Consider the following 144,179-nt stretch of genomic DNA (forward strand, 5'->3'; position numbering starts at 1 on the left):
TACAAACGCACTGATATATGAATTCATACTCGAATATGCAAAATATTAAGATACCTACGAATATACGAACTGATTTTCACCTAATTCCTTATTTTACATAATGAAGCGAACATACGTTCAAGTTGAGAAAATGCGGAGCTTCGTGTGAAGCAGCTGCTGCTAGTAATGTAAAGTAAGTGTTCTCCAGGCTTGCAGTTTCTGTTCCAGGGCGTTTCACCTAACATGAACAAAAAAAAGCACGAAGAATGGATATTCCTCAGCATTATGGGGTCAGCGCTGCGCATATCTGAGAAGGTTTTTTTTTTTTCATTACTTCTGAGGGTGTGCGACTCTTTAATGCCATGCAGTTTATTTAATATCTAACCTGTCTTTTTCCGTAAAGAAACCTGACCAAATAAGCTGTAAAGCGGTTCCGAAGATTACAACATCGATCTCATCGACATGCTTCCGGACGCGACCGTCCCTTTAGGCGTACGAGCTGGCATCGTATAAAGTTTCGAACCCATGACCTCGACAGCGGTCACTCCCAATATATTGACGGTGCTTAGTTGACGACGAAGGCCTCGTGTCCCTGATTGAAATGCGCGGTGATATGAAGTCTCTTTTTGGCTCACCTATCTCGATGAATATGTCATAGTAGGAGATAAGTTCTTCTCGTTGAAGGAGTGTGTGAAGCTCCAGCTCTGACTCATTTCTCGAAATGGACGTCATCGTCTCTGCAAAGTAGGTTAGTAGTTCAGCGTGCGGTTCACACAGGGGAAACATAGAGATTCGAAACGTAGTCTGTTTCAAGTAAGATTATTGTTGCAAATGATGAAGCCGTCAGCTGTAAATCTATCAGTAGCTAACGTGTCTTTAAAATGTCTGTCTTATTGATCTCTCTTTCAAACAAGTTGTACAGAAAATAATCAACAAAATGAAAATAAAAGTAGTTACATGAGCGAACTGATGTTCTGAGGCATCTTTCATCAAAAGTAATTACGCGTGGAAAGTTCCTCTGAGAATATCGAAACAAAACCAGCCGTGATATTACTGAAGACACATTCGACGACATGGTTGCATCTACATGGAGTAAGGTCACGTGTTTACAAAAAAAAAAAACAAAAAAACAATCAGCATGGCCGAGACTCTCACTTCCCGGATGACAGGGACAGAAACAGTTCTTTACTGAAGATGACGCGAATAAACGTATTCCAACATCTGTACACAATCAGAAGATTCAGTCGGCATCTTTTTGGTAGGCGTCATCATTCTGCATGGCGGCCTTTACCTACCGCTCGGGTGCTTAGGTGAGGCCCACTTTACAAGACTAGGTCTTGTAAAGTCGTAACAGACAGTCTGCATATACGTATGTTTCAGCCAGAAATGGCGGCACGCAACGCTTCTATGTCAGCTGAAGCCGACCATACGCAGGAGCTCGTGTTGTTTCGTGTCGATTCCTCCCCTTCGTATTCTTCGTAAAATCATTGCGCATTTTTGGCGCGGTTTTTCCGTCTCTACCATGGGCGTCCCAGTTTTGCAGCGTAGGGTAAAGAATTCCAGAAAGGGTGGACAAACACGTATAACCAATGGTGTTTCCCGCACTCCCATGGTGTGTACTAACCTCTCATGGTGACGTGGTGCGACATGCGCATATGGTGTCTTATGAAACAAGCTATTTATGTGCCTCGTGAATGCCACCTCGTCCCAGGGGGAGAGGTTCTTGTTCGGGAATGACTTCGGCTATTAGTCCCCTATGTTCACCAAAAGTAACCAGGCATAGTCCACCAGCTTGTTCACCAGCGACACCACACGCTGGGAAGGTCTTCGCGGGAAGAAGCATTCTTGGCAACCCGAATGTGAGCGGTCAGTTGGGCTTCACGAAAAGTGTGAATAGCGCAGTGGTCAGCAAAAAAAGAAAGAAAAAGGAAAGGTGACACCGCAGGGACGCCCACCTGTACCAACGGATTACGCGTGGAAGGTGTCCCGTTCGGTATGACCGTCTGTGTGCAGCGACGACGTAATGTGGGGAGAGGGAGGCAGGCACTCCCCCTGAACTTTTGCTACGAGGGTCCCGCTACCCCCCTATGTCTCATCCGGGACAGATTTCCTTTCGGGTCTCTTGCCGCGGAATGGAAATGAACACCGATTTAAAAAGTACTAGAAGGTGTAGAAATGAGAAGACGAACTTCACCCGTGTATGTATTATGCCAAATTATCCTACGTGATAGTGTACAGGGTGTCCCACCGAAAACGGCCCAGGGCTTTAAAAACGAACCCGTTACCCTACGCGGACGAAACCGACTGCAGTTTGTTAGCTTCCCTGTGAGCCCCAAAAAATATTTTTTTCCTCCACCTAATTAAATAATTAGCAATAATTACTTAGCTATTTTTAATTATTGGTCCTAGCGCCAAGGTGTGAATTCGGAAGTTGCAGATCATCTTCAGAAAAAAAGGTAACAGAAGTGAAAAAAAAATTTAAAAGAAAAAAAGTTGCAAAATGGAAACCCGTTTATTCCGCGTACATTGCATTTAACGCTAACAGCCAGCTGAGAACTTGGCAGTTCCTGGCTCCAGTTAAGAACTTTGAAGTATTTTCTTGGACCGAAAACAGTTAAATACCTGTTTCCGTTTCAGTCCAGAACAAAAAAAAAAAAAAAGAATAAACGTATACGGTTTCGATTATGTTCCATTTCGCACCAAAATAGCGTTTTCTTTTTTCCGGCCTCTGTTTTCTATTCGCTCCGACACCCTTGTTTCATCCCCCTGTTTGCTCGAGGGTATGTCGTCGTTAACAGTATCGAAGTCACCAAGGCATACTATTTTCAGGAAAGAAGCCTAGAAGTAGAAGTGGACACTCAATTGGATTCTCTGATGGCCAAACAAACAGCACTAGAAATCCCCTCCAACTTCTGCTATGAAGATGGTACGTTCTTGTACAACATACCCGTTCAGCAGAGATTGGTATCTTTCCTTCTCCCCACTGCCAGATGATGCGCGCAACCATGGAAGTCAGGAAATGTCAGTAGGGCTGTGCGAACAGTGATCTTTATGTTCAAATCAAACGTGAATCAAATAGTAAAATCTTCGAATAGTTGTGAATCGAATAATATCGAGTACCAAGCACAAGTGCGTCCTTATTTCTGAATAGTAAGCGAAAGTCTGCATTGAAACATGCTGCTCAGCTATAGTTCGTCGTACTGCGTCTGCAACCTGTATCCTAGCTAGCTCTGCTAGCAAGACGACACTGAAACTTGCCATTGCTTGTAAGGGCAAAAGTTTGCACACCCTCTAAATGTTACCCTTACTTTGTGCTAGATTTGTCCTGAAAATTTTAATTCTGGATGAAATCTAGTAAAATGTTATGCCTTTTATCTGTGGTGCCGTAGCTGGTTCAGATCAAGCTCAAAATAATTAAACAAACTTAAACTTCACTTCCTACTTCATGCCTACTTCATTGCCTTCACATTTGCTAAAATAAATCTCATAAGTGGCAGTGCTCAGTGATCCCTGAAATCGCACTTTTAAACCATGCCTGCAACCCGACAGGACTTGCAGAAGTGTAAACTGGGCTTCACCCGAAGCTAGGAGACATGCGGCGAAGCCAGCTTGCAAGATATATTCAAGTCCTCACGCGGAAAAAATGTAAAGTAAGCTTCACCTAACACTCAAACGGATGTGATGAAGCCACCTTGCGGGATATATTTGAGTCGCAAAAATGTAAAGTAGGATTAGCGCAACGCTCAGAGGCATTTGCTGAAGCCAGCTTGCGGAATTTCGAATGTATTCGAGTAATATCGATGAAATGTTATTCGGTTCAAATACGAATAGTGCGGTACAGTTATTCAGTACAAATATCGAAAATTTCGAATATTTGCGCAGCCCTAAATCTCACGCTTTCGCCAGTGCTGTTACATAGCAGTTCGAACTGCTGGGTTGATCTGCGACGTAAAACAAAGGAATGGCCTGTGTCCGAGAATATGAAAGGCGCATAGAGTATCGGCATAGTCTGAGGAAGGGATCGGAACCGGTATTTTATCCAGTCCGGTCCGGGTTCGGGTTCAGGCATATTGGTACGGTTCTGGTTTACCTTCGTTGAACCGAAATTATCAGCTTGAACCGGTTAAAGTAAATCCGTTCGGTTCGGGTTCGGCTCAGGGAGAACATCCCCCCCCCCCAATCACACACACAGGCAAAAAAAAATCGCTCGGCGGTCGAGACAATTACTGGGATTGGAACCGTTACTTTTTTCGGTCCCAGTTCAACCGGTTCATGGGCTGTTTTTTTGTTACAAAGCGAGCTTACGCTCACCGTACACGATTGCAAGGGGAAGGTTTGAGATTACCGTTTCAGGTGAGTAAAAAAAAGTCGGTTAGTAGTACAGTTATTGCACCTGTGTGCAGATTCCTGCACCGGTAACGGTATGCATTTTTTTTTTTGGTTCAGTTGCAGTTCGGTTCAGGACAAGCAAAAAAATTGTTCGGGTTCGTCATAAAATAACGTTTTATTTTTTCGGTTTTCGGTTCGGGTTCACTTCCGGTCCCGATCCCTGGTCCGAAGTTTCCGAAATTTTCCCGGTTTTTCCCCGAATCACAAGTTTAGTGGTTCGGGTAAAACTCGGTATCAACCCGAAGCGGGACGGCTTTTTGTCACGCGACCCGGAACCACGGCAGACGACTGCGGTAGTAGGAGAGAGGGAGGGAGTACCAGTCAACTTTGTTTCAATGGAAAATGGGCACTGGGGAATGCCACGCATATCTTGGAGAAATAAAAAAAAGAACAAATTCCCACTGAAAAATGTAATGCAGCCGCTTATCTGTTTTGTTTTTTTTCTTCTAGGAGACACACAATCAGTTTTCCGTGTGATGAAGAAAAAAATCAAAAAATTCAAATCCATTTTTAGTATAAAAATATCTTCTCGAAAAGCGATCGAAGTTGCAGACACACATTAGCACAGCTCGGGTGAGGATAACTGAGGAGGAAAGCGAGCGAATGGAAGAGAGTATCTAGGGCAGCTTCCAGTATTTAGGGCAGGCATAGGGAACCTCTACAGTTCCAAGGGCCATATTTCACCCCCATCCCCACTCGTCGACTTTTTCCAGTGCCGCAGACGAGATTCGAATCCATTTTAAAATAAGCCTAAATTAATTTCCGAAATTAATACTCGCTGTTGAATTTCAAGCTGACCATTCCACAAGTGCAACTGATACTGTGAGATTGCTTGTTGCGCTCACAAAGTTATGGTTTAGAGAATACGACAAACACTTTTTGTTCATTTTAAGCGCGGCAAAGGCAACACAGAGAGCGCACCTTTGCTTTAGGAATTCGCCCAGCTAAACAATGGGATTTTCTTCGTGCGCTCGCTTTGCGCCACGCCGTAGCATGCAGCAGCGCCGCAGCCGCGGCGTGGCGCAAAGCGAGCGCACGAAGAAAATCCCATTGTTTAGCTTGTTAGCCTTGGTGACTTGGATACTGTTAACGACGACATACCCTTGAGCAAACAGGGGGATGAAACAAGGGTGTCGGAGCGAATGGAAAACAAAAACCGGAAAAAGAAAACGCTATTTTGGTGCGAAATGGAACATAATCGAAACCGTATACGTTTCTTGTTTTTTTTTTTGTTTTTTTCTCGACTGAAACGGAAAAAAGGTATTTAACTGTTTTTGGTCCAAGAAAAGACTTCAAAGTTCTTAACTGGAGCCAGGAACTACCAAGTTCTCAGCTGGCTATTAGCGTTAAATGCAATGTATGCGGACTAAACGGGTTTCCATTTTGCAACATTTATTTTTTTCTGGAAATGTGTGTGCCCATTAGAGGTGGAGCCGGTTAAAACCAGTGTAAACCGTTAATTTTTTATTTTTCATTTTTTTGCTCTGGAGCAGAACCGGTACCGAACTGTTTATGATAGAAGCGGAACAGGTCGAACAGGTTCGACACCCTGAATGAAAGACACACGACAGGCCCATAAATCACCAAAGATAGGTCTTACCCCAAGCAGCACAATGTACTGAAAGTCGGGTGCAATAGGGGTGGACGTGTAAGCGGAAGTATTCTGACCTCATCAGAATGACATCGTAGAACGTGAAGAAAAAACGTGAAGAAAAAACAATGTACAAGTTTCCGGCGATGCAGAATCAAAAATAACAAAGACGGTTAAGAGCATCAACTGTTTACTATATACATAAGAAACCTGAAGAAGTGCAGCCTACTGCACGAAAGTCTTGTTTTTTTGTATATAGTAAACAGTTGATGCTCTTAAACGTCTTTGTTACTCATCAGAATAATTAAGAAAACCGACTCGTCAGACAGATCAACCTCGTGGAGAGGTGAAAAAACGTTCCTGTATTTCGCCTTGAGTTACATGTTCACACAGAAGAGAGCGAGAGCTCAACAGTTGGTCTACATAAGACACACGGCAGAGAAGAAAGGTGACGTGGTACAGAGATCCAAAGCGTTGTACACAAACGGAACGAAAAGAAAACGGAGCGAACCACAAACACACCGAAGCCACCCACCTCGTCCAGCCAGACCGCTGTAACCCAACCGAATTAAACCCGACACTTGTTGTGGTTATGACCTGTGGAGTCAGACAGGGGTTCTTCGAATTGTATCAACACCGGGGGTCCCGCTTCGAGATGGGTGGCATGTTATGGTTCCCTCCAATCTGCCCCTCCGTGTATACTTCGACTGATATCATTTTGTTTGAGTACAAGAAATTCACACGCTAAGAATACAAAGCAAAGAAACGAAACCCATGCCGTGTAAGCGGCAGCACAGGAAGGCCTTGAACAGGCTCGTGAAACTAAAGAACATTGATGAGAGACATACCGTCCACCCCTATTGCACTCGACCTTCAGTACATTGTACTGCTTGGGTCTTCACCACCTCGTTTGCTTCCTAGCCATTTTTTATTGCACTTTGCACCGTAGTTTCATTTATAATTGACCAAGGGGCGCCGGCGACATTTTTAATTCCTTCAGGAAAAAATAACTGTTGTTCCTTATCCGAAAAGAAGAAAAACAAGCGTAGTCGCAGGTCTCTGCGATATTTCGTTCTCTGTCGGCGAGGCTCCAAGTAAATGAGGGCGACTTTTGCAGTTCCGGCTTTTCCATATATGGCGCGCTGTATGCTCCGAACGGCTGCTTTCTTCTGAAAGCAGTTTTTTTTTTTTTTTTTCACTGGCAGACTGGGCAGGTCTGGGATTACGTAAGACAATGAAATTTGCTGGCAAAGCCAGAAAAAAACTCTAAAAAATCGCGAAAACGCCTCCGAGGAGGTTCGTAGCCCATGCAGCTTTGCTAATTTCTTATGTGGTCCCGTAATTTACGAACAAGGCGAAACTTATATAAGATGAAAGAGTTTTTTTTACTCTTTCGTCGTTTAGTATATAGCGCGTTATCATGCCTTCAAGCATCCGTCCACAGTGACGCCGTAATGGCGAATAGGTGACAGAAAATCACTGTTTTCAGATGCATAATGTAAAAACCCCGAGACTAGGGAACACGAAGGGACAGACACAACACACAAGACTTCGTGTTGTGTCTGTCCCTTCGTGTTCCCTAGTCTCTGGTTTTTTACATTATGCATCATACTCACCAGCTCGCTGGCTTCCTAGCCATTTTTTCACTGCTTTCAGGACCGGTTTTCTCAGAAACGCCATCTTGAATTTTGTTTATATTTTGTGGAGACATGTCTTGGACAACGTTCTTTGATATTATAGAATAAAATTTCTGGTTATTTCATTTCTTCAGGGCGCGCAAATTCTTTTCCCGCACCCCGATCGCTTTTAATTCGAAGTGCCGGAGAATGGTATTCACAATGGCGCTCTTTTTTTTTTTTTTTCCTCGCTGAAGGGTATGACATTACTGGCTGACAAGATTGGTTGACGTACACCCAAGTATCGATCAAGGATAGTTACTGCAAATATATATTTATTGTTGCCGTCTTACAGTGGAAGCCCCAGCACCAACCGCTTACGTTAAACACCAGTCCCGGGTGGCATTGAATGTTTCGTTTCTTGAGTCTGCCCTAAAAGACTGCCGCAGTTAGAGCTGTTCGCAACGTACGACACCCCAAACTCTTGTCCAGGTGTGCGATACAAGCGTGCAAAACACCGAGTGTGGAGAGCTCAAGTCACTGAAACCGTTTGACTCGCTGTTCTCAGGAAAAGACCGTAGTTCCCTCGGTAAAGGACATCTTTATGAAGTGGACAGTTAGGAATGAAAGCACCTCCCCCGCACCCACAACCCGTGTGGACCAAACGGAGCTTAGATACTTTTGTGTGTCGGCAATAGTCATTCTCTTAGTATTCCTACGTTTCAATACTTCCACACTTCGCCTATTTGGAACCAGTAACCAGAGTAGCCGATAAGGCTTCTCAGACTTGCTTACATTAGAGTCACTGAATAACCTACGCTTCGTGGTATCGACACTGAGTTCCAAGAGCGAGCATGCGCCATCTTGTTTACGCGTCGCTCTACCCACTTGGACGCGCACTGCGCACTTTAGGGCACGATGCCACCTATCGTGCACGGGTGAAATGTTCCTTTCGTTAGCAAGCAGCAGTTGACAACGTCGAGCTCACCTTGACATCCTCGGGATGCTCTGGTTGACATTACATGCATTATTGCGCAACAGTCATATACGCGCGTCTGTATCTCACAGGGAGCATTATGTTAGAAGTCTCTGATCCTCAAATGGGGATGGTACCGGTGTGGTCCGGAAACAAGATGGCGCTCCTGTTCTATCTTGGAGACATCAGTGTCGGTACTCCGAAGCGAAGCTTTATTAATGACTCTAGCTTACATAAGGCACCAAGCTCTAAAGCGAATGGACGCCGCAAAGCGCGCGTGAAGCGATTTCCAGGCGAGACTTCCTGTTCTCACGTACATCTTTACCATGAAGTGCCTTATCTCCAGGGTATTAACCCTACGGGGAGAGGTGAGTGGGCTACATAGTGAACTTTTTTCTTTAAGTTACAAGTTATACTAGTCGAGGTTCCTCCTGGTTTTGTCAACCTCTAATGAAGTGGCCTTCAGAAGAAGGTAAACGGGTAAAAAACGCGATTCTCTGACTCATAGGATCTAGAAGCGACCAAGGCTCGGGAAAAGAATCTGCGCGCCCTGAAGAAATAAAATAAGCAGAAATTTTTTTTTATAATGCCAAAGAGCGGTGTCCAAGGCATGTTTACACACACACAAAAAAAAAATTGAAGGTGGTCTTTGAGATGGTCCTGAAAACCGCCATTTTCCGGCACCAATTCGCTATTACGGCGTCACTGTAGACGAATGTTTGAAGGTGTGATAACGCACTATATACTAAACGAAAGAGTGAAAAAAGCTCTTTCATCTCACACGACTTTCGTCATATTCGGAAGTTGTGTGACTACGTAAGAAATCGTCAAACTTGCGCTACGAACGTCTTCGGAGGCGTTTTCGCGATTTTTGTTCATCTTTTTTTCTGGGTTTCCCACCGAATTTAATTGCCTTAAGCGAATCCTCACCACCCAATGTGCCAGTGAAAAAATTGCTTTCAGAAGAAAGCAGCCGTTCGGAGGATCCACCGCACCAAATATAGAAAAGCTGGAACTGGCCAAATCGTGTTCATTTACTTAGAGCCTCGTCCACCGGGAATGAAATATCGCAGAGATCTGCGACTCGGCTTGTTTTTCTTCTTTTCGTATAAAGAATAACATTTATTTTTTCCTAAAAAAAATAAAAAATGTCTCAGGCGCCCCACAGCCGATTATGAATGAAACTACCCATATGCTAGCATTCACCGCTTAACATTTCTTCATACTTTGTCGTACTGACATTTATGAATCGCAGATGGTATTGTAGAAGTGTATCATGTTCATTGAGACTTGTTTGACCATAATCACTTGCTTTCAAATATAGCCGATGACTATTGACATTGCAATTGCCACAACATTTTACTTAATCCCAGTTGGGTGATTTCATTTATAGGCTGGTTTCACGTCAGTTCAGACAGGGAGGTCCCATCGACCTCTTGTATTTTCATTATTTTTTTATATTTAGAAGACCATCGTACATGATGACCAACAGTGGTAAAACGAATAATTTCTACTACAGAATAGTTTTCGCGCAAAAAATCGAGAAAATCCGGCCCTGAATTCGAGTGTTTCAGTTTCGCCGTGTTTGCACGCGTATATCTCCCGAGTCTGAAAAGATACTGGAGTGAAATTTTTTTATGCTTTAGTATGCCTCCAGGCCAGCAGTCCGAGCGCAAATCTTGGCGCGCAGGAGCACCGATATGTGATATAAAAAAATGGCAGACATGCTCTCTCGCGCAGCTTTGTTCCGAATTTGACGCGTGATTTCTCTGGCTGTATATAATCCTCAATACCATATTTGGTATCACCCCACTCAGCTTTTAATGCTCTTTCATTTGATATAGTTATTGTGCGTCTATCTCCTACAGGTATCGGTTGAAACAGGTAATGTTAAGGTATATTTCGAAAAAAAAACAAGGATTTTGAGCGTCCGTTTCTCGACAAGGCCCCTTTTTATTTCTTTTATATTTTTCCAGGACAGGCCCGATGTTATACACTTCATCTTACGTAAAAAAATTCCGCTTCAAAAGATGCACACCGGCGGTTAGCGCGTTGAAACACGGTCCTAGTCTGCGTGCGTACTTGTCGGAGCCCGGCTGCCGGTACCACAGGATGGCGGGCCTCCTGTCGATGTCGTACAAGAAAGGGGACAACTTTGTGTTATCAAAAGTAGTAGTTTCTGGCGATATATTTACAAGACTGCGATAAAGCAGCATTTTGCAATGACAGCGACAAACGATTTCACTCACTTTGTATGAAAACGTCCCTGTTCTGCACTCACTGTCCACGGTACTAGCTATGAATGTTTCTCGGCCTAGACTGTCCGGTGTCTTGCTTTGCCACGCATGCGAACCCTGTATGCCACTTTGATGCGGTATAGGTTTACCCATTGCTTTTTCTTTTGCGTTCTAAAAGAAGCCACGTCCTCAGCCCGTACATAGAGTAAATGGACGTGCGTTAGGTGTCTTGACAAGTTATCATATCTTGTGACTCTAAGATGACGTCTTGCTTCTAGTGAACGGAACTTAGGTGTCGTGGTATGGTGCTTGATTGTTGTCACACCGGTCCCGTGCACCGATACTGTTGCACGCACTTTTGTCGTGGCCTGTTCTTGAACACCCATGTCGCGCTCGCAAAAGTACATTTGGAGAGCTCATAGAGCCTATGCCGATTTTTAGACTCGGCCCCGCCCCTATATCAGACACGTGAATCATTAGCTGCAAGAGGAACATTCTCGTCAAGAAATTCTTGAATAGCTGTGGAAGCTAACAGTGACTGTGCTGAATCGTGACAAAAGTCTTCGCTCACCACCCCAAAACTGTGTATTTCCGTGCCAGTTGTTACCCCACATGTCAATATCGAAATCTGTTTTCCACGGTGGCGCTCTTGTATTTCGCTAGGCATGGCTACTGTCCACTTTTTAGCGAAGTCGAAGTGCATTAGGTGCGCCTCCTGCATGGCCCTGCTCTGCACGTATCTAATGTAACTATGACAAATGCGAAAACCCGCCCACTTCCCTTGCTCTGAGAAGAAATGTACTGCTCCAAGTTCAGCGCAGCACACGCATTTTGTGCTAAAATCCCTCTGCATAACTTAAAAATGTCGTAAAATGGAGTAATCCAAGCTTCGTAGGAACTTGTGGGAACCCTGGAAAACGCAATTCCTCACTGGATATTTATTTGTACAGTATTCGTATGACCGTGTACGGAGCTTGCAAGAGTCAGGTTTTACCTTCGCTGACCATTAAGTTTGACCTAGCCGTTGAAATACGGCTTTACGGCACCGTAGGATTTCATTCAGATGCTTTGTTGGAAATAACTAATTCCCAGAGGTGAATTATTTCTCCAGCAGGACTTCAAAGGTTTGCTGACGAATAGGTTAGATAAGGCTAAGGTCAAACAAACCTTGCTCAGACAAAGGGAGCATCGACACGAGGCCCGCCATCCCGCGGTACTGGCAGTCTATCTCCGACACGTACGCACGCAGACTAGGGCCGTGTTTTAACGCGCTAACTGATAGTGTACGCCTTTGAAGCAGAATTTTTTACGTAACATGAAAGGTCTAACATCGGACCATGACCTGGCAAAATATAAAATAAATAAAAAGGGGCCTCTTCGAGAAACGGACGCTCAAAGTCCTCGTTTTTTTTTTTGAATTATACCTTAATATTTGCCTGTTTCAACACATACCTATAGGGGGCATACGCACGGTATATATATATCAAATGAAAGAGCATTAAAAGCAGAGTGAAGTGGATACCAAATGTGGTAGTGGTAGTAATATCTACAGGCAGAGAAATCACGCGTCTAATTTGGAATAAAACTGCGCGAGAGAGCATGTTCCCCATTTTTTATATCACAGGTCGGTGCTGCTGCGCGACAAAACTTGAGCTCGGACTACTGGTCTGTAGGCATACTAAAGCATAAAAAATTTCACTGCAGTATCTTTGAAGACTCGGCAGATATACGCGTGCAAACACGTCACAACTGAAACACTCGAATTCAGGGCCGAATTTTATCGATTTTTTTTTACACGAAAACTATTCCGTAGAAATTATTCGTTTTACCGATGTTGGTCATCAGGTACAATGGTCTTCTAAATATAAAAATAATGAAAATCCAAGAGGTCGTTGGGACCTCCCTGTCTGAACTGATGTGAAACCGGCAATCCAACAAGGTGCGGAAGTCACATTTTTTGATCCCATCGATAAAAATATATGTTGGAGGGAACCTCAAGTGATTCAAAATGCGACACATGCGAAGCCGGTGGGCGCGATACTTTCCTAGAGGGAGAGGGGGAAACTTTTAGGTCGCATGGCCGCGCTTTCCGCTGGGCCGACTTTGACGGGGCCTGGAGCCACCAATTTTTTGGTTGCAAATCTGATTTTTTTTGTTGCGAGAGACACGGCCGTTTTCTATCCCAGAGATCATAAAGAAGCAACTGTCACGCACAGTTCGTTCTTCAGAAATTCCCAAAATTGGCAGGAACGTTCAAAAATGCCAAATTGTGTTAGTCTATTACTTCAGAACGGTACGTCCCACTACATTGCGGTTAACTTGAATTATAAGCCCGTTAAAAGGCCTATCAACACACACTAGTGCACAGATCATTCCCGTCAACTGTACAGTTATCCTGCTGCAGTGATAAGAGTAAGGCATTGTAGTCGAATTTTCGCGCTGTATGACCCCATATATCCCAAAAATGCCATCTCCGTTTTCCAATTTTTTTTTACATCGAGGTTGGCCTATCCCTCCACTTTGCTCCAAACAAAAGACATTTGTACATATTTTGCGCTGAGACGCGTAGCGGTTTCTTTTTTTTTTTATTCTTATTTATTTTTATTTTTATTTTTTTTTATTTTTTGCGCAGCCTTCTCCGCTGCCTTCCGGCGGGGTTGCGCACCTACGTCCTGAATCTGTATAGTCATTTCCAATAGCGCATCCTGAAACCGTTTATCGTGCTCGAAAGCACTTCCACCCAGACCCACGCCGAAGTATTCCTCGTGTCACATCGCGGCGCATGCCACAAACAGATTTTCTCTCGCCAATTGAATATGGCTTTGAGAAAGCAAAGATAACGCTGCGTAACCTTCACCGGGCTGCGAATTCACACGCCGTTCAAGGTTCAGGGCCGTGTCTGCTGTCCAGGTCGAAGCGTATCTTTCCCCACGGCGGTTGTACCACAGAGGGATTTTGTCCAGTGCTAGTAAGCTTACTTGACTTGGAGAAAGTCGGAAGGAAGCTGCAGAATCTTGAACGTGGTACCAATCCACACACTGCTCAAGGTAGTACGCTTTGCCCCGACCTCCCAAATACCGACTCTCTATACGACCCATTATGTATTCTGGAAACTACTGTTTTTGGAAGGTATGAATTTGACAAGCAGCGGTGCGCTTGGTTTGAACATACTCAGTGCTACCCTCTAAAATATATACCTGCTAAGTACCCGACAAAATAAGGGTTCGCAAGAAACAGATGGTTCATAGACGGTGCGCCTTCGAGAACTGTCTCATTCATGAGGTTGTGGCTGCAGCGTGTATAGTTTTAAGCGGTACATAGCGGATTCGTGAAGTCACCGACGGCTTGATCCGCCTGACAGCGCCGTGAACCCCCTGTGAAATTCCTCCTGTAGGCCACGAAAAATATAGAAAAAACAAGGTGTGTGTTCCGCATGAACTTCTCGTCAACTGAAGGCAATCTTTTGCTGTAGGACGCTGTTGGCAGTGTTCCAGACAGCCGCTTGCTAGCGTCCGCGTTTTGTCTTATCGTCGTGCCGTTGCGGTCTGAATGGTGGTGTTACACGCGTTTCATATTTCCAGACTGCAACGTTCTTATGTGAAATGGCACCGGTGTGTACCTGGACATCTTGTTATATGGTACTTGCTGCACCCTTACCACTGATGTTTTTGTTTTTGTTTTTGTCGCAGGGATCAAAGGAAAAGATGTAGCCTCTGTTGATTTCCAGACCGCAGTGTGCTTGTGAAGAAAGGCGTTGGTATGTAGCTGCATCTTTTTTACTCATTGCTCGCTCCACGGTCACCATTCATATTCTTTATCGCAGGGATCAATGGGAAGGATCCGGTCTTCCTTGGGTACAAATACCACTGTTTAGGGTTAGTCTTAGGTTAGGTTAGTCTTAGGGGCAAAGTTGTATCGGCGAAAAAAAAAAGATACAACTTTGCAGGTTATAGTATCTGGCATCAGGAGTAGCTTGGGAAACGGAATGCAGATAACAGGTGAGCTGGAAGTCTATCTCCGATAGGCGAGTTTGCTGATCACACTTGTTTGTCTCTCACAGATACTTATTAACGGTTACTCCCTCGTTCGTTCTGCTAGGTTGAGGATTCATGAAGTAATTGATTAGCTCGTTACTCCAGCTTTGTGTCATATACGCATACGATGTGAACACTGCCTCATTGCTTGCTTTGAGAGACATAAACATTTCGAAATGATTCGTTTGCTTTGTTTTTTGTGTCTTTATGGCGCCGAGGCGCCGACGGTGGAAAATTCAACAAGAGGGGAGGGAAAGGGTAACTTCTAAAAAACCTCCAAAATGAGAGGGTGATCTGTACCTCTTGATGTTAGCGGGTTTGTGGTACCCTCTAAATCTGGGCCTACATTGTTGCAATTTTTTGCCCTCTGAATAATCGGTAGCCAGACTGTACCAGATTTAGAGTGTATTGTCCTTCACGGTCCTATGAATACGGGGACTACGCATGGCTACACCAACTATACAGTCAATGACGTGTTATGTGTGCTGATTATGTACGAAAGCACAAAATGAAAGCGTACTTAAACAAGACGTTTCGGTGCCTGCGTGACCTTGGTCTTCGAGACGTCAAAGATGTTTTTTTGCCATGTGAGACCATTGAGGTGCTGGAAACGGACTACCTGTGCGGGAACTGTTTTGCACATTTTCGGAGCTTAAGAGCAGCGCAGCCACATTGTGAAGCTGGATCTTCGTCGGGGAGCTCGGACGATCCAACATACAGATGAGACAAGGATTATGTTGAAATGCTGAACGAAAACGCTACTACTACCAGCCTCGAGATCTCCCCTTTCAAGCCTTCTGGCCAGGTGAAGCAGAAGGCATCGTACGCAAAACGAAAGTCCGACCAGCTGGAGAAGGAATTCTCGAAGAAAGCACGACGATTGGTGAGTCTCGCGTACGGCGAAGAGATTCCACAGTAGTTCCTGCAGGAGGACCAGCTTCAACAGTGGGAATTAAACGCCAGGGCGGACTTCTTAAAAGCAGAAATCATTCAAGAAAAGTGTCTCCTGTTCACCCTCCTGCCATCATCTTACTCAACTGGTGACATACAGGAACTGATTCTCGAAGCGACTAAATACGTAATACTCGAGGCAAAGAAGCTTCAAGCTGAGGCTGGAATTTGGTCACGACCTGATCCGTACGTGTCAAGAAACGAAATTAGCGCCCAAGATGTGGCTGACGCCTTGGAATATTAGATTAAAGATTACACTAGATTGCAGCGTGCAGAGCTCAAGACCTCGCGATGTGGTCACAGTGAACGACGGAGGGAAAAACAAAAAGTTTAACTGATAAGCGATAAATGACGCGCACAATACGGGAGGCCTACCGACAGTCCAATACAGCGCATCCGGCGAGCAAGGTAGGACTTACAAAAATGTCATTCCTTGCGGCCCAAATGGGTAGTTCTCAGCCAATACCGGGAAGAATGTGTGTGCTCGTACTGTGCGAACTTTTCGCCATAAACAGTATTTCGGAAGGCAGTTTCAGTGAAGAGCAACTGAAGGCTACGTGTATGTGTAGCCCTGCCACTGAACATTGCGAAAGGGGTGAGTGCAGCTTACGCCCAAGAAAAGACTGTTGTTGAATTCCAATGGCAGAGTCGGAGCAAGTGGCAGACTCGGCAATGGAGCGGCTTGATCTGGCCTAGAGCAAGTTATCCGAATCTGCGACTGGAACACTTGCGCCCAACTTGGAGTTCAGCCCTGGCCAATCTCTCTTGGTGGACGGCGGCCAGAGACGGAGGAAGAAGAAGAAGATGATCATGTTCCATTATAACGCCATGTTTTGCTACATCAAGGTCCTTGTAATCTCCTAACGTTGCCATTGTAATGTCTGACTTATCGCTTCCTTCATGAAACAAAATCGCCAGCGTACAACGCGAAAGACTAGTCACGGCGAAGACGCGTTGCGAGGCGACCATGTTGGCGAAGCAGAGACAGGAAATAAGAAGCACGAGCGACAAATGACACGTCACAAAGAGTTCCGGTTGAATCTGCCTATTTTGGCGGAGCAGTCTGGGTTGCTCCCTGGAGCGACCTTGGCTCGAATGCCGCTCAGAAGCTCCCATTCGGAGACTGCAGAAGTGTTCCCAATCTGCCTGTCGAACAGACTTACGCTAGGCGGAGCAACAAAACTTGCTCCGTAGGCCCTCCGAATCTGTCATTGGAATTCAACATGTTTCACCATCCGCAGACTTGAGCTACATGAGACCGGTGGTATGGAACTGGCATTGTGGGAAACGGGCAGGCTGGAGAAGAAAGGTCTGCCACTCGAAACATTCCTTGATACCTAGATGGGTAGAAATCCAGCGAACCAGTAGAGATGTATAGGAAGGGAGTTGCCTCAGGACAGAAGCCGCCGATATTTCGAACAGAGACTGTTCTTCTTCTGGCACCGTCCTTCTCTGGGCACCGTCCTCATCATTGGCATGGTACTTAAAGGGTGTTTAAAGGTTCATGCACGTCACACCTAACCCTTTAAATACCATGCCAATGATGAGGACGGTGCCCAGAAGAAGAACAGTCTCTGTTCGAAATATCGGCGGCTTCTGTCCTGACGCAACTCCCTTCCTATTCCTTGACACCTCTTTCCGCTGGACAAAAAAGCACATACGTCATAAATACGTGAAGAACCTGCAAAAGGAAGCAATTAGGAAAGAAAAGACATCAGTGCGACCGCAGATTGTGTTATTTAATTTTGACTTTGCCGAGAATTGGACAGTGGTCGTACCTGACGCAGTGCAAAGCTACCACTGGAAGAAAACACAGATTAGTATATTCACGTGCGTAATGACGACAACCAGCAGGACGCATAGCTTTGCAGTAGTAAGTGATGACATGCGCCACGACTCCGCATTTGCAACGTTGGCACTTGAGAAGATCGATGAGTGGATGGACGAAAAAATGTGCCCGTGTACGCGGAATGTGTATACATATCTGATGGCGCGAGCGCACATTTCAAGAACAGGTACCAGGCTTTTGAAATATCTAGGACACCAAGAATACGGAAGTGGCTCTTCTCTGCCCCTGGCAACGGCAAAAATGGTTGCGACGGGGTCGTCATCGTCGTTAAACATATTGCTACCGTGCACAACTTTAGGTGCTCCCCTGTAGATGTAATTCAGAGAGCAGATGATTTAGTGTCCAAGCTCAGATCGCGCTGGCCAAATGTTGTTCTCATACACGTTTCAAGGAGCGACTCAGAAAAGCACCGGACACTGAAGCTTGACCTGTGGAAGGGGGCAAAACCAATCCCTAATCTTCGCAACAGGTTGCTGTGGCTCAGGACAACGCAAGACAAAGTGGTTTATAAAATATCGACTGTGGCTGTGGAAAGTCAAGAGAACCACCGCTGTGCATACCCTTGTACAGTTTAGCTTTGTGCATACATGCGTATATGTAAATAAAGTGCAGCGCCGCACCAAATACATAAATGTGGTCACTCGTGAAGAAACTGTCCCTCGTGACACAGAGCAAACCACCGGCCACTCCATGTTTCCGACCAGTTGAAGTATTACGCCTCAGAGAATTACACAAAAGGTGGTGGCACGGAGATCAACCACGCCGGAAGGCAGCAAAAGAGGCTGCGCGAGAAAAAGAACAAAAAAAAAAAAAAAAAGGAACGCCACGCGTCTCAGAGCAAAATATGTACAAATGTCTTTTCTTTTGGGCAAAGTGGAGAGATAGGGCAACCTCTATGCAATAAATTGTGCCAAACGAATATGGTATTTTTTAGATATATGGGGTCATAGAACGCGAAAAATCGCCTACAATGCCTTACTCTATGCACTGCAGCAGCATAACTGTACAATTGACAGTAATGAGCTGTACACCAGTCGATAGGGCTTTTAACGGTCTTTCGATTGGAGTTAACCGCAATGAAGTGGAACGTACTGTTCTGAAGTAATAGCGTAACAAAATTTTGCATTTTTGAACGTTCCTGCCAAGTTTGGGATTTTCTAAAGAACGAACTGTGCGTGACAGCCGCTTCCTTATCATCACTGGGATAGACAACGGCCATGTCTCTCACGACAAAAAAAATCAGATCCGTAACCAAAAAATTGGTGGCTCCAGGCCCCGCCAAAGTCGGCCCAGCGCAAAGCGTGGCCATGCGACCTACAAGTTTCCCCCCCTCCCTCTAGGAAAGTATCGCGCCCAAGGGCTTCGCATGCGGCGCGTTTTGCATCACTTGAGGTCCCCTCTAACATTTCTTTTTTTTTTTTTTTTTGACGAGATTCAAAAATGTGACTTCCGCATCTTGGTGGATTATAAACGAGATCGCCCTATTGACTGTGAACACCACAAAAAGGAATGTACTAAAATTTTACAAATATCCACTCACTGGTTCTTCAGCTATAAGGTGCTTACAATACAGGGTGTTCAAAATTAAGCTTTCACGAGCGCTACGCAAACACAGCGATGACAGGAAACCGGATGATAACTTTACGCTACTTGTGTAAGAAACAGGTGCTGCTAATTATGTAGCACCTGTTTCTTACTCAAGGATCAGAAAAACAGCACCAGTTTTTCTTTTGTTCGCCTATTTATAAAGTGCTAGTGAAAGCTTAATTTTGAACACCCTGTATATCTTACAGCACTGTAGTGTGCTCAATTACTTATACTGCTGGATTGCTAACCGCTAATTAAACTTAAACTAGTATGCGAGATAGAATGACAAGTGAGACTAGAATGATATACTGAAGCGAATGAATACAGAAAACAAATAGGAGCAACTTTCCTCCGCTCTTGTCCAAATATATGCACCATCACCAAACTAATATTGAATAAGTCTGGAGCCTGCTAATATACGCGCTCGAGACGCAAAATCGTTATTAGGCAATTGAAAGGAAAGTATCCGAGTCTAATATATACACGACGGGGTGCACACGGCTGTTTGTGAACAGACTGATTCGCGAAAGTGCCTTTATAATGTAAAGTGTAACAACACGGGAAGCCATACTAATGTGGCGTAATTTATCGTGCACGTCATTTCGTCTATATTTATATATACTGTCGTACGCCTGCCGTAGACTCCAATCTTACACATAGCAATTGATCTATCAAACAAACCCCATCAGTTGAACAATAAACGGATTGAGATTAATATAAACTCATTCAAAGACCTGCACACGACGCTGGACCCAAAACCATTTGCCGCCGATGCCGGTTGTCGCGGTCACGAGGCCATAACAACGCCGTGGAGAGCGTCTGTCCTGTCGCCCGCAGCGCCACCACAGCCTTGCCCAAGAGCCCTCTATTTCGCATCGCCATCCATGCCTCCCGCTGTCTCTCACCATGCTCCCCGAAGTAGCAATGACGTCATCCGCGGAATGCGACATGAGTGGCCCCTAGTGGTGAAGGGTCGCTCGTAGCGCGCTTTTCCGTTTTCTGATAACCCCAGATAACATGGTTCGTGAATCACCCTGTGTTCTGCTACATAGAGCCCCTCCCGAAGCAGCACAATGTACTGAAAGTCGAGTGCAATAGGGGCGGACGGGTAGGTGGAAGACCTTGAACGAACTGGTGAAACTAAAGAACACCGATAAGACACATACCGTCCACCCCTATGGCACTCGACTTTCGGTACATTGTGCTGCTTGGGTCCTAATCTCCTATAACGTTGCCCTGGTAACATCTGGCTCACCACTTTCGTCATAAACAAAATCACCGACGTAAGAAGTGAAATACCAGACACGGCGAAGACATATTGCGTGTCGGTGATGTAATCGAAGGAGGAACATGAAACAGGAAGTGCAGAGTGAGCCCCGTGCATGTAACGGAGAAGTCTGTGTTGCCCTTGGAGCAACCTTGATTTGAAGGAAACGCTCCGTATCTTGCAACGGGAAACCATGGCACGTATGAGATGTGTATGGCGGAAAGTGTTTTTCTTCGTGTTGTTCTTCGAAAGTGTCGTGTCTTTCTCTTGTGTTGGCATAGGGGTGGAGGAAGCAACATAGGCCGGCCGTGCAGCTGGTTCCCCTTCAAGTGAGTACCCAACGCGATTTTATATCCCGTTCTGTTGTACGAGTCAGTAATGCGGTGTGTTCAGTACGTACTATGTGCTCAGTACTGCAAGAACAAACGCATGTTTCTTCTCGGAAAGAGAATGTGATACAAACGCAAGGTATGTATCATGTTCTACTTGCAAGTTCTGATAACGCTATAGCTCACGGACCCTTGATACATGCCTCGTTGGCCACGTGTGTGCCCTGTCTCCAACTGGGATTACGTTGTACACATTGTGTCTGCCGTCACACAGAAGCGTTTCAACTTTCGCCTCGATTACACTGGCAGAGCGGCGTCACGAATCTTCACAAGAAATAAGTGTGACAAATGTTGACAACACTTCCGCAGCTTATTTTATGCTAAATATAATGCGAAATACGCGAATGTTGTACACGAATTGTATACGGCTAGTTTTGTTTATTTTTGTCTCCGGGACAACCTACCAATCGTGACAACACGAAAATCAGGTAGACCAGAATAACTGCAGCAGGACCGTCATGAAGATTACACACAACGAAAGTGTCCGGCACCTGTGCCATCTGAACATTTTATCTGCGAGTAAACATATGACGCATCAAGTTGTATTTCTTAACCAGGATTTTATGCCACACATCAACATCGTTTAGAATACTATCACATGATCATCTCACTGGAATCTTCTCTCGGTCCCAAAGTGCCGAACAAACTGTTTATTTACTTCTCACCGAAACTGTGAAATTATCTACCCCACAATATAACAAACACAGCTGCATTTTCTTCCTTCCAAGTGGTATGCCATCGACCGATCGAGCAACAGTCGTAATGCCCGTTCAACTCAACTAGAGTTTGCGAGAGGTTAAAGTCTGCAACAATGCGGATATGCCCTGCGGCTTCCACTTGGGGGGGGGGGGTTGGTTTACTTACGGCATTCGCGACTCCATTTTTCAGCGCGTCTATTGCTCTCGCTTCCTTTTATTTTGGACACTTTTACTTCTCATAGTCTAGCAGCTGACGTCTTCATGGTTACCATTTGCGGTACGCTGCGTCGCTAACTCCAGTTTACCTGAAACGACCATTTCAATCACTAAGTTTTCCTATGTGTTAATCATGCACTCATACTGGCTAACTTTTCAATAACGGTCACGTCCATTCCGGCAGGAGAATCAGAACGAGAGCTTCACGAATTCCTTCGAGGAGCCGACATCCCCTCTTAGTGTGACAAATTCAAAGACATAGGTAAGCCAAAACAGAACTTCGTGCTTCAAATGTCGTAGAAGAGTTAACGACGATCGTTGTTGACGGTTTTGTTCCACTGAGCGGGGTCGTCCTTGGAAGAGAGGCGGCTGCAGAGGCTCATGGCGAAGTAGCGGTTTCGAAACCTGATCTATGTATGCTACGCTCACCGATGTTGCTGGGTCACGTGCTCCTCTGGGATGGAAGCCAAATACGTAGTGCCACAAGCTGAGATTCAGCTGAGATTGCGCGGAACTCTTAGGGGGGGGGGAGAAAATTATGGGGCTATCAATTTATTCCAGTGTTATTGGAATACATGAGAGATTTCCAATAACATCGATAAAGTTCCAACACAAAGTTGTGCGTGCAAAATAGCACGGTTGAGTGCGGTAGGAGTATGTTTCGTTGTTTATGTTCCCTGTTTTTACGAACCCCAGCGTAAAATAGGCATTGGTTTGTTAGGCGTCACAATTTTGCAAGGCGGCTTCACCTAGCGCACGGGTGCATGAGGTGAAGCCGCCTTTAGAAGGCTATCAGCATGACCATCTCGAGTTCTTGGTTACTAGAATGTAGATCAGTGGAACCAGTTAAGGTCCAAGTAGAGGCAATACAAACGATAACTAACGATGTACACCTCTTCTGTAATGGATACTAGCTTTCATGAAGCAGACTACATTCCTTAAGGCGTAAATCAGAAACTGTAAATCAGAAGGTGTAAAGGTAGTGTACATGACGGGAACCAAGAACCTTTATACAAAAGAAATCTAGTCTGGTACTAGAAAGCTAGTGTCTATTAAAGAAGAAGTGTCCATCTTGGTTCTGTTTTGTTCTCGATTACTTTGAGGCGAAAACGAAATTCTCATTAGAGCAGCAGAAACTGACTTACTACTCAATGCTTAAACAAAATACAGGCACCGACACTGAAGATTTTTGTTTAAGTTTAATTTATACACGCTTTCGCGTGGAGGTTCACGCTCCCTCAGGTACAAAGTGAAGTAGTGACACACATAAGTATATATAGTATGGACACATACACGACTAAGCACACTGCTGTACAAAGAAAGGGAAGGGGAAAGGAGATATGGTGCCACATGTCTGTGTACAATGAATTGCTGGGCAGACGGATAAGTAAAAGGTGTTATAGGGAAATGTGAAGGAATGCTGGATGCTGTTGTAGCTGCTTAATAAAACAGTACTCTGTCTAACACTCAACATTTAATACTACCATGTAGACTCAGATACATAATGCATGGGAAAAAACGAAAGAACTATAATTCGAGCGTCTGCTCGGTAGCGAGGTAGAATCGTCTCTGTCTCTATCGCCAATCACACACAGAACATCAAATTCCCCAAAAGAAACCCGATCCGGACCTTTCTCCAACACAGATGCGCGCAAACGGAGACGTGGCCCATCAACACCCCGCGCAGTAACGGTGTTGGGGGGAAGAAGTGACCCCTCCTGGCGGAACCACTGCCCTGCGTGTCTGGAGTTTGTCTCTCTCGGTTCGGATCTTCAACATCCTCCCCCCGGATGAGCTTAGCTCATTTCGAGAGGATAAATGTGTTGCACTGCCCTCTTTAGGTGTTGGCCGTGCGGCAGTTCTAACCTGCAGGACCTTATTTTGTTGTCTCTTCCACGGTAAAGTTCAAGAATTCTCCCCATCTTCCAGTTCAGTTTGGGAGTCCTATCTTCATGAATGATTAGAACATCTCCTACGTTCAAATTGGTAGATAGTTTTTGTCTGCCGTAGTGTGCGGACCTCAGTTGTAGCAAGTATTCACGGAGCCACCTTTTCCAATAGTGATTTACAATTTGCTGTCGGTGTGCTAGTCGGCGGGTCAAATCTTTTGCGTTCGCGGCTGGTGATGTGCGGTATGTTAAGGGTGGCAGCGCTGTCATCCTCCTTCCGATAAGGAAATGAGCCGGTGTGAGCGGCTCCATCTCGTCAATGTCAGACGTTAGGGTGGTCAGTGGTCGCGAGTTGACCGCGGCTTCCACTTCATGGAGGACGGTTTCTAGTTCTTCGTATCCAAGCCGGGCCTTTCCCAGTGTCTTTCGAAGGCAACCCTTTACCGTCCGTACCATCCTTTCCCAAAATCCGCCCCACCAGGCGGCGCGTTCAACGATGAACCTCCACCTGATGTTGTGGGTGGAGCAGAAGTCTCTGACTGCGGCGCTGTTTATATGCTCCCATAGACCTCTGATGTCCTTAGCCGCTCGTCGAAAAGTCAAAGCATTGTCCGAGTAGATCAGTTCTGGCAGGCCCCTTCGGGACGCAAAACGCCGGAACGCCAATAGAAAGTTCGTCGTCGATAAACTGGATACAATTTCAAGGTGAACAGCCCGAGTTACCGCACATGTAAATAAAGCGATATAGCTCTTTGCGTCTCCGACGGCTGTCTTCACATACAAAGGTCCCGCGAAATCAATGCCCACGACGGCAAAGGGATGTGTGCGTGTGATTCGCTCACCGGGTAAAGGAGCCGTGGGAGCCGTCGCTGGCTTCAGTTTGTATCTGCAGCAGACTGTACATCTCCTTACTATCTGTTTCACAACTTGTCGGCACCTAGGTATCCAATACATCTCTCTTAGCTCAGTCATAGTTTCCAACACTCCTCCGTGCAAAATGCGACAGTGTGCGCTCTGAATCACGAGCTCCGTGAAGCCATGTCGTGGAGGTAGAATGATGGGGTGCCGAACTGCTGGTTCCAACTGTCCTTGTTGGAGTCGTCCTGTCACTCGCAACATTCCCCGGTCGTCGAGGAAGGGGTTGATCTGGAACAGCTCTGATTCAGGACTAACTGAGCGCTGCTTACAGAGTGCGTGAATTTCCGGTTGGTAGTGTTCATCTTGCGTGCGACGTATCCAGTACGTCTCCGCTGCTCTTATTTCTTCGGTGGTGAGTGGTCCGGTCGGTGTGTCCTCAGTTCGGCGGCATTTCGCCACAAACCTCATGACCCATGCGGTCACTCTCAATACCCTTGATAGCCTGCTGAAGCGCTCAAGTTGCAGTAGACGGCCTTCAATATCTGCAACACCCAATATAAGATAGGGTGGTGGTGAGGACGCTTCCGCTCGTTCTTCATGGACAACGTTCGGTGCTGTGTCGTCAGGGGCCGTGTGAACGTAAGGCTCCGGCCAGCATACCTCTTCTCGCTGCAGCCATTCCGGTCCACTCCACCACAACGAGCTCGAAACACAGATTTCAGCTGTGATGCCTCTTGTTACCAAGTCGGCCGGATTGCAGTGGCCGGGACAATGTCTCCACCTCGCTGGATCGGTGATGCCTTGGATTTCACTAACCCTATTGCTCACAAATGGCTTCCATCTGTTCGCAGACGATCGGATCCAGCTAAGCGCTATTGTGGAGTCCGTCCATATGTGATATTCAGCCGCAGGCGCGTGGAGAATACCTGCCGCGTAGCTGAGTAGCCTAGCTCCAATCAGGGCCCCATTTAATTCAAGTCGTGGCAACGTGAGACGTTTGATGGGTGCTACCCGTGCCATAGCAAGCATGAGGTTCACGTGCACTTGTCCAGTCTCAGTCCGCACTCGCAGGTAAACAGCAGCTCCATACGCGTGCGGACTGGCATCGGTGAAAACGTGAAGCTGGACAGTGTACCGAGTCTGCTCGCTGATAGGAATGAGACACCGCTGCGTATGTAGCAGGCTCAGCTTCGGAATATCTTGGCACCACGTGTCCCACTCTGAGCTGAGATCATCTGGTAGTTCACAGTCCTAATCGATTCCGAGTTCCCAGAGCTTTTGAAACATTATCTTCACGCGGATCACGAATGGGGAGAGAAATCCCAAAGGGTCAAATATTCTAGCCGTTGCTTGGAGCAAAAATCGCTTCGTGTTCTTTCGACACGTGAGGAACTCAACGATGGCAGAAGTGTCGAACTTGAACACGTCGTCTTCCTTGTTCCATACGACTCCAAGCACGTTTGTTTCAGCCATTGTTCCCAGTGCGCAGGTCACGTTTTTTGCGGTATGTTCCTCAAACACATCGTTTAGTGCCTTAGAGCTAGACGCCCATTTGCCCAGCTCCATCCCTGCCCTTTTGAAAATATCAGTTGATTCAGAACAGATGCGCAGCGCTTCCTCCAATGTTGCAGCTTCGGTAGTCATGTCATCAACATACATGGAGCTCTCTAGCGCTGTCGCAGTCTCAGGGAATTCCTCCTTCATAAGTCTGAGATGATGGGAGAGGGTTGCCGCCAGCAGAAACGGACTCGCTGCCGTCCCAAAAGGTACAGCAGTCATTCTCCATTCTTCCACAGGAGGCATCTCGTGGCCAGGGGTTGGCGGTGTAGAAAACCATAGGAAACGAAGAAAGTCTCTGTCCTCTTGCTTTATGCCAATCTGCAGGAGTGCCTTCCGCACGTCCGCTGTTATGGCAATTCTGTGCAGTCGGAACCTCAAGAGAAGCCGGACAAGGTCAGGCACCATTTTTGGTCCCTTCTCGAGGCAGTCGTTCAGAGAAGGTGCACCGCCGGCGTGCGATGATGCATCGAAAACGACGCGCAGCTTAGTGGTGGCTGAAGACTCCTGAGAGACTGGAGACTGACGCCTCTTAAATAGGCGCAGTCCGTGTCGGTCACAGCCCAAGCACGGAATGTCTGGAGGAGCACATCACAGTCCGTGTGGCGGGTTTTTCCTTCATTCGACGCATAGAGATGGACGCTTTCGACGCTGTCGTCTTTCTGTGCCGTGGACTTCCGAGAAGGGTCACACATGGACGTCGCATGACGCCCGTTACAGGTTGCACAAGTAATCCGTCGACGACAGTCCCTTGCCCTGTGGCCTCTAAGCGTGCATATAAAACACCGCATGTCGCTCGACAGCCGTTTCCTCTTCTCCTGCATGGTGAAGGATGACCGACAGTTTTCCGCAGCATGCGTCGATGACTTGCAGAAGAAACACTGTGTTGCCATCTTAGTGCTGGTGTGAAGTACAGCTGCTGCCGGGATCCTAGCCTCCGTCTTTTGTGCAGGGCGTGCGCCAGTTCCCTTTCGGGTCGTATCTCTCGCACTATCGTCAGTGAAACCACACATCTCACGGCTCTCTATTTCAACGCAGAGATAATCCAGGATTTGTGTAAGCTCCACTTCCGAGTCGTCAGATCTTGCCTCAGAACCATCTGAGGATGCCGAAGAAGTCCGCGTTGCTGGCTTCGCACTTCTGTGATAGCCGACAACTATGTTCGCCGGCAAGGCCTTTAGGAGCACGTCGCACATCATAGAGGAATATGTCAGAGGGCTAACCCCGAGCGCCTTCACTCCTCGGATATTGCCTTGTACGTGGTCGTAGTGGCGTCTGAAACTCCTTACATCGTTCGATGACTTGACGGGAGTCAGCAGTCGGAGTTTAGATAGGTACAGCTGCTCTATTTGTTTCTTCTCACCGAACTGTTTCATCAGAATCTCAACTGCGTCGTTGTAACAGGCTTCTGTAGTTTGCAGGCCTGACACCGCCGCTGCAGCTTGTCCCGTCAACCGAGATCTGAGATAGTGGAATTTCTCTGACGGGGACAAGTTCGGGTTATCGTGAACGGCGCTGCAGTACTGCTCCCAGAACGGTTGCCAGGAAAGCAGGTCCCCATCGAACTTGTATAGGTCCAGTTTCTGGAGCTTTATACCCCCCGTGCCTGTGGAAGCATCGGCACGTATATTGCTGGTCACCATAGGAGTTGCACCGGATTCTTCACCTGCTTCAGTTACATTTTGCGCAGCAGTCGCTATATGTCCGGCATTTAGCTTGTTGATCGCACACTTCAGTCGACCAAGTGCGCTGAGAGCTTGATCTTCGTACTCCGCGATCACGGAATATTCTTCCTCTATCTCAGCGCTCGGTATTTGTGGATCTATCTCCTCATTTATCTTCTCTAACCTCTTGTTGCTGGCCGTTAATCGTTCCATCAGAACGGTCAGCTCTTCTACAGTTACGTCAGTTTTCTGAAGGGCGGAACTCACCTCGTTGATTATTTTTGTGTTCCGCCCTCGCTGTGCAGTTCGCTTCGGCTTCAGCCTTTCGATGTCCTCCATGCCTTCTGACGATGAGCTCATATCCACAGGCAGTCACCTTCACACAACACAGTTACTCAGTCCACTGAGTTCGCGTAAATCCCGGGTTTCGGCACCAATATCTTATAGGGAAATGTGAAGGAATGCTGGATGCTGTTGTAGCTGCTTAATAAAACAGTACTCTGTCTAACACTCAACATTTAATACTACCATGTAGACTCAGATACATAATGCGTGGGAAAAAACGAAAGAACTATAATTCGAGCGTCTGCTCGGTAGCGAGGTAGAATCGTCTCTGTCTCTATCGCCAGTCACACACAGAACACCAAATTCCCCAAAAGAAACCCGATCCGGACCTTTCTCCAACCCAGATGCGCGCAAACGGAGACGTGGCCCATCAACACCCCGCGCAGTAACGGTGTTGGGGGGAAGAAGTGACCCCTGCTGGCGGAACCACTGCCTTGCGTGTCTGGAGTTTGTCTCTCCCGGTTCGGATCTTCTACAGGTGTTATTGTGAACAAATAGGCTCGCCAACCCCGCGGAAGGGGGGGTCAGGCGTATGGGAAACGAGTTGCCCAGAATGGACAAAAGGGAAGGTTGCGGATTATCTAACTGAAGCAAGCATTCGAGACTTGTGCACAAATAAATATAGATACATAACTACTAGATTTACATAAGCGGATATAACGAGCCAGGACTAAGATTCAGACCATTTGGTGTGATACAATTGAATTGCGACATTACGTAGGACTCTCTGTTCTGACGTTTAATGTCGGTGCGGAACCCAGATTCTAGCAATATAATTTTCAAATCAGTTTCAAAATCGTGATTAGGTTAATTGAAATGAACGGCGACAGGAGTTTGGCTGCATTTAGGATATCAAATTTGTGACCGTAAAATCTTTTTCTCATTGAGTTGGAGGTTTCACCGATGTATTGTGAATTGCACTTGCAGCAGAATATCAAGTAACAAATATTTGGTGAATTAGAGTGGAGTGAATGACGAATTTTCAAACAGAAGTCACCCAAAGTGTCCGGGCACTAGTGGACGGCGCGATAAATTTACAGGTCTGGCACCGTGTACTACCACAGAGATAACAACCCGGCGAGCACCTCATCATGCATGATGACGTCAGGATGTGGCACAGATTTTTGGATCTACGAAATGCTACTAATGGGGAGTCGCAAAAAATTAATTGAATTGCTCATCAGCATGTAATATATTGAGGTGGCGTCTAAGAATGGAATTGGTATTGACAAGTGATTTATGATTTGTGGTGGATAAAACTACATTACGTAAGTATTTTTTGAGTTTCGGGGTGAATAAGAACTCCCTGGACAGTATAGATGATTTGGCAAACGAGTCATGGATGAGTTCAAATGGGTAATTTCTTTTTTTGGAAATCAGATACCTTTTGCTGGGCATGTGTTACAAAATCAGTCTGATCTGAGCGAATTCGTTTCAGGCGCAAGGGCTGACCATATGGAATACTCCTTTTCTGGTGATTAGGATGATAGCTTTCATAGTGGAGATATTGGCGCTTGGCCGTTGGTTTCTTATGCAGCTCAGTGGTCAGAATACCAGATTTACATGACACCGTCACATCAAGGAAGTTGATGGACGACCTTGAATAGTTACAGGCAAAAAAAAAAAAATTGCTATGCAGAGACTTGAAGTGATCAAAAATGACTGCAGAGATGCCTCATCTCTGCAGACGAGAGGACAGACGTCGCCTTCCCAGACTCTCGTCTCTACCAGACGAGAGGACAAAAATGACACCGATGAAGCTGATATATATAAGTGGCTTAAGGAGGAAAGAATTAAGGGCACAGTTTTCAAAGCGACCCATGAATAAATTGGCATAATTAGGTGAGATCCAGGAGCCCATAGCAGCGCCATGAACTTGGACGAAGTGTTGATCCTTGAATACGAAGATATTACAGCTGAGCTAGCTCTAAAAGGGGAATGATAGCGGGCATGTGAAGAATATCGGAAGGGTGAGAATTAAAGAAGTGTTCAACTGCAGAGAGACCTTTGTCATTAGGAATGTTAGTGTATAGCGAAACGACATCTATTGTTGCCAACAAAATGTCAGCATGGTTACTGAAATGGTCTTGGACAGCGTTAACCTTGAAAAGAAAAGCGTGTGTGTCTTTGACCAAGGATGGGAGAAGGGGTGGGATGTGTTTGATGCAGTGGTCAGCAGCGAAGGATAATTTCTCTCTATGTGTGTTTATTCCTGAAGTAATGGGTCTCCCGGGTTTATTAGGGTTATGAACTTTGATCAAAAGATAAAAAATACCTGGTGTGACGTTCTTAGGACGCAAGAATTTGGAAATATGGGACGGGATAAGTTTACTAGTGACGAGTTTATCAATTTTCATCTTAATAAGAATGCAAAAGGAAGGGGTTGGATCCTGCTCGATAGCTCTGTAGAACGAGCGGTCACTCAACTGCCTGTCCGCTTCTGCGATGTAGTCAGATGTATTGAGAACCACTATGCCGCCGCCCTCGTCCGCTGGTCTGATCATAATGTCATTACGGGCTTTAATACTTCTTAGCGCTACTTTCTCACAATTAGACAAGTTATCAGTGTGTACAATAGATTTAGAAAAAATAGTCTTGATATCCTTGTGAAAGGCCTTAATGTAATTATCAATCAGGTGGCTAGTTTTAGAGGAGCCCGTCATCCAGCTATAGGGGTTTCGGAAGGGCGCAGCACCTTCTACACAACCCGTGACCAGAGCCAGTTGCTACGGAATGTGAATCGCAACATCAGTCTCCTCAACAACCATTTCTGGTACTTATCCTTGCTGAACTCCGGAGTGGGAAGCATCCAGCACTTGCAGATGGACCAGTCACATTGGAATGTCCTGGCTCTGGACGGCCACCACATGAATCTTCGGGGCGCGAGATGCTTGGCTTCCCACTACCGTAACTGCATCCTCACGCACATCGTGCAAGACCTCCCACCCTCAGCTGTATCGTCTGATCGTGTGTTAACGCTGTCCATGACCATTTCAGTAACCATGCTGACATTTTGTTGGCAACAATGGATGTCGCTTCGCTATACACTAACATTCCTAATGACGAAGGTCTCCGTGCTGTTGAACGCTTCCTTAATTCTCACCCTTCCGATATTCTTCCCATGCCCGCTATCATTCCCCTTTTAGAGCTAGTTCTCAGCTGTAATAACTTCGTATTCAACGATCAACACTTCATCCAAATTCATGGCGCTGCCATGGGTTCCCTGGTCTCACCTAATTATGCCAATTTATTCATGGGTCGCTTTGAAAACTCAGCCCTTAATTCTTTCCCCCTTAGGCCACTGATATATATCAGGTTCATGGACGACATTTTTGTCCTCTCGTCTGGTGATGAGGCATCTCTGCAGTCATTTTCTGATCACTTCAATTCTCTGCATAGCAAAATTAAATTTACCTGTAACTATTCAAGGTCAACCATCAGCTTCCGTGATGTGACAGTGTCATGTAAATCTGGTAGGCTGACCACTGAACTATATAAAAAACCAATATCTCCACTATGAAAGCTATCATCCTAATCACCAGAAAAGGAGTATTGCATATGGTCAGTTCTTGCGCGTGAAAGGAATCTGCTCAGATCAGACTGATTTTGTAGAACATGCTCAGCAAATGCTATCTGATTTCCAAAAAAGAAATTACCCATTTGAACTCATCCATGACTGTTTGCCAAATCATGTAGCCTGTCCAGGGAGTCCTTATTCTCCCAGAAACGCAAAGAAGACTTCGGTAATGTCGTTTTATCCACCACATATCCTAAATCACATATCAATGCCAACTCCATTCTTAGACGCCACCTCAATATATTACATGGTGACGAGCAATTAAAGGAAATTTTTCCGACTCCTTCATTAGTATCATTCCGTAAATCCAAAAGTTTGCACGACATCCTCACGTCTTGTATGATGAAGCGCTCGCAGGGTTGTTATCGCTGTGGTAGTACACGGTGCCAGACCCGTAAATTTATCGCGCGGTCCACTAGTGCCCGTACACTTTGGGTGACTTGTGTTTGAAAATTCGTCATTCACTCCACTGTAATTCACCCAATATTTGTTACGTGGTATTCTGCTGCAAGTGCAATTCACAATACATCGGTGAAACCTCCAACACAATGAGAAAAATATTTTACGGCCACAAATTTGATATCCTAAATGCCCGCCAAACTCCTGTCGCCATTCATTTCAATCAACCTAATCACGATTTTGAAACTGACTTGAAAATAATATTTCTAGAATCTGGGTTCCGCACCGACATTAAACGTAAGAGTAGAGAGTCCTACTTAATTTGGCAATTCAAGTGTCTCGCACCAAATGGTCCGAATCTTAGTCCTGGCTCGTTATGTCCGCTTATGTAAATTTAATAGTTATATATCTATATTTATTTGTGCACAAGTCTCGAATCCTCGCTTCAGTCATCGTCTGGCTCTCTGTTAGATAATTCGAAACTTTCCCTTTTGTCCATTCTGGGCCACTCGTTTCCCGTACTCCTGACCCCCCTTCCGCGAAACTAGGTTGGTGAGCCTTTTTGTTCACAATAACACCTTTTACTGTTCTTAAACTGTTAGAGGACACTTATCCGTCTGCCCAGCACTTCACTGCACACAGACATGTGGCACCATATCTCCTTTCCCCTTCCCTTTCTTTGTACAGCAGTGAGTTTAGTCGTGTATATATCTATGCTATATGTATATATACATATATATGTGTGTGTGTGTGTCACCACTTCACTTTGTACCTGAGGAAACGTGGACCTCCCCGCGAAAGCTTGTACAAATTAAACGTAAACAAAAATCTTCAGTGTCGGTTTCTGTGTTTTGTTTATGTGATCTACAAGACTTGAATCCGAACTTCGTACACGCTTCTGTTACTTAATGCTTTCAATAAATGCGGTAAGGCAAATTTATCAAAATAATCGAGCGGTAGCGTGTTGCTTTATTTTTGTATTTTTGTTCTCGTCAAAAGTACAATGATTTCGTCATTAAAGTGTCATTACAGCTGCGCTATATAGGCTTTGTTGATTGTTCTAGCAACAACTCATGCGAAAACAGCCAGATGCTTCCCTGAGACGATCAAAGACAAGGCGATGTCCTTTGGTGGAGAGCAAGTCTGCGTTTTCCTCTACCGTCTAAACAAGACTAATGAATGAGGTATGACTGCTCTCCGCGTAAGAGGTACGCATATACAGGGTGTCCCACTAAAAGTGGACCAGGGGGTTTAAAAGAGAACCCATTACCCTACGCGGATGAAACCAACTGTAGTTTGTAGGCTGCCATGTGAACCCCCCAAAATATTTTTTCCTGCACATAAGTAAATAATTAGCAATAATCACTAACCTATTTTTTAATCATTGCTCCTAGCGCCAAGGTGTGAATCCGGAAGTTGCAGATCATCTTGAGAAACAGATAATAGTAGTGAAACACGGTCGCTACGCGAAGCGGTTCGTTTTTTTTTTTTTTTTTCCGGGTCCGAAAATTTCTTTCAGAAGCTACCCGCAGGCAAAAGCGCTTTCCGGAATTGCGCGCCCACGCGCGGCGATTGTGGCGCTACCTGAAAGACGCGTTATGAACGAGATAACGTATTTTTTTCGGCGCTGGGCCTGATTCTAGCGCTTTCAGCCTCCGGTCGTGGGCCTGTCTTGAGAGAGAGTGATAAATGCGATAAGCGGATCTTTTTGCTGTATTGATAAAACTCGCTGGCCATGGGCATTTATCTGACGAAAGTATTGCCGAGGCTGGTATTATTTCGAACGCTGCATACCAAACAGAAGTTTCCTTTCAGACATTCTTGGCTCTACCCCAGTTAGTTTTGACTTGGAATTTGGGATTGCAATGGTGCAAGGATGCGCTTCATGAAAGGGGAGAAGGCCCGTATGGTTCTTGCGTTGGGTGCGGCTTATGGGAACAAGAGGAATGCTGCCCATATGTACCGAGAGTGGCAGGGTTTACGACCCACTCAGTCAGACCTGAGGCTTCAAGAAGAAGAGGCGTAGAGACGGATGTCTTGGCGTTCATGGCTGCCAACCGACACGCCAGCGTACGTCATTTGAGTGCCAAGGGGATAGCATCCAAGTCATCTGTATGGCGAACGCTGAAAAAAGTTGGCATGCACCCCTACCATGTCCAACTGCATAAAAGTTTGGAACCCAAGAACCTCCAAAGCAGGCTGGACTTTGCGAACGCCTTGGATTTCTTGTTAACATTTCGGGCAACGTAGTGTCAAAGAAATTGCTTTTCGTTTCACGCAATGTGGACCTGTAGTCATTCAGCGCATTATAATAGGCTTCGAACCCCGAGACAACTTCCGAGATAACTTAGCGACGTACTTTTTCTTCCGTGTGACACCGCAGCGGCTGCCGGAAGCGGGTGAGTTCACTATTTCGGAGGGGTGGAGGGTTCGCTGTTAGCGACACACAGTGGTAGTTTCGGTAGTCGCTTATGTGTGCCTTGGAGGGAAGCTACCGCTGTGTGTCGCTAACAGCGTACGCCGCGATTGAGAAAATCTTTCACGGATTCGCTGTCTTCCTGTCGAGTGGAAAAGAGTTTCGCTCTTTCGAATTCCTTGAATCTTTGCGGGGCAAAGTGCTCATCTAGCGCCGAAATAAAATCTTCAAATGGAACCTCTGTAATGGACTTTGGTTGTACCAAGTGGCACAATTATCCGCACTTTAGTGAATGCAGTGTGTACACGGCATTAAAAACAAAACTGTGTTGCCAAAAAGTGGAAACCAATAAAAGAGCAGGAACAAAGCAGTCTTTGTGGGATGCACTTTTGAGGGGGACCTTTTTCCGGGGACCTTTTTGCCCTCTTACACTCGGTGCTTATAAAATGCGATAAAGAAAATGATTTCCTCAGTAATATTCTTTGGAATGATGAAGGAAATGTTTCGAGGAACCGGCAAGTCAACTTTGTATAACGCCCATTACTGTAGCGAAATGAACTCACATTTTGCTGCCCAGTCCAAATACCAGTACCGGTGGAGTTTCAGTGTCTGGTGCGGGGTCTCTGATAGTTTCATCATTGGTCCGGCTTCCTTTGATCAGACGGTAACTATGAAGAGGTACGTCACGGAAATTTTGGAAGGACCTGTGGACCAGCTTTGCCGCGATCTTCCGTTGGCTACTCTGCCCCGTATGTGGTACCAGCACGATGGTACCCCTGCTCACAGCGGTAGCCAGTCCAGAAGTTCAGCGAGCATTGGATAGTGCGCCACAGACCGGTGGAATGGCCTGCAAGATCCCCAGATCTCAATCCCGTTGATTCCTTTCTATGGGGCTACGTTAAGGACCGCCTGTACGAGACGGAGACTACCACGCCGGATGCACTGAAAGAGCAAATAATCAAGGTCTGCAGCGAGATTCCAGAAAATGTAAACAGACGGACGACCACGGACATTCTGAACCGCTGTAAGTGCTGCATTGCCTCAGGTGGTGACCTTTTTGAAAACATCCTGTAGCCTGCAACAGAGGAGGACAGGAAAAAGTTCAGAAACAGTTTCACATTTGAGTGTCATTTATTCGTCGCACCGCTTTGTTTTCTCCAAGTAAGAAACTTCCTTCTTCGGACAATATAGTCGTATCACTGTGACTGCTTGTCCAAAGAGATAGCACGGATTTGCTCTCGCCCGCTTTTCCACTACACGTCATGCGGCTGCAAGCGCTAGAATCAAGGCCAGCACCGAAGAAATACGTTATTTCGCTCATAACGTGTCTTTTAGATAGCGCGATAACGGGTAGCTTCTCAAAGCAATTTTCGGACCCGGGAAAAAAGAAAAAGGAACCGCCTGGAGTAGCGCCCGGGTTTCACTTCTATTATCTTTTTTTCTCACGATGATCTGCAACTTCCGAATTCACACCTTGGCGCTAAGACCAATAAATAAAAATAGCTAATTAATTATTGCTAATTATTTAATTAGGTGCAGGAAAAAATATTTTCTGGGGCCCGCATGGCAGCTAACAAACTGCAGTTGTTTTCATCCGCGTAGGGTAACTGGTTCTCTTTTAAAGCCCTTGGCCATTTTCGGTGGGACACTCTGTAGAGTATCACGTAGGATAATTTGGCATAATACCTATACGGGTAAATTTCGTCTTCTCATTTCTACTCGTCGTCTACTTTTTAAATCGGTGTGCATTTTCATTCCGCGGCAAGGGAACCGAAAGGAAATCTGTCCCGGATGGGACATATGGGGTAGCGGGGCCCTCGTAGCAAAAGTTCACGGGGAGCGCCTGCCTCACTCTCCCAGACGGACATACTGAACGGGACACCTGCCACGCGTAATTCGGTGACACAGGTGGGCGTCCCTGCGCTGTCACCTTTTTCTTTCCTTTTATTTTTATTTTTTTGCTGACCACTGTGGTATTTAGACTTTTCGTGAAGCCCAACTGACCGCTCACATTCGGGTTGCCAAGAGTGCTCCTTCCCTTGAAAACCTTCACAGTGTGTGGTGTCGCTGGTGAACAAGCTGGCGGACGTTGCCGGGTTATCTTTGGTCAACATAGGGGACTAATAGCCGAAGTCATTCCCGAACAAGAACATCTCCCCCTGAGACGAGGTCGCATTCACGAGCCACATAAATAGCTTGTTTCATAACAGACACCATATGCGCATGTCGCACCACGTCACCTACAGAGGTTAGTACACACCATGGAAGCGCGGGAAAGAAAAGGGACCGTGGCTTCCATCCAGAGTTCATTTGTGGAAATTCCGTGCTCTCCACTCTCAGATATAGAGAATTATACTGGGATGTCGTCGAATAATTTGAACCTTATCAGAGGACCGTCTGAATATCAGGGCATTCGATTGTCCTCGTTTTATGTTGTTGGGTCCATTGGTTATACGTTTTTGTCCACCCTTCCTGGAATTCTTTATCTACGCTGAAAAAATGGGACGCCCATGGAAAGACGGAGAAACCGTGCCCAAAATGCGCATAATTTTACAAAGAATACGAAGGGGAGAAATCGACACGAAGCAACACGAGCTCCTGCGTAAGGTGGGCTTCACCTGACATAGAAGCTTTACGTGCCGCCATTTCTGGCAGAAACATACGTATATGCAGACTGTCTGTTACGACTTTACAAGACCTAGTCTTGTAAAGTGGGCCTCACCTAAGCACCCGAGCAGTAGGCAAAGGCCGCCATGCAGAATGATGACGCCTACCAAAAAGATGCCGACTGAATCTTCTGATTGTGTACATATGTTGGAATACGTTTATTCGCGTCATCTTCAGCAAATAACTGTTTCTGTCTCAGTCATCGGGAAAGTGAGAGTCTCGGCCATCGTGATTTTTTTTCTTTTTTAAAAAAAAACGTGACCTTACTCAAAGCAGATGCAACCACTTTATCGAAGGTGACGTCAGTGATATCCGGGCTGGTTTTATTTCGGTATTCTCAGAGGAATTTTCCACGAGTAATTACTTTTGATGAAAGATGCGTCAGAACATCAGTTCTCTCATGTAATTACTTTTATTTTCATTTTGTTGATTAATTTTTGTACAACTTGTCGGAAAGGGAGATCAATAAGACAGGCATTTTAAATACATGTTTGCTACTGATAGATTTACAGCTCACGGCTTCATCATTCGCAACAATAATTTTACCTGTAACAGGCGACCTTTTAAATCTCTATGTGTGAACCGCAATGTGTAAACCGCACGCTCAACAACTGACCTACTTTGCAGAGACGATGACGTCCGTTACGGCAAATGAATCCAACCCGGAGCTTCGGAAGCTCCTTGAAGCAGCCGACCTTTCCTCCTATTACGACAACTTCATCGATATAGGTGAGTCAAAACGGAACTTCATGATGAGTGTGGTGATCGCGGTGGGACTTCATATTTCCGCGCATTTCAATCGGGGATAGTTCGCTTTTGTCGTCAGCCAAGCACCGTCAATATATTGGAAATGACCGCTGTCGGGGTCACGGGTTCGAAACCTTATACGATGCCAGCAGAAGTTCGTACGCTTAAAGGGACTGTCACGACCGAAAGCGGGGGGCCCCCAAATCCACCGTTGAGAATAAACGTTTAAGAATAAAACATTCAAGAATAATTTGCTTAAAAAATACACGGTTAGAAATATATCTCCTAAAATAAACCGCTTACTATCCTCGCTTGGATATCGCCGTTTAATAATCCACCATTAAGAATAAACTGTTTCAAAATCCCCTCACCATCTAGCACGGAGGCGGACTGATTGCAATTTACGCCGGGTTATATCATGTTGTTTTCGTACTTTTTTTGTTCATGTTAGGTGAAACGTCCTCGAGCAAAAACTGTAAGCTCGAGAAAAATTACTTTACATTACTAGCAGCAGCTGCTTCACATGAAGCTCAGTATCTTCCCAAGTTCAACGTATGTTGGCCTCATGATGTAAATTAAGGAATTTACAGGAAGATCCGTTTATATATTCGTAAAGTCTTCATACTTTGCATGTTCGAGTACGGATTCATATATCAGTGTGTTAATCAAAAACAAGGCCACTGTTCCGTGCGAAAAAATACCAATGGACACATACAGAAAAATCTTTGATCGAAGAAGGAGGCGGCGAATAATGGCACTGGTACTTCTATAACGCATGGAGTCTCGTGTCTTGACAAGATATCAGTGCTCTCTAACCTCACTTATGGATCTGCCATTAGGAGGGGACAATGTGCAGCAGCTTCGTGACTGCACGTCGGACGACTTCCAGCAGGTCATCAACCTGGTACATATGGCCGCCAAGCCACTTCACGTGAAGAGATTGAAGAAAGCACTGAAAGAGTGGAAACCAAAGCCAGGTAAATCGGAAACCAGGTAAAGAGGAAACCAAATATTGAAAAAGGGCAAGATCTTCATGTACCACGTGTTGGCATGCGCGCGTGGTACATAATGGCAGTACAGAAAGCCGGCATGAGTTCCTTCGTTGAGTCAGGCCTCAAAGCCCGGCCTCACAAACAGAGAAGTTTACAAGCTATTTTCTGTATTCTCCGTAGGCATTCCTAATCATTCTAGTTGCGTTCACGAGCCTCCTAAATGGTAGCAACGATCGCATAGGCTCTTGTGAAAACGCACAGTTCTCCCTATGCATAGCTGCAGAGAAGTGGAAGATAGTGAGGTAGAATTGCGAGTGCTTGTATTCCGTATTTTGAGCCTCGTCTTGCCTACTTTTTCGTGTGTTATCGTTCGGCTCGCTTGCCTGCTCACCCTTATTTCACTTGTATTCCTACCCAGATACTTGACTCAATCGACAGTTGTGCTACCGCCACATGAGCCTTTCTGTCGTTTCAGAAAATCAAAAAGTATGTGTCAACGTAGGTATGTAAACAACATTACTTTACAGTCTCAAGAACGTCCACTGCGGCAGATGGAGCAAAAGGGGAGCTTCACGAACTACTTGGACGAGCGGGTCTTCCCTCCTACCACGACAAGTTCATACAGATAGGTGAGTCAAATGTGAGTCAATGTCGCCTGATTGTTTCTTTAAGGCGGAACTAAAATTCAAAAACAAGTTGCTATCAAATGAAAGTTAGTGTTCGAAAAACATGTTTTTAACTGGGACTGTCATGCTCTGTGGGGTGGCAAGGCCTTGCACGTGCATCATAAACTAGAAGCACCGATTCACGAGTTGAAACAAGATACACTTCTTAGTGCCGAAGCAAGAGAACGTCCGGCATAATAGAGGTTGTAGCTGCGCAACGAAATCGAGTTCGGAATTATGATCGGAAGTACAAAGCTAATGTAACCGTGTAACGCAATTTGAAGCGAACTTGTTTTTGCGTCTTACTGCCCCTTTAAGGCAAACAGCGGACGTGACGCGCTGCCTTCACCAATCGCTGCCAGGTGGGTGGGGTCGCCCGCACAGCTGTGTGCTCGCACCGGCGCATACATGCAATGAAAGCAGTGGACGTGCAAATTGGAGTACCGACGAAGTAAGCAACGCAGTTGTGAAGTTCGATTGAAAAAGGAGGGCACGGTAGTTTGCAATTTGTGGAATGAACAAAAAGTGCGTCCTATTTAAAAAGAAACACCTTGATTGTCGCATCGGTTGCTTCGCTCCACTTTTGAAAGCAGTACGGTTCCACAAAATAGGAGACCTAGCTTCGCATCGTTCTTTAAAACTGACTATGCATGAAGCACTTGATATATTTCCAGTCTCCTTATCTTAACTTGACTCCATCGATGCCAAATAAAGTATTCATAGCGGAGTTTGAGTCCTGTTTGTTTGCCTCTTCTTGTGGATCCTCCGTTCTCATGAAGTTGAGATCGCAACAGAAGCGATGTCGACAATCGTATATGATACGTTTTTTTTTTCTTTTTTCGTTGACTGCCACGTTTCAATTGTTGATCCTCTATACACAGGCCCCGAACATGCTTACAGAACATGCGAGCGGTGTATTTTCTCCTCTGCGCCACACCCTACCGGCGAGCGGAAACGGGTTCGTTTACTCGTTCAGAACTGTGAGGGAGTGCCCTGGTAGCGACACACTGCGGTAGTTTTGATATCGCTTGAATGTGCTCGAAACGTGGTTTGAATCTGTGTCGCTGCCGGCGCACTTCTCCACCAGTCTGAACGAGTGAACAACGCCACTTTCACCTGCCGCTAGGGTGGCACACCGAGGGGGAAATATACCGCTCGCGTGTTCCGTAAACTTTTGTACTTCTGTGCTTCTACTCTCGCGACTAAGCATACTCTCGTAAGAAGCTCCGAAGGCCAAGCATCGCCGACGCTGGCCAAGGAACCGCGAGAAATGGCCGTGTGCGGATGGGACTCAGTGGCTTTCTGACGGGCTGACGTTACTACCCCGGAACTCGATGTCTTTCTGTCGCGAAAACGTTGTACACGGTTCTCATTTTGCAGCGCGGGCACCGCCATGTATCGCGATCGACGCTATTCTTCCTAATATTTCTCGGGTTCACTCACCTTTCAGTGTCTACTATAGCACCCGTAATCGCAGGCAATCCCGTTCAGATTGTTTTATTGGTACTTCTATAATGCATGGAATCACGTGTCTTGGAACCTTTACCTTCCTTTTGGAACTTCCCTTAGGCTGGGACAATGTTCAGCGGCTTTGTGACTGCACGGCGGACGAATTCCAGGAAGTGGTTAAACTTGTTTGCATGGCCGAAAAGCAACTTCACGTCAAGAGATTGAAAAATGCGCTGGGCCAGTGGACACGACAGTCAGGTAAATGAACCACCAAACTTGAAGACAGGACTACACCTTCATGTCCCCCGTATTAGCGTTCGGTAGCGGTGAGTACTAGCACACTGAAAGCCGGTTAAGGGTATCGTCGTTGGTTCACAAATCCGGCCTTGCACATAAATCGGCTGACCAGCTATTTTCTGCAATCCCCGCAATATACCCAATCAATCTAATTGCGTTGAAGAAAGTCTCACGTTGAGCAAATCAGCACCTAGCCCTTTAGGGGTACCGGACCTCCGCATGCGAAATTGCATAGGAATGTAGGATGGAGAGATAGAGATGCCAGTAGTTGGACACCTACTGACTCGATTCTGCGCCTCAGTACAGCACAGAATACCCAATTCCAAATGTACTTCAAGTAAACTGCTAACGCGAAGTATTTCAAGTATTCATCATGTACGTTGCGATTTTATTTTGTATCACTTTGCATGTCACCGTTTAGTATCTGTGTCTTGCGTTTTTAGCAAAATGTTAGCGAGCATTGTTGACAAATGCTTTAAAAGTCCTAGGTTAAGTGCTAACCCGTGAATATGAATTTAACCAGATGACTTAATTTGCAGTTACATGTGGAGAGGTAATCAGTCAGCAGTGCTGCGATTACCTATAGTACCCTGTTTGATCCAAGATCACCCGCCCCTAGTGTGGTGTTCCGGTACTAATCTTCTACTATAACTGGCTAGGAAATTTCAAGGGAAAAATGTATAGGCCAACGGAGGTTATATATTTCTGGGAGTTCCATGCTGCTTTTTGATATAGGACATGTTTAAAAAAAGAATATGAAGAAAGTAAAAAAGGATGAAGCACAATGTAAGTCATCGTTTTAATACGACTGTTATCTGCAGCAGTGTAATCCATGTGACCAATTAAAAAAACGTAAAATGTAAAAATGATAGCATGTGTGTCTTTCAGAGTATTCATTATGTAATGCAATAATTAAGCACATGACTTCAGTCCCGAGAGATGTGCATGGTGGACCGCAAACTCGTTGACCGTCATGCCTCCCGCATTTCCGAGCCATACGCGTTTCGGGATTCGCACTAACGATGTAATACGCAACTATTACCTTTTGTTATGAAGCTTGGGACGCAGGTCGTCATCGTATCGAATAATCTTCTCTTAAATATATTCCGGGTAACATGGGGCGAAGTGTTACATGCCCTTATACTCGTATTCTTCCTATTCCTGGTCGAATATAGCTCACGTATCTGTTATTGACAGTTCCCTTATGCTGGCAAGTTGAGTCTATCTTATCTTGACGAACCATTTTAAATCTCACTCCTCGCACGTTGGTCTTGTATCGCTTACTGCGAACTTACTTTGCAGCCGTAACGATGCCCATTGGGCGAAACCAGTCGGAGCGTGAACTCCACGAGCTACTTCAGCGAGCGGATCTCCTCGCCTACTACAACAAGTTCATTGAGAAAGGTGAGCTAAAACGCGACTTTGTGTTGCCGGAGATGTTTCCGTTCTTTTTTAATGGTTAAAAACGATGGTTTCTGAATGATTCGCTGAACGATTTCTCTGAAGCCAGCCTCAGTTGATCAGTGGTAGTATGGACACGTCCGACCATTTTGTCTCTGGCTTGAAACGGCACGAACCCTTATGTGACGTCCGTACGCGTTTGGCGGTTCGTCCCCCAATGCGATTTTATCCAAATAGCTTGAAGCCTGTGCTGATACCCAGCGTGACAAATGTAACTGATGGGTGGGCAAATTGTGGACGAGCTTAGGATCATTACGTCTCGCGAATTACATTCCCAAGTCAGTTTAATGATCTACGACATTCTGGAAACGTGCTACGGCAAGAGGTACCAAAAGAAAGTAAACTGTGCACATCATACTTTCATGGGCTCAACCAGGTCTACGTGTACGACTGGATTCTCACGAACGTTTTCCACGTCAGTGTTTTCAACGGAGGCAAATCCTGGCAATTCTGTACTGGCCTAGCAAATGCTTTGCCCTCGAAGGAAGCAAAACGCACATTGCGCGTGGGTTCAGTGAAGTCTAGAAATATACTGGCTCCCTAATATCGAACTGTTTATCACTTCCCCAATGTGAATCTGCGCAGCAGACGGCTGGGCAGAAGAAACTGGCCGGCTTCGCGGAAGAAACCAAGCCAAATATCATGCAAAGCCGGAGCACGGGCAGACCACGAATGTGTCGTCGACACAGGGTTTGCGGCCCACAAGACGGAATGGCAGTGAAACTAAAATTCACTTTTTCGAAAAACCGAGAGGAGTTTGGGATAAATATTTTGCACACATAATCAGTGTTCCCTTATGGACACATCGTGTGAGTACCATTTCATTCTGTAACACTCGCAAATCGCCGTAGCTGATCTTTAATGTACACCGGGACCTTCGTTAATGATTGCTTGGAATTTGTAAATCAGATTGCGTTGTTCCCTGGCTTTTCCTGAAGTTTTGATCTGTTCGCTTGAAGAATAAAAAGGGCGACGTGATTTATTGAATGACCAGGCTGTTTGAAATGACGAGAAACAGGAAGATTTGGCTTTTTGTTAACGTCCGACCGGTGGTTGTGGAATCTGATCCGAAAAGACAGTACCTCGTTTCACCTACGTATTGTACATGACACGCGTTGCACTGAATGGCACAAATGACGTTGGATCAGAGTCTATCAAATTCACCATGAATCTTGACGAAGAAACTAGAGTTTGAGCTATTAACCACGTGGGCGCTTTGCATTAGTTTGCATATTTGGCTGTCCTGGCCATGTCATCTCCTGGACTAAGCACCTTTCATATGTTTTCGGGAGCGCATACTTTATTCTCTGGCATCTGCGTCTTAATGCTTCGGATTGCCCACCATCAGTTAAAAATACTATGTATGCTGCACTTCCACGAAATTTGAATAGACTTCTGGGACATGGGAACCTCATTAGATTAATTATCGACAAGCCACGGAAGCTGCACAAAACAGGGCCGCTCGGTTCTTCTTCAGTTACTACAACAATCAGTGTAGTGTTTCCGATATGGAAACCGGTCAATCCCTTCCCTCGTTTGCTCTGCGAACAAAGAGGTCTCTTCCATCGCAATTTTTATAACAGTCTCTCGAGCACAGACTTGATGAGCAGTATGCCTTTCTCCGAAGCTGGGCGTTCAAGGTTCAGTTAAAACATTGCAACCACTCGTTTTTGTTTTTTGTTAGTTTTTTGCCCCATGGGGGGGGACCAAGTGCTGGAGGGAACTTCCACAAAACATCGTCACTATCCAAGATCCTCCGATATTTAATAGCTCCGCGAGAAGGCTTTTCTGTAGCGTGCCACCGACTGTTTCACTTGAGTGCTTCGTGTCGGTTTGGTGCGTCTGTACTTGACCACCATAAAGTGTTTTATATTTACTTGGTGCTGCTGGATTGCTAAGTTTCTACGTGACCACTATGTGTATAGTATTAGTATATTTAGTATTTTATATATAGCTTAACAACCTTTCTGACATTTCCGTCAGTATTTTTCGCAAATTAATCTGTAATACCCCGATTTGCATACTTGATTGTATTGAGTTTTCATATTACCTAGATTACCTTGTCGATTTGTCTCCTTTTGGTGTTATATGAGTGCATGCATAGCCAGTGCCACCTCCGTTACGTAAAGCCCCTTAGCGATCATCTAACTAATGACCAATACATAATTAAATCAAGGGGGCAATTTCGCTCACTTGTAGAGCAATGGCTTGCATGCTCTATAATGCATGTAGTAGTAAATCGTCTTCATGAGACTTCGCACGTGTTTAACGTAAGTGTTGAAATTTGATCTTAGGCTGGGTCCATGTGGAGAGGCTTTTTGACTCGACGAAAGAAGAGTTTCAAGAGGTCGTCGACACTGTTGGCATGGCTGAATACACATTTCACGTCATGAGATTGGAGAACGCACTGGCACATTGGCCATGGCACACAGGTGAGCTACGCACCATTGAACTGAGGCACAGCACTAGGTCCTCGTGTAGTCCATCGCATTCGTGCGCCATAGAGAATGTCGATATATTTTTCTTCGTTGATTGAGAAGTTACACGCTCACTAACCCTGGAATAATGCTCTCTGTCCAAATTTTAGGAACTGTTACTTTGTTTACTATCGCTCTCTGGGATGGCTTTGGAGCCACCTTTCGTCGGAGTCAGACCGATTCCGCTCAAAAAGTCATCGCGCGTTATAGTCCGCTGCTCCGAAAGCATGATGTTCGGCTATTTTTTCCGATGGCACAGCTCGTGAATATAACTGTCAATTATCATCAGTTTGAGTGAACGTTTTTTATATTGGTGGGGTAAAAAAAGGACCTTTACTTTGAAAGTTTCCGAGTTGAGTTGGCAAATATTTACATAGTTAAACTTACGGTACATGACATTCACATCAGGAGGCGGCAAAAACCTAATAAGAACAAACGCCGTTGACCGGATCATTCTAGGTGGCGTGGCTTTTTGTTAAAATTGAATGAGACGTTTTCTGGGGCACCCAGTATAACATACTCAATGTTCATTATTTCGAATACGCACAATGCAACGTAGGAGGATTCACAAATGCGCGCTTCATCTCGATGCAGGCTAACTCGGAGGTGTTCGTAACGGGGAGCTTCACGTCATGATGACGAAATGTCCCATATGCCACTTGGAGACCGCCAGTGCCCGTGCGACTCGGTAGCTTCACCCACAGATAATCTTACCTAATCTTACTGCAATCAGAAAACGCGGGTTCGAATGCAACCGATGGTGTATTTCGTTTAGAATTTGTTTATCAGATCTATCACGCCGAAAGACCACTATCACCTTTAACAAATCTCTGCCACGTGTTTGCAAAAATCAAAATAAAATATACTGCTCAGCTGACGCTGCAATATTTTAGCCCATCAACCCACGAACGAAATCACATCACGCCGTAGGGACTCACGTGGCAATGCTCCCTTGATTGACCGACAGGTTTCACTCGGGGCTGAACGCGAGCAGCACCGCTTGCGGGTAGTTCCTGGTTTCGACCGACTGACAGTATAATTGCCCAAAAACGTTGCGCCACATGAACGCCGCCTGTTCCTTCCACTGTTACCTCGTTGGGTGTCGGTATTAGGAAAAGCTCCTACTACTACAGATGAACCGATACACTCTCAATGGTAATGGTAATCGTAGGGTATTGTTACACACAAGGTACAGATACACTTTCAATGATCATTTTTCCAACGTGCCGACCTATCGCCTATTTTCCAGTTACAATGAAGCCCACTCCGGCAAAGAAACAAGAACAAGCGGAGATTTGCCAACTCCTTGAGCAAGCGGGACTTGGCTGTTACAAGAAGAAATTCATGGAAATAGGTGAGTCAAAATGATTAGCACAGCTTGCGCAGCACAAAACACACAGGGCGGTTGTTGGTCTGTGCAGGCTATTCTAAGTGTGTATCCATGACCCCGTCTTTCCGTTGGAGCCTAAACACACTCTATCCCCTCACCTCACACATGGGACAACCACATGCGTCAGTCAGAACGCAAACACGCGAATCGTTATATCAATTAATCAATCATACAATATATAATAGCATGTCTTGTGGGAATAATTTAAAAGAATTATCAAAATATGTGAAAAAAGCAGAGGGGCAAAAGAAAAAGAAGAATAGATAGATACCAAACATGTGCTGAAGTATACCAAGGAACTAAAAAAAAATGAAAATGCTCAGCAACATAACAAGCGAGAAATACAAAGGAATTTCAATTGTTTTTTGAATAAGAAGGGGCTATTCAACTTCCTCAATTCCACCGGCAACGAATTCCATGTCGTAGATCCAATAAAAGTTAGCTCCTGTGTACTACAGTTTGTGCGAGGCAACGATATCCTAAGATACCTATCGTCTCTATTGAACTAAAGCGAGGATAAAACGAAGAACATTAGAGTTAGAAATAAGATGCTGAATAAAGAGACTAACATTGTACGTAGCCAGAGTAAATATACGTCCACGATTGATAGTAGTGAAAATGCAAAAGTCATTGTCGTATCTGGCTGAATATTTAGTACTGTGCGTAGAGCACGCTTTTGTAGGATTAAAAGAGTAGTACGATAAATGAGCCAATACACTTCTAGAGCATAGCTGATATATGAGTGTATCAGTGCATAGCACAGTTTAAGAAGAGCATTGATCGAAAGAAGACGTTTGGTTTTTCCCAGGGCATGCAGCCATGGTATGCAGTCATGGTAGTAATTTGCGTCTAAGATTCGATACGTGGTCGTGCCAACTGAGGTGTTCATTCAACGTGACACCTAAGAATTTAACAGTCTTCACCCTCTTAAGTGCAATTGATGAAAAGAAAACAGTTAAGCGACTTACATTTAAAGACTGTTGGCTAGGGTGAAACACAACATAGTTTATGATGACAAAGATGCAACCCGAGCAGGGAAATAAACAACAGACAACAAGTTCCTCAGTTTTTTTTTCATACAGTTTCTATTCCCTATTTGCACTCAGTGTCTCATAATATTTTAGCAGTCGCAAAACTGAGGAACTTGTTTTCTGTTGTTTATTTCCCTGCCTCGGGTTGCATCTTTGTCATCATGAACCAGCTTGTCTGCGCCCTCTCTCTGTTGTCAACATAGTTTGATTTAGTATGATTTGGAACTAACCTGTTAAGCGACAACCAGAGCTATAGTTTGCTAAGGACAAGTTTAGCTTCATGAAACAAGCCCTCAGGTATGCTGCCTTGTACGAATATTTTGGTGTCATCAGCGTACAATGCGCAGTCTTTGGCTAAGAACATAGGCAATCCATTGATAAAAAGTAAAAACAGGAAGGTACCCAAGATTGACCACAGCGGCACATCTACTTTGCACTCAGCCAAATATGATCGGAATTTCCCAATGGAGACATACTGCTTTCTTCCAGTCAAGTAATTTCAGAGCAGGCGCAATGGGTACTCCTGTTATCCCGTACCTTTCAAGTTTCAGCAGCAACAGTTTGTGGTCAATTTGGTCGAAAGCTTTCATTAAATCTATAAAAATGTTCATAGTAAGTGTCTTAGAATCTATGCACCTTTCAATTTTCTCAAGAACATTACTTAATTCTATTTCAGTAGATCTGCCCTTTCGAAAACCAAACTGAGATTCAGATAAAAGTTTGTGTTTGTCAAAATAATCTGTAAGCCTCCGTTAAGAGGAGTGTCTATTATTTTACTCAACGGTGAAACTATCGCTATCGGCCTGTAGTTAGATAGCAAAAACTTATCGCCCTTCTTATGCACTGGGACAACCTTGGCGACCTTCATCTCTTGGGGAAAAATTCCTTCAGTAAAAATATCATTGATAACACCGGCTTGCACATCTGATAAATATAACGTAAATTGTTTTAAGAACGTTACAGGAATGTTCCCTGGAAATCTTGAGTGTTTCAACTCAAGATTCTGAATTACGCTCTCAACTTCTTGTGCGAATATTGGTTGAAGAATAAATGAGGAGGAATGAGACTGAGGTAGATAAATCGGAACATCACCACAGGGCAAGATATTGCCACGTATCGTCTTTGGGGCGACCACACGCCACAACACCAACAGGCAACGAGGCGTCGAAAGACGGGCTGGGGCCCGCGACACGTCGCCCTACATGGCAAGCGATCCTTCTGGAAGCATCTGCTCCTTCGCTCACATCAATCTCAAGGACAGGCCGACGACCTTGGAGAGGCTTCTGTATTTCCTCCTCTCCAGCGACGCGCGCTTTCTTCAATGTTCGCTGCTGTGCATCAAAGCTTGTGAGCTCCCTGACAAACCATTATTCTTTATCTTAGTTCTGTTTAAGAGCTATTCCTCTGGTATTAATCAGGTAAGCCGCTTAATAAAGCGCTCGCCGATTATTCGCCGTCTCGCTCATCTGTTTTCGTCCGTGACATATTTGGTGGAAGTGCTGGGCAATCCCTGCTTAATGGCCTGGAGGAACAGCAACGGCTGAGTCGAAGAAAGCGTGGTCTACCTACCGAATTCGGCCCATTGGGACTCCCAATCCGCAAGATGACGACTGCGGACAGCACCATCCAAACGGCGCAGCCGGTCACCGCGCCTGTCGCCCCTGCACGATCGCCGAAAACGTTAACCGGAGAAGTTTACGATGACGTTGACGACTGGCTCGACCATTTCGAGCGGATCACGGGGTTTAACAGGTGGAACGACGAACAGAAGCTCGTCAACGCCTACTTATTTCTTGACGGGACGGTGCGGACCTCGTTTGCGAATATGGAGGACTATGACAATGAAAAAACGGATTGGGGACTTGGGGAAAAAAAGGGATATTACATTATGCATGGAGGACTATTTTACGTCCTGGAAGGTATTCAAAGACAAGCTCCGCGAGGCGTTCACTTTTGAGCAACGAACGGAATTCGCCGAACAACTACTCCAGAGTCGGGTACAGCTACCAAACGAAAGCGTCACCGGCTTCGTTGAAGATGTCCTGTGGCTTTTCAAACGAGCAGACCCGAAAGCCTCCGAAGAAAGGAAAGTTCACCGGCCCTTGAGAGGTGTGAAAGAGGAGATCTTTCACGCCCTATCCCGTAACCCACCAACGACGACAGAAGCTTTCCTGACCGAAGCCGTCAGGATTGAGTGAGCTTTACTGTGTCGGTCCACCGTCGGACAGCGACCTCAGGACTACCAAGCCTTCACCGCGCCTGCAGACTTCGACGTACACTCCCTCAGGCAATTGGTCAGAGAGGTGGTTCGACAAGAAGTACGAGCTCTCCTTCGCCCAGAAGAAACAGGAGCTCCTTTGGCCTCCATCGGGGCGATAATCAAGGAGGGGGTGCAGCAGGCACTCCCAGCGCCGCCGCCCGTCGCCGAGGTACCAAAGCCAACCTACGCCGCCGCACTACGACAGCCACCCCAGGCAGCGCGGTACGGCAACAGCTGGGCGCATTCGCGACCCGCCCAATCTGCACCACTAGATACCCGCCACGCGCACAAGGCACTCGCAAGACACACGTATGGCGAACATCAGACTGGAGGCCGCTTTGTTACGACTGTAGCGAAGCCAACGACGTCTACCGCCGTTGCCCGTGCCCACGACTGGGTCTACCCGGATTTTCACCCAACGCCCCCCGCCCTCAGTGCGGTAGTCGCCCCGCCGCAATTGAAGACTATCTACGGCAGCAGAATGCTTCTTCTGGCTCACGACGTGACCTGTCCCCGAGCGTCCCCCACCGCAGCAGGTCGCCAGGAAGAGCACGTTCACCGCCGCCAGGAAGACGACCTGTGTGGCGCAGCCCTAAGCGAGAAAACGGAGGACTGCTCCGGTTGGTGAAGCTGCGGACCGACGAAAAGTTACAATTCCTGCAACTCGACGAACAGCAAAGCAGCTCCTCCGCGACGCTCCAAAAATTACCAATAACCTGCAAATACTCATCGCCGGCCATGAGACGACCGCGTTAATCGATACCGGTGCCGACAACTCTGTTGTAAGGGCTACGTTGGCTAAGAAGCTTCGCAAGGTGCAAACGATGTGGGATGAGCCTGACATCAGGATTGCTGGTGGACACGCCGTAACATCGACTGGCCGATGCACGGCAGTCATACAAGTGCTCGACATCCAGTACGTCGTCAGCTTCGTCGTCCTGCCGACCTGCCCACGTGACGTAATCCTCGGAATGGACTTTCTACAAGAAAATAAAGCGGTTATCGACTTCACCAATGGAGTAATTTCCTTAGAGACTCCAGAAGGGGAAGAGGACTATAATGCGTGGCTGACGTGTATAAGTCCGGAGAAGCGCACAAATACGCATGTGACAACTATAGCAAGTCAGCAGGACAACCTTCCTTCCTTGTCATCACGTGTTATTACTGCTGTGAGTGACACAGCGCCGAATCTCTGTTGGCTGACGGAAACATTCATCTGCTTCTACCACGCGGCATCGGGATAGCAAGAGGAATTGTGCCTGTCAGAGACCAAAAAAATGCAGCTACTGATTACAAACTTTAGCCAGGAACCGCAGTATCTCACAAGTGACACAAAAATAGCTGTCCTTGCGGACGATTCTATCACCACAAGTATTTGTCTCCTGGACAGTTCATGCACCAACTGCGCCACAGAACACCACGACCGGCCGTTCAACGTAAACCCTCAACTAACTGCGGCGCAGAAGCACACCCTTCTGCAAGTACTACAGGCTTTCAGTGACTGTTTCGCCACTTCGTGCAAAGTGCGACAGACGACGATAGGAAAGCATCCCATCATAGTCGACGAAGACGTCCGGCCGATTCATGTATGCCGTATCGGGTGTCACCTAAAGAGCGAGAAGCCGTCCGAGCACAAGTAGAAGAAATGCTGGAGGACGACATTATTCAGCCGTCAACCAGTCCGTGAGCGTCGCTGATAGTACTCGTGAAGAAAAAAGATGGAACACCCAGGTTCTGCGTAGACTACCGAAAACTCAACGAGGTCACGAAGAAGGACGTTTACCCGTTACCACGCATCGACGACACACTCGTTCGTCTCCAAAATGCGAAGTTCTCCTCCATGGACCTCAAGACGGGGTACTGGCAAGTGGAAGTCGACGATCGCCATCGTGAGAAAACGGCCTTCGTTACTCCGGATGGGCTTTACGAATTCAAGGTTATGCCGCTCGGCCTCTGCACAGCTCCAGCTACGTTTCAACGTGTCGTGGACACCGTACTGGCTGGGTTAAAATGGCAAACCTGCCTTGTGTGCCTCGACGACGTCGTCGTCTTCGCAAGAACCTTCCAGGAACACATAGAACGACTGAAACAAGTTCTCGAGGCCATCAGAGCTGCGGAACTATCGCTAAAAGCTGAAAAATGTCAGTTCGCATACCAAGGACTCATGTTTCTCGGCCATCTCGTAAGCGGCGACGGCATACGCCAGGATCCCGAGAAGACAGTGGCTATCGCCAATTACCCTGTTCATTCTAACGTTAAAGAGAAGCTGCCTTGGTCTCTGCGCCTACAATCGCCGTTTCATCCCAACTTTCTCGAAAACCGCGTCACCGCTTAACGCACTGACAAAGGATGGAGCTTCTTTTGAGTGGCGCGAAGCGCAACAACGGGCCTTCGACAAAATAAAGACACGCCTCCAGACGGCACCTCTGCTGGCACACTTGGACCCCAACGCTGAAACCGAAATACACACCAACGCAAGCAATCAAGGTCTCAACTACAAGACGGCCTCAAATGTGTCATCGCTTACGCAAGCAGAACGCTATCCAGGGCCGAGAAAAACTACTCGACAACAGAGAAGGAGTGCCTTGCACATACAGGGTGTCCCAGAAAACGTGTCATTGAATTATAATAAAATAACTACACCACCTAGAGTCATGCGGTCAACGGCATTTGTTCTTACTGGGTTTTCGCCACCTCCTCATGTGAATGTCATGTGACGTAAGCTTAATTATGTAAATTTTTGCGAGCTTAAGTCGGAAATTTGCCTAGTAAACATCACTTTTTTACCCCACCAATGTGAAGAGCGTGTCCAATTTACTCAAATTAATGATAATTGACAGGGATATTCAGGAGCTATCCCATCGGAAAAAATAGCCGAACATCATGCTCTACGGAGGTCGCACAGAATAGCGCACGATGGATTTTTCAGCGCAATCTTTGTCAGTCCGACGAAAGAAGGTTGGAAACCCAGCCCACCCCGGCATCGCAGAAAGAGATAACGCAGGCATGGCTTATCACGTCCGACTTTCGCTGGGATAATGCTTTCCCTCTCCCAATTTTAGGAACTGTTACTTTTTCTACTATCACTCTGTGGGCTGGCTTCGGAACCTCCTTTCGTCGGACTGCGAGTGATTGCGCTCAAAAGACATCGCGCGTTATGGTCCGTTGCTCCAAAAAGCATGATATTCGGCTATTTTTTCCGATGGGATAGCTCTTGAATATCACTGACAATTATTATGAATTTGAGTGAATTCGGCACGCTCTTCATATTGGTGGGGTAAAAAAGTTACCTTCCCTTGGCAAATTTCTGAGTTCAGTTCGCAAATATTTGCATAATTAAACTTGGGGTACATGACATTAACTTTACAAGGTGGCAAAAACCTAATAAGAACAAATGCCGTTGACCGCATGATTCTAGGTGGCGTAGTTTTTTTATTATAATTCAATGACACGTTTTCTGGGACACCCTGTATAAGAGCCACCACGAAGCTGCGTCCCTACTTATACGGTCGCCCGTTCAAAATAGTGACAAACCATCGTCCTCTATGGTGGCTCGCCGGCATGAGAGATCCGTCGGGTCGATTAGCACGGTGGAGTCTTCGGCTACAGGAGTACGACGTCACCATCACCTACAAGTCCGGAAGAAAGCACAACGACGCAGACTGCTTGTTGCGGGCACCACTACAGAGAACAGACAGCGGCGACGAGATCGACGACAGTTTTCTGGGCCTCGTCAATGCGAGCACCACGGCTTCAGAACAGCACAGCCACTGTGCTAACTGAGGCCACTCATCGGAACTGAGAACTGAGAATCAGAACTGAGGCCTCTCATCGACTACTTGCAAACTCGCGCTGGTAACGTCCCTGCCGTCTTCAGACGATCACTCCACAGCTTCTCCATACGTAACGGTGTTCTCTACAAACAGAATCACCAGCCACAAGGCGCTACACGGCTTCTAGTTGTACCTCCAGGAATGCGCCCGGAAATCCTCGCATCCTGTCTTGACGAGCCATTTTCGGGTCACCTGATGTACAGCAGAACACTGGCCGGCATAAGAGAAAAATACTACTGGCCAAAGCTAGCCACAGCTGTCCACCAGTACGTGAGAACGTATAGGGAATGTCAACGCAGAAAAACGCCACCAGTGTGTCCGTCTGGATACCTTCAGACGATTCCGCCGCCGTCGGCACCGTTTGAGCCTATGGGGATGGACCTACTCGGACCTTTCCCGCGATCGTCTTCCGGAAATCGTTGGATAATCGTGGCGACGAACTACCTAACAAGGTACGCCAAGACAAAAGGCCTCCCTCAAGGGACTGCCGCTGAAGTGGCGAAGTTCTTCGTTGAATGCATTGTACTCCGGCACGGAGCTCCCACGACCATAATCACCGACAGAGGAACAGCATTCACGAGCAGACTCACCCAAGAAATTCTCCGCCTCAGCCATACCATCCACCGCAGAACGACGGCGTATCATTCACAAACAAACGGCATCACCGAGCGGCTAAACAAAACTCTTGCCGACATGATTTCGATGTACACCGACATAGAGCACAAGACGTGGGACGAAATACTGCCGTACGTCACGTTCGTTAAAACACGGCAGTCCGATAAACAACCGGGTTCACGCCGTTTCACCTTGTGCACGGACGTGATGCAGTAAGATGTTCGACGTGATGCTGCCTCACGAGCCCAGTGAAGAAGAAAGCGATGCCCTGGACTTCACGCAACGAGCCGAGGAAGCTCGTCAGTTCGCCAGGCTACGGATCGGACAGCAACAACGCGAGGATAGGAGAAGGTACAATCTACGTCCACGAAAAACACAGTTTAGCCCAGGAGACCTGGTATAGGTGTGGACTCCGATCCGACGGTGAGGGTTAAGCGAGAAACTTCTCAAACGCTATTTGGGCCCATACAAAATACTCAGACGCATAGGAGAGGTGGACTACGAAGTAATACCTCAAGACAGCACAGCTTCTTGGCGAACCCAGACCCCTGAAATAGTTCACGTCGTTCGCCTCAAGCCGTACTACTCCAGGTAGTTCGGACGATCCCCGGAACCAGAAGAAAATTGGCTGCTGCTTTACCTCGAGTACATCGGTGAGCCCGGAACGCCTTTCCCCTTTTTTTTTTCGTTTGTCTAATAAATATATCCCCCCCCCGAACGCCCACCGAAACTGCTCTAGCACCCTGGATACAAGTTCCAGCATCGGGACGATGCCTCGTCTACGGAGGGGGCAGTGCCGCCTGTCGTCTTTGGGGCGACCCCACGCAACAACACCAACAGGCAACGAGGCGTCGAACGACGGGCTGCGGCCGGCGACAAGTCGCGCTACATAAAAGGCGTTCCTTCAGGAAGCATCTGCTCGTTCGCTCACATCAATCTCAAGGACGGGCCGACGACCTTGGAGTGGCTTCTGTACTTCCTCCTCTCCACCGTCGCGCGCTTTCTACAATGTTCGCCGCTGTGCATAAAAGCTTGTGAGCTCCCTGTCGGAACATTATTATTTATATTAGTTCTGTTTGAGAGCTATCCCTCTGGTATTTATCCGCTAAGCCGCTTAGTAAAGCGTATATATTTGAGACCAGCATGTGAACAGTACCCGATCCAGCTCATCTAAAAAGTGGGTAACAGAACTTCGCGGCTATCTATACAGGGTGTTTAACGAAAATCCCCCGGCTGAATAATTCGTGAACAGGTGGCGCTATCGAAGAACTTTCTGTTTTGTAAAGATTCTTGAGAACCATGAACTGAGGCCATGAACTGAGTAGTGAACGGCTCATTTGCATAAGCCCACTGATTAGCTAAATGTTTTAACTTGTAACTTTTACTTCGCACGCTTACGGAACCTCTGTTTTACGCATCGGGACCTACAGCGAAAAATAGTGCAAGAAAAAAAACAACGCATCGACACTTAGTGTTTTTTGATGCTACGTGGTGAAGTTCATTTTTAAGAGTGTAGAGAAGGAGAGGGAACACCAAAGCGTCTCCTGCGGTCTTGCGGCTGTTTCTTATCTTCCGTGAACCCCGTGTGTCAACCAGACGGATGAACACGAAATTGATAGCCGGATAGCTAGTGCAAAGAGCGCATTAGTGATCTGCTCCCCGCAGGAAATATGTGAATCGAAACCGTGTAATTACTCGGAAAAATCACGAAGCGTCGATGCATTTTTCTTGCAGTATTTTTCGCTGAGGGTCCGTAAACAGACGGGTAAAACAGACGTTGCGTAAGCGTGAGAAGTAAAAGTTACAAGTTAAGATGCTTATCTAAGTAGCGAGCATATGCAAATGAGCCTCTCCCTACTAGTTTCATGTTCGATGTTCCAAGGATCTTTACGAAAAGAAATTTCGTCGATAGCGCCACCTGTTCACGGAATTATTCAGCCGGGGGATTTTCGTGAAACAGCCTGTATACAACCCGAATAAGTAAAGGACGACAACGAAACGCTGATAGCTGTATTCCACCACGGGATAACATGTGTACTGTCTATGGTTTCAACGAAAATGCACTGACAAAGTGGAGTATTTAGGAAGATATCTGAGCGAACTCTGTATGCTACAGTATCCCTCACATATAACCACACATGAACTCCACGATGGCGGTCGTTGTGCAGGTGTGAAAATTCAGGAACACACTCGTGTATTGTGTAGTGAGAGTCATTCATATCACATAACCACTTTTCAGATAAAGGAAAATACGATGTGCCACAGTTCAGAATTTGGAAAATCAACACAGTAAGATCGTCAAACTGGCTGTTTATGCTTCTAATATTCAAATGAACAAAAGAGAATATTGCATTTACCATTTCTGCCAAATCGCATAACGTTCAACTCGCTAACTCCATCAAAAGCACTGCGAGCAATTACACCCACCCCGTTAACCACGCATTCACATGCACAAGCTCCAATGTCATATACTGCATTGAATGCGGCGACTGCTCTATGCAATACATTGGTGAAACCGGCCAACAAATGAACAACCGCCTTACCGGACACAGAACCGACACGTACAACAAACTCCCCAAAACAGTCGCCGAACACTTTAACGTTCCTGGTCACAATTTTGACAACATTAAACTATATATTCTAGAAACCGGGTTTAGATCCACACGTGACAGACGTGACAGGGAGCCTTATCTCATATATAAGTTCAACGCTCTTCACCCGTCCGGTATCAACAAATCACAAGGCACCCTAGAAACACTTCACAAATAAAATATGCTTTTCCCTTCTACCTCCATTATCATCTGTTATGTTCTGCATGGCCACTGCTTTCTGATCTCTTTATTGCATGCGACAATTTTGTATTACAAATATATATTTAAAAAAAACCTTTGCTCCTTCTGGAATTTTTCCCCACGTAACCACTAACCTGCTTATCTTTCGCTATGCTTGCCAATTCTGCCTGTTGTCCCGTTTCGTCCACGTGTTCATGAACCTTCCATTTTTCTGTAACCGGTCTGTAGCCTAGATCACTACGTTCACATAATCCCCTCCACACTCTAACAAAGCAGCCATTCACTCCGGCCGTAGAAGCCCGTACGGAACCTTTCTTCCCTCCGGGCTGTTGACCCACAATTCGCATGAACCTTTAAACACGTCACACCTAACCCTTTAAATACCATGCCAATGATGAGGACGGTGCCCAGAAGAAGAACAGCCTCTGTTCGAAATATCGGCGGCTTCTGTCCTGAGGCAACTCCCTTCCCACATAACGGAATACAGTTCATAGTTAATAATAATAATTCAAAAATCATCTACAAACAAAAAAAAAGAAAATGCACAGCAGATCACAGATATGGGTAATTCGATTAGCTTCAGCACTTTCATGACGCCTAACACCCTCTATATTGACGCTAGTATTGTAGACCACAATGTTTATTTAACCCAGCTGAACGCTGCTTCAGGAAAGGACTGTGCATTTATAGAATTTAGAACATCGTTCGACACGGTGTACCATTGTTTGCGAATAGCAAAATTTCCACGCTAATCGTATAATTCACAGATAGTGTATTTCATTTCGAATTATGTAATGTTAAAACGCCAATTTGAAGCTATTAGTGGCAGTAAGTCTAGCATGATTAATATCGGTTCTGGTGTACCACAGTGGTTACTCTTGGCCCGCTTTTATTGCTTAAGTAGGTCTCTCGCACCGTAAAACCCGAAATATTATGTCTTATCTCTTATTTATATCAATCATATTTCTGAAAAAAAATTTGCGCATACTCGATGATTCGGCGACGAATGTATTTTGCGCTGGAAAATAACAGTGGTTGTGTATTATCAAATAATGATTGTGTATGCACTTAAATCTCCACAAACCGGCCTCGGTGGCTCAGTCGGTAGCGTGTCCGCCTTCTGATCTCGAGATCGCGGGTTCGAACCCGGCCGAGGACGCCAGCAACTTGGTGGCAGGGTACAAGTTGCTTAGACATGCCGTCTTCCGCGAGGGACGTTAAATACGGGGTGCCGTTTGATGAGCTTTCATCGCACATTAAAGAACCCTCAGGTGGCCAAAAGCAATCCACAGACCGACCGCTGTGGCGTCGCTCATGATCTCAGTTGTCTCGCGACGTAAACACCCAATTATTATTAAATCCCCACAAAACAGTTTTGATGACATTTACAAAGAAAAAGGTTCCGCATGAAGTTATGCGTGAAGGTTCCGCGCTGTTCCGCAGATTACGTTTCTTGCGGACATTGCAGAGACTCTAACTTTTTGGGCTTTAGTGTTTAGTTGCTAAATCTACGAAGTTCATGCAGTCCAGCTGTCACCAGCTGTTGTTGATTGAACCCTACACCCCAGCAAAAAAAAAGAAAAACAATTACAGTCATCCCGTCTGGTCCTTTCTGTCAGTGTTGCTGGTTAGTGCGTATCTACTGTGTTTTTTTTCATCGTCCGGATACGAAAGCAAAGCGGAAAATAGGAAGGAAACACTCATTTGCATGAAAATCCACGCTCGACTGACGAAGTAACCCATTTCGTTCATTTCTTCGGAGATCACTAGTAAGGGCAGTAGTGCTTTTTTCGGTAACACGTACAAATGTGGATATAACAACTTTCATGCGACGCATTCATATAAGTTGTCTTCATAAAGCCTCATACGATTTTAATCCCAGTGTTCAAATTTCCGATAGGCGCGGACAATGTGCAGCAACTTCACGACTTGACTGGCGAAGAGTTCCATGAGGTCATCGACCGGGTAGGGATGTCCAGGAAGCCGATTCATATAAAGAAACTCAAGAAGGTACTCGAAGAATGGACGAGGCACGCAGGTAACTGAATGACCACCAAATTTGGGGGAAGGGATCCATTTTCTTGCACATGGTGTTGCATACACTTGCACATCCAATGATATTATTCCCTGTAGACTCACTTTAGTGCGTGACGTAACAGCGATGCATCGGCGCTGCTGTCGTGCTTGCTGGGCAAAAATTGCGCTTTGATTGACTCACTGGGTGCTATTTCACGGCCTTTACTAAGAGCATGCCGCAAAGTGGTGTAGCTATTGCAGCTGCTACGCGGTACAGGAAGGGCAACGGTTAACCAATCCTGCTACTTTAGCCTAAGGCATTACCAGTGAATAGACGGGAATACAGGTTAACAGCTTCATCGTAGTTGGATTGGCTCATTTTGTATCCCCGACACTGCGGTTTTAGCTTTTTTAATTAATTAGATTGGATAGGTGCAAGTCTGAGTCCGGTGTCTATATGTATATATATATATAGATAGATACAAATATGAAAATGAGCAAATGCTCCATGGCTGCACGTGAAGCGTATGTTTACTGATCGAGCGTGCCACAATCCCAGCTGTGGACGGCCGTTTCGAGCTTCTTGGCTCTCATCGGCACAGCGATATCGGCAACGCTGTGCCGATGAGAGCCAAGAAGCTCGAAACGGCCGTCCACAGCTGGGATTGTGGCACGCTCGATCAGTAAACATATATATACATATATATATATATATATATATATGTACGCTACAAAATTGAGGTTCGAACGACCCGGATGTTGAATATAGATAGGGGAGAAGAGACACCAGAGACTGAAGTAGGGAGTAGGGGAAAGTTATTTATTAAGCTGGCATTTAAACTAAGGGTCTGGGGAAGTCTACGTTACGGCGGAAGCTCCGCCTTCTTCGGGTCCCGAAAAAGGCGGAGCTTCCGTCGAAACGTAGACTTCCCCAGACCCTTAGTTTAAATGCCAGCTTAATAAATAACTTTCCTCTACTCCCTACTTCAGTCTCTGGTGTCTTTTCTCCCCTATATATATATATATATATATACTCAAGGATTCTCATGGAACGATGCGACAGCACCAGAGGACACGTGTTTCGCCGTGTTTGCGGCTCGTCGGCCCTGGGTAGCTGCGCATCGTTCGAGATTGGCAAACCAGGGGTCACTCAGCGAGCGATATACACCTGGGAGGGTGACTGAGCACTCCTCAATGCCACAGTGCAAGCCAGTGAATTATAAAGAAGGGGGAAAAGCCATTAAAAAAATAAGTAAATGATGCTAGACGTGTTTGAAATTCAAACTTACAGATTAAAATGGCTTCTATGGCTGCACGTAGAGAAACAGATACTCATTGAACGATGCGACAGCACCAGAGGACACGTGTTTCGCCGTGTTTGCGGCTCGTCGGCCCTGGGTAGCTGCGCATCGTTCGAGATTGGCAAACCAGGGGTCACTCAGTGAGCGATATACACCTGGGAGGGTGACTGAGCACTCCTCAATGCCACAGTGCAAGCCAGTGAATTATAAAGAAGGGGGAAAAGCCATTAAAAAAATAAGTAAATGATGCTAGACGTGTTTGAAATTCAAACTTACAGATTAAAATGGCTTCTATGGCTGCACGTAGAGAAAGAGATACTCATTGAACGATGCGACAGCACCAGAGGACACGTGTTTCGCCGTGTTTGCGGCTCGTCGGCCCTGGGTAGCTGCGCATCGTTCGAGATTGGCAAACCAGGGGTCACTCAGCGAGCGATATACACCTGGGAGGGTGACTGAGCACTCCTCAATGCCACAGTGCAAGCCAGTGAATTATAGAGAAGGGGGAAAAGCCATTAAAAAAATAAGTAAATGATGCTAGACGTGTTTGAAATTCAAACTTACAGATTAAAATGGCTTCTATGGCTGCACGTAGAGAAACAGATACTCATTGAACGATGCGACAGCACCAGAGGACACGTGTTTCGCCGTGTTTGCGGCTCGTCGGCCCTGGGTAGCTGCGCATCGTTCGAGATTGGCAAACCAGGGGTCACTCAGCGAGCGATATACACCTGGGAGGGTGACTGAGCACTCCTCAATGCCACAGTGCAAGCCAGTGAATTATAAAGAAGGGGGAAAAGCCATTAAAAAAATAAGTAAATGATGCTAGACGTGTTTGAAATTCAAACTTACAGATTAAAATGGCTTCTATGGCTGCACGTAGAGAAACAGATACTCATTGAACGATGCGACAGCACCAGAGGACACGTGTTTCGCATTGTTTGCGGCTCGTCGGCCCTGGGTAGCTGCGCATCGTTCGAGATTGGCAAACCAGGGGTCACTCAGCGAGCGATATACACACGTGTTTGAATTTCAAACACGTCTAGCATCATTTACTCATTTTTTTAATGGCTTTTCCCCCTTCTTTATAATTCACTGGCTTGCACTGTGGCATTGAGGAGTGCTCAGTCACCCTCCCAGGTGTATATCGCTCGCTGAGTGACCCCTGGTTTGCCAATCTCGAACGATGCGCAGCTACCCAGGGCCGACGAGCCGCAAACACGGCGAAACACGTGTCCTCTGGTGCTGTCGCATCGTTCAATGAGTATATATATATATATATATATATATATATATATATACAAAGTGAAAATAGCCGAAGCTCTGTAGCTGCACGTTGAGCATATATTTACAATTTGACCGTGCACTCCCAGCCAAGTACAGCTGTTTCGTCCTACTTGTGACTCGTCAGCCTGGCGTAGGGAAGTGACACGATCTTGGGTCGGCGCTAACAGTGCGTCTCGGCGAGACGTCAGTGATCCACGGTGAAGGCGCCACCTGTGGATGCCGCAGTGCAAGCTAGCAAGTACATATACAAAGTGAAAATAGCCGAAGCTCTGTATCTGCGCCGAACACGAATATGACATAAACAGTGTTTCTGAAGTTCGTGTGGTATGCCAAAGCAACTTTGGATTTACTGATAGCTGATACCTCACGTGGATGATTTCACAGTAGAACAACAAGTACATTGGCTGCATTGGTACGCACATTCACAGATCCAGCATGAGAGAGAACGTGTCCATATATTTTGCTGCTTGTATAGGGTTATGGTTGACCCGTCAGAAAGCAACTTGTGCAGCTGCTATGCCGAAAGATGATGCTCCAAGCACCCAGAGTGGCTTATGCATTCTACTGTACCTGTGCAGATGCTTTTTTGAAGCAGCTGTGAGTTGAGTGCTCATATCTGAGCAAAAAGTTCAGAATAGCGATCAGAAACCTGAAAACTGAAAATTCTACCGGCCGAGATGCTGTGTTTACGCCACTGGTGTGGTGCTATGCTATGCTAAGCGGCAGAATGGAATGGGAACTGGCCTACCTCTCATCGATTGGGTAGTGGAAAAACGCAGTATTTATCCTTCGTGAATCGTTGTCGGAACAAGCAAGCGAAGCAGACCTGCCTGCCACTTATCTGTCACTGAATTGAACTGCACAAGTATCCAAGAGGATCGGAGTTTTTCAGAGTCGGTATCGACAACATGTTAGGGGAAGGACACTAAAAGCTATCCACAAGTCTGCTCCTAATTACGTATGTCTGACATTCATTATAGTTAACTTCAACTTTTTTTTAACAACAGCTTTTTCCATTCCTCCTCCTAATCCACACTCCTAATGCTTCCGGATTAAAATGAACACGTGCTTCCACGGCGTATGGGTGACGTGTGTGGGCATCTGCCACCAAGGCTGTGGCGCATTCGAGGGGAGTTCCTACATTCGTCAATGGGGTCGCAAGCGATGCAGTGATTTTCAGAGATAATCTAATAGCAAACGTTATGGTGATTGACTTGTGGCGTTTTACTACATTTCGACTACACGTTTTCCAGGCACATCGCAAGTTCGCCTACCAATACTGGTCGACAGATCTCCTGAGACTGCGGATGTCAGAGCTGGGATGCGTTCTGCCATCGACAGGAGAGACGTCGAGCAAGTGCGAAAGTGTATGCAGGAAAAACCGTGGCTAAAGATGTGGCTCAATCCAGATACGGATGAGTCTGCTATGCATCGAGCTGTGAAGATGAACGCGTTTAACGTCTATGCCCTTCTGCTGTCGGAGAAATGTGTATTCAAGAACACTGCCGAAAGTGATTGTCTTCGGGGCTTGGATCCGCTCCAAAAGTCCGAACTCGAGCGACAAGAAAATTTCGTAACCCAATGCCAAGAATCTCACATCTATGCCCTCAAGAGCAGATCGAAGAGCCAAGCCGCTTGTGAAGGATTTGACGAAGTTCTCGATAACTTGTACCGTGCTCTCGACAGCAGCGACTTACTCCGGCCCGTGTTGAAAGTAGCATCAATGGCCCCCTATTTGAGCATTCGCTTCGACTTTGAGCGAGAGCACACCCACTGCATGACGGGCCACGGCAGTCAAAACCACGGGTTAGCTTATCCAGAAAAACAAAGAATCTTTGTGGGAGCCAAGGGGCTCCACAGGGAAACAACGCAAGCCATGAATGATCGTACAAATGAAGTCGCAGGGATCATGGTCCACGAGCTATGTCATTTGGCTCTTTCTCTGGTATACAGAAATGAAGCAAAGCCCTACCGGCACACGGATGCAATCAGAAGAAAAGATTACGCAAGTATCCTGGAGGACGCTAAAGCTAGAAAAGAAGACTTGCATTATATCTTACAATGGGTATTTAATGAGGAAGCCAAAAAAGAGGATGCAGAACTTATTGTTCGGGTACCTCATATTCTTGCTCTTGATCCTACAGAAGGCGACAAAATTCTCAGGAAACAAGTCCCGAAGCTTTATCAGTTCTTCAAAGAGCACGTCATCCCTGATATGGTACAGTGCATACGGAATGGTTGTCCTATAAAGGACATTGAGGAAATGAGGGAGTTCAACGGAAAATTAGGGAGGGCGTCTTCAACAGAGGGTCTGAAAATAGAATTTAACACAACGCTTGACCAGAGTGATCTTGTACGTAAGCCGTTTGTTGTCCTTGCAGCATCAAATCTATCGTTCCTCGAAGTAATGGTTAATGATCTCGTGAGAAAGGAAGGTGTTCCCTATCTGTTTGTCGAGGCATCGCAGTTGAAGCAGGAAACATACGACACCCTAACCGTGAACAAGTGCAGCTTCCTGCTCCTATCGTGTGAGGGCAAAGCTGACCTCCAAGCTATTCTCTCGAAATTGAAATATCTGCATGACGTCACGGGCACGAACGTCATTCTGCTGACGTCAAAAGCCAACTTGGTGCACTGTCGCCAAGAGGTCGAAAAGATAGCACTATCTGAGAGCGAAGTTCGCGAAGACATAGGGTGTGCTAGTTATGAGAATGTCACATCAAAGTGCAAGAGAGCAATTGTCGAAAAGTCAAAGATCGCACTTCAGGCTCCTGACCACCACTATGATATTCACCGCATCCTAGACACGGACTGGTTTTTGGAAATTTGCGACGAGAAGGCGTTTCTAACATTGAGCAGAAAAAATGTTCTTCATTTTGGCCCACAGCTGACGGCACTTAGCGAAGATGTAAGCAAGTGCTACATTGAACAAAAGTGTCGAAGGTCCGTAAAAGTGGATTTGAAACAGATCGACGAGCGTTCAAGGCACGACGCTTTCGCTATACTCGGGTGCGAAGAGGAAACACTCCGGTCATTTCTACCAAAACGGCATGCTCTGAAGCGAATGAGCACCTTGAACAAGTTCGAGGAAATCGTCATTCTGGACAGCGACGGTGACTACAACGATCTTGTTGACATGAAATACTACAAGGGGAAGACAGTTCACCTGCTAGAATTCAGTGATGGATGCTTCATGTGGAGAAAATCAAACGGCGCCCTAAGTCACCTTCCTATGATCGGTGAAGAAAACTGCTCAGCAATTTCTCTACTTGAAAGAAGTGAGAAAGTCGTCGTTGTGTCCGGAGACTCAGGAACGGGAAAAACCGTGTTGGCGACCCGGCTTTGCACAAAAATCAAGGACTCAGACAAGCAAGCATGGGTGCTTCATGTCAGTAATTATCCGCAGGTGCAAGAGGCTATGACTATACACAGTGGACAAACTGGTGTAATTAATTTCATACCGTTCGCGAAGTTGTGTGGCGTGTCAACAAGCGGAGTAGAGTTTGAACTGTTCCAAGAAAGCGTCACTGAGGGACGTCCGTTTAACGTGTGGGTCATTTTCGACGCCCTTGACGAAATTCAGGAGACCACCCGAAAAATTATCCTTGATCTCACGAAGGTCTTGGCGAAATCAAAGCTATCTAAGATACTGCTTTTCACGCGCACCGTATTTACAAATTCGATTCAAGATGAAATGCACGTGGTGTCTTTCCACATGAACCCGTTCTCCGAGGACGACCAAGTGCAATTTCTGCAGAATTACACTGATCAAACGGCACAATCTCCATCCAATACTGAGGCCATTGGCAAAACGTTCGAAAAGATACGTCACCACGTTAAGATGAAAGATAGCTCCATTCTAGGCAATCCTCTTCTTCTCCGAATGATGGCCGAGGTGGGGCGAGGGGAAACTTCTGACCCCGATTACTGCGACTTGGTACAAAGTATATCGAACTCTCATAATTGTTATCTACTGTTATCCGTGTACAGGTTATTTGTCGAGTACAAATACCTGCGATATCGCAAAGAAAAAAAGAATGAGGATATAGGAAAAGCCGCCGCCCAAGATGATGACATGAGGTTGAAGCCGAAATTTTACGAGGACTATGGTCGCCTAGCAGTCAAGGCTGTTCTCTCCCAGGACGTCCTCAAGGGACTACTAAGTGAAACTGAGTCCCATGACTTGGAACCCAGTGGGACGCTAATGACGGACGTCAAGGAGAACAGGCTAAAACACGGTCTCATACAGGAATTGAGCAACGATGTGCCTCGCTTTGTGCATCACAGCTTCGCCGAGTTTTTCGCAGCAGATTCGCTATTCAAGAGGCTACAAAAGGTGGATGCTAGAAGCCGTGAAGATATGACACGTATAGTCTCCAGGTTGTATGGAGAATCTAGCTGTGAGGGCATGTTGAGTTTTTTGGATGGTCTAGCAGCAGAGCGACACGTAGTACACAGCAGTATTATGAATAACGACCTAGAGAGCTTCAAAGAAGCTCTAGAAAATGATTGCTCTCTAGACAGCCTCGAAAGAACGCCTCTGCACGTCGCGGCGCTGCACGCTGATCATGATATCTTAAAGTATATTCCCGTTAATGAAGCGCTGGCACAGAAAGATATGATAGGTATGACACCTCTCATGTACGCTGATAAGATTCAATCCTGGGACAGATTAGACGCCTTCTGCGCTCATGGTGGCGGCTTTCCTCTCAATTGGTTTGAACAACTACCGACGGTGCTCGCGAACCTCACCTCTCAACGAAGTCTTGATAGTTTATTTGTATACGACCTCATATACGAGCGGCGTAAGGGACTATTATCTGTGCTGCTTAGAGTGTTTTGCAAAATTAAGATATATTCCAGTGACATCTGCATTGAGAGTGCACCACGATGCTTCATGGAAAACGTCAGCCCCGATCAGGACGTGATATATAACCCTGTAGATATTGACCGTATTAATTTTGTCGGTTTCTTTACGCCCTTATATATCAGCATAATTAATGACGAACTTGATATTTTCCAGATGCTTCTTCCTTATTCCTCACTAAACTTTAATGATATGCTTTGCGAAACAGCGCTCCGTGAATGCGTTGCTCACGGTCGTACGGACATGCTGAAGCATCTACTCCCTTTAACACCTGTATTACAGTACCGCGATGTATGTCTGAGTAAACCTGACACTGTAGACGTTCTACTCCCACATTTGTTGGCCGAATTCACTATTAAGCGGGGCCTCTTGCATAACAGCATTGATATGGGACACAATGGAGTCACGAGAGCTATTCTTCCTCACACTGATGCAAGTGATCGCAATACATATGAAGGCAAAACCGCTTTACAAGTAAGCGTGAACTCTCGTTACTTGGATACGGTGAGACTTATGCTGCCTTACTCTGATGTTTGTGGAATTGACATGCATGTCCTAGCTCCACTTCTCAAGGATGTTGACGACACTGATTCACTGCTCAGACGGACACCGCATAGGATACGGCAGTTGGAGGACGTGGTAGACAAAAAGGGGGGTAATGACGCATTTGCCATTGCACAACTCGTCATTCTTCATGCGAACATCATCTCTCTTAACATTGACGCCAAAACAATTCTACTGATTTGCATGAAGTGTAGAAACCCCCTTGCCACTTTCAAACTGTTTCTTCCTCATCTGTCAGGCACATCCCGTGCCATAAGACAACAAGTATCAGCCCATTATCCTTTAACGGATGGAGAGCAGGATATCCTAAAATATCTCATTTCTTACACTCCGATTAACACTCCCGGTGAGGATGGATATACACCACTCGTTACCTGCTGCCGTAATGGATACTTGACAGCGGCGAAGCTTCTCCTTCCTCTTACAGCATTCGGCGAACTTGAAAGCTTACCATTGCAGAGGAGTGTGCTCGGAAGCAAGTGTGATATCCTAGAGATGCTTCTCCCCCACTCCTTCAAACGTCAGTGTAACAGACTCTTGTTAACTGCCTCTGACGTGACAGACATGGATACGATGAAATTACTCCTACCCGTTGCTGATGTGAACGATCTTGCAATGATGACTAAGTGGCGTGGAATTGTGGAGCGAGGTGACGGGGCATCGGTCCAGCTTTTTCTACCTTACACGAACACACGTGAGAGCGACATCAGTCAGAACGTACGGTTATTGTTGAGTGCCTGCAAAACGTCGAAAGAACAAAAACAATATAAAGAAGAAGAAGAAGAAAGTGATGATGACGACAGTGATGAACAGATTCGTGAAATGCGCGTTCCACGTATCAAAATATTAAAGCTGCTTATCCTCCACTCGAGCTTTAGTATAGTGGATGCAGATCGGGCTCTGCCACTCGACCGGAGCGTCGCAAACATTCACAGGATGGAGTTGCTCTGCCCTGATCCGTCGCTGAAAAAGCTAATATTTCCACATTGGCTACTCAGGACCCGCAGTATAAGTGTAGCAGAGTTCATGGAGTGCGTTGCAACCACTGAAAAGCAGGATGTTCTAAGGTATATCATTTCCTTCACCCCAATTAACACTTGGGATGAAAACGGAGATACACCACTGGCTTACTGCAGCTGTAATGGATACTTGACAGCGGTGAAGCTTCTCATTCCTCTTACAGCATTTGGTGAACTTGAAAGCTTACCATTGCTGGGGAGTGTGCTCGGAAGCGAGCGTCGTGTCGTAGAGATGCTTCTCCCGCACTCCTTCAAACATCAGTGTAACAGAGTTTTGTCAGTTCCGATTTATATGATATACATGGATACGATGAAATTACTCCTACCCGTTGCTGATGTGAACGGTCTTGCAATGATGACTAAGTGGCGTGGAATTGTGAAACGAGGTGACTGGGCCTCGGTGCAGCTTTTTCTACCTTACACGAACACACATGAGAGCGACATCAACCAGAACATATCATTATTATTGAATGCCTGCACAACGTCGAAACAACAAGAAAAAGGTGATCAAGAGGATGAAGAAGAGGAGAAGGGAGGACAAGAAGTGGAAGAAGAGGAAGAAAGTGATGATGACGACAGTGAGGAACAGAATGGTGAAATGCGCGTTCCACGTATCAAAATATTAAAGCTGCTTATCCTCCACTCGAGCTTTAATATTGTGGATGGTGATCGGGCTCTGTCACTCGACCGGAGCGTTACAAGCATTCACATTATGGAGTTGCTCTGCGCGGATCCGTCACTGAAAAAGCTAATATTGCCACATTCGCCACTCAGGACCCGCAGTATAAGTGTAGCAGAGTTCATGGAGTGCGTTGCAACCACTGAAAAGCAGGATGTACTAAGGTATATCATTTCCTTCACCCCAATTAACACTTGCGATGAAAACGGAGATACACCACTGACTTACTGCAGCTGTAATGGATACTTGACAGCGGTGAAGCTTCTCATTCCTCTTACAGCATTTGACGAACTTGAAAGCTTACCATTGTTGGGGAGTGCGCTCGGAAGCAAGCGTCGTGTCGTAGAGATGCTTCTCCCCCACTCCTTCAAACATCAGTGTAACAGAATTTTGCCAATTGCGTTTGATATGACAGACATGAATACGACGAAATTACTCCTACCCGTTGCTGATGTGAACGATCTTGCAATGATGACTGAGTGGCGTGGAATTTTGAAACGAGGTGACTGGGCCTCGATGCAGCTTTTTCTACCATACACGAACACACATGAGAGCGACATCAACCAGAACATACCATTATTATTGAATGCCTGCACAACGTCGAAACAGCAAGAAAAATGTGATGAAGAGGATGAAGAAGAGGAGAAGGGAGGAGAAGAAGTGGAAGAAGAGGAAGAAAGTGATGATGACGACAGTGAGGAACAGAATGGTGAAATGCACGTTCCACGTATCAAAATATTAAAGCTGCTTATCCTCCACTCGAGCTTTAATATTGGGGATGCAGATCGGGCTCTGCCATTCGACCGGAGCGTCGCAAACATTCACATAATGGAGTTGCTCTGCCCGGATTCTTCGCTGAAAAAGCTAATATTGCCACATTCGCCACTCAGGACCCGCAGTATAAGTATAAGTGTAGCAGAGTTCATGCAGTGCGTTGCAATCACTGAAAAGCAGGATGTACTAAGGTATATCATTTCCTTCACCCCAATTAACACTTCGGATGAAAACGGAGATAGACCACGGGCTTACTGCAACCTTAAGGGATACTTAACAGCCGCGATGCTTCTCCGTCCTCTTACAGCATTTGGCGAACTTGAAAGCGTACCATTGCTGGGGAGTGTGCTCAGAAGCAAGTGCCGTATCGTAGAGGGGCTTCTCCCCCACTTTTTCAAACATAGCATCGAAATCGTGTTGCGAGTTGCCGTTACGCTCGGGCGCGCGGATGCCATGAAATTGGTTCTTCCCCATGTTAATTTGAACGCTCGTACAGTAATGAAAAGGACGGCGTGGCATGATAGCGCGCGCCGAGTTGACTGGGTATCCGTGCAGCTCCTTTTGCCGTACACAGGTAGACACGAGAGTGACATGAGCATAAACACGGCGCTGCTGTTGAATGCTTGCAAAGAGTCGAAAGCCAGTGACGAATCATCGAAGGCAAACCATAAGCAGACCGGGGAAATGGACGCTGGAGATGTCAAAGTATTGAAGCTGCTTCTCCTCCACGCGAGGTTCAATATTGTGGATCGGGCTCTGCCACTCGACGGGAGCATCAAAAACATTCACATGAAAAAGTTACTACAACCGCATTCGAAGATCAAGGAGCCTCGGCTTGGTGACACAGTGCGTTGCGTAAACCGCATGCACGAACTCTCACTGCACCATTTACTTTTTTCCTACTCATCACAGATGTTCCATCACGCTTGACCGGTTCGATTTGCCTTTCTTTCTGTCGTCATACCATGCTGCAAAATAATTACGCTCTAACCGTCATCATCTACTCTTCTCATCAATCTGACCATTTTTGCGTCGCCGTGCCGTTCTCGATTGATATTCTTTTTTTTTATGGTGTCGTTAGCGAACGGAATAGTATCCACGTGCCAGGAAATGACACTTCCTGGTGACACAGTGCATGCATGGGGACATTGTCCCGACTTTATGCCATACCTCACTTCAGCTACACAACGGTATAATGCGTAATAATAGTAGTATTAACAACAATATAATGACGCGTTATAACATCGCCAGTGTATACCTGCTTGTTCGTAGACCACGCATTCAATGTCTTTCGGTAATAAATATTGATGGCAGTTGAGTTGTCTCGCTGATGTGCTTTTTTTTATGAAGATTAGATATTGGTCATGAGACTGTTTATGCTCTGAGGCTGGCACACAGAGAAAGGACAAATGCATACAAAGCCTCGAGTGCCTAAGAAATTAATCATTAAAATATCGAGTCACTGAAAAGGTTAGCCTTCTCAGTGAATTCTTTCTTTCACCATTAATGTATTAGGCACTTGAGGCTTTGTATGTATTCGTCCTTTGTGTGTGTTCCAGCCTCAGAACGTCAGCTGTCTCATGTTCAACAGATGCCGCTGGCATCGATCTCGTCACATGAATGTGTGTATGAGTGAGAAAAATGTAAGAGTGAAAGGAGGATGAGTGAGAGAGAGTGGCTGGTTTGTCCTTTCAGATGACGCACCTTTAGAAGTCGCTGAGGAGGTGTGTCAGATTAGCTCAATTGGTGGAGCCCTGGACCGGTAATCCAGAAGATGTGGGATCGAGTCCTACAGCTGGCTAACATTTTCAGTGACTTGCTTCTTTCATCTTAGATATTGGTGTTTGCGAGCGTTCCAGAAGCTTAGATATCGCTCATCATAGAACATTTCTGCAACGGGATGCCAGGAAAAAAAAAATCACTGTATTTTGATGTTCAGAAGGGTTTTTCTTCGTGACAACAGATCCTGAGGTACCGTAGAGCCACAGAGTGATCCAAGGAGCCAAATGTGATCCAATGTTAGTACAAATTTTGCAAGCCAAGGTAGCCACGACCGTCCCGAGCTTGGCCAAACTTCTCCCTTCCGGCGTGGTATCCGTTTCTTGGCCAGCTAATGCATGCCCTTCGGTTGGCCACGGTCTACACACACGTGTCCTTCTGCTGTATATGCCTATAGACATATACGGCAACATTAACTTCTTAAGAGTATAAATAAAATAAACAAATTATTACATTCGAATTAAAGATACTCGGACATCATGTATGTTACTGCCTACAGATTCAGGATCGTTCTTTTTATGGCACAAAGGCTTTTTTTGTAAGCTATGAATGTGAGCATTAATACCATTTGTTGCAAAACTCGCAGCCTCGTTAATTGGCGCGAAGCACAGAAGCAAGAAGCGTCTTTACCAGTTGGGGTCTGGGTTAGAACTGTCTTTATTTACAAAGCGAAAAGACTGTACAAAGAGGGAGAGAACTGAAACTCGATGCACGTATATACAATACACGGCGTTACAGTGAGCAGCGAGCGTGGGAGATCGTCCCGAAACGGTCGGCCATAAATTGTCCACTGTCACTGTCCGCTCCTCCGTTCGCGTTGAGTCCGTGTTCTGTTACACCATTACAGTTGGCGGCGTACGTGGCTAGGCGGACGTCCTATCGGAAAAACCATGTAGCTACCGGACGGCTAATTAGCTAAAGTTCGTTAATCAACCTAGTAGTCAGGTGTTTTCCGGGAGACTCGAGATAGCTGTATTGGAAGCAGTCGTTATTCAAATCTATCGTCCTTATAAACACATTGAACAACGAACGCATCCTGAGATACAAATTGCCGAATTTTGCCATGCGAAATGAGTCGAAACAAGAAGTACGCACTTTTCGAGCACAGACAAAGCGACGGGCAACCCACGCGCGAGGGCCACGTGATGTGATGTAATGTGATAAGAAAAAAAAAAACACAAGTCACGACAAAGTCAGACTGGCTACTCCAGACCACTTAGCCGCAGTTAGTTTAGCTAAATAAAAAAAAAGGAAGAAAGCACAGCAGTTGTGGGACGGGAGACGAGCACCCCGAACTTGCGGGCACACTTGCCACAAACGACGAACCAGAAAATGTCACAAAATGTCAATCAGATGCGTTTCTTCAAGGAAACGTAGGAGCGCAGTTCATGTCATGAGTACCTTGGTCTTCACATTACGTCAACTCTCCAATGACATGTCCCAGTGGCGTAGCCACGGGGGGGCTAGGGGGGGCTCGAGCCTCCCCTACTTGCCACGGACCGACTCACACAAATCGTGCAAATCCGAGAACATAATATATGTGGGGGGACCAGTGTGACGATCGCGAAAGTTCTTGCAGTTCATGGCGTCTATCTAAGAAGCACTCTTGAATGGTTTCCAAAGTATGAGCTTTTCAAAATACTTCCAATCTCGTGACACCACCTCATTGGTCATGACAGCCTATTCAGGTAATCGTACTGTGAACGTCTAAATCAACTATTTTCGTTCCTTTTTTTAATCATCAGTTTGCAGTGTGCACAAGTATGTGTGTGTTGTTGACACAGGATCAGCGGGGGGGGGGGGGGGTTCGTATCGAGCCCCCCCTACCATGGACGTCTGGCTACGCCACTGACATGTCCACATAAAGCATGTTATCAATGATTCGAACCGATGTCTCAGACGCAATCTCTGTCATGCACCTCCCTAAGCGAAACATTTGATTATTCAAAACAACGATTCAAACAACGATTATTCAGTGATAGTTGTTATTTTTGTGATTGTTGTAATAATTTTATTTTGTATTTCATTCACCCATGTAATGTCTTCTGGCCTTGGGGTTCTAACAATAAATAAAGAAATACTACCTCGAGGCGTTTTTATTTCGCTTCTTTGACCTCAAATAGGTGTCTGGGCCCGTGCTGTGATCCCTGCGACACTCGTCAACCTAAGGAGGCTTTTCGCAGCTCCACCTAAGGGAACGCTTACAACAAGATTAATTTCCCGTGTAATTCATTGCGACGTAATCTTCTCCTGGGTGTCATTGACAATATCCCTAGCAATCAGGTTGCGTTTACTTTCCCAAAAGACTTCTCCTTGTCTACTGTTTGCAAGACACTTGGGATCCCGGTAGGACGATTCCTCCTATAGGTGACCACTTGAAACGATCTATTCCGTTGCATCAGGGTCATCCAACGGGTAGGTGACAGGATCCAGTGCAAGGTGAATTACCGGATCATCGTTTTCAGGATCCTTCCTCCGGCGCGTACACCTTGACACTTCTTGCATAAGATGCAAACCCTCGAAACCAGCAGCCTGGAGACCGCGCGACGTTGTCTCGGCCATCCCGACCTCAGCAAAGAGGGCACACCCGCGTCGGACTGCGCTGGACCGGATGGTCCAGGAACTGCTGACTAAAAAGTACTAAAAAGAGTCGAAGAATAATATACAGAGCAGAGAGATAGGTGCTGTCCGCTCAGACCAAACTTCTTCCACATGCTTCTGGGCAGAGCAGCTGATATGGTGTATGTGCTAATTTGTTGGCCAGATAGACCGCTATCAAGCCCAGATAAGAAGAAGGTCGCATTATTTCTGCACCGGAAAAGTGCGTACTTCTTGTTCGGTTTCTTACCAATGTCTCTGAGATGTCTATGAAACAAGACGAAAGCGACTCGTAGGCAAAGCCTTTTAGAGATCATTGAGCTGAGAGATTCTTCTGAAATACGTGACGTTGTGGAGTTCCGCTAAATTTTATAGAAAAGATACAGAGTTGGAATACAACTGTTGTACTGCAGGAGCAACATATGTAAGCGCTATACGATAGTGGTGTTTTACTGTTACCGCGGAGCATTTTTACTTGAAATTGTGTACATTTAAACTGGTACACCTGTTGTACTGCCTCACCTGGAAGTGTTCTGCCGTTGCTGTACGACAGTTATACTTTCAAACGGTTTAACGCTTAAACTGCACTGGTACAACACTTATGCTGCGCTGTGAAGGGTATAGGTGTTTTGCCATTACAGTAGAACATACGGTCATGACAGCTGTGTTTTGAGTACAAAGTGTTGTACTAATAAGGTTTGTACCCTTGCAGTTCTGCTCATTTGAGTATAATTCTGGTTGCAACGCAGCTGTACCCGAACGGGTAGAAAATTCTACTGTTTTTCTCTCAGAGTGTACGACCTCAGCTGTCTTTGAAGGATCTAGTGGATGAAACAGCGCCAGTACACATCACAAAAAAGAGACATAGACAAAACATTCGCTGACTTTCAACTAGTTTATTAATGGCATGAAGCAAGCCTAGTGAAATATCTCGTCCACACTCCTACTGGATTCGAAGAAATTAAGAGAAACAATTGAACAATTCCAGTGTGTCCTCTCTCGGCAGAACAGCGCTAATTTCCGCCAGTGATAGTGACCGACGTCCTATGTCTGCCATATCGGTGAAAAAATGACGAGCTAAAATATTGTTTACACTCAGTTACCCATTAGCGATATGTCACGCAGATAATCGATAATCGCAGCGATATTGGCACCTGAATGGAGCAGTAGGAGTTTCAAAATTTCCATGTGCTCCTTTCTCAAGGTGTCGCTCTTCTTTTTGCTCTCACCACTTGCAGCTTCTTCATGTGACGTCACACAGCGAGGACTGCTATCAGTTGTATTATCGACATATATTATTTGTGGGAACATTTCCCTCTCAGCCTTACCTGTTGGCGTGGTATCTCCTTGGTACGTACACCGTTCGATGTCATTGAAGAAACTAATCACCAGTGCTGAAAAGCCAATCTCATCTCTGGCGTCTACATCGGAATAAGGAAGCAACAGTTTCCCTGCATCGCAGCAACGATGGAAAATGAACGATGCAAAGCTGCTTGACCACCATTATCGCGAATGACGGCGTCAGAGTGAGCGATAATCACTCTCGTTGCTTCTACCGTACCGTGGACTGCGCTAAGATGGAGCGGGATGCGTCCTCCTTAGTCAACTCCAGAGGCTCATGAATAAGGAAGAAGCAATCGAACAATGTCAGCGTGTCCTTCCGCGTCACGTGCAACGGCATCGTGCAACGGTACCCGTCCATGTGCATCAGTGATGTTGATCGATATCAGTGGGAGGAGGACTTTCGCTATGTCGACATGATGAAATACGGCGCTGAGGTGAAGGGGCGTGATGCCCTCATTAGCTCGTGCATTGCATTGTGAATCGGCGAGCAATAATCTGACAATGCTAAGTTGAGCCTTCATGCCTGCATAGTGCAGGGAAGTTGCTTCCATGTTGTCGGAGGCACGTGCCGAAAAGTGAGGAAACATTGCCTTTATCACATCCAGCTTTCCTATACCAACGACACACAGATGAAGTGCAGTGCGGTCACGTTCATCAACAAAACTGACATCTGAATGGAGCAGTAAGAATTTGATCGTTTGAACGTCCTGCCTTCCGAAGATATCGTCTTCCCCTCGGCTCTCTTCACTTGCAGCTGCTTGTGACTCTACTTGGGACTTACGCGATTCGACGTCGCTGCATAAACTGGGCGACAGTGCTGTCACTCTAAATTCATCCGTGGCGTCTACATCAGAATAAGGGTGCAACAGTTTGACTACATCGTAGCAACGAACGTATTCGCTCACATGCAAAGCTGTCTGACCGTCATTATTGCTAATAAGAGTATCTGAGTGCGGAAGGGTCACTCGCGTTGCTTCCACGTGCCGATTTGCTCCGAAAAAGTGTACCGCAGTGAAGCCAGACTCGTCGGTTCTGTGGGCAGAAGAATGGGGCAAAAGTAGCTCGGCAAGATCTGTGCAGCCGTACCGCGCCCAAAGCCTACGTGGGGGCTCCTTCATTTCTCAGAGGAAGAAGACGTTTCATATCGAGCCAACGGTAGCACTCAGATGTAGAGATGTCCTGTCAGCGTCACCTCTGGCGTTGACTGATGAATTCGGAAGCAGCAGTTCTCTCAAGTAGTATTTATCAAGGTTATTTGGGGGGGGGGGGGCTGATTAGTGAGGAATCACCAATTTAATGACATCCAACTCCTTATGATCCTTGCACATGTGAAGTGCTGTTCTACCTTCCTTATCCGTTACATTAACCACTGAATGGAGAATCAAGAGCTTCAGCTCTTTCATGTCACTTCGTCGACTGTTGCCGTAATGACGTTTCAGTGAAGGCGTTTTCACCGGACCGTAAATCAAGGATAGTTGACAAACGTGCTGTAGAAGGTTACGGTTAGCTGAGAAACTGCATATCCAGGTAGCAGGATCAAATTTTAATTAGGCTACTTTGGCCAACACGCGATCATAGAACACAGTGTCAAAAGCCCTTACAAAATAAAACAATACCTCATCTACGTGGACCCAGAAATTAAGACAGTTTAAAATGCTGTGAACGAATTCCACTACGTGAGTTTTGCCTGACTACCCTTTTCTAAAGCCATGCTGGAATTTGCAGACTCAACTTGGTTGACAACGTGGTAGTACATGATGTGCTCCATTAGTTTGCAGGGAACCCTAAAAAGTGGAGCTGGTTAATAGATAGAAGGAGCATAGTTGTCACCTTTTCTGAAGACAGGAATCAGCTTGAGACCTATGTCCTCGACTCACACACATACTAAGCACCTTTCACACAGATTAACGTATCTTCTTTCCAGCTCTTTCACTTTCAGATGTTCATCTCTGTTGAGTGATCTGTCATTTTTGTAATACAGATTGGAATTGAAATGCAGGTGCATAAGGGATGCTCTGAAAGAAAAGTGTTTGGTTTTAGTCCTCTTAATGTTTCCGAAAACGAAAACAAACTTCACGGTGGCTATTCTTCTGAAATGAGCAATTCCAGGATGACGGCAAAAAATATATCTGGCCATATCATTATATTCACCTGGCACTTCAATTGAATAATGGCAGTTGAAGATGATGATGATTCAATTTAATGGCACATAAGCAACTCGGGCTATAGTGCGCCAAAACCATGGTAAAACTGTGACTTGTTAAATATCAGACGATTATACTAAAATAATATACTTTGTTGGTTGGTAAATTGAGATAGAGACAAAAACATGATATGATAAAAATAAGCAATTGTTGGCTTTGTGTGACTGATGTCAAGTTTGCCACACTACATGTTGAATAATAATGTACGCTGATACGCTGTAGCATATAACGTACAATCATACACACGCTCAATATGTGGTGGATATGTGAAACCAATATACACATACTTACATTTCAATCTTTCTTGAAAAAGGCAGTCCAAGTCTGTCGGATTTGCCAGGCTCTGTACAAAGCCAGTAAGCACAGTGTGGAATGACTGATTCACCTTTCGAAGGTAGAGGTGCAGCTACCACGACGCTTCGATCATCTCAATGCTTCGGAGCGGCATAGCCTAGTAAGAAGCCATCAGAAGGATCTCATAACGATAACTTGGTCGAAAAAGTGGAGGGTTCTGTGGGATATGTAAGAAAGCATACGCGTTACACAACAGCTACGAGAATGATCGACTGCACCTGCATGGTTTTCAGTACGTAAGCTTGGAACTGAAAAATAAATGTGCTAACCTTGTTGAAACTACTTTTCCATCAGGACCACGCGAGAGCACATTTGGTTTCTTTAGTTGAAGATATCATCAGGTCCCCATGCTCCTTTGAGATGCAACAGACAGAATTTCGCTGAGGCGAGTGACTGCCGTTGCGGTTCGTCGCTTCGCAGCAGATCAAGAACAGTACTCCGCAACGATAGGTGAAACGTTCAGAATATGGTGACCAACTCCAACACCAACCCAATGACCCGAACAAAGATGATGAACCGGGAGTCACACAAGTTCGCAGTTCGCAAGCTCGGCATTACGGCATCCATTACTGCTGACCGGATACGGAAGCATATATGGAACGCCTTGTACAGATTGAAAAGAAAATCGTAGAAAGTGTTGCAGGTGATAAATGCAGGGTATATTTTTCTTTTTGAGGCTCTGTAACAAAAACATATTAACATAGAAATGCCATTTCGTGAAGGAAATTGACAGATATTGCGTGACCACGTGACGCGTTTGAGCCAATTGTGGGTGTTGCGAGTGGCCCCCGTGTTGACGTCATCTTGATGGTGGGCCGGGGTGGTTATTCTATATAAACGTATGTTTTTTCGGTTTGACGCTAGGCGTGCTGCACTCGGATGAAGTCGAATGTTTAAAATTCGAGTTTTGAGAAACCGTGGGGTTTTAATGCGTGAATTGTCGCATGGAGAGTCCTTGTTGGGTGCTTTATCGACTACAACTACAAAAGAGCTCCCACAGTTTCTGGTCAGAGTCCCTTTGAAAAGATAGGTTGGCTAGAACGGGCCCAGAGTGTTATTTCCCTGATAAGATGCGTAACCCGCCCCGCACACTCTATATGAGGCAGGGGTTGCCGGTAATGCTTAGAAAGACTGCTTTATTTTGGTGACGATGGGTGCGGTGGTTCACCCCTGTGCTTGCGGCAATTTGGCTGTCATTTTAGAAGAGAGCGTTGGTGAGCCCGACTTGCATTATGGCCCAAGCAGTTTTGGCATACCGGAAAGGCGAGGGTCTAGCTCAGGGGTCTCAAACTCAAATCGAGTCGCGGACCACATAGACCTTAACCCACATAATGGAGGACCACATAGATAAGGAAGTACGGTAATTATCATAAAATACCCTAGTACAGCGTTTCCCAAACTTCTCGTTGTGTCGGACCCTCAAAACCACTCATGTGGATATTCGAGGACCCCCCCCCCCCCTCCCCTCCTTAAGTACGATTCATGTTGACATAAATAAGGGACGTGAACAAAGAAAAGGAAAAACAAACAAACAAACAAGGCACCGCCATGCAGGAAATGACAAGGTAGGTATTTCTGTATCCTTTAGTATCACAGTGTCACACATGAAAAGCCTAGCACGAAATAACTTACAGTTCAACATTGCGTTCAGTACGAAGGGAGATTCTGCATACTCGAGGCTACAAGTGTCTCAACATCGAGTTCAATTGAAGAAAGACGCAGTGTTAACTCCGGCCACGATGAGGGCGCCCTCCGCGACAGGGAACACATTCCAGCGTCCTCCTCAGAGATGATGTGACCAGCACTCGTCAAAACGGTCTTCGAGCTGTCTTCGACCATCCCGGGCCCCCACGAAGACTCTCCGGACCACACTTTGGGACCCACTGCCCTAGTACACCTTAACACCAAAATCTACATAGAAAACAGGGACGGTACAGATATTGTGGAGCAGGACGAGGTGTGAGGGGTAATTGCACAGACGCTTGCTGAGAGATGTAGCCAAGGAGGTGAAACTCGCGAGTTCCTTTGTGAACTAAAGTGAGGCACTGCGAGCTTTTTGCGTCATCAAACGTCACGAAACGTCAAAAATTTTACTTCGAAGCGCGAGTTCTCTACCGAGAGTATCCCATTGGCTCCTGCGGCCGCTCCCCCGGTATGCGAGCACTCATCGGTCGGTTTGAAATTATAACCTTTTCGTGGCGCGCGTAAGCCGGCACCGCCGTGTCGGGGGTGCCGGAGCAGCTCGCCGTAAACTTTCGAAGTATGGTGCAGCAGGGACGCACGCAAAACATCTTTGCCGGTACCGTGCCGGTGCTTTGCCGGTGGTTTTTAGTGCCCGTCGATAACGACTCTGAAAAACTCGAAGCCTCTTGGGTACTTCTGCAAGTAAATTCAGTGATAGATAAGTGGAAGGCAGGTCTGCTTAGCTTGCTTGGTGTGAAAACGATTCAAGAAGGGTCAATACTGTGTTTTTCCACTCGATGGCAGGTAAGTCAGTTCCTATTTCATTCTGCCGCTTAGCATATAGCATAGCACAACACCTGTGGTATATGTACAACAATTCGGCAGGTAGAATTTTTAGTTTTCACTTTTTATGATCCTTGTTCTGGTCTTTCTTACTGAGGTATCACCTAGGTACTGCTCAACTCATATCTGCTTCAGAAAAGCATCTGCATGGATGCAGTAGAATGGATAAGCCACTCTGAGTGGCTGGAACATCATCTTTCGGCATAACAGCTGCACAGGTTCCTTTGTGACGGGTCAGCCTTGACATGTGACACTACACAAGCAGCAAAGGAATGTGGACATGTTTTCTGTCATGCTGGATCTGTGAATGTGTGTGCCTGTGCAGTGAATCTATCTATCTACTGTGAAATCTTCCACGCGAGACATCAGCTAACAGTGAATGCAAAGTTGCTTCGGCATATTGCTCGAACTTCAGAAACGATGTTCATGTCAAGTTCGTGTTTGGCGCAGATACAGAAGACTGCATATGTGTGATTTGGAAATACCAGACCCGAAAAATAAAGCCCCTTGTGCAACAGAAACAGCCAACGCTTGCACCTTTTTTATTATTTCACTCGATGCGAACGAAAATCCAGAACCGCCAAAGCGGGGGAGAGGGAGAGAACAGATGAGAGAGGGAAAGCCCAAAACTGCCAAAACAACGGGGGAGAGAACAGAAGGAAAGGGAAAAAGAACGCTTCGGCAGCGTCGCTTTACGTCACCCGTCACCCATGGAGACAAAATAAAACGAAGCAACAAACTACTCTACCGAGGCCCAACGATTGGTCCGACGTCAGAGGTCACGTGAGTTTTTCCCGACAATAGAAATATAGTACACATTAATTCCCTTGGTAGAACTTTGCATGAGTCAGCATGTAAAATGCGTGAGACAGCCTGTTGAATTTGCCACTTTCTGTTCAAGCCGTAATATGGGAAACGTCCTAAAGAGCGTCTTGACGGGGCAACAGCGAGAGCCTCAGCTATTGATTCTCGTAAGCACGTGACCTATTTAGCGGGCGAGAGAAGAATCGAATGCACAAGATGCATCACATTATCTGTTGATTTCCTAACGTAACACGATTTTTAAGAAAAAGAACAAGAGCTCCCACTCACCATTTTCCCTGCCTAGAATGAATTAAGCTACCTGCACCGCACATCTAATTTGATGATGCGTGTACTCTGGGAAGGTCAGCTCAAATGCTGATTGTTGATCTGACGAGGATAAATCTACTGAGTCTCGAGCATTCCGCTTTCAACGACAAAATTAGGAAAACATGCAATATGTGTTGAAGCCCATGCAAGCCATTTTCCTTTAATACGTTAGCATCAGAGTCCTACGTTGAGTATACCTCCTAAGAGTACGCAACAATCGCGGTGTGGTCTGTCTGTAGCCCCTGCGCGGCGCGCATGCGCGGTGAAGGGAGTGAGGTGGAGGGAAGGGGAGGGCGCGTGGAGAACGGGCGACGCTGCGCACTTGCCGGTGCAGCTGTGCTGGTCGACAGGTTCGACGATGAGCGTGTACGCGCCATGGGTTATGAAAGCTGTGCTAGGAGCACCGGCAAAAGAAGCCAGAGACTGCGAGACGGCGCCGCCAAGCTGAATCGGAAGAAGCACGAAAGGCTCGTTTGGCTGTGGATGTTGTCTTGCGTTAGTGTTGTGTGGGGTCGTGTGAAGGTTTGTTAATGGTCGTTGAAGGGATCTGTAGCGTTGTGAAGGGGAGTTCGGAAGGGGTTTTCAAGTTTTAGTGATAACGCATTTCCGTGGGATTCACCAATGAATCGACCTTTTTTTATTGTAATTTCCTTTCTCCCAGAAGCTGCGACGTGTCGTAATGAACCATGGCAACTATGATCCGATGGATGACGTAATATGTTCCCCATACGTAGCTCACCTTTACGATGAGTAGCAGTGGCGCTTCTTGAAGAAGACCACTATAAACCGTATCAACAGCCGCCGCATGACTTATAAACCGCGAGTCGTCATGTGAACCTATGTTATATAACCTGTAATTAGTGCACATGCTACTCAATATTCATGCACGGATTACGAGGCCGAGCATATCTAGGAACGTGTAGACGCCCGCGAACGCTTACCTGAAATCATTAAAACATAACTGCGTCGTGCCTCACCTTTTTAATCTTTCTGATCTTCATCTTCATTTTTCATCTTTCATCTCCTTCAGAATGAGGAGAAGACACGAAGACAAGACACACGAAGGGACGAACTCGACGGGAGCTCGGCCGGCAATTTGCGCGCCGCGAGAAGACGGTTTGTGTCCCAAATAGGAAGGCGGGGGAAGTGGGGGCGCTACAGGCTCATCGTGCTCTAGGTGGACGTTGACATCACAACGGCTCTGTGTGAATGATACATAAAGCTGAGTGCCGTTCACAATAAGTGTAGCACGTGGAAGGCGGTCCACGATGCAGGAGCCAAGGGCATTTTCATTCTGTGTAGCAAGTTTCATGTGCTTACAGCAAGAAGCGAGGGAGTTATGGTCGTTCAGCGTATTGGGAATTTCCGTTATACGATGAGTCTCGACTACTCGGATTATTCTCTGCGAGATTCACGCGAGGCGCGTTTTTTGGGGGGCGACCAGGAGGTCTCGGGTCTGGCCTGCACTTAACAGGTGAGGCTGGAAAAGACTCCCGTTTTTGGCTCCTGTTTTTTAGAGTGTGAATTACTATATGGGTGGTTTGCAACTTCCTGTCAAAATGACGTAAGGGAAGTTGCAATGTCACGTGGATTTACTCTTCCGGTCCGAAGTTCTGCTGGAGTCTTATAGAGTAAGTGCGATTTTCCACCTAAAATAAGCTAATGTTACGGGCGTAAACGCACTAATTCTGCGGAAAATGGACATATAATGTATCGCATACCCTTGGATCCTGCGCCTTTGGAAAAATGTTGTCAACGTAAGCGAAAATTGAACTAAGGGGTGGTAGGCACTTGTCACCAAATGTCGTGCTGTGTACTTATCACGTTGAATTGTGCGTGGCTGTGATAAGATTATCAACTCATAATGTGAATAGAATATTACTAAAGCCACAGCTTCTTCCCACACTAAAAGAAAACGATTACATGCGTACTGTGGTCAGAGTGCCGAAGATTGCACCGTAAAATACTGCCTGCACATTTTGTTGCGCCATATCTGAAATGTTGCCTGTTAGCTTTGTTATTTGAAGCGTCAAATTGACCGCACTGTAACAGAACATTTCCCGTAGCAAAAGATTGCGATTTTGAAGCGCACGCCGAACGAAACCGAAACATGCACGACGTGTCACGAAATATTATCTTTGTCGCAAGAAAAGCACGTGCGAAGTATTCGTTACAGTACCTTACTTCTTTGCTGTGCAGGCATTCCCAGGAAAACTCATCTTGGTTGTCTTTTAAGCCAGATGGTAGAAGTTTTGCTTTGCTCCAATTGAGCGCAATTTCGGACCGGAAGTTCGAAGACCCAGCATGCGTAGCGCCACTTCTCAACTTGAAAACCACCCATTCAGACTTGGAATCAGCAACGAAGATAAGACCTATCGTCTTCTAGATGATTAGGACAAGAATTTGAAATTTCTACGGGCAGAACGCAAAGACAGGTTGCTTGAGAATAACATATAAAAAAGGGTGCGGAAAGCTTCTAACGTATCTTAACCCCCCGAATAACCGTGTATTCACACGAGCGGCATTCCCCCAGAAGCGGAAAATGAGAAAAGCTTCATAGCTTTCTGCTCTCACGTGAACGCGACCGCTCAACGTCGTGTCTTCACGTGCACTGCTAACCGTGGGGAATATCCTTCTACACTGCCACACGATATTCGTAGCAGACGACAGGAAAACACGCTGACGTTGTCGTCTGCTACACTTAGCAGACGACAACGTCAGCGTGTCGTCTGCTAAGTGTCGTCTGCTAAATGTCGTCTGCTAAATGTGCAGTACGCCACTGCCGATGTTCCGCACCGTGTGAATGCTCAACTTAACACGGATAGGAACTTCGGCTCCGTGAGCAGTGTTCTCGCTTTTTCTTCCACTAGAATATTCCGTGAGGATGTCGCTCGTGTGAATGCACGGTAACAGTTCAGTTCTCCGAGCAGTTGTCCAACACATGCTTCAAACTGAGGTGGGTCACAGAATAAATGACAGTTGTGAAGAAGTCCACTGTCGAGAACGAACCGGAGCACCCACCTTCAGTCGCCGAGTCCTATCTCATTCACAATTCCAATCAACCATTAACGAAGATATCGGAGAACTGTCAACGGTAAGAAATCCGGAAATCTTTTTTCGGAAAGAAATCCGAAAAAAAGAGAAATCTTTCTCTCCGTTCTTTTCTTTTCTTTTTCTTTTTTTCAGCAAAGTCCAAAGCAGCACTCACCCTGTCCAGGGATTTTTCCCCCAAAACGGAGAGGGACCAAAGCAGAATGACGTCATCACCCAGACTTGACCTTCTGGAATATTCCCGTACCTGACTCACCGACAATCGCCTGTGGCGTGCCTTGTACCGATGGTGACGTCACATACTAAACCTATTTAAGCAATCTGTAACCCCCTGCGCATCTTTTGACCTGACGAAGACAGTGCCACTGTCGAAACGTCGACCCTGTTTTTCATTCAACTTTTAATTTCTGCCCATTAAATGAACTAGTGTTTCTAACTTCCCTAAAATCTGTTGTCCGCGTCATTTTCCTTCCACAACTGTAAAAGTTCGTGGCCGTTTGATTTTTGTATTTCCCTCGACCTATATATATATAATCAGATGAAAGGCCATTAAAAGCTGAGTGATGTGATAGAAATGTGGTAATGAAGAACATCTACATCCAGAGAAATCACGCGTCGAAGTTGGAACAAGACTGCACGAGAGAACATGTTCGCCATATTTTATAGTGCACTGCCTTGCACCTGCGCGCAAAAATTTGCACTCGGATTCTCTGCCTGTAGGCATAATAAATCATACAAAAAATCACTACAATATCTTTTAAAACTCAGGAGATATACGCGTGCAAACACGGAAAAACTGAAACACTCGAATTCAGGGCCAGATTTTCTCGTTTTTTTTTTTTTTTACAGAAACACTATTTAATAGAAATTATTCATTTTATCGCTGCTGATCATCATGTGCGATTAGTTCCTAAAAAAAAGAGAATGAACCTGCCAGAACGGACGTGAAACCAGACTCCTTCCAATTGCCTTCTGCATTCTGTTTGTCTTCAGCTGTTTTTAATGTGTGGTGATCTAAAGTGACCACTTATCCTCAGGGGTTGCAGAACTCTTATCTGAAAGTTTCGGAATAGCACGTGAGTCTCCAAGGCAGATACAAATGGGATTATTTAGTTACCATTCTTCCTTTCAGGGCATCCTTGTATTTTGAGATGCATTGCTAGCAACATTGCCATCCTAGAAGGGGTACTACGGGTTCATCCACCAGTTGGGTCCTGAACACTGTGCTCGCCGGTTACCTCTAGAAACTAAAACCATAGTTTTAGAAATGTTTAGACAGTAAAACAAGATACATGAGCAGCTGGGTAAAACCATAATGCCAATATCTTTAGCCAATATCTTTAAAATAGTTAAAAACTCGCATGAAGGGTAAACGAGGCTCATCACCCAACAACAAGGCTCTAGTGTGCCTATTCTGAAATAACATGTTTTCCTTTTCATTTATCCCCTAACAGGCCACGTCGTAGGCCACGTCGAGGTAAGGTCTACAGACGGCATATCCGGTACCCAGACTTGTGCCCTTTACCAAAAAAGTAGCATCAATCGTTACTTCTGAAAAAAAAGGCAGTAAATGCGTTACTTGTTACCAACATATACAAAAGCAACGATTTCTGGTTACTCACAGGTAACGGGTTACTTTTACGTTTCCGCCGCATAGTTAAAGGAGCCAACAAACGTGCCGTCAGTTTGCCATGGCCTTCCTTCTTCTTCTTCGGGGTATCGGAGATCATGAAAACGAAAGAAAAGGCACCGGTTTTCGCACCTATGACCAACCGTTCCCAAATGCAGATAAGGGGCTGCGTCATAATCCAGGGCACCCAGAAGCCCAGCAAAGACAAGAAAAGGTCAGAAGACGCAAAATGTTTTTTTTTTAGCCATAGCAGTATTGGTGTCAATTCTTGGGAAGGTGTGATGGTCGCTGATTACGGAAACAAGAGAAAAGACAAGGTCCTTCATTGAAGACGGTTCAGCAAGTCAAGGACACATCCAGAGCGTGACTGACAGGTGAAACCTGCACGCATTGCGCCACACGGAGTGCCGAAATGTGCTCTCCAGCACTGAAGGAAAGGAACGGGTAATGTCTACGCGTAACGTAACGAGTAACGTAACTGGTAACGTAACTGATAACCAGTTACCAATTTTCGTAACTGATTCAGTTATATAACCATTTTTGAAAAGTAACTGAATCCTGACTTCGTTACCGAAAAAACTAACCGTTAGCAAGTCACGAGTTACTTGTAACGAGTTAGGCACAATTCTGCCATCACCTCAGGGAGGCCGACACCAGCGACCCCTTTCACCAGCAGCATCGTGATCACGAGACCACCTGCACTCTAAACAAAGAACTTCATCGCATAGCACGCTTACGGCCACCCATTCTAGATATTGTCGCCTTTATCACTGTTGATCTGTTGAAAACGAGAGGATAAGCCTTTTCGGAATACTTATTTCTTTGTTTATTTATGATGATACCTCCCCCCAAAACACTCCCAATCCTCAGGACGTCCTCAAAGTGTCATCGCGTCCTCGTCCGTGATGGGATGTCCGGAGGAGATCCGGAGAGTGTCATCATGGGATCTTCCAGTGATAGTCATTTGCATACATCCTGCTGCCGCCAGCCGGAGGATATATATAGGAGAAGTAAATTAGTTTAATAATGCGATGTGCATTTCTATGCCTACGCCCATTAATTAGTGTTTCGGTTTGTTTGTCATAACCAAATTCAAGGAAATCAGCAGTGATTTATAAACTACAAAAAATACTACAAAGAGAAAATACAAAAAATACAGTGGTACAAATACAAATTGAATGATTTCAACGGATACTCCATGCACTGGGTTCAATGTGCGACCAAATATAGCTTGCTAGACCTTTCATTGTGATCTTGTTGCCATGAACATCTGTGCAACGTCCCAAATGGGACGCTGCACGGAGCATTTCCGTGGAAGATACAGAAAAGTGATGGCATATTACAGCGCGTGCTTGACTTTAGGTGAATGTTTTAAATAAACTAAGTAGGAAACACGATGTTACCTTGGTTGTATCCTTATCATCCAAAGAATTCGTCACTGGTGTGGCTTATACATGAAATTGAATTAAACTTAGTTTGTCTTAGTAGTAGTTGTAGTATGTTTTATCTGCGAAAGAAAATGCCACTCTGGGAAATTCCTTTCAAACTCGGCTGTCTTAGTCTTACACTTAGTGGTACATGGCCTTTTGTATTTTTTGCTTTTTTATACCACGACATCCATTGTTCGTCACCGAAAAACAATCCAAAATCAGAGACGGAAAATGACAAGCTAGTGGCCGAGGTTGAAAACTGCAAGAGAGAGAGTCGGTTTCCACCGTAAACGTCGGCACACTTATAGAAGTGAGAAATGAAAGCAGATTTCCTGCAGGATTTTACATGATCCTATTGTGCTCCTGAGAGTATCCCAGTGTTGTACCCAGATGCTGTCCCTAGGACCATCTCTGGAGTCTCATTCTAACACTTTTATAACAAATTAAGGATCGTGTGGGGATATTCCCAGGATGTCACTGCTGTCCCGCAATGACATACTCAGGACGATTGATGGATGTCAGCGTGTTCTTGGGGAGGGCCCAATGCGCGTTACATCAGGGAGGGAACACTATGTATATACACGTGAAAGATAAATGAAAGATAAATGTCGGCGAATTGAAACAGTATGAAGTAGCAGTAACACAGCAACACATGCACGTTAATAATAATAACATCAACAAAGGAAAAAGTAAGGTACAAAATAAAAACAATGTTACAAACACAAATAATTGGCGAACAACAACTTTATTTTGGCTTTGGAGACTGGGGAGCTTCATCGCTTCAGGTACACCCATGCGTACATTGTGGGGCAAACGTTGTAAGAAGAGTTCGCGTAGTATTGAGTCGTCCCTGGTAGGGTTGCCCGCGAGGTCGCGCATGTGGCGTAGTAGCTGTGTGGGCCGTCGATCGCCGAGCTCTTCACTGTTGAGAAGCTGCTGCAAACGCCGCTCCTCAGAAGCAGACGTACGGCAAATCAACTTGTCCCTTAAGGTGTCATAGGGCAACTCGGCGTGAGGGTGGATGATTAGATCGTGGACTTCCGCCGCAGCTTCGGGAGGAAGGTGTGCGATGGCGTAGCCAAAACTTGATGCCTGAGATGTGATGCGACGTCTGTCGAAGAGAACCTCCGCCTGCGCGAACCACAGCTGAGGGTCTGAGATGGAGAAAGGCGGCAGGCGGAGCGGTGCCACAGAAGCTTCAAGCGGTGGAAGTGGCGGTGGCCGGTTGGCAGGCGAAGGGCTGGTGGAGTGCTGGTCACCGTTCATGATGGTGGAACGTTGGAACGCACGTTCCGGTCACCAGTTGTAGAGCGAGAAAGGAGGCGACCAGGCTCTACTGAGGTTGGTGGGTTTTAATGACGGTTAATGGCGATGAACCGAAAACGAAAGCTCGGGTCGCGTGCAGTGCTGCGCGTAACCGATGGCGGTTCTGGTGATGAGGATGACGCTGCTGCTACAGGTCTTGCTTCTCCATCCTGTGTCGACGTGATTCTTCGATCTTTCTTGTCGCCGCTCCGCGTCTGAGGGGGCAGCACTGTAGCGGGCCGTGGACAACGACGAGGATGGCCACGCGCCTGGAGCACCTGCCTCAGTTCCACCGGCGCGGCCATGCAGATAGGCCACCGTCATCGCCTCTCCGTGGCATACCATCACCGCCGGTCGGGACTCGTGTAGAGGGACATCACCTCCTCTACATTTGGTGACCCGAACGTGAGTGCGGTCTTGAACTGTTCATAGTTAGTAATAGTGACGATCGCATAGGGAAGTGAGTTCCATTCGACAATGGTGCATGGAAAGAACGATTGTAAATATCGCTGTGATGAACATGGGAGACGATTAACTTTCAAAGCATGGTCAGGTCTTGGGGAGATGTACGAGGGTGGTTCCATAAATTTCCGGCCCGAGGTAGAAAATGCGCGCGAATTTGAAAATGCCATTAAGGACGCTTGGCGCTATCTGTTGGAGGGCCGGATCACCACCCTCAACTCTCTCCATGCTTTTGTCAGTTGGGCAGCGGCATTTCAAACAGCCAGGGTGCACTCTTCAGTTAAAATGGAAAAAATCGAGTACCGCGCTATGATAAAATTCTTGACAAAAGAGGGACTTTCGCCTAAAGAAATTAAAGCGCGACTGGACAACGTGTACAGGGAAGCCTCTCTGTCGTACACAACTGTAAAAGACTGGGCTAAGCAGTTTCGACTGGGGCGAGAGCCCATTGAAGATGATCCACGCGATGGTCGTCCAGTGGAAGTGGAAATTTGGAGGAGGAAGTGCTGACCGACAGGCGTCTGAAGGTGAAGGATATCTCAGAAAGGCTGGGGCTTTCGAAAACAACCGTTTTTCGCATCATCGGCGAGGGCCTTCACATGAAAATGGTCAGTGCGAGATGGGTGCTACGACTTCTCTCGTCAGTTCAAAAGCAACAGCGCGTCGTCTGTGCCAAAGAGTTTTTGGAGCTCTGTCTAGAGAACGAAGAAGAAATATTGAAGTCAATTGTCACAGGGGATGAGACTATGGTGCTCTGCGATGATTCCCTTTCGAAAAAGGAGTCGATGGAATGGCGCAAACCAGGAGAAGCACCCCCAAGAAAAGCCTAGGTCACACAATGCACAAAGAAGATCATGGCAACAATATTTGGGGATTGTCACGGGATCCTCCTCATAGACTTCAAAGAGAGGAACACCACAGTGAATGCGACTTATTATGCTTCACTCCTGCACCGACTGCGAGACGCCATCAAGGAAAAGAGGCGCGGCAGGTTGAATCGAGTTGTCCGGTTGCTCCAGGACAATGCCCCTGTCCACACGGCTTCTGTTGCCAAGGCTGCACTGAAGGAGTGCGGCTTCGAAGAAAGCCACCACCCACCCTACAGTCCAGACTTGGCACCGAGTGACTACTTCCTGTTCTCAAACTTGAAGACGGAGGTCAGAGGACGGAGATTTCAAAACGATAGTGAGGTGCAAGAGGCAGTTTTCCAGCATTTTGCGAACAAAACTTCTGACTATTTTTTTAAGGGTATAAGAATGCTGGTTGAAAGGTGTCAAAGGTGCATCGAAGTTAAGGGTGACTATGTCGAAAAGTGATAAAGTGATACACTTGTTTCGTCTCTATGACTATTAAAAGTTGGTCGGGCCGGAAACTTATGGAACCACCCTCGTATGTGGCCGGTCATAAGAAATAGGGTCGTATCTGTTTTAAATAAAACAACTTGAAGAGAAGACAAAGATGTAGATGTTTACTACGTACATTGAGGTCTAGCAGTCCAACTGAGAGTTGTAGGCCAGTAATACAGGACGGGAAAGAGTAATTATTAGAAATAAAACGAGTTGCCCTGTTTTATAGCGATTCGATTAAGTTAGTTCTATAGTGCGGATCCCAAAATGCAGAAGCATATTCCAATTTAGGCTTATTAGCGTGATATATGCCTGGTGTTTAACCGACGGTGGAGCACATTTTAGGTTTCTGCGCAAGTATCCAAACAGACGGTTCGCCTCGTTCGTGATTGCATTACTATGGTTAGCCCAGGAAAGATTAGGACAAATGTGTAAGCCAATGTACTTGTATGAATCGCTTCGCACAATTGAAAAGGAACCCAGATAATATCAACGAAGAGAAGGTTGTTTAGCACGTGAGAAGGTAAGCTGTGAACATTTGCTAGGATTTATGGACAGAGACCAGGTTTCAGACCAATAATAATAGTGTCCAAGTCACGTTGTAAGGTGAGACTGTTTTCACTACCAGAAATGGCACGGTAAATTACGCTATCATCAGCAAAGAGTCTAACTGTAGATGATATGTTATTTGGAAGGTCATTAATAAAGATAAGAAAGAGGAGAGGTCCCACAACAGACCCTTGAGGGACACCAGAGGAAGCTGGGAGAAGTGAAGAAAGAGAATCATTAATTAATGTAGCCTGCGAACGTCCAGTCAAGCAATTCCTAATCCATGTAAGCACTTTGGGATCTAGGTTGAGGTTGGATAGCTTGGAAATTAGGCGCGAATGATAGACAGTGTCAAAGGCCTTAGTAATCTCTAGAAAAATGGCGTCAGGGTCTATATTACGGTCGGTACAAGAATGTAAGTCATGTACGAATGAGACGAGCTGTGTGTCACATGACAGGTTCTTGCGGAAACCGTGTTGAAGGGGATAGAAAAAATTGTTGGACTCTAGGTGGATGATAACGCTGAAAAAATTATATGTTCAAATATTTTACACTGCACACTTGTAAGTGAGATAGGCCGGTAGTTAGGTGGTGAGGACCGGTCTCCCTTCTTAAAAATCGGAACAACTTTTGCCTGGCGCCAGTCGAGAAGAACCTCTCCTGCATCCAACGTTTGCGAAAATATGGTTGACAGAAATAATGAAGAGGTAGACTTCGTATTTTTTAGGACTTTCGCGTTTATGCCGTCGAGGCCACATGTAGGTGATAGTTTCATTTTGTCTATTGTGCCCGTGATCCCTTCTGGGGATATATTAACATTCCGCATGGGCGATAGATTAGTATGCGGTATACCAGATGGGTAGACATTACTGCTGTTGCTAAAAGCACCAGTGAAAGCGCGGTTGAAAATGCCGCAGCTGACGTCGTCAGAGAGAAAATTGCCCTGGTCGTCTTTTAATTGGACATTGTTTCGATGCTTTGGGTTGATTGTGCTCCAGAATTTTCGTGGGTTTGAAGATAGCAACCTTGGAAGTTCTTTGGAGAAGAAGTTACGTTTGGTGTTCAGTAGCTCTGTTTCGTATTGCCTGACAGTGTCACGGTATAAAGCGAAGGTCCTGTCACATCTAGTGCGCTGAGCTTGTCGAAACAGACGCTTTTTCTTGTTGGCAAGTTTCCGAAGTGAGGTCGAATACCAGGCGTTGCGCTTGGTGGACCGCAATATGACTGAGAGAATATGGAGCTCAGTAAGATGATTTAGCTTATATTTGAAGAGGGACCAGTTCTCCTGCACGGAACGTTCGGAAAACGTCCACGTATTCTGGATAAAAGCGAGAGAGTTCGTTATTAATACCTTCAAAGTCGGCCTTGTCATACAGCTTGATCGTTTTATTGCGCCGGTGGCTCCGGGTACATGAAAGGAGTGATGGAGCGAGGATGACCCGATGATCGCTAATAGGAGCGAGAAAAGAAATGGATTCGAGCGTGTCAGGACAAGTGTAGTAGCGGTTGAAGAGCATGCTTCATAAGCTTCCTAAGCATGCTTCAAGAAAGTCATTTTGTTCAGCGTGGCTGGCGGAAGGAACAGACCAGTCGATGTCGGGATAGTTAAAATCTGCTAAGACAATAATTGGGACATTTGGATAGCTGTCAGTGACCTCCGACATTACTTTACAGAACCACAGAACAAACCCAACATAGTTACGTGGTCTGTAGAAGACACCCAGTACAATACTGAGCCCACAAACTTTACTGAAACCCAGCACATTTCCAGTGGGCAATCGGACTGGCGCAAGGCACTTGATGGTATTGTACTGTTGATACCAATTAGTACGCCACCTCCACGACGAGAAACGCAGTCTTGGCGATAAATGGAAAATGAAGAACAACAAGGAAATATTTCGAAGTCGTCAACATCAGGAGATAACCACGTTTCTGTGAGGACAACAATATTGCAGGAACTGTCATTTATAAGCTCGCAAAGGTCATCACGTTTCGGGATAACACTCCTGATATTCGTAAATAGGAGCGAGAGCTGTCTAAAAGGGATAAAACCCCGGTGCAGGGGACACAAAGAGACAACACAGACGAAGCACTGACTGACAAACAACTTTAATGGCAGGGACACATCTTAAATATACCAACTGCACACCCGACCCCTAGTGGCAGCCAAGGCCGTCATGCTGTAATCACAAAATTATCACAAAGTTATCAAAAAGCTATCACGCAAACAAGGCACCAAGTAAACGCCCCCCCGGAACAGAATTCGCGTTAGTTATCAATGAATTGCTGGATTGTATCCGTTACCAACACGGAAGGCACGCTAATGCAACTATCTCCAGCCTGTTTTATCAACAAGGCTTCCTTATAAAGAAGAACACCTAACTTATGACTTTTAAACAACACTTTTGTGTTTTTGAACAGCGGCTCGCACCCGGAACAGGTTCTTAAGTGTTCCGCCAGCTTACCATACCCCTTTCCTCTCGAAGCTCTATGTTCCATCAGACGTACGTTAACACAACGTTTAGTTTGACCAATATACTGGCACCCACAAGACAAGGGAATTGAATAAACAACACCAACAGTGCAAGTCACAAAAGGATCTACGTGTTTTACATGACAACCCCCAGTTTTTGTCCGGTTAACCTTAGCCATCAGAGACCTGAGCCAATAACCCCTTTTGACTACATCAACACCATGCCTACAGGCTACCTTTTTTAGGCGATGGGAGGCCTGATGAACATACGGGAGCTGTGTTGATAAGGACGGAGTACATGTTGATTGACCGTATGATTTATTCAGCCACTGCGGTAATTCCCGTACGGAGTCGCTGGCCCCATCGTAAGAAAAACACCTGTTACCTGCCACGAGCTTGTGAAACCGGAGTTTGAAGGGAATACTTAGCGAGCGGCCGTGCTCAATTAGTCTCTGCCTTGCGAGTCGAGTAGATAACGCGTAATCCTGCGACACAGTGATACTGGTGTTACGGAAGTGTGAACTCTGTGATAGTATATTGTCTTCGGTTTTAGTAGAGATAAATTTCACAATTATCGGACGGTTTCTACCACTGGAAAAACGACCGATACGACTGGTACTTAACTACCGATACTTACCGAAACGATGGATACTTAACTACCGATACTTACCGCAACGACCGATACGTAACTACATAAGTGTCCCAAAATGGCTTGCGCGTCCCGTTTTCAGCTACTCAGCAGTGTTAAATTCTGTACCACGGTTGGCCTTCGGTGTGCTATGCGAGGAAGCTCTGCTTCTAGAGCGTGTGACCTTGCTCGTGGCACCTGGCGTGAGAGCTCTCGTGACACATGCTTCAAAAAGCAACAGAAAGCGGCTGAAAGTGACACTTGAGCGAAGCGTCACTTTTTTCTTTTTTTTTGCGAAAAAGTGACGCTCGCAACGCGTCATGAAAGTGTCACCATTTTTAGGACGTCCACCTGTGCGCGTACTCCGCCAGCTGTAATGGCATTAGTGCTCCCATTCACAGCTTACAGAAAAGCCTTTTTGTCATAAAATTTTGCCATAAGAAGAAACACCCTGCATCTGTAGGCAGTAACATTCGTGATTTCCGAGTATCTTCGATTATAATTTCATGTACTTTATTTATTTATTTATTTTGTACTCTTGAGAGGTTAATTTTGCCGTAGCTGTCTATAGGCAAATACAGCAGAAGGACACCTGTGTGTAGATCGTGGTCAAGTTCGGTACGGTCCAAGGTACGGTACCCTACGTTACGGTACGGTTCAGGTCAAGGTACAGGCGTGGCTATTTTGGCTTGCCAAATTTGTACAAACATTTCATCACATTTGGGTCACTGGATCACTCTATGGATCTGCATTACTTCTATAGTCATGAAGAAAAACCCATCTGAACATAATCAAAATAAAATGACTTTTTTTCTCGTAGATTCCCGTTACAGAAATGTTCTATGATGATCGATATCTAAGGTTCTGGAAAGCTCGCAAGCACGAAAGATGGAAGTCACTCAAAACGATAGCCAGCTGTAGGACTCAATCCCACATCCTCTGGATTACCGGTCCAGGGCTCTACCAATTGAGCTAAGCTAACACGCCTCATCAGCGACTTCCAAGGGCGCATCTACTGAAGGGACAACCAGAAAGTCTCTCTCACTTAATCTTTCTTTCACTCTTACATTTTTCTCACTCATATACCCATTCATACGACGGGATCGACGCAAGCGGCAACCGTTGAACAAGAGAGAACAAGAGAGTATTTGTCCTTTCTACGTTGTTCCAGCCTCAGAACATCAGTTCTCTCTTGACCAATGTCTAATCTTCTTAAAAAGGCACGTCAGCAAGACAACTCAGCTGCTGGAATTATTTATTGCTGAAAAATGATAACACTGAATGTGTGGTCTACAAACAAACGCGAATACACTCGCAATATTATTACGAGCATTATATTATTGTTAATGCTATTAGTAATGCGTATGATGTCATTTTATAATGAAGTGTGGTCCTCAGATGGATAGATGGTATGAACATATGGCATGTCACCTGGAAGTGTCATTTCGTCGCACGTGGATTCCATTCCGTTCGACAGCGCGGTGCAGAACATATAGACTGAGTTAATTGTATACACATTAATGTCGACTGCGAGATGCCACATAAAAAGTCATGAATAGGGTGCCACCATAGGAGAAGTACAGACTACAAAGTAAAAATGAATATCAACCGATAACGGCACCGCGGTACAAAAATGGGGAGATTGATTAGGAGAGTAGATGATGACGGTTAGAGCGTGAGGATTTAGCAGCCTGGTACGACGACAGAAAGAAAGGCAAAACGCACAGGTAGAGCTTGGTGGAACATCTGCGATCACTGTGGTGTTAAAAAAAAAGTGAATGGCCCAGAAGGAGCTTCAGGACATCGATGTTGCCAGCATTAAGGGTTAATGCGAGGCAGCACGTCCACAGGGAGAGGTTCGTTCCTCTTTGAATGCGGTAGTAGTAACTTCATCATGTGAATGTTTTTGATTCTCCCGTCGAGTGGCAGAGCCCGATCCGCATCAATAATATGGAAGTCCGAGTGGAGGATAAGCAGCTGTAATAGTTTCATACGTTGATCGCGCATTTCCACATTCTCATCATCATCATCGTCTTCATCATCATCATCTTCATCATCGTCGTCATCATCATCAGCATCGTCATCATCATAATCATCATCATAATCACCACCTTCTTCCACTTCTTCTCCTAGCTCTCCCTCCTCCTCGTCCTCATCTCCTTCTTCACCTTCATTTTCATCTTCCACGTCTTCCTCTTGCTCTTTCGACGTTTTGCAGGCACCCAACAATAAGGGTCTGTTCTGACTGATGTCGCTATCACGTGCGTTTGCATAAGGTAGAAGGAGGTGCACCGATGTCCAGTCACCTCGGCGCACACTTCCATGCCACGCTGTCCTTTTCCTTTCTGTACGAGCGTTCACATCAACATGAGGGAGAAGCAACTTCATCTCACCCACTCCTCTCAAAGCGACGGCAGTTAGCAACACACTGTTGCTACTATGTTTCAAGGAGTGAGGGAGACGCATCTCTACGATATGACACTGGCTTTCGAGCACACTCTCAAACAATGGTTCGCTTTGATGTTCGTCAACTAGTGTAAGAGGAAGAAGAAGCTTCGCCGCTGTCAGGCGCCCATTACGGCTGCAGTAATCCAGTGGTGTTAGTCTGTTTTCGTCAGAAGTGTTAATTGGGGTCAAGGAAATGAGATACTTCAGTACATCCTCCCTCTCAGTTCTTGCAACCAACTCGATGAACTCTGCCACACTTATACCACAAGTCGTGAGTGGCGAATGTGGAAGGAATAGCTTTTTCAGCAACCGATGTGGGCAGAATAACTCCATCATGTCAATGTCTGAGACGCTCCCGTCAAGTGGGAGGGCCCGATCTGCGTCCGCAATGTTGAAGCTCGAGTGGAAGAGAAGCAGCTTAAATATTTTGACATCTCCATCGTTCATTTCCCCAGTGTGCTTATATTTTACCTTCAACGATTTGCGACTGGTTTTCGACTCTTTGCTAGCATTCAACAGCAGCGCCATGTTTATACTCATGTCACTCTCATGTCTGTCTGTGTACGGCAGAAAGAGCTGTACGCATGGCCAGTCACCTCGGCGCACACTTTTATGCCACGCTGTCCTTTTCCTCTTTGTACGAGCGTTCACATCAACATGAGGGAGAAGCAACTTCATCTCACCCACTCCTCTCAAAGCGACGGCAGTTAGCAACACACTGTCGCTACGATGTTTCAAGGAGTGAGGGAGAAGCATCTCTACGATATGACACTTGCTTTCGAGCACACTATGAAACAATGGTTTGCTTTGAAGTCTGTCAACTAGTGTAAGAGGAAGGAGAAGCTTCGCCAATGTGAAGTGTCCGTTACGGCAGCAGGTAACGAGTGGTGTATATTCATCCTCACCTAGAGTGTTAATCGGAGTGTAAGAAATGAGATACTTTAGGATATCCTGCTGTCCATCCGTTAAAGGATAATGGGCTGATATTTGTTGTCTTATAGCACGGGATGTGCCTTACAGATGAGGAAGAAACAGTTTGAAAGTGGCAAGGGGGTTTCTACACTTGATGCCAATCCGCAGAATTGTTTTGGCGTCAATGTTAAGAGAGACCATGGTCGAATGAAGAATGAAGAGTTGCGCAATGGCAAATGCGGCATTACTCCCCTTTTTGTCTACCACGTCCTCAAACTGCAGTATCCTATGTACTGCCCGTCTCGGCAGTGAATCACTGTCGTCAACATCCATGAGAAGTGGAGCTACGTCGTGCATGTCAATTCCATGAACATCAGAGTAAGGCAGCATAAGTTTCACCGTATCCAAGTAACCGGAGCGCACGCTTACTTGTAAAGCCGTTTTGCCTAGATGCATATTGCGATCACTTGCATCAGTGTGAGGGAGAATAGCTTTCGTTACTCCATTGTGTCCCATATCAATGCTGTTGTGCAAGAGGCCCTTCTTAATAGCGAATTCGGCCAACAAATGTGGGAGTAGAACGTCTACAGTATCAGGTTTACTCAGACATACATCGCGGTACTGTAATACAGGTGTTAAAGGGAGTAGATGCTTCAGCATGTCCGTACGACCGTAGGCAACGCATTCACTGGGCGCTGTTTTGCCAAGCATGTCATTAAAGTTTAGTGAGGAATAAGGAAGAAGCATCTGGAAAATATCAAGTTCGCCATTAATGATGCTGATATATAAGGGCGTAAAGAAACCGACAAAAATAATACGGTCAATATCTACAGGGGTATATATCACGTCCTGATCGGGGCTGACGTTTTCCATGAAGCATCGTGGTGCACTCTCAATGCAGATGTCACTGGAATATATCTTAATTTTGCAAAACTCTCTAAGCAGCACAGATAATAGTCCCTTACGCCGCTTGCAAATGAGGTCGTATACAAATGAACTATCAAGACTTCGTTGAGAGGTGAGGTTCACGAGCACCGCCGGTAGTTGTTCAAACCAATTGACAGGAAAACCGCCAGCACGAGCGCAGAAGGCGTCTAATCTGTCCCAGGATTGAATCTGATCAGCGTACATGAGAGGTGTCATACCTATCATATCTTTCTGTGTCAGCGCTTCATTGACGTGAATATGGTTTAAGATAGCGTGATCAGCGTGCAGCGCAGCGACGTGCAGAGCCGTTCTTTCGAAGCTGTCTAGAGAGCAATCATTTTCTAGAGCTTCTCTAAAGCTCTCTAGGTCGTTATTCATAATACTGCTGTGTACTATGTGTCGCTCTGCTGCTAGACCATCCAAGAAACTCAACATGCCCTCATAGCTAGATTCTCCATACAACCTGGAGACAATACGTGCCATACCTTCACGGCTTCTAGCATCCACCTTTTGTAGCCTCTTGAAGAGCGAATCTGCTGCGAAAAACTCGGCGAAGCTGTGATGCACAAAGCGAGGCACATCGTTGCTCAATTCCTGTATGAGACCGTGTTTTAGCCTGTTCTCCTTGACGTCCGTCATTAGCGTCCCACTGGGTTCCAAGTCACGGGACTCAGTTTCACTTAGTAGTCCCTTGAGGACGTCCTGGGAGAGAACAGCCTTGACTGCTAGGCGACCATAGTCGTCGTAAAATTTCGGCTTCAAGCTCATGTCATCATCTTGGGCGGCGGCTTTTCCTATATCCTCATTCTTTTTTTCTTTGCGATATCGCAGGTATTTGTACTCGACAAACAACCTGTACACGGATAACAGTAGATAGCAATTATGAGAGTTCAACATACTTTGCACCGGACCGCAGTAATCGGGGTCAGAAGTTTCCCCCCGCCCCACCTCGGCCATCATTCGGAGAAGAAGAGGATTGCCTAGAATGGAGCTGTCTTTCATCTTAACGTGGTGAAGTATCTTTTCGAACGTTTTGTAAATGGCCTCAGCATTGGATGGAGATTGTGCCGTTTGATCAAAGTATTTCTTCAGAAATTTCTCTTGGTCGTCCTCTGAGAACGGATTCATGTGGAAAGACACCACGTGCATTTCATCTTGAATCGAATTTGTACATATAGTGCGTGTGAACAGCAGTATCTTAGAAAGCTTGGTTTCCACCAAGACCTTCGTGAGATCAAGGATAATTTTCCGCATGGTCTCCTGAATTTCGTCAAGAGCGTCGAAAATGACCCACACGTTAAACGGACGTCCCTCAGTGACGCTTTCCTGAAACAGTTCAAACTCTACTCCGCTTGTTGACACGCCACACAACTTCGCGAACGGTATGAAATTAATTACACCAGTTTGTCCACTGTGTATAGTCATAGCCTCTTGCACCTGCGGATAATTACTGACATGAAGCACCCATGCTTGCTTGTCTGAGTCCTTGATTTGTGTGCAAAGCCAGGTCGCCAACACGGTTTTTCCCGTTCCTGAGCCGCCGGACACAACGATGACTTTCTCACTTCTTTGAAGTAGAGAAATTGCTGAGCAGTTTTCTTCACCGATCATGGGAAGGTGACTTGGAGCGCCATTTGATTTTCTCCACGTGAAGCGTCCATCATCGAATTCTAGCAGGTGGACTGTTTCCCCCTTGTAATAGTCCTTGTCAACAAGATCATTGTAGTCACCGTCGCTGTCCAGAATGACAAATTTCTCGAACTTGTTCAAGGTGCTCATTCGCTTCGCAGCATGCCGTTTTGGTAGAAATGACCGAAGTGTTTCCTCTTCGCACCCGAGGATAGCGAAAGCGTCGTGCCTAGAATGCTTTTCGATCTTTCTCAAATCCACTTCAATGGACCTTCGACACTTTTGTTCAATGTAGCACTTGCTCACATTTTCGCTAAGTGCCTTCAGCTGTGGGCCAAAATGTAGAACTTTTTCTCTGCACAATGTTAGAAACGTGTTCTCGCAGCAAATTTCCAAAAACCGATCCGTATCTGGGATGGGGTGAATATAAGACTTGTGGTCGGGAGACTGAAGTGCGATCTGTGACATTTCTATAATCGCTTTCTTGCACACTGATCTCACATTCTCATAACTAGCACACTGTATGTCTTCGACAACTTCGCTCTCAGATAGTGGTATCTTTTTAACCTCATGGCGACAGTGCTCCAGGTTGGTGTTTGACGTCAGCAGAATGACGTTCGTGCCGGTGATGTCATGCAGCTCTTCTGAGTACTGGAGAATGCCTTGGAGGTCAGTTTTGCCCTCACACGATAGGAGCAAGAACCTGCACTTGTTCTTGTCTAGGATGTTATATGTTTCCTGCTTCCACTGTGATGCTTCGAGAAACAGATAGGGAACATCTTGTTCTCTCACGAGGTCATTAACCATTGCTTCGAGGAACAACAAATTCGATGCTGCCAGGACAACAAACGGCTTACGTACAAGAACACTCTGCTGAAGCCTTGTCTGAAATGTTATCTTCAGATTCTCTGTTGATGACGCCCTCCTTAATTTTGCGTTGAACTCCCTGATTATTTCGCTTTCCTTTATGGGATAGTCATTCTGTGTGCACAGTTCCATATCATGGACGACGTGCTCTTTGAAGAACTGGTAGAGTCTCGGGACTTGTTTCTCGAGAATTTTGTCGCCTTTTGTAGGATCAAGAGCAAGAAGATGAGGTACCTGAACGATAAGTTCTGCTTTGGCATCCACTTTTTTGGCTTCCTCTTTTTTGGCTTCCTCTTTTTTGGCTTCCTCATTAAATACCCATTTTAAGATATCATGCAAGTATTCCTTTCTACCTTTGGCGTCCTCCAAGATACTTGCGTAATGTTTTCTTCTGATTTTATCGCTGCGCCGGTAGGGCCTTGCTCTATTTTTGTATACCAGAAAAAGAGCCAAATGACATAGCCCGTGGACCATGATCCCTGCGACTTCATTTGTGCGATCATTCGTGGCTTGCGTTGGTCCCCCGCGGAGCCCCTTGGCTCCCACAAAGATTCGTTGTCTTTCTAGGAGAGTTACCCCGCAGCATTCACTGCCGTGGCCCGTCATGCAGTGGGTGTGCTCTCGCTCAAAGTCGAAGAGAATACTCAAATGGGGGGCCTCTGATGCTACTTTCAACACGGGCCGGAGTAAGTCGCTGCTGTCGAGAGCACGATACAAGTTATCGATAATTTCGTCAAATCCTTCACAAGCGGCTTGGCTCTTCGATCTGCTCTTGAGGGCATAGATGTGAGATTCCTGGGACTGGGTTACGAAATCTTCTTGTCGCACGAGTTCTGACTTTTGGAGCTTATTCAAAGAAGAAAGACAATCGCTTTCGTCATTGTCCTTGAATTCACATTTTTCCGACCGCAGAAGGGCATACACTTTAAACGCGTTCTTCTTCACAGCTAGAAGCATAGCAGACTCATCCGTATGTGGATTGAGCCACATCTTTAAAAACGGTCTTTCCTGCATATACTTTCGCACTTGCTCGACGTCTCTCCTGTCGATGGCAGAATGCATCCCAGCTCTGTCATCCGCAGTCTCAGAAGATCTCTCGTCCACTGTTGGTGGGCGAACTTGCAATGTGCCTGCAAAACGTGTACCAGAAATGTAGTAAAACGCCAGAAGTCAATCACCATTGCGTTTGATATTAGATTATCTCTGAAAATCACTGCATCGCTTGCGACTTCATTGATTAATGTATGAACCCCCCTCGAACGCGCCACAGCCTTGGTGGCTGATGCTCACAATCGTCATCCATACGCCGTGGAAGCACGTGTTGATTTTAATCCGGAAGCATTAGGAGTGTGCATTAGGAGGAGGAATGGAAAAAGCTGTATGTGTGTGGGGAGAGAGAAGGAGAGGTATAAGTGGAGATATAAAGAGGAGATCAGAGGGTAAACCTAAATGAAGGTTAACTATATCGAATGGAAGTAGTTGAAGGCAATTAAGAGTAAGAGGTAATACTAATTGACGGTAATTAGAGCGAGGAACGTTGAGGTTAACTATAACGAAGGTCCCACATACGTAATAAGGAGCAGACTTGTGGATAGTTTTTAGTGTCCTTCCCCTAACATGTTGTCGATACCGACTCTGAAAAACTCCGAACCTTTGTATACTTGCGTAGTTCAATTCAGTGACAGCTAAGTGGAAGACAGGTCTGCTTCGCTTGCTTGTTCCGACAAGGATTCAAGAAGGATAAATACTGCGTTTTTCCGCTACTCACTCGACGAGAGGTAGGTCAGTTCCCATTCCATTCTGCCGCTTAGCATAGCATAGCATCACACCAGTGGCCTACGCAGCTTCTCGGCCGGCACAATATTCAGTTTTCAGGTTTCTGATCGCTAATTTGAACTTTTTTGCTCAGATCTGAGCACTCATCTCAGAGCTGCTTGAAAAAAAGCATCTGCATGGGTACAGTAGAATGGATAACCCACTCTGAGTGGTTGGAGCATCACAGAAACTTTCTCACGGGTCAACCACAACCCTATACAAGCAGCAAAAGATATGGACACGTTCTCTGTCATGCTGGATCTGTGAATGTGTGTACCAATGCAGCCAATATACTTGTTGTTCTACTGTGAAATCTTCCACGTGAGATATCAGCTATCAGTAAATCCAAATTTGCTTTGGAATGAAGAATGAGTCCTACAGCTGGCTAACCTTTTCAGCGACCTTAGTCTTTCATCGTTAATTTCTTAGGCAATTTGAGGCTTTGGTTGTAATTGTCCCTTCCACGTTCTCAGAACATCGGTTCTCTCATGTTGCTTTGGAATACCACTCGAACTTCAGAAACACTGTTTATGTCATATTCGTGTTCGACTAAGATACAGCAGACTGCATATTTATGACTTGTAACTACCTACCCGACAAATAAGGCACACATACACACACACAAATAAGGCACAAATAAGTCAAACATGGCGAAACACGTGTCCTCTGGTGCTGTCGCATCGTTCCATGACTATATGTTTCTGTGCGTGCAGCCATTCAAGCCATCTTAACCTGTAATTTTTAATTTGAAATGCGTTTAGTGTCATTTACTTGTTTCCTTAATGGCTTTTTTTTTCCTTCATTATAATTCACTGGGTTGCACTGTGGCATTCAGGAGTGCCCAGTCACCCTCCCAGGTGTATATCGCTCGCTGAGCGACCCCTGGTTTGCCAATTCAGAACGACGCGCAGGTACCCAGAGCTGACGGGCCACAAACATGGCGAAACACATGTCCTCTGGTGCTGTCTCATCGTTCCGTGAGTATCTGTTTCTCTGCGTGCAGCCATAGAAGCCAACTTAATCTGTAATTTTTAATTTCCAATACGTCTAGTGTAGTTTACTTGTTTCTTTAATGGCTTTTTTCTCTTCATTATAATTCACTGGCTTGCACTGTGGCATTGAAAAGGTGCTCAGTCACCCTGCCAGGTGTATATCGCTCGCTGAGCGACCCCTGGTTTGCCAATCCCGAACGATGCGCAGCTGCCGAGAGCTGACGAGCCCCAAACACGGCGAATCACGTGTCCTCTGGTGCTGTCGCATCGTTCCATGAGTATCTCTTTCTCTGCGTGCAGCCAGAGAAGCCACCGTAATCTGCAATTTTGAATTGCAAACACACGTCCAGTGTCATTTACTTGTTTCTGTAATGGCTTTTTTTTTCCTGCATTATATATCACTGGGTTGCACTGTGGCATTGAGGAGTGCTCGGTCAGCATCCCAGGTGTATATCGCTCGTTGATGGACCCCTGGTTTGCCAATCCCGAACGATGCGCAACTACCCAGAGCTGACGAGCCGCGAACACGGCGAAACACGTGTCCTCTGGTGCTGTCGCATCGTTCCATGACTATATGTTTCTGTGCGTGCAGCCACTGAAGCCATCGTAATCTGTAATTTTTAATTGCAAATGCTTTTAGTGTCACTTACTTATTTCTTTAACGGCTTTTTTCCCTTCATTATAATTCACTGGCTTGCCCTGTGGCATTGAGGAGCGCTCAGTCACTCTCACAGGTGTATATCGCTCGCTGAGCGACGCCTGGTTTGCCAATTCAGAACGATACGCAGCTACCCAGAGCTGATGAGTCGCAAACACGGCGTAACACGTGTCCTCTGGTGCTGTCGCATCGTGCCAGGAGCATATGTTTCTCTGCGTGCCGCCATTGAAGCCATCTTAATCTGTAATTTTTAATTTGAAATGCGTTTAGTGTCATTTACTTGTTTCTTTAATGGCTTTTTTCCCTTCATTATAATTCACTGGGTTGCACTGTGGCATTCAGGGGTGCCCAGTCACCCTCCCAGGTGTATATCGCTCGCTGAGCGATCCCTGGTTTGCCAATTCAGAACGACGCGCAGGTACCCAGAGCTGACGGGCCACAAACATGGCGAAACACATGTCCTCTGGTGCTGTCGCATCGTTCCGTGAGTATCTGTTTCTCTGCGTGCAGCCATAGAAGCCAACTTCATCTGTAATTTTTAATTTCCAATGCGTCTAGTGTAGTTTACTTGTTTCTGTAATGGTTTTTTTTTCCCTGCATTATAAATCACTGGGTTGCACTGTGGCATTGAGGAGTGCTCAGTCGGCATCCAAAGTGTATATCGCTCGCTGAGTGACCCCTGGTTTGCCAATCCCGAACGATGCGCAACTACCCAGAGCTGACGAGCCGCAAACACGTCGAAACACGTGTCCTCTGGCCCTCGCGTCCTCTGTCGCATCGTACCATGAGTATCTGTTTCTCTGCGGCCAGAGATGCCCTCTTAATCAGTAATTTTGAATTTCAAACACACGTCTAGTGTCATTTACTTGTTTCTTTACTTGTTTTTATGGCTTTTTTTTCCTGCATTATAAATCACTGGCTTGCACTGTGGCATTAAGGAGTGCTCAGTCACCCTCCCGGGTGTATCGTATGAAGGAAAGACGCGTCTTCTAAGAAGCGCAATGAACAAAATAAAGAAGAAAATGGCGTTCCTTCACGAATTTTTTGCGGGCGATCTATCGAACGGATTTTTGTTCTGGAAACGGTTACGATATCAGGTGACCGAAAGGAACAGATGTTCTCATTGGGACAACTTTGTAGCTTTTATAATTAACAAGTTAATTAATGAAAGTTAATTAAGACATTTCGTTTGGACTTTGCTAACGCCTTCCTGGGGAGTGCCCTTTAGCATATGCTATATTGCAATTGATTTCATCTTGGAAAAAGTGTTATACATTTTTTTAAGAAATTTGTATGCACTTAGCTGGGACATCCTGTATATATATATATATATATATATATATATATATATATATATATATATATATTAGATAAATATGTTATAAGATAAGATAAGATATTTTATAAGCCCCAACGTCGCCACACGAGCATTGGACGGCTGTTTCGGCCTTATTGGGCCTTCATGAGCAATGCGTAGGTGGGCGACGTTTGAGCGACGTTTACGCGAAGTTTGCCGACGCCACTCTGTCGAACATTGCCCACCTATGCATTGCTGATGAAAGCGCAAAAAGGCCGAAACAGCTGTCCAATGCTGGCGTGGCGGCGTTGGGGACTTATATATATATATATATATATATATATATAAGATTATATAGATACTCATGGAACGATGCGGCAGCACCAGAGGACACGTGTTTCGCCGTGTTTGCGGCTCGTCAGCCCTGGCTAGCTGCGCATCGTTCTGAATTGGCAAACCTGGGGTCACTCAGCGAGCGATATACACCTGGGAGGGTGACTGAGTATTCCTCAATGCCACAGTGCAAGCCAGTGAATTATAATGCAGGAAAAAAGCCATTAAAGGAGCTAGGAAAGCACTTTAATCACTAGCATTTTTTTTAACCAAGTGGTTAATAAGCATATTAAAATGCACCATGCGAAGTAATACTATCAACAGGTGCATTAATATCCCAGAATTCGATTTTGAAAATCGCGACCGTGCGCAACGGTGGCAATACCCGGAACGAGCCGTCGAGCCGCTTGCGTCATTTTGACGTGAGAAAGGTGGAGCCCCTGATTGGTTTCGAAGAACGTCGTCTGTTATTTTTCACTCGGAACCCCGCTGCAACGGTGGAAGACGTTTCTTTTGCTTTTTCTTTGGTTTATCAGATACAGTAAACGAAGACAGGTCTACAGACACTGTTCAAGGTTAGACCGTGAGATTGTAGAGGCCTCCTCATTGAACTCCCCGAGCGAAGTCAACCAAAAATCGGTCAACCTCTCCCCGCTTGACCTTGCTTTCCCTAAAGCGACCTTCCGGAGTAGGTGGATTATGAAAATAAACTTCAGGTGCCAGTTGAACGCTGTTCTGTCCGTGTCTTTTTTGTATGCTGTTCGTTATCGTGGTGACTGTTTCTTGTTGTGTTGTTGGTGGCAATACGTATAAACGCAGTGCGGCACTAAGCGCTGCTTCACTTCACGCCTCGAAATGATCGCTGCATGGCTATGACCACTAATTCCGTCCGCTATGTGATTATATCAATATACGCTATATCACTAATTCGCTATGATCACTAGTGCCCGTCACTTTGACTAGCAACTTTGTTAGCTATTCAGTTAATACCTTATTCGGCTGGAGGAGTGTTCTTGGCCATACGTTGCCAGATACAATCCAGTGAAATCTATCGCAATATGCCGTTGCCGGCACATCGTGGCATCAGGAGTTGAACATTCATTGCCTGAGTTACACACCAACATAGCCAAACAGTGTCATAAGACCACCACAATTTATGGTCAACTTACCAACCATCGGGCTAAACGAGCATTGGCCGATGCAGACTACAAATGTGGACGACGCAGACAAGCAAGTTTGAGTTCATCCGTGCTCGGCGCCATTTGTTTTGTCACCATATAGTGCATCAGTTTTATCCACCATATAGTGACCGACAATGCCGGTTAAGTTTGCGTCCGACGACATATCAGCGTGCACTGAAACAACACGTGACTAGCGTAAATTTTAGCTGACTATAAAATGCACATGTTGCGCGCGGAAAACTGCCAACGGCAAACTGTGACTAACCCACCCATAATATTGCAAGCACACAACTAACCAACCAACATGCCGCCCTGCTAAGCCAAATGGCTTCTAAATGTGTCTTTCGTTCGCTAAGGCGACTTTAACACATATAGAAAATTCCCGAATTTGAGTGGTTAAATCGTGATGTTATGTTCTTAATCGCGGCATAACATCTTACGAAGCAGCATTTCCCCTTTTCCTTGTTTACAGAACATGAATTTCGAGAACGGGGGTTTCACGACCATGAATATCGAGGTCCTCCCTTATTCATCCCTTGACAAAGAGAAAGCAGGGTGAAAGAAAACGGAAAGAAAGAAAAGAAAACCAGTCAGCACTGACCCGGATAGAAGCGCGGTCGCCGCTTTCGCACCACTTTTATTACGTCACCAATGACGTTTTTTTCTTTCTCCTCCTCGTTTGACCCGGAGGAGCGAGTCGAGTGGGAACACGCGCGGCGATGTTCAAGTGTCTTTTTTTCTACGAAAAACATCGCGCACAGAGAAAATTTTCGTGTTAATCATCAAGTTAAGTTACCTGCTTCCACAACGCGTTCGGAACGGAAAATTTTTGAGATGGCTTTCAGAGCTCCTTTAAAGAAACACAAAACAATCTTATATATATATATATATATATATATATATCTTGAAAAGTTGGAGTTGGATCGGACGGCTACGTAATTATAGTTGAAATAAATGGGAGACAGAAGACGAAAGTAGGGGAAGTAACAAAAAAGGGGTTTATTAAAACTTAAAAATCATAAAAGTTAGGGAGGATGTCTACGTTACGGCGGAAGCTCCGCCTTCTTCGGGACAAAAGAGCAGTCCCGAAGAAGGCGGAGCTTCCGCCGTAACGTAGACATCCTCCCTAACTTTTATGATTTTTAAGTTTTAATAAACCCCTTTTTTGTTACTTCCCCTACTTTCGTCTTCTGTCTCCCATTTATTTCAACTATATATATATATATTGATTGTTTTTTGTTTCTATATGGTTGTATATATATATATATATATATATATATATATATATTATATATTATATATTATATATTATATATTTAGGGCCAACGGCAGTCTGGGGTGGCATTCATGACGTGACATATTGTAATAATATACTAGCCACTCTCAGCTATACAGGTTGCCCAATCTATCCGCAGAAGTGATCGTTGACACATTCGTGATTCGTGAGCTTCTTCCTCATGCTGGTCAGAATGAAAAAAACACACCAAGCAGATTTTCTTTCTGAATTTCTGACAAAGGCGGGAAAACAGCCTTATGACGTCGTATTTAAGAATGGTCAATGCGTCAAAACGGGTCGAGCTCCCCAGTTGCTCTTACCCACGTCTTTGCTCGACAGACACTTCACTCTAACGGCAACATGGTAACATGGCGGCTGTCATTGATAACAAGATAATTGACCTTTTACATATAGACACCGGACTCAGACTCGCACCTATCCAATCTAACTTAATTCAAAACGCTAAAACCGCAGTGTCGGGGATATAAAATGAGTCAATCCTATTACGATGAAGATGTTAACCTGTATTCGCGTCTATTCATTGGTAATCCATAGTTTCAATGACTTAAATGACTTATGCTAAAGTAGCCGTATTGGTTAACCGTTGCCCGTTCTGTACCGCGTAGCAGCTGCAATAGCTACACCATTTTGTGGCATGCCGTTAGTAATGGCCGTGAAATAACACCCAGTGAGTCAATGAAAGCGCGATTTTTGCCTAGCAAGCACGACAGCAGCGCCGACGCATCGCTGTTATGTCACGCACTAAAGTGAGTCTACAGGGAATAACATCATTGAGTGTGCAAGTGTGTGCAACACCATGTGCAAGAAAATGGATCCCTTCCCCCAAATTTGGTGGTCATTCAGTTACCTGCGTGCCTGGTCCATTCTTCGAGTACCTTCTTGAGTTTCTTTATATGAATCGGCTTCCTGGACATCTCTACCCCGTCGATGACCTCATGGAACTCTTCGCCAGTCAAGTCGTGAAGCTGCTGCATATCGTCTGCGCCTATGGGAAATTTCAACACTGGGATTAAAATCGTCTGAGGCTTTATGAAGACAACTTATACGAATGCGTCGCATGAGAGTTGTTATATCCACATTTGTACGTCTTACCGAAAGAAAGCACTACTGCCCTTACTAGTGATCTCCGAAGAAATGAACGAAATGGGTTACTTCGTCGGTCGAGCGTGGATTTTCATGCAAATGAGCGTTTCCTTTCTACTTTCCTGTATGCTTTCCTATCCGGACGACAAACACAGTAGATACGCAGTAGGCAGTAACGCGGACAGAAAGGACCAGAGGGATGACTGTAATTGTTTTTTGTTTTTTTTTCTTTTTGCTGGGGTGTAGGGTTCAATCAACAAAGTGACAGCTGGACGGCACAAACTTCGTAGATTTAGCAACTAAACACTAATGACCAAAAAGTTAGAGTCTCTGCAATGTTCGCAAGAAATGTAATCCACTTTCTGCGGAACCTTTTTCTTTGTAAATGTCATCAAAACTGTTTTGTGGAGATTTAAGTGCATACACAATCATGCTGCATTATTTGGTAGTACACAACCCCTGTTGTTTACCAGCGCAAAATACAATCCGAATCATCGAGTATGAGCGAATTTTTTTTCAGAAATATGATTGATATAAATAAGGGATAAGACATAATATTTCAGGGTTTAACGGTGCGAGACATCTACTTAAGCAATAGGAGTGGTCCCAAGAGTAACCACTTTGGTACACCAGAACCGATATTAACCATGCTGGACTTACTGCCACTAATAGCCACAAATGGGCGTTTTAACATAAGACAATTCGAAATGAAACACTCTATCTATGAATTATACGATTACCGTGGAACTTTTGCTATTCGCAAACAATGGTACACCGTGTCGAACGATGTTCTAAATTCTATAAATGCACAGTCCTTTCCTGAATCAGCGTTGAGCTGGGTTAAATAAAGATTGTGGTCTAAAATACTACCGTACAACATAGAGGGTGTTGTTAGGCGTCATGAATGCGCTGAAGCTAATCGAATTACCCATATCAGTGATCTGCTGTAGGTCTGGCTATTAGAGCTGTGTTTTTCCTTTTTTTTGTTTGTATATGGTTTTTGAATTATTATTATTAACCATCAACTGTATTACGCTATGTGATTTGGCAGAAATGGTAAATCCAATATTCTCTGCTGTTCATTTGAAAATTAGAAGCATAAACAGCCATTTTGACGATCTTACTCTGTTGATTTCGCAAATTCTGAAGTGTGGTACATCGTTTGTTCCTTTATCTGAAAAGTGGTTATGTGATATGAATGACTCTCACTACACAATACACGGGTGTGTTCCTGAATTTTCACACCTGCTGATCATAGCCACATAGCCGCGAAGTTCTGTTACACACTTTTCAGATGAGCTGGACCGGGTACTGTTCACATGCTGGTCTCAAAGGTATAACGTAGTCTTACCGGAAGGCTTAAACATTGATTTGATGAGCAGCAGTCCTACCTCAAAAGCATATAATGAGATACGTAGTACCAATGGTTTCCAACTAATCGTAGGTCATCCTACAAGATCTCCTGGTACCCATAAAAACAACCGTATTGGCCATATTATTACAAATCTAAACGAATTATTCTTAACACAAGGTGTGGCTGCTTGCGACATCAGTGACCACGAGCTTTATTTATGTAACGTGTAATACGACTCCGGTCAGCCATTTGGGGACCTTTCGATCGTTTTTCGATTTTGCTCAGGCTGAGCGATATCTGTCTTCAGAGATATATTCGTTTCCTGGTTGTTCTGGTGCCGAAGAAAAATGTTTTTTTTTTTGTATTTCGCGATCGATTATTACAAAATTATCTCGTCGGACACCTGCTACCAAAACGAAATACTCCGAAGAAATCTTGGGTACCTTCTAGTGCCCTCAAATCAATAGAACACAAAATAATCTGTACAAAAAATGTCCCTCTCATCCAACAAACTTTGACTTGCTTACATGATATAAGCGATGCAATAATTTGCTTCGAAATCTGCTAGACGTTGCAAAGAAACAATATTTGGATCAGTCCATTGCTAAATGTGATGGTGACCAAAAAAAGTTATGGAATGTGGTTGAAAGTGTGTTTAGGCTCCAACGGAAAGACGGGGTCATGGATACACACTTAGAATAGCCTGCACAGACCAACAACCGCCATGTGTGTTTTGCGCTGCGCAAGCTGTGCTAATCATTTTGACTCACCTATTTCCATGAATTTCTTCTTGTAACAGCCAAGTCCCGCTTGTTCAAGCAGTTGGCAAATCTCCGGTTGTTTTTGTTTCTTTGCCGGAGTGGGCTCCATTGTGACTGGAAAATAGGCTATTGGTCGGCACGTTGAAAAAATGATCATTGAAAGTGTATCTGTGCCTTGTGTGTAACAATACCCTACGATTACCATTACCATTGAGAGTGTATCGGCTCATCTGTAGTAGTAGGAGCTTTTCCTAATACCGACACCCAACGAGGTAACAGTCGCAGAAACAGGCAGCGTTCATGTGGCGCAACGTTTTTGGGCAATTATACTGTCAGTCGGCCGAAACCAGGAACTACCTGCAAGCGGTGCTGCTCGCGTTCAGCCCCGGGTGAAACCTGTCGGTCAATGAAGGGAGCATTGCCACGTGAGTCCCTACGGCGTGATGTGATTTCGTTCCTGGGTTGATGGGCTAAAATATTGCAGCGTCAGCTGAGCAATATATTTTATTTTTATTTTTGCAAACACGTGGCAGATATTTGTTAAAGGTGATAGTGGTCTTTCGGTGTGATAGATTTGGTAAACAAATTCTAAACGAAATACACCATCGGTTGCATTCGAACCCGCATTTTCCGATTGCTGTAAGATTAGGTAAGATTATTTGTGGGTGGAGCTACCGAGTCGCACGGGCACAGGCGGTCTCCAAGTGGCATATGGGACATTTTGTCATCTTGACGTGAAGCTCCCCGTTATGAACACCTCCGAGTTAGCCTGCATCGAGATGAAGCGCGCATTTGTGAATCCTCCTACGTTGCATTGTGCGTATTCGAAATAATGAACATTGAGTAGGTTATACTGGGTGCCCCATAAAACGTCTCATTGAATTCTAATAAAAAGCTACGCCACCTAGAATCATGCGATCAACGGCGTTTGTTCTTATTAGGTTTGTTTTTGCCGCCTCCTGATGTGAATGTCATGTACCATAAGTTTAACTATGTAAACATTTGACAGCTCAACTCGGAAATTTTCGAAGTAAATGTCACTTTTTTACCCCACCAATATGAAAAGCGTGCCCAATTCACTCAAATTGATGATAATTGACAGTTATACTCACGAGTTATGCCATCGGAAAAAAATAGCTGAACATCATGCTTTCGGAGCAGCGGACCATAACGCGCGATGACTTTTTGAGCGCAATCGCTCTCAGTCCGACGATAGGTGGCTCCAAAGCCAGAACAGAGAGCGATAGTAAAAAAAGTAACAGTTCCTAAAATTTGGACAGAGAGCATTATCCCAGGGTGAGTGAGCGTGTTACTTCTCAATCAACGAAGAAAAATATATCGACATTCTCTATGTCAACATGTTCGGCGCACGAATGCCAAGATGGAGTACACGAGGGCCTAGTGCTGTGCCTCAGTTCAATGGTGCGTAGCTCACCTGTGTGCCATCGCCAATGTGCCAGTGCGTTCTCCAATCTCATGACGTGAAATGTGTATTCAGCCATGCCAACACTGTCGACGACCTCTTGAAGCTCTTCTTTCGTCGAGTCAAAAAGCCGCTGCACACTGACCCAGCCTAAGATCAAGTTCAACACTTACGTTAAACACGTGCGAAATCTCATGAAGACGATTTACTACTAGCATGCATTATAGAGCATGCAAGGCACTGCTCTACGAGTGAGATTTACTAAGTTCATTGCTCTACAAGTGAGTGAAATAGCCCGCTTGATTTATTTATGTATTGGTCATTAGTTTGATTATCGATGAGGGGCATTACGTAACGGAGGTGGCACTGGCTACGCATACACTCGTATAACTCCAAAAGGAGACATATCAACAGGGTACTCTAGGTGATATGAAAACTCAACTATCAACAATCAACTATGCAAATTAGGGTATTACAGATTAATTTGCGAAAATTACTGACTGAAACATTAGAAAAGTTGTTCAGCTATATATAAAATACTAAATATACTAATACTATACACATACTGGTCACGTAGAAACTTAGCAATACAGCAGCACCAAGTAAATATAAAACACTTTATGGTGGTCAAGTACAGACGCACCAAACCAACACGAAGCACTCAAGTGAAACAGTCGGTGGCACGCTATACAAAAGCCTTGTCACGGAGCTATTAAAGTTCGGATGATCTTTGATAGTGACGATGTTTTGTGGAAGCTCCCTCCAGCACTTGGTCATGGGGCAAAAAAACGAAAAACGAGTAAATAATGTAATCCTGGTTGCAATGTTTTAACTGAACCTTGAAGGTCCAGCCTCGGAGAAACGCATGCTGCTCAACAAGTCATTGCTCCAGTGACTGTTACAAAAATTTTGAAGGAAGAGACCTCTTTGTTCGCAGAGCTAACGTAGGAAGGGATTGATCGGTTTTCATATCGGAAACACTACTCTGATTGTAGTAGTAATTTAAGAAGAATCGAGTGGCCCTGTTTTGTGCAGCTTCTATCGCTTGTCCATAATTAATCTGATGAGGTTCCCATATCCCAGAAGCATATTCAAATTTCGGTATAGGAAGTGCAACATACATAGTATTTTTAACTAATGGTGGGCAATACGAAGCATTATGACGCAGATGTCCGAGAATAAAGTATGCGCTCCCGAAAACTTATGAAAGGTGCTTAGTCTAGGAGATGACATGGCCAGGACAGCCAAATATGCAAACTAATGCAAAGAGTCCACGTGGTTAATAGCGCAAACTCTAGTTTCTTCGCCAAGATTCATAGTGACTTTGGTAGACGTTGATCCAACGTCATTTGTGCCAACGCGTGTCATGCACAATACGTAGGTGAAACGAGGTACTGTCTTTTCGGATCAGATTCCACAACCACCGGTCGGACTTTAACAAAAAGCCAAATCTTCCTGTTTCTTGTCATTTCAAACAGCCTGGTCATTCAATAAATGACGTCGCTCTTTTTATTCTTCAAGTGAACTCTAGCTCAGATAAAGCCAGGGAACAACGGGACCTGATTTACAAATTCCAATCAATCACCCGGATCAGATCCCGGTGTACATTAAAGCTCAGCTACGCCGATTTCCGAGTGTTACAGAATGAAGTGGTACTCACACGATGTGTTCATAAGGGAACACTGATTATGTGTGCAAAATAGTTATCCCAAACTCCTCGCGATTTTTCGAAAAAGTGAATTTTTAGTTTCACTGCCTGTGTCGACGACACATTCGTGCTTTGCCCGTGCTCCGGCTTGGCATGATATTTGGCTTGGTTTCGTTGTTGTTTGGTTTCGTTGGTAACGTTCTGAGAATCCATCCGTACAGGTAGACCTGGTTGAGCCCATGAACGTATGCCGTGCATAGTTTGCTCTCTTTTGGTACTTCTTGCCGTAGCACGTTTCCAGAATGTCGTAGATCATTAAACTAACTTGGGAATGTAATTCGCGAGACGTTATGATCCTAAGCTCGTCCACAATTTGCTCACCTATCAGCTACCTTTGTCACGTTTGGTATCAGCACATGCTTCAAGCTATTTAGCTAAAATCGCATTGGAGGACGAAGCACCCAACGCATATGGACGTCGCATAAGGGCTCGTGCTGTTTCAAGCCAGAGACAAAATGGTCGGACGTGTCCACACTGCCACTGATCTATTAAGGCTGGCTTCAGAGAAATCGTTCAGCGAATCATTCAGAAACATCTGCTGCAACACAAAGTCGCGTTTTAGCTCACCTTTCTCAATGAACTTGTTGTAGTAGGCGAGGAGATCCGCTCGCTGAAGTAGCTCGTGGAGTTCACGCTCCGGCTGGTTTCGCCCAATGGGCATCGTTACGGCTGCAAAGTAAGTTTGCAGTAAGCGATACAAAACCAACGTGCGAGGAGTCAGATTTAAAATGGTTCGTCAAGATAAGATCGAGTCAACTTGCCAGCATAAGGGAACTGTCAATAACAGATATGTGAGCATACTCGACCAGGAAGAGGAAGAATATGAGTATAAGGGCATGTAACATTTCGCCCCAGCTTACCCGGAACATATTTAAGAGAAGATTCTCCGATACAATGAGGACCTGCGTCCCAAGCTTCATAACAAAAGGTAATAGTCGTGTATTACTTCGTTTGTGCGAATCCCGAAACGCGTATGGCTCGGAAATGCGGGAGGCATGACGGTCAACGGGTTTGAGGTCCACCATGCACATCTCTCGGGACTGAAGTCATGTGCTTAATTATTGGATTACATAATGAACACTGGAAGTAGCTGGTCAACCGCTTTATGTGCAAGGCCGGATTTCTCAGCCAACGCCGATACCCTTAACCGGTTTTCAGTGTGCTAGTAATCACCGCTACCAAACGCTAATACGGGGTACACGAAGGTGTAGCCCTGTCTTCAAGTTTGGTGGTTCATTTACCTGACTGTCGTGTCCACTGGCCCAGCGCATTTTTCAATCTCTTGACGTGCAGCTGCTTTTTGGCCATGCCAACATGATTAATCACTCGCTGGAACTCGTCCACCGTGCAGTCACAAAGCCGCTGAACATTGCGTCCGCCTAAGGGTAGTTCCAAAAGGAAGGTAAGGGTTTGAAGACACGTGACTCCATGCGTTATATAAGTACAACTAAAACAATCTGAACGGGATTGCCTGCGATTACGGGTGCTATAGTAGACACTAAAAGGTGAGTGAACCCGAGAAATATCAGGAAGAATACCGTCGACCGCGATACATGGCGGTGCTCGCGCTGCAAAATGAGACCCGTGTACAACATTTTCGCGACAGAAAGACACCGAGTTCCGGTGTAGTAACGTCAGCCCGTCAGAAAGCCACTGAGTCCCATTCGCACACGGCCATTCCTCGCGGTTCTTTGGCCAGCGTCGGCGATGCTTCGCCTTCGGAGCTTCTTACGAGAGTATGCTTAGTCGCGAGAGTAGAAGTACAGGCCCTACAAAAGTTTACGGAACGCGCGAGCGGTATATTTCCCCCTCGGTGCGCAACCCTAGCGGCAGGTGAAAGTAGTCTTGTTCAATCGTTAAGACGGGTGGAGAAGTGCGCCGGCAGCGACACCAATTCAAACTACGTTTCGAGCGCATTCAAGCGATACCGAAACTACCGCAGTGTGTCGCTATCAGGGCACTTACTCACAACTCTGAACGAGTAAACGAGCCCGTTTCCGCTCGCCGTTAGGGTGTGGCACCGAGGAGAAAATACACCACTCGCATGTTCTGTAAGCTTTGTCGGACCTGTGTATAGAAGATCAACAATTGAAACGTGGCAGTCAACGAAAAAAAAGTATCATATACAATTGTCGACATCGCTTCTGTAGCCGTCTCAACTTCATGAGGACGGATGATCCACAAGAAGAGGCAGACAGACAGGGGCTCAAACTCCGCTATGAATACTTTATTTGACATCAGTAGGGTCAAGCTAAAATAAGGAGACTGGAAATATATCAAGTGTTTCGTGCATAGGCAGTTTTAAAGAACGATGCGAAGCTAGTTCTCCCATTTTGCGGAACCGTACTGCTTTCAAAAGTGGAGGGAAGCAGCCGTTGCGACAATCAAGGAGTTTTTCTAAATAGGACGCACTTTTCGTTCATTCCACAAATTGCAAACTACCGTGCCCTCCTTTTTCAATCGAACTTCACAACTGCGTTGCTTACTTCGTCGGTACTCCAATTTGCTCGTCCACTGCTTTCATTGCCTGTATGCGCCGGCGCGAGCACACAGCCGTGCCAGTGACCCCACCCACCTGGCAGCGATTGGTGAAGGCAGCACGTCACGTCCGCTGTTTGCCTTAAAGGGGCAGTGAGATGCAAAAACAAGTTCGCTTCAAATTGCGTTTCACGCTACTTTCGTTTTTGTACTTCCGATGATAATTCAGAACTCGATTTCGTTGCGCAGCTACAACCTCTATTATGCCGGACGTTTTCTTGCTTCGGCACTAAGAAGTGTATGTTGTTTCCACTCGTGAATCTGTGCTGTCTAGTTTATGATGCACGTGCAAGGGCTTTCCACCCCACAGAGCATAGCAGTCCCGGTTAAAAACATGTTTTTCAAACACTAACTTTCATTTCATAGCAACTTGTTTTTAAATTTTAGTTCCGCTTTAAAGAAACAATCAGGCGACATTCACACACATTTGACTCACCTATCTGCGTGAACTTGTCGTGGTACGAGAGGAGATCCGCTCGTCGAAGTAGTTCGTGAAGCTCCCCTTTTGCTCCATCTGCCGCAGTGTAGGTTGCCGAGACTGTAACATAATGTCGTTAATATTCCTAGGCTGACACATACATTTTGATTTCCTGAAACGACAGAAAGGCTTATGTGGCGGTAGCACAACTGTCGATTGAGTCAAGTGTCTGGGTAGGAATACAACCGCTCGCAATTCTACCTCACTGTCCTCCACTTCTCCGCAGTTATACATAGGGGAACTGGGCGTTCCCACAAGAGCCAATGCGATCGTTGTTTCCATTTAGGGGGCTCGTGAACGCTACTAGAATGATTAGGAATGCCTACGGAGAATACAGAAAATAGTTCGTAAACTTCTCTGTTTGTGAGGTCGGGCTTTGAGGCCTGACTCAACGAAGGAACTCTTGCCGGCTTTCTCTACTGCCATTATGTAGCACGCACGCGTGCCAACACGTTGTGCATGAAGATCTTCCCCTTTTTCAAAATTTGGTTCCCTGTTTACCTGGTTTCCGATTTACCTGGCTGTGGTTTCCACTCTTTCAGTGCTTTCTTCAGTCTCTTGACGTGAAGTGGCTTTGTGGCCATATGTACCAGGTTGATGACCTCCTGGAAGTCGTCCGGCGTGCAGTCACGGAGCTGCTGCACATTGTCCCCGCCTAAGGGCAGATCCATAAGTGAGGTTAGAGAGCACTGACGTGTTATCAAGACACGAGACTCCACGCGTTGTAGAAGTACCGGTGTCATTATTCCCTGCCTCCGTCTTCGATCAACGATTTATCTGTATGTGTCCACTGGTATGTTTTCGACGGAACAGTCGCCTTGCTTTTGGTTAACGCACTGATATATGAATTCATACTCGAATATGCAAAATATTAAGATACCTACGAATATACGAACTGATTTTCACCTAATTCCTTATTTTACATAATGAAGCGAACATACGTTCAATTTGAGAAAATGCGGAGCTTCGTGTGAAGCAGCTGCTGCTAGTAATGTAAAGTAAGTGTTCTCCAGGCTTGCAGTTTCTGTTCCAGGGCGTTTCACCTAACATGAACAAAAAAAAGCACGAAGAATGGATATTCCTCAGCATTATGGGGTCAGCGCTGCGCATATCTGAGAAGGTTTTTTTTTCCATTACTTCTGAGGGTGTGCGACTCTTTAATGCCATGAAGTTTATTTAATATCTAAGCTGTCTTTTTGCGTAAAGAAACGTGACCAAATAAGCTGTAAAGCGGTTCCGAAGATTACAACATCGATCTCATCGACATGCTTCCGGACGCGACAGTCCCTTTAGGCGTACGAGCTGGCATCGTATAAAGTTTCGAACCCGTGACCTTGACAGCGGTCACTCCCAATATATTGACGGTGCTTAGTTGACGACGAAGGCCTCGTGTCCCTGATTGAAATGCGCGGTGATATGAAGTCTCTTTTTGGCTCACCTATCTCGACGAATATGTCATAGTAGGAGATAAGTTCTTCTCGTTGAAGGAGTGTGCGAAGCTCCAGCTCTGACTCATTTCTCGAAATGGACGTCATCGTCTCTGCAAAGTAGGTTCGTAGTTCAGCGTGCGGTTCACACAGGGGAAACATAGAGATTCGAAACGTAGTCTGTTTCAAGTAAAATTAATGTTGCAAATGATGAAGCCGTCAGCTGTAAATCTATCAGTAGCTAACGTGTCTTTAAAATGTCTGTCTTATTGATCTCTCTTTCAAACAAGTTGTACAGAAAATAATCAACAAAATGAAAATAAAAGTAGTTACATGAGCGAACTGATGCTCTGAGGCATCTTTCATCAAAAGTAATTACGCGTGGAAAGTTCCTCTGAGAATATCGAAACAAAACCAGCCGTGATATTACTGAAGACACATTCGACGACATGGTTGCATCTACATGGAGTAAGGTCACGTGTTTACAAAAAAAAACAAAAAACAATCAGCATGGCCGAGACTCTCACTTCCCGGATGACAGAGACAGAAACAGTTCTTTACTGAAGATGACGCGAATAAACGTATTCCAACATCTGTACACAATCAGAAGATTCAGTCGGCATCTTTTTGGTAGGCGTCATCATTCTGCATGGCGGCCTTTACCTACCGCTCGAGTGCTTAGGTGAGGCCCACTTTACAAGACTAGGTCTTGTAAAGTCGTAACAGACAGTCTGCATATACGTATGTTTCAGCCAGAAATGGCGGCACGCAACGCTTCTATGTCAGCTGAAGCCGACCATACGCAGGAGCTCGTGTTGTTTCGTGTCGATTCCTCCCCTTCGTATTCTTCGTAAAATCATTGCGCATTTTTGGCGCGGTTTTTCCGTCTCTACCATGGGCGTCCCAGTTTTGCAGCGTAGGGTAAAGAATTCCAGAAAGGGTGGACAAAAACGTATAACCAATGGTGTTTCCCGCACTCCCATGGTGTGTACTAACCTCTCATGGTGACGTGGTGCGACATGCGCATATGGTGTCTTATGAAACAAGCTATTTATGTGCCTCGTGAATGCCACCTCGTCCCAGGGGGAGAGGTTCTTGTTCGGGAATGACTTCGGCTATTAGTCCCCTATGTTGACCAAAAGTAACCAGGCATAGTCCACCAGCTTGTTCACCAGCGACACCACACGCTGGGAAGGTCTTCGCGGGAAGAAGCATTCTTGGCAACCCGAATGTGAGCGGTCAGTTGGGCTTCACGAAAAGTGTGAATAGCGCAGTGGTCAGCAAAAAAAGAAAGAAAAAGGAAAGGTGACACCGCAGGGACGCCCACCTGTACCAACGGATTACGCGTGGAAGGTGTCCCGTTCGGTATGACCGTCTGTGTGCAGCGACGACGTAATGTGGGGAGAGGGAGGCAGGCACTCCCCTTGAACTTTTGCTACGAGGGTCCCGCTACCCCCCTATGTCTCATCCGGGACAGATTTCCTTTCGGGTCTCTTGCCGCGGAATGGAAATGAACACCGATTTCAAAAGTACTAGAAGGTGTAGAAATGAGAAGACGAACTTCACCCGTGTATGTATTATGCCAAATTATCCTACGTGATAGTGTACAGGGTGGCCCACCGAAAACGGCCCAGGGCTTTAAAAACGAACCCGTTACCCTACGCGGACGAAACCGACTGCAGTTTGTTAGCTTCCCTGTGAGCCCCCAAAAATATTTTTTCCTCCACCTAATTAAATAATTAGCAATAATTACTTAGCTATTTTTAATTATTGGTCCTAGCGCCAAGGTGTGAATTCGGAAGTTGCAGATCATCTTCAGAAAAAAAGGTAACAGAAGTGAAACCCGGTCGCTACGCCAAGCGGTTCCTTTTTTTTTTCCCCGAGTCCGAAAATAGCTTTGAGAAGCTACCCGCAGCCAAAAGGAATTGTGCGCCCGTGCGCCGCGACTGTGGCTCTGTCTGAAAGACGCGTTATGAACGAAATAAACGAAAAAAAAAAAAACGTACCTCTTCGCAGTTACCGTCTGATCAAAGAAAGCCGGACCAATGATGAAACCATCGTTGACCCCGCACCAGACACTGAAACTCCACCGGTACTGGTATTTGGACTGGACAGCCCAATGTGGGTTCATTTCGCTCCAGTAATGGGCGTTATGCAAGTTAACTTGCCCGTTCCTCGAAAAATTTCCTTCATCAGTCCAGAGAACATTACTGAGCAAATAATTTTCTTTATCGCATTTTATTAGCACCGAGTTCGCAAAGTCCAGCCTGCTTTGGAGATCCCTGGGTTCCAAACTTTCACGCAGTTGGACATGGTAGGGGTGCATGCCAACTTTTTTTCAGCGTTCGCCATACAGATGACTTCGATGCTATCCCCTTGGCACTCAAATGACGTACGCTGGCGTGACGGTTGGCAGCCATGAACGCCAAGACATCCGTCTCTACGCCTCTTCTTCTTGAAGTCCCCGGCCTGACTGAGTGGTTCGTAAACCCTGATTATTGTGTTAAGCGCTACTTTGTCTTCAGTGTGCCACTCTCGGTACATATCGGTAACATTCCTCTTGTTCCCATAAGCCGCACCCAACGCAAGAACCATACACGCCTTCTCCTCTTTCATGAAGCGCATCCTTGCACCATTACAATCCCAAATTCCAAGTCAGAACTAACTGGAGTAGAGCAAGAATGTCTGAAGTAGAAGGAAACCTCATTATGATGTGCAGCGTCCGAAATAAGACAAGTCTAGGCAATACTTTCGCCAAATAAATGCCCAAGGACAGCGAGTTTTATTAATACAGCAAAAAGATCCGCTTATCGCATTTATCCCTCTCTCTCAAGACAGGCCCACGACTGGCGGCTGAAAGCGCTAGAATCAGGGCCAGCGCCGAAAAAAATACGTTATCTCGTTCATAACGCGTCTTTCAGGTAGCGCCACAATCGCCGCGCGTGCGTGCGCAATTACGGAGAGCGATTTTGCCTCCGGTTTTGCTTCTGAAAGCAATTTTCGGACCCGAAAAAAAAACAAAAAAAAAACAATACGTTTCGCGTAGCGACCGTGTTTTACTTCTATTATCTGTTTCTCAAGATGATCTGCAACTTCCGGATTCACACCTTGGCGCTAGGACCAATGATTAAACAAAAAATGGCTAACTGATTATTGCTGATTATTTACTTATGTGCAGGAAAAAAATATTTTAGGGGGTCCACATGGCAGCCAACAAACTACAGTTGGTTTCATCCGCGTAGGGTAATGGGTTCTCTTTTAAACCCCCTGGTCCACTTTTAGTGGGACACCTTGTATATGCGTACCTCTTACGCGGAGAGCAGCCATACCTCATTCATTAGCCTTGTTTAGACGGTAGAGGAAAACGCAGACTTGCTCTCCAGCAAAGGACGTCGCCTCCTCTTTGATCGTCTCAGGGAAACATCTGGCTCTTTTCGCCTGCGTTGTTGCTAGAACAATCGACAAAGCCTATATAGTGCAGCTGTAATGACACTTTACAGACGAAATCATTGTACTTTTGACGAGAACAAAAATACAAAAAATAAAGCAACACGCCACCGCTCGATTATTTTTATAAATTTCCCTTATCGCATTTATTGAAAGCATCAAGTAACAGAAGGGTATACGAAGTTGGGGACTCAAGTCCTGTAGATGACATAAATAAAATACAGAAACCGACAGTGAAGATTTTTGTTTACGTTTAATTTGTTCAAGCTTTCGCATGGAGGTCCACGCTTCCTCAGGTACAAAGTGAAGCGGTGACACACATAAGTATATATAGTACAGACACGGTCCTTTGATACTCTCTCTGGTCAGGAAACTCCGCTCCGAAACAATGGAGCAGACTGCCTTAGGGACCACGCGAGCCGCGAGGTGGCGTGGGCGCAGATCGAAGGTCATGGTTCTCGTTGAGCAGACGACACTTCCATATGTTGTCGCATGTTTACATTCGGCAAGTCGAGTTCAATCTGGTTGCATCCGACTTGTATCACTTCGTGGTTTCACTGTGTGCTTACTGCGACGCATCGGCATGCCCTTCATATGCTGTGTGACCGCTTGTGACGTTGGGAAGCGATCGTGCCCAATTAAAGTGTCACTTTTTCGACTGCCGTCGGATCCAGTCGAAAGAGAACGTTGGGTGGTCACAAACAATTGGAACCTTTTGCACTGCGGGAGCTACACCTGGCACTGTCCTTGCGAAGCTGATTCTCCAGTGCATTATCCACCTGGCGAATGCATCAGCTGTTGTCCAGAGCATCACGTGTGACAATTCGACAACAAACCAGGCTGCCCTAAAAGCTTTGGGTATGAACAGGCTTACGTACTAATTTTTGCTTTAGATTAGTTTCAAATTCATACTTTAAAATAATTTGGCAACAAGGAACCCGGAGACGACAGAAACACATTCTACCTATGTCTCCAGGTTCATTGTTGCCATCAGGGAGCAGCTTGTCGCACCCTCTCTTTTATCGGTACTCCAAATTAATTTTTCTTCAGCAGTTGTGTGGCTTATCAACAACCTTACGTGCTATTTTTTGCTTCAGATTAATTTCAAATTCATACTTTAAATGAACTACTTCATATGTATTTTTCATCAGCAGTTGTGTGGCTTTTGAACAAGCTTACGTTCTAGCCTTTGCTTTAGGGTAATTTAAAGTTACCTGCTGTAAATTTATTATCTTAGTCGTTGCAATACAGCAGTAATACAGCCTGAAATAGTAAATACTGTATCTTTATAAATTTTTTATACAGTGAATATTCCTCGCCTTTAAAGGCTGTTCCTGGTGCCCTGTACACAAAATGGCGAGGCTGTAGTAGATCTGTTATATTTCCAGGTATATCCGGTGATGGCAACCCTGTCACAACATCATTTGAGCACCCGGTCTTTCCTGACGTCCAAGTCTTCGGCATCGTGGACGTCCCCCACATTTTCAAGTGCATCCGCGATAACCACCTGAAAGTTGGAAAATTTAAGTATTTAAGTAATTGTAAGTTCCCATATTATTCTGGCATATGTAGCATGCTGAAACAAACTTTGGTTAAACTTTGTAGCTTCCGGACGGGAAAGAAGTCTACCACAGTCACTACCAGGCCCTCCTCGAATATGAGGAACAGCAGTCTGGATTGCGAGCTGTTGCAAAACTGACCAAAGCGCACGTCTTTCCAAATGCGTTTCAGAAGATGAACGTAAAGCTTGCGGTGCAGGTAAGCTTTGAACATTTCCCACTGTGTGATATACATGATATAATCACGTAGCATAGCTGGTATTTTCATTCCCTGTGTGCTTTATGTTCATCATTATGCAGCTCTTCAGTAAGTCTGTGGCAACAGCAATGGAGTTCTACAGTAGGCAACAAGAATGCAACAAGCTGATGGACTGCGAAGCAACCGTAGCCTTCACCCGAAGAATGAACACACTCTTTGACTGTCTGAACATCCAGCGGCCCCAAGATGTTGCACAAGCTGGCCCAGGACAGCTGAATGTAAGTGTCGAACATAAACACAAACATGTTCACGTTGCAGCTTGCACCACTGACATTGAAAATTAATAATATAAATACTTCAGGTTATAAAGGAAAGCATCGCACGGCTTGAGGAGTGGTGTGATCGCAGGAAGACACTGACCCAACAGCAGCAGGTGTGCTTCCTGAGCAGACAGACTTGTGCTGCCCTCAGGATAACCCTTCGCAGCACTGCGGAACTGGTGCAACAGCTAAGGTCAGCCGGGTATAAATAAGTACTCACAGGAAAGCTGGGCCAAGATCCATTGGAGGTAAATACCTTCACGATCATAAAGCTGCCATGACAAATTGTCTTTGACCACAACCGACACAAGTTCCCTCATACATTGCAGAAATTCTTTGGAATCGTGAGGCACGTCGCTGGTGATGGTGGCCGCCCCACAGCTGTACATTTTCTGTACATGTACCGTATGTTGTCCGTCAACAACTTGGTAAAACCGCCAGAACGGACAAATGTACAGTCACAAGGCCCACAACTGCTCCTTACTCTGCACACTCTCTTTGGACGAAAGCCAGTCCCAGTTGGCCACGTAAGAGGTCCCCTGCCTCACCACTAACTGAGTTAATTAAATATGTGCTACTTTTGCAGCTGAACAACCTGGTAGAACAACTTGACTGCATCCTGCTCAACCCGGCTTCCACTGAAGGACAAGAATTCCAGTCAGCTGCCCAAAAACTCACTCGAGATGCCATTTTGGAATACCTCGGTGGCTACATCGTCTACAAGCTCCGTGGAAGAGACTGCATTTCATGCTATGCCACCCTGGAAGGACCACAAAATGATCTGTCAGACCTAAACACTGCGGACGTTATCTCGATAAAGACGCACGGTGGCCTGAGAAGACCATCGCCACGTTTGATGAAGCTGCTCAAGTTGGCAGAGTCTTTAGGTTGTAGGAAATCTCTCATGTACTCTAATAACACTGGAATAAATTGATACAACCGGAATTTTCTCCCCCCCCCCCTAAGAGTTCCGCACAATCTCAGCTGAATCTCAGCGTGTGGCGCTACGTATTTGTCTTCCATCCCAGAGCAGCACGTGACTCAGCAACATCGGTGGCCGTACCATGCATAGATCAGGTTTCGAAACCGCTACTTCGCCATGATCCTCTGCCGTCGCCTCTGTTCCAAGGACGACCCCGCTCAGTGGAGCAAAACTGTCAGTAACGGTCGTCGTTAACCGTTCCAAGACATTTTAAGCACGGCCCTGGTCGAAGTACGCGCTACCACGAAGTTCTGTTTGGACTTACCTATCTCTTTTAATTTGTCATACTAGGAGTGAATGTCGGCTCCTCGAAGAAATTCGTAAACCTCCCGTTCTGATTCTTCTGCCGGAATGGACGTCATCGTTACTGAAAAGTTAGTCAGTATTAGTGCATGATTAACACATGGGAAAACTTCGTAATTGAAATGGTCGTTTAAGGTAAACTAAAGTTAGCGACGCAGCGTACCGCTAATGGTAACGATGAAGACGTGAGCTGCTAGGCTAGGAGAAGTAAAAGTGTCCAAAATAAAAGGAAGTGGGAAGCAATAGACGCGCTGAAAAATGGAATTGCGAATGCCGAAAATAAATCAGCAATCACCCCCACCCCACCCCCTCCCTTCCCAAAGTGGTAGCCGCAGAGCATATCCGCATTCTTGCAGACTTTAAGCTCTCGCTAACGCTACTTGAGTTGAACGGGCATTACGACTGTTGCTCAATCGGCTGAAAACATACCAGTTGGAAGGAAGCAAATGCAGCTGTGTTTCTTATATTTTCGGGTAGAAAATTCCACAGTTTTGATGAGAAGTAAATAAACAGAAAAGCCATATAGTTTGTTCTGCACTTTGGGGCTGAGAGAAGATACAGTATTGTAAACGATGTTGATGTGTGGCATAAAAACCTGGTTACGTAGTAATTTATGCGTACTCAGGTAACGCGTGGTGAGCTAGTATGCGTCTAAAAATGCGCTAACTTGAGACTTTAGGGGTACCGATAAATTTAGACGTTTCGAAGCCGTCCATACCGCTATACATTATTTAGTCGTCTAAGAAGGGGTGGTCAACGAGACATGGCCGAGATATTTCGAAGTAGCCGTCTACCGTTAGACGCCTAAAAGGGGCTCACATGTTGGCCACATTTAGACTTGCATCACAAATTTATGCAACCGTTTTTACAGAAGATATAACAGAGCGTTGCCTCTGTGCTCTGCGAAAAATTAGTAAAAAGTAGAAAAAAGTAGAAAAAGTAGTTTTTTTTCTGCTGCTGTCATGACAGAGCGACTACAAACCGTGTGTCTTGCAACCGTGAGGTTCAACGTGATTAAATTCAATTTTTATTTGCGCTGACCCCATGAGCAACCTAGTCTATACAAAGTTGAAGATCGTTAAAAGCACGCAAAATAAAATACAACTGCATAAGTGTGTTGCAATATGTTGCAAAATGCGAAGAAGCCCTCGGCCCTCGGTGCGCCAGTCTGGAAACGCTGTAGCGCGACCAAGGGCACGAAACTCGCGAGTTCCGTTGCGAACTAAAGTGAGGCGCTGCGGGATTTCCGCATCATCAAACGTCATGAAACGTCAGAAAGTTTACGTCGAAGCGCGACTTCTCAACTGTCACCAGCCCATTGGCTCCTGTGGCCGCTCCCCCGGTATGCGAGCGCTCATTGGTCGGTTTGAAATTATGAACTTTTCTCGGCACTCTCAAGCCTGTGACGCTGTGTCGGCGGAGCCGGAGCAACTTGTCTTGAAGTTTCCAAATGTGGTGTTTGCAGCTAGGACGCAAGCAAAGCATCTATGCCGGTAAGGCTTTGGATGGTTTTTAGTGTCCTTCCCCTGACATGTTGTCGATACCAACTCTGAAAAACTCGGCGCCTTCTGGAAAATTCTACGAGTCAATTCAGTAATAGATAAGTGGAAGGAAGGTCTGCTTCGCTTGCTTGATGCGACAACGGTTCAAGAAGGACCAATACTGCTTTTTTCCCGCTACCTATACTGGCAAGTTAATTGGCATTCCACTCTGCCGCTTAGCATGGCATAGTACCACACCTGCGGCATATAGGCAGCATTTTGGCATTCAGAATTTTTGGTTTTCATGTTTCTGGTCCCTATCTTTCTTGCTTATGTATAAGCAACTCAATACATATCTGCTTCAGAAGAGCATCTGCATGGATGCAGTACAATGGATCAGCCACTCTGAGTGGTTGGAGCATCATCTTTCGGCACACAAGCTGCACAAGTTCCTTTGTGACGGGTCAAACAAACGCCTACACAAGCAGCAAAGGGATATAGACATGCTCGATGTCATGCTGGATCTGCGAGTGTGTGTGCCTGTGCAGCCAATATACCGTTGTTCTACTGTGAAACTACAGTTTGTGATTTGGGAATATCTATCCCCGAAAAATAAAGCGCTTTGTGTAACAGAAACAGTCAACGCTTCCGTATTTTGTTATTTATTTCGCTCGCGTGTGAGTGACGAACAATATGGAGATGTGGGAGTGGACCCATGTATGTGTGTTGAAGGTACTGTAAAGCAGTAGACAAGCATGATATGCAGGTGATGTGACTAGATACTTTGTTGCTTCTAAATACCGTATGCGGAAGCATACGACCGACAACGCGCTATAAATATTTTTAATTTGCCACGAAAGATGCGGCGTAGTGGAGCGGTGCGACGCCTGGTGTCAAACAACCCCCTGTACAGCAGACAACACTGAAAATTGGTATTACATACTATTACATCGGAACTTCGTTATTTTAGTAACCAAATTATTAGTTTTCCTGTTTATTTATGCATTCTGAAACCGCTGTTAACAGTTTAACCTGTTAACCCCTGCTTTTGCGAAGTAACCCAGCGCTGGCCGCTGTTCGATGGAGGCTCTCCCTACTTCTCTGCTGCGCCTGCGCGCTCCTTCTGTTCGCGGCCTCTTTCGAACGAACAAACTCTCTGTGAACCTCTGTGAACAAACTAAGTCCCGACGTTGTCTGGCTTCTTGAACGTCTGACACAGTTTTTTTTAACGGCTCAGCATTTCATTTCAGTTCGCTTATCCGTTTATCTTCAGATGTGGATCGTTGTGTCTGCTCTCACTACTCTGTGCAGTTTGTCACTAACCTGCGCTGTCTGTGTTGTGGTAAATTATGGGTTTAGTGAACATTTTGCCAGAGGCAACATAGTTAAGACTGTCGTATTTGCTTTTAAAACAGTGCGCACGTTGAGCAGTTATTTCATTTGATAGCTGGCTGTGTAAAACCGTACACATTATGTTGGCCGCGTGTACCTCTTGCTTTCCTGTCTTTATCATTTTTCTAGGTGCTTGCAGACTCATGGATTGGAGGTGACGAATACAAAGCCTGTCCTGTGAGTCATTTATTGGCACTTCAGCTTAGCTGCAGCTACAATCACATTTCAGGTAAACGAAAACCGTTGCCGTTCCATATCTGACTCTACTGTTGTTGCTGGATGTCGCTGGGTGTAAATGTGCTCGCTAATCTGACACTGGTTTGCGCCGTTTGTAAATATCTTGTGTCTGAAGAGCTTCAGTTACAGTTGGAGTGTCTGAACTGCATCAGATTTATATCATTGATGTCATGTACGTGCAGGCTGTCAGAATGATTATTTTTCAGATTCCGTGAAAAAATTTCTTTTTTGGCATGTGCGCATTTTAATTTGCAGATTAGGCTGTGTCACGTCACGGTCTCTTTAGTAGCCTCGACTTCAGAAATCCCAGAATGCTTAGCACTGCTTCGAACTTTGGTAATTTCCATCACATCAAAGCGGGAGAAGGTCTGCAAACTACTTCAGTTTCTCGTCTTTTAGTCCATGATCCATGCTGTGTCAAAATCAACTGAAATAATGCATGGACTACTATCCCTTCCACCACACGAGGAGTGCTGGAATTACCCGATGTCGACCATTGTCTAATGCAATGCCATGCGCTATGTCAGTGTATAGAAAAAGGCTTCGTCTTCGAATTCGGGAGTGAAATGGGTTCTGCACAAGCAAAATATGATCCGACATGTATAAACAGGGATATATTTCACACCTGCATAGTGCCTGAGTAAAAAATATGCATAAAATTCAGTTCCGCAGTAAACAAGCTGCATCCGACATTTTTACACACAGCATGCATTTATAGTGATACAATATAATGTCTTTTCTATTTTCGATTTATTTGGGAAACCGTCCTTCCTGCTACCCGCAGCTGTCTACCACCCCACACATGTGTAAAGTACTGGTTGCCTTTGGAGCAGTCAAGATGCGAGCACCGACCCGAAGATAGAGGCATTGCATAGAGGCATTGCAACTATACCAGCCATACAAGTACTACGATTTTTTTTGGGCGTGTGTGTGTTACTATCTGCTTTGGAAGAGCAGCTAGCTTCGTTGGTATGTCATTGTGCAAAGAAGGGAACTGCTCACGATGTCTGGTAACTTGCCCATATCTTTGGAAGCCAATGTTTACCCAGTATGTTAATGGAAATAAATCTTTTACCAATATCCAATATCCATACTGCGTTTGTATTCTGTGCATAAACTACACATACCTACATGTGCATGTGAGGGACATTCGCCTGGATGAAGAAATACACGGTCCAATAGTGCCAAAATTTATGTATAAATTATGTACAATTTAAGACATCATCGCTAATACATGTCTATATGACGGGTCGGTGGATATATCCTGGTATATCCCGTATATATATATATACGGGAATCCTGTGATGGCAATGTGGTCTCATGCTCGTATTCTCTTATGCCTTCAGATGTTTGCGCCCTTGCGTCCAATTGACACACATCACCAGGACCGTTTCCCGGTGTTATCCGCAAGTCTGGATTCTTCGTGTTCCTCGTCGAGCTTCTGTACTCAAACCGGTATCCCTGGTTCCACACAGACTGCGATAAACCTGACGCCGACGGTGCTCCCACCTACCAATCATCTGGACTTTATAACCAGCTCGTTTCATCGACGTTGCTTCAGTGGGCATGGGAATCCTGTGATGGCAATGTGGTCTCATGCTCGTATTCTCTTATGCCTTCAGGTTGGTAATTCACCTTCCTTGTATGCCAAGAAAACCAGTGATCGTTGTTTGGTTGTCGTCCCATGCCCACAAGCGCTGATTTGTATATTCATTGATTGTGTGAATATTGTTCACCATCTATTAATGCAGTGTGGTGACATTGAGCAAAATCCTGGACCCCCGACTGATGCTCTTGCAAAACAGATGACCGAAACGTTTGAAATGTTAAAAGAGTTAAAGGTTCAGACTACCTCACTCAATAGTCACCAAGAGGGCATCCTAAATGTCGTTCAAACCCTGCAAACTGGTAAAAAAGAAATATCAGACCGGTTGTTGAACTTAAGCTCGCGCCTTTCTGCTGTTGAAAAAATGAAATCCTCCGTTGAACAGATGAACGATGAGCTGAAATCTGTAAAAGCTGAAAACCTGCTCCTTCGCAATCGTCTTGATGACATTGAAAATCGGTCACGGAGAAACAATCTAGTCTTCCGCGGCGTTCCCGACTCACCGGCAGAAACGTGGAATGAAACAGAGGCTAAGATTGTTGAATTTATCTCAGAGAAGCTGGCAGTCCTCGTTAATAGCGATGCATTTGAACGAGTTCATCGTATAGGCTCATTTAAACAGGGCAGTTGCCGTCCAATCGTTGCAAAGTTTTCGTCATTCAAAACCCGGGATCCTGTGCTGCCAAACAAATCAAAACTAAAAGGCAGTGCCTTTTTTGTGCAAGAGGACTTTTGTGCTGCAACACGGTTGGCAAGAAAAAGGCTATTCGAGTTTGGTCTCTCACAGAAAAAACAGTTCAAACTTCGGTTTAATAAGCTCTGGATTGATAACATCTGCTATATATATGATTCGACCAGTGCTACTGTCCACTGTGTTGACCCTAGTTTTAGTGATAATTCTGCTGTTCCCGTAGTTTCTTGTGATAACTTGGTTAGTGAGCAGTCCTCCCTTCTGCCGCAACATAAAAGTTCAATGATCTTGCGCCCCAGACGGGATGAAATCCGTAACCAATAACCATTGGCCAGGGCCATGAATAACCCTTCCGCCGTGTCCAGATTATCTGTTCTGCATACTAATATAAGAAGCTTAGTCAAAAAACGTGACGAACTGTCTTCGATTATTGATTCATGTCACGCCGACATCGTGTATCTCACAGAAACCTGGCTGAACGCCAGAATATCTAACTCCGAGCTATTCACGTGTTACAAGGGGTATACTACGTACCGTGCTGACAGGCCAAATAGAACAGGTGGTGGAGTACTGATTGCCGTATCAAATGTCTTGAATAGTTCTTTGGTAAATATTGACACAAACCTAGAAGCTATATGGCTGTCTGCAATGTGCTCTCGTAAACGAATAATTCTCGGTGTGTGTTACCGTCCCCCCGCTTCAAGCAGTACATTTGTTACAGAACTTCATGATGCATTGAATCTCATTGTCACGCGTTTTCCAAACAATCCAACATTTTTATTAGGTGATTTTAATTATCCGTCTATCGTATGGTCTCCTCGACATGTACCTGAAAGCTATGGTGAGGCTGCTGATTTTGTCAACGTGTGCAATGACTTCAATTTAACGCAATTGGTCACAACACCTACGAGAGTTGTTGGTGTTACTGCTAACGTTCTGGATCTTGTCTTGACTTCCGATCCCTCTAAAGTATCCGACATTGTATACTTGCCCCCATTAAGTGATCATGTTGTCATGCACTTCTTTATTAACATTTCGTCAAATCCTCGATCTAAACTTGTTAAAACTATACGTAATTACAACAGAGCTGATTTTGACGCCATTAATAGCGATCTAGAAAGCTTTTCTCACGTTTTTTAGAGGGTTTTTCTAGTCGTACGCTCAAAGAAAACTGGAACATGTTTATTGATAGAATTGCGAAGCTTTTCGATGAATACATTCCGATTGTTAAAATCATCTTCTCACCCGAGTCTCCGTGGTTTGATAAAACTTTACGGCGTTTAAGAAACCGGAAGCGTAGGCTATTCCTAACAGCTCGAAGCACAACTAACCCACGCAATTGGCAGAGGTACAAAGAAGCCGTCAATGAATACAAAGTTGCCATTATGGAAGCCAAACAAATTTTTTTCTCTGACAACACTTCCAAACTTGTTGCAAACTAACCCAAAACAATTTTGGCGCACTGTGAACAAACAAGACCACCTACCAATAACACTCACTGATAATGATGGCACCGCCATACCGGACTCCGCAACAGCTGACGCATTCAACAACTATTTTGCTGATATCTTTTCTGCTCCAAATACCGATAACCCTCGTATGTTAAGACCACGAAACTTCTTGCCTATGGATGCACTAATAATCGATCCATTCGGTGTGGCCAACGTAATTGAGAGGCTCAAACTGTCGTCAAGTTCCGGTGTTGACAATATCAACACTAAACTCCTAAAAAACACGAAATTATATTCGTCAATCATGCTTACTAAACTCTTTGAACAGTCGCTGGGGGTGGGCGAGCTCCCGGATGCGTGGAAAATCGGAAAGGTCATCCCTACTTATAAATCAGGCAACAAATGCACTGCTGCTAACTACCGTCCCATATCACTAACGAGTATACCGTGCAAGATATTGGAACATATCATCTGCAGTCATCCCAGGCAGCACAATGTACCGAAAGTCGAGTGCAATAGGGGTGGACGGTATGTGTCTTATCAATGTTCTTTAGTTGCAAGAGCGTGTTCAAGGCCTTCCACCTACCCGTCCACCCCTATTGCACTCGACTTTCAGTACATTGTGCTGCTTGGGATCTAGTCCATCACCTTGAATCAAACTCTTTCTTTTGCCCTTATCAACATGGTTTTCGTAAACATTTTTCTTGTGAGACTCAGTTGGTATCTTTCATTCATGACATCCATCTCGTTTCGGACAGAGGAACTGATGTTGATTGTATATTTCTGGACTTCAGCAAAGCATTCGATAAGGTCCCCCATAATCTGTTGCTTTTAAAATTATCCTTACTAAATATTGACCCTAATGTATTGTCCTGGATTCAGTCTTTCCTTATTGGGCGGTCACAATTTGTCACAGTAAACAATGTCACCTCTGCCCTAATCCCTGTATCATCCGGCGTCCCCCAGGGTTCCGTCTTGGGCCCGCTACTTTTTCTCATATACATTAATGATTTACCTGGGTGCGTCAGGTCTTCCATTCGGCTTTATGCCGACGACTGTGTAATCTATCGAGCCATAACTAACCCCTCTGACCTTCATATTCTGCAGTCAGATCTAGACTCCGTTCTTGACTGGTGCTCAGCTTGGTGCATGGAAATTAATATTAAGAAATGTAAATGTTTAAGAATCTCGCGCTCACGTAGTCAGCCACCCGCGTTTTCATATAAAATTAACGATGTCCCTCTCGATCAAGTAACTGAATATAAGTATCTCGGTGTTCATGTCTCATCTGACCTCTCTTGGAAGTCCCATATCACGCATATTTGTAATTCAGCTAACTCTTCTCTTGGCTTCATCAGACGCTCATTCTACATGGCCCCGTCCAAGGTTAAGCTACAGCTATATAGGTCTCTCGTGCGACCAAAATTAGAGTACGCATCATCGGTATGGGATCCTGGAACAGATAACCTCATCAATATGTTAGAATCGATACAAAACCGAGCCAGCCGCTTTATACTCTCAAACTACCATCGTACATCAAGTGTCAGTACCATGAAAAGGTTTCTGGGTCTACCCTTGTTAGCGTCTCGTCGCAAGAATGCTCGTTTGTCACTTTTCCATAAGGTATTCTATCATAACGATCCCATTCTCTCCGCATACATTTCATCTGCCACTTACACTTCGCACCGCATTGACCATTTTCGTAAAGTACGCATTCCGCATGCATATACTAATGCCTTCTCTAACTCCTTCTTTGTTCGCACCGCGTTGGAATGGAACAGGTTGCCTCGTACTGTTGCTTCCATCCAGGACTCGCCCACCTTCAGGGACACCTTATCTGATTTACTTTGATGACTAACCTTTTTGTGCTATTTTATGTGTCATTATCTCTACAGAGACTGAGACTTGTTCCATGTTGTCCTTTTTTTTTTATTTGTTTCCCAATGTTGTACTGCCCCTCCCCTCTTCAATGCCTCATGGCCCTGAGGGTATGGAAATAAATAAATAAATATATGTATTGTCCCATTTTAGACATTCAGTCTAAAAAAGGTCTAAGTCAATGGTACAATTATCCGGCTATTAGCTGTATTTTAGCGAAATGCAGTGTAGCTGTATTTTAGCGAAATGCTAGCCGGGCTGGGGAATGGCTAGGGAACGCATACGGAGCAATAGAGCTACTTTGTTAGACGTCTAATAGACATCCCAAAGTCTACATTGACATCTTTTAGACATATACTAGCGCACCATGCGTCTCCTGGGAACGCAATAAAACGCCATGCGCCATATGCTTACTCACAGATAAAATGTTTAACAGAAGGTACAGGTGCCGGACACTTTCGTTGTGTATAATCTTCATGAGGGTCCTGCTGCACTTATTCTGGTCTACCTGGAGTTCGTGTTGTCATGATTGGTAGGTTATGCCGTAGACAAAAATAAACACAACTTGCCGTATACAATTCGAGTGCAACATACGCGTATTGCGCCTTATATTTACCATACAATAAGCTGCAGAAGTGTTGTCAACATTTGTAACACTTATTTATTTTTCTTTCTTTTTAGATTACCGGCCTCAGTAGCTCAGTCGGTAGCGTGTTCGCCTTCTGATCCCGAGATCGCGGGTTCGAACCCGGCCGAGGACGCCAGCAACTTGGTGGCAGGGTACAAGTTGCTTAGACACGCCGTCTTCCGCGAGGGACGTTAAATACGGGGTGCCGTGTGATGAGCTTTAATCGCACGTTAAAGAACCCTCAGGTGGGCAAAAGCAATCCACAGACCGACCGCTGTGGCGTCGCTCATGATCTCAGTTGTCTCGCGACGTAAACACCCAATTATTTATTATTTATTCTTTTTAGATTCAAGACGTCGCTCTGCCAGGGTAATCAAGGCGAAAGTTGAAACGCTTCTGTGTGACGTCTGACATACTGTGTACAGCGTAATCCCAGTTGGAGACAGGGCACACACGTGGTCAACGAGGTTCGTAAAAAGAGTCCGTGAGCTATAGCCTTATCAGAACTTGCATGTAGAATGTGATACAAACACTTTCTTGCTTGTTCGGTTCTTGCAGTACTGATCACATCAAATCACCGCCTTAGTGACTCATACAACGGAAAGGGATATAAAATCGCGCTGGTCACTCACCTGAAGAAGAATCAGTAATCCACGGCCGACCTATGTTGCCCCCCCCCCTCCCCCCTCATATGTGAACACAACATGACACTTTCCCATGTACATCACATACGTGTGTTGAATTCCAATGGCAGATTCGAAGCGCTTCCAAAGCACAGTTCCTTGCTCAACCGGGAGAAAGTCTGTTCTATTTGCAGATCGGGAACAGTGCTGGAGCCAGCGGGAGCTTCGGAGGGGCCTGAGAGCCAAGGTCGCTTCCACGGCAACGCAGACTTCTCCGCCAAAATAGGCAGGTTCAACAGTTATTCTCGGTGGCATGTCACTTATCGCTGGCACTTCCTATTTGCTGTCCCTGCTTTGCCTACATTACCGCTACGCAATATGTCTTCGCCGTGACTGATATTTCGCGTCTTACATGTCGGTGATTTTGTTTCTTGAAGAAGCCGGTGAGTCAGATGCTACCAGCGCAACGTTAGGAAATGAGGAGGACCTTCATGTAACAAAGTACAGGATGATTCACGAACCATGTCATCTGTGGTTTATCAGGAAAATGTAGAAATATGCGGTCAACGGCTCTTGCGCGGAAATTAAGTGTGCCATCTTCAAAAAATACACTTATCGAATTTCAATTGCAAGAAATTGAAATTCGCCTCGAAAATTTTCAATCGAACTCTGAAATTTGCCTAGTGAACATATCCCTTTTTTACAGCGTAAGCAAGCGTGTGGTGAACTTAGCCGAATACACCGGAAGCCGAAATGTCTAACGCAACGGCGAGTTCAAAGAAAAAAAAAAGAAACGCAGATGGAAACCGGCTGTCTTTTTGACGCGCGTATTTGAAGAGGGCACGGAATGGGCTCCAAACATGCGATGAGAGGGGGACATTCCCCTGCCGAGATGATAGATAGAAGACAGCAAAAAAAGAAGAAAGAAAAGATAAATAAATAAATAAAAGAAGAAACAAGAGTAAAATGCTAGGAAGAGACATTGCGATTATATCTCCTAAGTGTTAATAAAAGTAACCGAAGCCAGCAGGTACCCTCTCCTCTTGTTTCTTTTTCTTTCCTTTATTTATTTATTATTTTTATTTTATTTTTTTAATGCTCGTTCCATCTTGTGGCCAGGTACATGTCCTCCTCTCATTGCATCTTTGTGGCCATCTCTTGCGCCTTTAAAATATGCGAGTCAGGAAAAGCAAATTCTAACCTTTTTTCTTTTTTTGTGCAGTCGCTGTAGTGATTTCGTCTTCCGGTGTATTCGACAAAGTTCACCACGGCCTTCCTGACACAGCAAAAAAGAAAAAGAAAGAACAACAACAAGAAACGCCATTTTGTCTATGCAAATTTCAGAGTTCAAATGTGAAATTTCAATTTATTGCAATTGCAACTCGACAAGCGTATTTTTTGAAGATGACAAACTACAGCATGGTTCACACACGTTACATGGTGCGTTCTGCTGCGTGCGGGCGCCTACGTGCGTATGCGTGCGTTGTAAGCAATCCGTTCCGCTGTTCACATACCTGCGTCCGAATGCGTGCGTCACCAAACCGTAAGCCAATGAGCGCCGCCAACGCCTTCCACTCCGGTGGCCGCCATGTTGAAAACACTCTCGCAGAGAAAAACCTACTGCGCACGCTCTGAAGGCAGCCTCCCAATTCGTTCTACGTTCGCGGGCTGCTGCGTGCGCCGGAAAAAGTTGAGCTCGGGCGAACTGCTTGCGTTCTGCTGCGGGAGGTCCCGCACGTATCTGTTGCCACGGTAACCAGCGCCCGCACGCATCCGCACGCAGCAGAACGCGCTAGTGTGAACCATGCTTTAGTTGCCGCACGGGAGTCTTTGACCGCATATTTTCCCATTCTACCGTTTTCATAGAAACTCCAAACAGTATCGTTCCTGAATCGCCCTGTGTGGCGTTGTAGAGGAACATGAGTACGTTCTTCTTCTTCTTCTTCCTCCGACGTCAACCAAGGGACATTGGCTGGGGCTAAACTCCACGTTGGGCGCATGTGATCCAATCCAGATTCGAATCACTTGCTCTAGGCCAGATCAAACCGCTCTCCCTGCGGACTCCGACTCTGCCATTTGATCTGAACGGTAGAGTCACGGACAGTGATATAAAGAAACAAATCCTTCGGATTGTCCCGAAAAAGTGCCCGAGGGTGAGAAGAAATTGGTTTCGCTTCCTACTGGCATGCCTCCTCTTTTTATACCTGCATGTGGCCATTAGTGTAGGGTTCTCTTTTTATTCGCTGTTAGCGCCGCGAAGCAACTGTGGCTATGAGTGTCGTACAGACATGGACAAGTGGAGAGAGGACAGCAGAAGCAGTAGGGACAGGGGAGTTAGTAGGGGTCCTGGGCCGACTTCAGGGGGAACTGTGCGGACGTCCCTCTGTGACGTCTTCGGAAAAGTCAGGGAAAGCCTCAGACAGCACAGCCGGTGACAGGATTCGAACCCGTGTCACCTCCCAGTCTCGGCGTGGAAAGCGATCATCTTAACCGCTATGCCACGGGAGCTGGTAGTGTAGAGGTGAAAAGAAAGGGGTCTAAATGATGTCTGAACACTGAGAAAAGGAATGTCTATAGAACGTCTATGCCCTAGCCGTCCACCGTCCATAAGACGTCAGATATCACGTCTAACCTCATGCCACCTATCCATCTCGCCCTAGACATCCAATGTTTATGTGCCTCGCCGACATTTAGACACGTTTTCGACCAGATGTCTGGAACTTCGTCAGACACCTAACCACGTATTATACACGAAGTCTGCGGCTATACCAATTTTATTCCTTCATTCAGGCGACATGTCTAGGGTTATACATTTCCTGTACCTTACTTTAGCAACCCTTAGACATACTTTAGACCATGACTAGTCCTGCTACCGTCCTGGCACGCATTCAATTGTGATAGAATTGATAGCGAACATGATTCTCAGCATGAACATTTATTCACACTAAACCGCACACGAAGTCTACAGTCTAAAACTGGACTGACTTTGCTGCCAAACGGGAGTCTTGTGTTTTGAGTGATGAGTGTTGAATTGGCAGGAGGGTGTTGAGGGCTAGAGTCACTAAATAGGAAACAGAGTATCGCATTCCTTTTCCGCGCGGAAGCCGCCGTTCGGTGTCCGCGATTGGGCCGATCGTGTCACGTGGTTTCTCCTTCCAAGAAGCGGTCGTCATGTTGAGTCCCCTGGATCCAAAACCGGTTTCCTCTGCTGCGCGCAGTACACCGGCGGAGAAGGGGGCGGTTGCCCGTCCCATTGCTAGGCGAAGCAGCCGCGCCGGACCCAAGATGGCGGTCTCGCTCGCTGGCGTCGCTGAGTGTCGCTACTCTGCTCCCTATTTAGTGACTCTATTGAGGGCCACCTCATTCCTTTCTTCCATTGAGTGATTGTTGGTGCTGCAGCGCTGCCTCCAATGACTCACTGTGGTAGAAGATAGAACAAAACATGTCAGAAAGCATTATGTAGCCTGCTAATTTATTTAGTGCCCACCCATGACTTGAAAACCCGAGACGAGGTAGGGACGAAAAAGACACACACAAACAGGGTATTTGAGACCGTGTTTGTGTGTGTCTGTTTTCGTCCCTACCTCGTCTCGGGTTTTCAAATCATGGATCGTCACCACCAGCTCGCTTGCTACCTAACTTTCCTTTCGTTATTATTTAGTGCCTATGCACACTCTTTCACGGGATGCTTGTCTGCACACGTAAGAGCAAAAACGGTCAGCACACACTTCCCATGTGTTTCAATCGGTGACACGAGGCCAAAATACATAAAGGAAACGATATTTCTGTATTGAGCCACGCGTCTCAACTACATGTGATCTTGGTGCACACAAACAGGAACATAATTTAATGAAGAGTGAACTCACCCCTGGAGACTTGAAAGCCAGAGAACAAAGGAACGCTGTTCGCCACAGTGTACTCTGGGAGCTCTGCTGCGCTGAATCGTTTTTGTCACTGGACAGCACTGAGTACGTTCTCGCGATGCCCAAAAATTGCGAGACAAAATGTGCGGAAGATTCAAACTTCCAAAGATTTTCGTAATAACAACCAGTGGAATGCAGTCAAGAACCAACTGTTACCCGTTGTGTGCGACTTTTCAGTTCTAGTTTTGTGTTCTTCCTTTCCTTTAATTTTTTTCTTTCTCTTTTCCTTTTCTTTTTTGTTCTTTGTCTTTTCCTTTTCTTTTATTCCCCATTCTTTTCCTCTCTTACTTCTCTTTCCTTCTTTTTCTTCCCCAATTTTTCATTTTTTGTAATAACAAGCCGACCTCCGTCCTGCTGACCTTTCCTGTCTTTCTTCTTCATAAACATACCCCACCCCCACCCCTCCGTTGCCCTCCGTGGCGCGTCCGGAAAGTTTGACGTTTCAACGGTTGAAACTGAACAAGTTCAAACTGGTTGGATGGATGGATGATGGATGGTGATTGGTTAGACGGGCAGGTGTCATTGCCATTGCTTCAGCTCGTGCTTACTTTTTGCAATGTCCCTTAATTTCCGTGGCCGTTCATTATAATTGACTTGGCGGAGGTTAAATGTTAAATAACACATGTGTCAATCCAGCAGAAGTGACACCAACATCATCATCATTATGCCATCGCCATCGTCGTTGCAGCGATGAGTATCGTATTTGGGTGCTCCGTGGGCGTCGAAGATCGCTGTTCTTTTTGCAAACATTTTATCAGTGCCTTTGCTACTGAGCTGCAGGTGTGCATAATGTTTAGCGTATTGCCTGTTCAGCGGTTTCAAAGAGGTACCACGGGCAGTTTCAAGATTTTCAAAGGGTCCTGAAATCCCTGAGTCGCGTCAGATTTCATTTTACTGCCGTAGCTGTGTACTTTGAGGGAAAATGCAATGTGCAGTAAACAAACATCTGCCGCCCACAGTACCGGCAAAGTGCTTCTGTGTTTGCGGAGCAATGGTTTGTATAGTGCGTCGGACTTGTCGACAATTTTATTAATATTTCAGTTGTTCGATAATTCAGTTGCTGATTTCTTTAAGTTCGTTTAGCGTAGTATTCTGCAGGGGCGTTACTGACGGGTAAAATTTATTTTTACCAGCAACGATAAAGGCATCCGGAACGCTAGTTCAAGAAATATTTACCCGAACAAATGCGAGCTTTCGCAAAAAAAAAGAAAGAAAAGAAAAAGAAAAGATACATATTCAGTAAAATAAAATATTACTTTGTGGTAATGTTTGCTAGTTGTGGATGCTTTATATGTGCATGTCAATGAGCCAAAAAACTCGAATCATCACATGTATGGACATTAATTAAATTATCTACGTACCTCAGTCAGACTGCCTTCAATTCATCCTACTGATATTTTGTTACAATATATGGACATACAACTGACATAGCACGAAAGACTACATACTGTACATTTGGTCATAATACAATCGGACAAACTTAATGTGGTCTATTCGTGCATAGTTCCTGAAAATTGTTGCAGAGTCCAGTTTTATTACCTCAGTATGATCATTCGCAAACAGATTGTACTTGCTGCTTCACACATGTGTGATGGAAAGTAAGACAATAAAGAATTTCCTTCATGTATGAGGGTCATCCAACAAATAAGTTTCCCTGTTGTGAACAAAATAATAAATCTATAGCATAACACTGGCTTTACAATTAGTCGCCAATTACCATATGTATACCAGATGTCTTGTACATAACTACTTTTGGATGTCTAAATAATGGTAAGACTTCTAGACGTCTAGTCAACATCTAGTCCTCCGCTCTGCGCAAAGCTCTCCTTCTGTTACTGGCGTGCGCAGGGCCAGCAACGCTATCCCTTACGTACCCAAAAGCGATACCGTTCGATGTACTAAAGCTCTATAATATCGCGAAGATTACCGTTAATACTACTTCAAAAATAAATATTTAATATACTAATATAATAATACTAATATAATACTTAATTTCCCAGGGAAACGAATAAGGCATCCTAGAATAAGTTATTTTTTTTTTTTACAGACCATTGGAAGGAACTGTGCTTCATATTTATGAAAGGAGTAGAATGGAATGCTGAAGTAACCCGAAAATAGGGAAGAAGCAACACGGATTGTCTGCGGTGACGACATATATAACTACAGCGTAATAGTAACACTACTATATGTCTACGAGCATCGGAAGGAGAAGATGTAAGGCAACCTATTGTTAAAAATAATCGTTCAGAAGCAATTGTAGGTTCGCAATTACAGTCAAGGAGAGACAAGATTAAGACAAGATGCACGCGGGGATGGAAATCTCACCTCAATTGCGACGTCCACTCCCATAGCGGCAGCTGAGGTGGCGATCCATGCTGTTACCTGAAATAGACTGGGGGAGTGCTGCCGAAGCAGCTAGCAGAAAACTCGCTAGAGAGGACTCAAAATGTCGTCAGATGTCGCTAGGTGAATTTGTAGTGTCGCCAGAAAAAGTCGCCAGATATAAAATTACCGCGAACCTATTTGTAACAGCAAGCTTTGCTCTTACAGTCCGTCAACATCGGTTTCTTGACATCATTTCCGAAGTTTCTGCTTGGAAGAATAGCACATACGCGGGCGAGCTGGTGGCAGAAATGCATCGTAAGAAAGCTTGAGCATGAGCGAGGAAAAAAACAGAACGCAACTCGAAATTTGAGTTATGTGTGTCGTCTCTGTTTTTTCTGCTTAAACTCAAGCTTTCTTATGATATGAATTTCTGCTTGGTCTCAACTTCCGACATCGAGTGCGGATTCTGCGTGCCTTCCTTTTTGTTTACACAGGGTGTTTCACGAAAAATGAGCTACAGTTTAAAAAAAATCGTTCTGCCAGCGCCACATATGACGCGAGGGGCATCTGACGAGGCTCCTGCACGAAACAGCTCAGACCTAGGAGATCCGCGCAGCCAGAAGTCCGCAAAAATAGAATATTTTAAAATATTTTCACAATAAATAGCACTTTTACAGAGATTTTAAAAGCTTCCAGATGTCCCATGTTGTGTGAGCCCAAGTCGGTAGATTAGTCGCTACGTGCTAGACAAGTATATTTGGCCGCTGAGCTGCCGTGAAAGCCTCTAAATCTGGCGACAAAGTCACTAGAACTGCAACACTGCCCGTACCATCCTGTACGATATTAGACAACAACCTTTGTGCTTCTTTGAGTGTCTTGTTATATCAAATAATAAAAAAAATCGTTGTTCAGCGATTCTTGACACCGTATTGACTGCGAGAGCACTCCGCTGACGGAGTCATTCAAGCCTTCGGGCCACCGCGGAGCCCCCTTCACGGCGACTTTCCCACATTGGAAAATAAGAGCGTCTCGCTTTGCACCAACAACAACTGCAGTTGAAACATTCTTCGAGAGATCTTTCTTGATTCACGACAATCGTGTTTCAGGGTTTTGGGGCAGTGCAGCACCGATTCTGACGTCTAAACAGGCTCCGCCCGTGAAGCGGCAAGAGACCAAAAGATGGGCAAACTCTCTCTGTATATGGCTATGTACCTGACGGAGCGCGAGCACCGCGCAGCTGCCACAATTAAACTCGAGGAATCGCTTCCACGCTTTCTCAACGGCGGCGCGGGAGAGTTCGTTCTGCTGACTTCTCCTCAGTGTGTGAATGTCATATAACGTAAGTTTAATGGCGACAATTTTTGCGAAATGAACTCAAAAACTGCCAGGTGTAGGTCACTCTTTTATTCCAGCAATGCGAAGAGCGTGCCGAATTCACTTAACTTCATGAGAATTAACAGGAATATTCAGGGTGTATTATATCAAAAAAAGAAAAAGAAAAGCCGAACATCATGCTTCTCCGGGCATCA

General features: G+C 45.5%; 4 protein-coding genes and 1 long non-coding RNA gene across 9 annotated transcripts; 2 read left to right on the forward strand and 3 right to left on the reverse strand.

The window, feature by feature from the left end:
- Nucleotides 1–14,292: 14,292 nt before the first annotated feature.
- LOC135375905 (uncharacterized) lies at nucleotides 14,293–15,002 on the forward strand. Its single transcript, XR_010417429.1, has 4 exons — nucleotides 14,293–14,399; nucleotides 14,478–14,545; nucleotides 14,612–14,786; nucleotides 14,849–15,002. It is a non-coding gene; the product is annotated as an uncharacterized LOC135375905 (long non-coding RNA).
- A 1,790-nt stretch (nucleotides 15,003–16,792) lies between these two features.
- On the reverse strand, nucleotides 16,793–26,491 carry LOC135375900 (uncharacterized). Its single transcript, XM_064608533.1, has 3 exons — nucleotides 25,832–26,491; nucleotides 23,849–25,777; nucleotides 16,793–16,978 (listed from the first exon to the last, which is right to left on the reverse strand). Exons 1-3 carry the CDS (start codon nucleotides 26,489–26,491, stop codon nucleotides 16,793–16,795), a joined length of 2,775 nt encoding a protein of 924 aa, XP_064464603.1.
- LOC135375893 (uncharacterized) lies at nucleotides 20,593–70,985 on the forward strand. 4 transcript variants are annotated; one of them, XM_064608523.1, is made up of 12 exons: nucleotides 20,593–20,805; nucleotides 21,964–22,041; nucleotides 33,133–33,252; nucleotides 37,779–37,880; nucleotides 38,738–38,875; nucleotides 39,418–39,519; nucleotides 41,125–41,262; nucleotides 42,604–42,705; nucleotides 45,057–45,194; nucleotides 46,489–46,593; nucleotides 59,061–59,198; nucleotides 63,018–70,985. In XM_064608523.1, the coding sequence occupies exons 4-12, from the start codon at nucleotides 37,784–37,786 to the stop codon at nucleotides 70,595–70,597; spliced, it is 8,538 nt and encodes a 2,845-aa protein (XP_064464593.1). In that variant the 5' UTR covers nucleotides 20,593–20,805; nucleotides 21,964–22,041; nucleotides 33,133–33,252; nucleotides 37,779–37,783; the 3' UTR covers nucleotides 70,598–70,985. The 4 variants fall into 4 exon arrangements, with proteins under 4 accessions (XP_064464593.1, XP_064464595.1, XP_064464594.1 ...); XM_064608525.1 differs by lacking the exon at nucleotides 33,133–33,252; XM_064608524.1 differs by lacking the exon at nucleotides 21,964–22,041.
- LOC135375901 (uncharacterized) lies at nucleotides 26,518–28,107 on the reverse strand. Its single transcript, XM_064608534.1, has one exon. It carries the CDS (start codon nucleotides 28,105–28,107, stop codon nucleotides 26,518–26,520), a length of 1,590 nt encoding a protein of 529 aa, XP_064464604.1.
- Nucleotides 70,986–95,715: 24,730 nt separating the features above from the next.
- Nucleotides 95,716–124,555, reverse strand: LOC135375913 (uncharacterized). 2 transcript variants are annotated; one of them, XM_064608549.1, is made up of 11 exons: nucleotides 124,372–124,555; nucleotides 122,935–123,054; nucleotides 119,617–119,718; nucleotides 118,696–118,833; nucleotides 118,137–118,238; nucleotides 116,404–116,541; nucleotides 115,730–115,831; nucleotides 113,467–113,604; nucleotides 112,041–112,145; nucleotides 109,681–109,818; nucleotides 95,716–102,390 (listed from the first exon to the last, which is right to left on the reverse strand). In XM_064608549.1, exons 3-11 carry the CDS (start codon nucleotides 119,711–119,713, stop codon nucleotides 97,940–97,942), a joined length of 5,409 nt encoding a protein of 1,802 aa, XP_064464619.1. In that variant the 5' UTR covers nucleotides 119,714–119,718; nucleotides 122,935–123,054; nucleotides 124,372–124,555; the 3' UTR covers nucleotides 95,716–97,939. The 2 variants fall into 2 exon arrangements, with proteins under 2 accessions (XP_064464619.1, XP_064464620.1); XM_064608550.1 differs by lacking the exons at nucleotides 109,681–109,818; nucleotides 112,041–112,145; nucleotides 113,467–113,604; ... (5 more) ...; nucleotides 122,935–123,054; nucleotides 124,372–124,555 and adding an exon at nucleotides 107,525–107,609.
- Between the last annotated feature and the right edge of the window lie 19,624 nt (nucleotides 124,556–144,179).

This window comes from Ornithodoros turicata, unplaced genomic scaffold, assembly GCF_037126465.1.
Source record: "Ornithodoros turicata isolate Travis unplaced genomic scaffold, ASM3712646v1 ctg00000955.1, whole genome shotgun sequence".
NCBI lineage: Eukaryota > Metazoa > Arthropoda > Arachnida > Ixodida > Argasidae > Ornithodoros > Ornithodoros turicata.

What these genes read in the sequence shown, in the direction of transcription:
- LOC135375900 (XM_064608533.1), bottom strand. Translation starts at nt 26,491, where the DNA reads ATGGTGCCTGACCTTGTCCGGCTTCTCTTGAGGTTCCGACTGCACAGA. An exon ending in TGGGATTTCTCTCCCCATTC is followed by an intron (nt 25,778 to 25,831) that starts GTGATCCGCGTG and finishes GGAATCGATTAG; the next exon opens with GACTGTGAACTACCAGATGA. An exon ending in TAGCACACCGACAGCAAATT is followed by an intron (nt 16,979 to 23,848) that starts GTAAATCACTAT and finishes TTCCAATGACAG; the next exon opens with ATTCGGAGGGCCTACGGAGC.
- LOC135375893 (XM_064608523.1), top strand. Translation starts at nt 37,784, where the DNA reads ATGACGTCCGTTACGGCAAATGAATCCAACCCGGAGCTTCGGAAGCTC. An exon ending in AGAGTGGAAACCAAAGCCAG is followed by an intron (nt 38,876 to 39,417) that starts GTAAATCGGAAA and finishes ATTACTTTACAG; the next exon opens with TCTCAAGAACGTCCACTGCG. An exon ending in CCAGTGGACACGACAGTCAG is followed by an intron (nt 41,263 to 42,603) that starts GTAAATGAACCA and finishes CTTACTTTGCAG; the next exon opens with CCGTAACGATGCCCATTGGG.
- LOC135375913 (XM_064608549.1), bottom strand. Translation starts at nt 119,713, where the DNA reads ATGACGTCCATTTCGAGAAATGAGTCAGAGCTGGAGCTTCGCACACTC. An exon ending in AGAGTGGAAACCACAGCCAG is followed by an intron (nt 118,239 to 118,695) that starts GTAAATCGGAAA and finishes ATTATGTTACAG; the next exon opens with TCTCGGCAACCTACACTGCG. An exon ending in CGACAAGTTCACGCAGATAG is followed by an intron (nt 116,542 to 118,136) that starts GTGAGTCAAATG and finishes AACTACCCTTAG; the next exon opens with GCGGACGCAATGTTCAGCGG.
- LOC135375901 (XM_064608534.1), bottom strand. Translation starts at nt 28,107, where the DNA reads ATGAGCTCATCGTCAGAAGGCATGGAGGACATCGAAAGGCTGAAGCCG.